Raw genomic sequence first — 144179 nt, 5'->3', positions numbered from 1 at the left:
TCCATGATTTCATAATCCCGTACTTTTGTTGCAAAAAAGTCACATATATCTTAGCAGAAAGTTGAACATTTTTGCTTTTACTTCACACAAGAGCAGCCATTTTCCCCTGTTGCCATGGGAACATTATGAAGTGACATAATTACGTGACGTGAACATCATCGAAAAGCAGGGTGTTGGGGGGAATCACTTTTTTTCACTTTTTCATCAAACCACAATTTTTGCAAGTTCCCCCAATTTCATTGCATAAATATCCCGCATATTCCATCGCATTTTTTAAGAAAACGTGCCGCATAATCATGGATTTTTGCCCGCAACAATCACAAAAAAACTGCATTTTTCTGGAAGGACTGAACAATAGAAAATCAAACCTGGGGTTACAGTACAACACCTTAGACGACACGAGGCAACAGGGACGCCTCTCTTTAGTTACATTTTTCAACAGCAGTATTTTATTTCAGGTGTAAATGTGTAAACCTTCTGAACACATGCTAATATCAAGTTTAACTGCCACATACTGTTGAAGCACTGAAAGCTCAGACAAAAAAGTAAAAACTTTGAAAAAATGGCCGCAATCTAAGAAACCAACATATCCAAAGTGTGACAATAACTATGCAAATTATATGTCCTCAGCATAGGACAAACACAACATCCTGGCCGTGACTACATTCTGATGACAGCCTGAGTATAGGTCAGGACCAGCGATGCATACGGTGCACGCAGGTTCAAGAATAATCACAGAGGGTTTGGGGTGAAATTTAATCACTCCCTGATTGCACTCTATAGGCTCTCCAACAGTACTGTTCAAGTGTGATTATAGATCCCCAGTTTGCCTCCTTGACCTTAAAGGTCTGCTTGAACATCATGAACCAGTCACTTGAGAGCTGAACAACTGGATTCTGTTGTAGCAGGAGACTTGTTCTTTATGTGACAGGCCCATATATGCATTTTTGTTATGTTATTTTTTATAGAAACATCTATTTACTTAAACTCCAAACATAGAAGAGTTGATTTAAAGGCCATGAGACTGTAGCTGGGATTTTTTTTATTTGTATACATGGGTACAAACTGCTCCACAATTTTAAGCTGGCATTCAACAGTTATTGAAGATAGATGACGGGGATGATAAAGATGATACCACTAATAATTCAATTGATAAATCAGGTTGGGTCAGGAATCTATTATTACTCTGTGCCTTTCTCATCTATAACTAGTGGCTGAACCCCGCTAGCAGTCATTTCCCATCTCACAGACTGTCTGGATGACTGATCAGGGTTGTGATTGTCTCCCCTCTCCCCAACACACCAGCGCTACATACGTCAGCAGCAGCACATACATCTTGAGCAGTCTCTAACTCCAAGCCAGAGCAGTATAGAGCCGCAGTAAACGTTGCAATCAGCGCCAGAATTGGGCCAATTCCTCATAACCTTGTCTGCACATGGCACCTTGCCTTGAATCATAAGAGCGTGAGGCTGTAGCAAGTGTTCAATCTTTCAGCAAAGCAGCTATATTGCCCCAGTACAGTTGAAGAGGGTAAATCGACATTTAATTATCTGTCTGCCCACAAAAGCGGCATGGGCATTGTAGACCTGATGTAATGGACTTGCCACAAACCCCTGTCATGGAAGCAATATGACATTGCATATTGTTGCATACCAGCTTGTTCTCATGAACCATTCGTTCAAAAAGCTAGAAAAAGTTAAGCACTAATATGTAAGCATTCCACGTTTTTGTTGTTGTTGCTGTATTCACTACATTGACGGCCGCGTAGGGATGAGGTTGTGGTGGATGGAGAGCGGAGTTCGCTTCCTGGGGAAAACTAAAGCCTTTCACCCAGGAAATGCGTGTTCTTTAGGAGTGTTTTAATTAGTGCTGTCAAACGATTAAAATATTTAATTGCAATTAATCGCATTAATGTCATAGTTAACTCGCAATTAATCGCACATTTCTATCTATTCTAAATGTCCCTTGATTTCTTTTTGTCCCATTATTTTTTTGTTTGTTAATGAATGTACGGATGAATGAACAACACAGCACAGCAACACAATCCCTTTTTTTCCTTTTGAGTCTGACCAATCTCAGCTCCACCTTTCCCTTTTCTTTTTTGGCTTTCCATCATCAGACTCACACACTGTCTGTTAACATAGACTTCCAAACGTGACAAAGAAAAAAAGAGGTGTTCGATGGCTTTACGTCATAGGCCGACCAAGGCTATGCCATTTGGGGAGGGGCCGCTCACTGATCCCCCTATATTTCTGAAAATCCTATACATGGTTGTGACTAGAGATGGTCCGATATCAATACCATTATCGGTATCGGCTCCGATACTGCCTAAAACACTGGTATCGGTATCGGGAAGTACTGGAGTTTATACACCGATCCGATACCACGTAATAAAGCCCTAAAGAAAATCTACGTTATAGTAGTTTATTCATGTTCTTTTTCCGTTATAACTGACTGTCAAACTTCATAATAAAAGAAAGTTCTGTGGCATTCATTGTGTTTGCTCATGTTTTACAAAGAGTTTAACCTGAACCAGACCAACATCAAAGATAGAAATCATATCATATCCATACGGGGATAGTAGTATACAGTTGTTAAAACATAATAAAATATATGACACACTGGTCTCGGATCGGTACTCGGTATTGGCCAATATGCAAGTTCAGGTATCGGAATCGGTATCGGGAAGCAAAAAATGGTATTGGGCCATCTCTAGTTGTGACCATGAATGCTTTCTGATTAGCCTGTGTTTGTATTGAAATAAGAGGCTGCTGCGGCCCACCGTAAGGGTTGAGCAGAAGCTGCACAGTTTGACCAGTGGGCTGCGCAGCCGGGCTGCCGGCCACGGGCAGCAGTGCTGCTTGCAATGTATAACTATTATCAGACCGGGCCTCATGGCCTCGAAACACTACTGGCCCACCGGGAAAAGTCCCGACTCTCCCGATTGCCACTCCGCCTGTGGCCGGGTCGCAAAATTACGAATCCCACTATGGCCACCCGCCCTATGAAGCAGCTCGATTGGTTGGGGTTAGGCATTTGACCTTGAGTTGTTAAGGTTAGGATAGCCAATTGGTCAGGAGATAGGACCTGTACAAATGGGGTTACGTTACCTCTAGTAAGCATGGACGCCTGGCCAAAAAATGCTCTTGAAGGGCGGGTCTTGGCGTGGCAATAGTGGGATTCGTAATGAATATGGGCAGCATGGTGGCCCAATGGTTAGCACTGTGGCCTTACAGCAAGAAGGTTCTGTGTTCGAATCCAGGTCGTTCCGGGGCCTTTCTGTGTGGAGTTTGCATGTTCTCCCCATGTTTGCGTGGGTTTCCTCCGGGTGCTCTGGTTTCCCCACTGTCAAAAACATGTACTAGGTTCTCCAGTCAGTGCCCTTAATCTAGGGCACTGGCTCAGATCTGGAGTTGGTCCCCGGGCGCTGTCATTGGCTGCCCACTGCTCCCTTGAGGGATGGGTTAAATGCAGAGAATGAATTTCGCTACATGTACGTGTATGTGACAAATAAAGTACCTTTAATGCGGCGTGCCTGTTGTTTTGTTTCCGGTCTAGCTAGATCTTGTGTGGTGTTGTAGTTTTTCTAACGTTACTAGTTGCTGCAACAGCATGTGAAAAAAACTACAAACTTTGCTAGGCCAAAAAGAAAGTTAATCTTGCGATAAAAAAGATTTGATGCCATTAAAATGGGTTTGTGTTAACGCTGTTAATAACGCGTTTAACTGACAGCACAATATTTTCCTAATGTTATCTAGTCATTTTGGTGCCTAATCTTAACATTGTTGCGACAAAATGCTCGTATTTCGTGGACTAAATTTAACCGTAATGTCCGCCGAAATGACCAGCAGCTTGTGGTGCTTTGTACCCAGCTCAAAGTGATCTATTTTCGGGTAGCTGAACCACCAACTACCGCTGATACAACAGGGGTCTGTAGCCGGCGTCACAAAGCTCTCTGGCGGCTTAAACAACTAGCAACTGCTGCTAGGCGTCATGGAGCTTGTAGCCAGCCAGCGTCACGTGACCAGCCGGCGTACTACTAATTTCGTTAGTAGACCGCCGATATCATACGTTTTTGTGTGCATACTTTTTTGTACGATATCATACAAACCTGTTCATGAGAATGCGTTGTGCATACGGGATGTGCTGTTCTGTGCTCTGCCTGACAACAGACAGGTATTTTGAACGCTTTTTGAAATGTTTTAATCTTATGAAGACACAGGGCCTTAACAAAATAAAGCAATATGAAATAGACATCTCAGGTGGTCTTAATTCCACTTGCAATGAAAACCCAAATATGGAATATTTTATTCTCAAACATCAAGCTTTTATGCCTTCAAGCCTATTTTTGATTTTTCACTATCTTTTCTTCCAGGAGATCATTACAAGTCCCTCATAGTTTGAAAAGTTGACTCTGTGTCCTTTTGATGAAACAAATCATATTTTCTTTTGACAAAGTTAAAGCTTCACCATCAAAAAAGTGAATCCTATCAAAAAGACTTGAAAAAGGCACCTAATTTATAACCACAGACTTAGACTTAGAAATGAGTTCCTATTGATCATTGTTGAAAGGAGATGTTCGATCTTCAGCATTATGTTCAGTAGTTATGTTTCTCTTGAAGAGAAAAGCAAAATCAATGGTGAAAATGTTGCAGCAATTTTCCCAAATAATTATGAACAATCTAACATCTTGGATTGCACATTTTCTCCAGACAATTGTACACTAGGTGTATAAGCAAGCAGTGAAAGGTGCTGTGTGGAAACTGATTGTCCTCTTTCTCCTCTCTCACATGAAAAACTAAACAAAATGTGCAGATCAATCCAGTCAACTAAGTATACCTCTTGTCAATGTCTCCAGCTTCACAATGGAGACTTGATGTTTCTTAAGCCATTAGTTATGATGACCAACTTGCCAGACGAGGCATTGATCGCTGGCCGGTTGTAAATGCAAAAGCAATCATTTCACAGGGGGAAAAATAGAGCCGACTGTGCCGTCGTATATAGATGTGTGACCTGCCTAAAAAGAGTCACTTTAATACTTCTGTTTCTTCTCGCTTCAACATGGCCTTGCATAGATATCACATGAGAACATTTCATAACCTTTACCAAAATACTACCATTTATTATATTAATGCAATATCTACATTAGGCTTGTGACCCTTACGTGGGGATATGTTTCAGATGTGTATGTATGAGTTGTTGTCAGTTTCAACAAAGAGACATTTCTCTTCTTGTCAAATAGTTTTTTTTAAATACCTGTTTGAGGCTCAAATAGGTTGAATAATTCAATATTTCCAAAAAAGGCCAACATTTGAAAAATGACAACTGATTTGTGTAGCAAACGTTTTATTATTATTTCCTCTTCCATTTATAATCCCACAACCTCTCAGATTTATCTTGTGACCCTTTGGAGGGGCCCGTACCTGATTGGGAACTATTGGACTAACCTACCGAAGTAATTAAAACTAGCTCCATCTCAACCAGCTACAACTGTAAAGTACTACTTACACAATATTGCATCAGTAATAATTATAATCTAATAATGTATTACATAATAAAATAAAACCTATAGGGATATTTCTTTCTACAGAATGAATACTTTTATTGTCGTACTTTACGTGCATTTAGCTGATTTCTGTAGTTAGCCTGAGTATGATTTTGAATGCAATACTTTTACATGTATTGGGCTATTTTTAAATATTAGTAATTTTACCTGAGTACATTGATTTCAGAGTTTGTGTACAACATAAGATAAATGACTGTGAGTGACACCAGCACTCCTCTGGTCTCCTCTAACAATCCTCCTGGCTCCACTTGTTCCCACTGCCAAAATGCATTTCTACTAGTTCCTGTAATTGCAGGAGACAAGGTAACATATGGCACTTCTTACATAAACGGAGTGACAGGGAGACAAACTGATTGCTACATTAAGATTTAATGCCAACTGCTGTAAGAAACAAACAATTCAGATCCAGTGTGCTTCGACAGCTTTTCCAAATGTAGAACTCTAACTGAGATACTACATCTTGGGCTTCCAGTTTCCTCTCTTTGTGTCACAGTGGGGACCTCTCTTGCTCCAGGCTCTGACTCCCTCCAGTTATCAGCCCAAGTGATTGAGAGCAGAGACTGCCATCTCTCTATAGAGGGCACCCATAGACCCAGAATATCTTGTTTGCTATAGCTGTGTACATTTTGTATTTGAAAGAGCAGCAAGTCAATGAATCTCGATAATGCGAGAGCCGGGCAACATAACTCACGTTGATAGTCCTTACATTGTGCCAAGAGGCGATAAATCTGCTCTGGGAGACATGAATATGCAGTGGCAGTCAGTCTGGCTTGTTCTTGCTTGCATGCCTCCTGATGCACAGTTTATTCCTCTCCCCCATTCCAAACAGAAAAATAAAACCAATGAGCCGCAGCACTATCTCATCAACAGTGTTCTATTAAGCACAAAGAAATGTAGCAGTGGGGCGCATGGGTAGCTCACCTGGTAGAGCACGCGCCCCATTTACAGAGGCTAGTCGAACCTGCGGTCCATTGCTGCATATCATTGCCTTCTCTCTCCCCTTTCGTGTCTAAGCTGTCCTGTCATAACAAAGGCCTAAAAACTGCCAACAAACAGTGCATTTTCAGAATATGCTTAAAAAACGGCATTTAATCATTAATGTAAAAAAAGGCATTGGTGTTGGTTTATTAGGAAAGAAATATCCACGATTTTTTAAGGAAATTTCTCTCTCTCTCTCTCTCTCTCTCTCTCTCTCTCTCTCTCTCTCTCTCTCTCTATCTATCTGCATATTAAAACGGATCTAAAACATGATTAAGTAACCAGAAAATATTTGTTTGAAGAGTTATGAATCCTAAAAGGTGCAGCTTTCATTTGTCCAAAGTTAGTTTCAGCCTTTTGATAATGCTACAGGTTTCAGTTATCTGTGTTAGGCAAAATGCATTATACACTCACTGAACTCTGTACCATAAACAGGTAATTCAATACTTTTCAGTCGGGCTTTTTGCTCGTCCACTGCAGTGGCGAGAGAAACACGAGGAGCTCTCTCTCTCTCCGTGTGCGTGTGTATGTAACCTGCAGCTTGTATTTGACGGCTCTTTGTAAGGAATGAAAAATGGACAGCCAGTTTAGGCACCGAACAGTTACGGGAGTTTAATGTACTCATTGACACAGACAGACTGTCTCAAATAACAGCGATAAGAAGCCTGTTTGTCAATGGCCCAATCCTCAGCTGACACTTATTTCCCTCATGCAAATAATTCATCCCATTCACAATACTGAAGGCAGACGGGGTTTCCTTCTTTCTTGCTTGAGGCAAAGAAAAAAAATGCTATTTCCATCTCTACGAGTAAATAATAAGGAAAAAAAATCTCTATGTCTAACATTGCGTAAAACCCCAAGCATTATAGTTTAAAATGTAAATAAATTGACGGGTAGCATATTGCAAGTGTATACAACAACTGGAAAAGTAGAGAACCGGGTCATTATTCGTATCCCTCTCACCTCCATAAAATACTTCTTGGACATAGTTGACAAGGATGCGTAACGACGCGTGCCTCTACTGGCACCGTGGAAGGAGGCTCGTCAGACGCACGCAGATGCACGGCTTTCTGCACTCCCTTTCCATCCAGCTCAAACTAGAAGATTTTTTTAAATCTGAACACTTTGTAACAAGGAGTCTTTTTGAACAGATTTGGACGTTCTTCAATAATCAGCCTTGCGCCATCACCGTGCGCAACTGGAGAGGAGCGGAGCGGCTGCACCTTCACAAAGTACCTCTGTGTTATATGAACAGTTTCCATGACTGGAATGGGAGACGGGAGTGATTAAACTGCAATACGCATTTTTTGAATGTGCGTTCATATCCCTCAGCAGTCAGCACTCATCGTGTGACGCTTTTCTCTGTTTCTCTTTCGGGCGACAGAATCGTTCGAGGCGACCCAAAGTTCCGCAGGCGCAGTTCTCCTCCTCCATAGGGGTGCGGGAGTCCGGCTCGGCTGTTGCCGTGGTACTTGCCAGCAGACAGATAGCATCAGCGGTGAGAGGGGATACAGAGACTCCTGCAGGCTAATTGTAGCAGCCTGCGTTCGCAGGTGTATCACTGATCCGCCTGTAAGGGACTGGGGGCTTCATTCTGATCGAGCCGCTCTCAGACTTGTGAGTAACAGAAAAAAAAAAAAAAAAATACCTGAGAGAATGTTGCACCAAGTACAATGACCGCAAATTTGTCGCAGACACCAAAATCCATATGTGCTCCGTCGAATTCAGTTTTGATGAGCAATTCTGAGTCGTCTTTGGAATTTTAAAAAGTGGATCACGCGACTTTACAACCATGCGAAATACTTGGCTGTCTCCCCGGAGTGCGATGTGGGAATACTGGACATCGCTGATTGCATGTCTCTTTTGGATTCACTACTCTAACGGGATGCCTCATGTTATTCGAATAGGTAAGTTGTCCACATTTACATTTACACACACGTTTGTATTATAACCTTGGAAGTTGCTCCTTATTCCACTTATTTCAGTGCGGGTCCACATTCGTGCGTTCGCAGCGGCGGAGGGTAGTTTTTGGAGTAAATGAGCAGTCCCTTGCATCTACCGTTCGCCTTATTCGGCTAGTGTGTGAATTATAATTTCACTTTAACGGGGAGCAGCCAGTATGCAACAAGAGAACAGCGCATTATTGCAGGCGATTGTCTGTAACACTGAGGATGCCTTCTCTACTCAGAGACCACCGGATAAAATACTGTGGGTTAGTGTGACCTCTATGCACTCTGCTTTGTCTGTTCAATTTTCTGCAGCCAGCATGTTGAGTCACCAGCTAAATTCAGGCTCATTGCCATATGTCTTCTGGGAGTGAGTTTTAGATTTTAAGTACAGTCTGTTAAATTAAAAGCACTATCACATTAAGAAATACAACATGACAAAGTTTCAAAACAATGTTACAATGTATTCAGCAGAGATAAAGTTTGATCTAATCTCAGGCTATTATCTCATATCTCATCGCACACACAGTATACACAAACATTCAAATTTGCATTGCACCGTTAAGTCCTCCCTCCTCATCTCTAACACATGTGAGACACACTAAGACAAAGCTGAGTCTGTGCTGACGTTGTCTTTTTCCAATCACTCACTGAGGAACAATGTGAGAATTGTCATCAGAGGCTGGCGATGCGATGAAACATTTTGTGCCGCCAAGAGACAGGAGCAGAATGAAGATCAATATGCTTTTTGTCACGAGGCAAATCGTTTTTGACATTTGGCTATGTGCCATGCAGGACAATTACTCAAAATGGCATTGGCCTACATTAACATACCACTACAACAGCCGGGGTACAGGCAGGGAGTGAAAGCTTCTTAATGGCATGGAGCTTTTTGTCTTCAAGGTGTAAATGATGGGTAAAAGAATTACATATTCTATATTCCAGTACTGTACAGAATTAATTAGCCTTTTCAAACCAGGTGTCTCTTGTATGACATATCTACAAATCACCAACATCCCATTCTGATTTTGTAATGCAATTCCTGTCAAACTCAGTGGGTGGTCACTGAGCTACATTCATTCAAATTAAAGTTATTAGACTTTAACAGGATGAAGTATGGCAACATTTCACAGCTCTATAAACTTGAGTTAATGCTGTCGAGCCCAGTGTCTAGTTAATATACTGTAAATTCTAAAACAGATTCAAAGAAACACAGAATAAAGTCTAAGACCAGGCCACATATGTCCCTGTGATTGACTACTGCACTCTGTAGAGCTGGGACTTCTCTGACATTGCTCTGTATGGACTTTGGTGATGTCTTAGAAACTGCATAAATCCTTAAAGCTCTCTTTTACTCATCTGAACTGAAATCGTTTGGTCAAAGGGACATTTTTCTACCGTTTTTTACTGTAGCAGCAGCTCAAATGAAGACCTAAAATAGACTTGACAGGCTTTGTTTTTAAAAATGTCAAAGTGCTGAGACAAATTTACCTTGAAATGTGCTACAGTCGCACTATTGCTTTTTATAGAATCTATCATTGCTCGCGGTGACGGAGCAGCTTGTTTTTTGTGTGTTCCTAAGATTGTATTTTGACAAGCTGAGAAGAGGGACATGCCAGAGAATGTTGCTGAATTTGCCTCAATGCCAAAGAAAAAAAAAATCAAATTAAAAAGGCTTAAGTCTTCATATGATCTTGTGAGTGTTTGTGTACGGCCATGTGTGTATCCATTTTATTTTGTCTACTTAAAAAAATGTGGCCTGTGTGAAAATAACTAGAAATACATGATCATATTCTGTATAATGGCATTTACACAATTTCATTGTATCTGTTTTAAGAGTTGATAAGCTTGAGGGTGTGCATCAAATATGCAATATGTGTATTATTGCAGCCATGCGGTAGTATTTTCTGTAAGATAACGGTAGTATTCACAGTCTGTTGATTCGTTAAGGGAGTGTGTGTGTAGTGGACTCTTTTGTCCCCCCTTTTTCTTTGTAATTTGGTACTTGGTGTGCAAGTGTGTGCGCTCTGTGTCTATGCAACCCTGCTAAAAACCTACAGAGGACTCCGTTATAGTCAGTGCATGGTGGCCAACGTCGCTCCACAGCACCGGTTACCAACACAAACAAACCAGTGAAAATCATCGAGGTGGGCGGTGGTATTTGAGCACGGCGCTCTCTGTCTGTGCCGTTTCTGCTCTTGGTTCGGTGGCCTGTGCAGTTCTCCAAGTACACCATCTGGGTAATGGTGGGCATCCAAGGTAGAGTTGTTGCCATTGATTTTAGTGCTTTTACAGTGCAGTGCTCTAAGTTAAGGCCAGATGGTCGCTCCGTCTCATTCTGCAGCTTCTATTTGTTGAAGGGAATAAAAGACTGCTCCTCCTGTATTTATCCACTTACATGCTGTGCTTCTCTTTAGTCTCCCTCCGCCTGCCTTTTGTCCTTTCTTTCCCTCCTGACATGTTTTGCAACCTCTCATCTCATCTTGGAACCATTTCAGTAGATCATGCTATGTTGTTATAATAAAGACGAAAGTGCTGAAGGATATAATTTTTCCTTCAGAAGGTAGCATGTGCCTGTAGATATTATATACTATATTCATTTATATTTAATATATATATATATATATATATGTAGCAATAGTTGCTTTTTGTGCTTTGTAGGTTGTTTTTTGTGCTTTGTTTTGTAACCCAAGTGAGCAGCATTCTGTCTGCACAATTCATTAATTTACATACATACATTGCTTTTTTCTCCATTAGATAGGGATTGCCCAATTTTGATTATTAAAATGCATTCATAGCATGCATGTCATAACTGTACGCTTTAACAATAAATATAGCATATATTATTGTTAAAGCATACAGTTATGACAGATTATTATACATTGTCTTTCATCTGTGGATTGAAGAATCTAATTCATCATTTGTTGTCTCTTTTCTCTCTCAGTGAGGTTATTCATTGCCTGACAGGGATTTATTGTAAAATCAATCACTTTATCCACCTAATACTTAAAGCACTTAATCAGTGCCAGTTAATCAATCTCCCTCATGATTTCTTGTTGATTTAATTTCCTTAGCTCTTCGCTCTGCCACCACAACACCTGGTCAGATGCTTTTTTTTTATTTTAGACTCCCTAAAATGCTTTGGGCAGCCATAACTGCAGACTTAAGTAGTGTGTGTGAAACAGCCGGAACATTTAAATGTAAGCTGACAAATGTGCAGCACTTAAAGCTCTATGCCGTGTGACCACTCATAAGCTTCAGTGGGATAAATTGGGTTTGTGGTCACTACTTTGGTTGGAGTCTGCAAACACAGAGCCACTTCAGAGGCTTGTCCTTATCCCCGCACCAGCAGCAGAGAGAGACCGGGACGTTTTCATGTGATTAACTCTTCATGTGAGTTAGAGAGTGCACTCTCCACTTGCATGCTCCCCGAGATCCTCCTCGCTGGGGTTTGTGCAAATGTCTCATCTGAAATGACTCAGACATATTTCAAGAGACCGCGAAAAGCTGTAAAGGTACTTTGCAATTCTACTTTTAACAAAGTCAAACCCAAAGGGCTGCTTGTATTGAGAATTGAGGATGGTATGGTTGGCAAAGAGAGGGAGGATGAGGACATGGTGTTGAAAAAGAACAATGAGGAGATGTTGCATCAAAAGTTGTATCAAATTAAGATGGCCATCAATTGCTGAGTTGAAATGAATATTTCATTTTCATCTAAATTTAATCTCTCCCTAGACAGAGAGAGGAAACAGGGAGAAGCCGGCTGGTGGAGGCTTGGGGATGGGGAGTTGTCGTGTTGAATATGAAAAAAGGTTTGTAGAGGTCACAGAAGAGTTGGATACAGGCAGAAACTTCTTTGATGTGTAATTATATTACCTGTTAGCGAAAGCAGAGATTGAAGGAAGAGGAATACAATGGCTATTTTACCTGCGCTTACACACTCCCCTTCATCCACTTGTATAAACATGGATGGATAAATGAACTGCAAAAGAAAATGCAGGAGCTTTTTTCCTGCCTCTCCCAGTCTCGGGTATCTGTATCTTACCTTCCACACACACACACACACACACACACACACACACACACACACACACACACACACACACACACACACACACACACACACGGACGCACACTATATAAAGCCATACTCCATCCACAACATTTTCCAAAACATATGTCTGGTCTCACTGGGGCTCTTGTACACAATCCAATTCCATTCTCTCTGTCAGCACACTCGCGGCTCGTCATTAGCTTCAATCTCGCTGATGAGAAACGGCAGATGTTCGTTTTGTTGAGCAGAGGGCCCGTCTCTGAACGCGCTGTCTTCTGTACTCGCCTGTGATCCTGTTTAGACGCATTAGAAAAGAACATTCTACTTCCACAAATAAATATGTGCTCCAGGCGTGCTATAGTCTGTATTTTCTGAAGCGCAGAGTCTGTTTTCTAACGTCAGTAAACCCAGTCGATGTGTATTAAACACACTTAGTGAGTTCAAGTCAAAGTGTATAAAATGAAATGCGTTTATGTCTCAGACAAGGTGTACTGAATGCGTAATGCTCGGAAAATGTGCTCGTAAGGTGTCTGATCACTAACACTAACAAGACTCAACTGCGTCAAGAAAGTGCAGGTACTTAGCTCCTTGTTCAGTCACACATAATAATGATCATCCAATAATCCGAGCCACTAGGGGCTAATAGAGTGGATCTACCAACCAGTGAAATAATCCTGTAACACAGCAGGGCCCCATCTAGCCCCAGCTAGCTTAGCCTAGCCGCTGCTAACACACCAGATGGTGTTTTCATATCGTACTACAAAGTCGGTGCTCTGCAGTGAAAGGTCTGCTGCAAGCATATGCTTCTGATGCCTAGTGAAATAAATACGGTACTGGGATTCTTTATGGCTTTAGATTTCATCTTTTTCATTCAAAAAAATTAGGCCATCACTTTGCTGTCAGATAGATGGTAGATATGATTTTGCAGGCAATATATCATTGGTTGTCATTTGTAACCATTTGGGGGTGGAGCTTAAAGGGTCAGTTTACCAAAACAAACCTACAACAAAACATTGCTATTTAGCTTTAGCACTATGAAGCAGTGCAGATAGTTTTAGTTTTGTGTAACACATTTTTAAACAGTTTTCATTGAGACTATTTATTTGGTAGAAAGGAGTTCCAATGAAATCTGTTGACAGTGATTATCCAGAGTAACCGCGGCGCTATTGAATTTCTTAAAATGTAATTGTTCAATGATGTGAGCACCAAGAACAAAATTCTTCAGAAATCTCACAGACAAAAAGTATTTATATAGCCCTTTTTAAAAAACACGAGATCAGCAAAGTGCTTCAAAAACAATGAGAAAATGAAGATATACAAAACAATAAAGACATAAAAGCAATACAGGAAAAAAAAATAGCAAAGGGGAGGAAAGTAAAATTAAAAATACATGAAACAGAACTTAATTAACAGCCAAGAAGTAAATGACAACAGCAAGTAAGATTCATCTTAAAAGCCACAATTGTGTCTATAAGTGTTACTGGATATCTTAAAATCTGAGAAAATAAAACAACAATTACCAGCATGTCTCAAAACCATTAAATTACGCTAGGTTAAAAAAATAAATAAATGGGTAAATCTTTAAACATCTTCACACAATTTGATGTGGAAACGTCAACAGCCTGATTGATGTGGTCCACAATCTGCCCGAGTCCCCCTGCAGGCCCCTCAGGGACTCAATGTCATTATAGCAGGACGTGTGCTTTTTGGATTTGACAGTATTTTGAAATTCATGGCTTGTCAATGTTGGCTATTTCCCTGCGAATGTTTCTGTACCAAGGCAATGAATTAAATTTCATGCTCTAGTCATTTGTCTTTATTATGTGCCCTTGTCCTTTCTATTTGACTCTCCCATCTCAGCCCTCCTCGGGGCTCTGCTGGAAAATGCGAATAACTTCAAAACAGTTTGAACAAAGCTTGATCACGGGGCATTTCGCTCTCAGGGTCATGCTAGCAATATAACATAGTTAATTAAAATGATCTTGTTGGAGGTAATTTGGTGATTATTTATTTTAGATTTCAGCATGGGGAGCAATTTGTCTTCACTTTTCCAGACACACTGTATATGTGGGCAAACCGCACACACAGCAGCATGGGCGCACAAAGTACTGCAGCAGAAGAGACTGAGGGAGGGAGGAAGAGCGAGGGTGGTTACATAGATGAAGCTAGGGGACTCTTATTTAGCTTGTTAATTAGCTTGAACCTTTTGATCCCAATTTTAAAACCCGCCACGTTGCAATGCTGGCGCCTTTTGTGTGTTGCCCCAAGCCAGATAAAACTAAGCTTTATTCCTGTGCTTTTCAAACACCATGGCATTCACTGGAGCAGTATTAGCTTTGCCCCCCACCACACACACATAAGCGGCATCCTTATCTATTCCCAGACGCTCTGTGTAAACTTGGTCACCTCTGACACCTCAGTCACATACTGTTACGCACCTGCATTACAATAACAAGACCTTTTCTTCTCAGTGCTTTAAAGCAATCAGGAATAGACAGCGGAGGTATCAGCCGCAATGCACAGGTTTAAATCCTATTTAACTTGGGCTAAGGACAATGAATGGAGGATGACACGGTTTCATTCTGCCCTTTTAATCAAGCTCTCATTGTTATAAATGTCAGGTCTTGGTTGTGTGATTCCCTCAAATTGCTGTTCCATGACTGTAAGGAGATGTGTGTGCATGAGTGTGTGTTTAGGAAAGAGAAAGAGTGTGAGTATGTGCATGACAAGGGGATGTATAAAGGGAGCTGGCATAGAATCCCTGGAGCATAGGGGTAGAGCAGGAGTTACTAATCAACTGTGAGAGAGTCGGCTTGAACAGACTCACCCTCTATTTTCCCCCCAGAGAAAGAGAGAGAAGGAACAGATAAGACAAACCTCTTCAGGCCAAAATCACTACAAATGAATGGCTATCACCAAAAATATCAGAGGGGAAACAGGGATTCGTTCCTCCACATTCTACCTCACACATATATTTTTTTTCCCCTCCCCGTCTCTTTTTATCCTGGCAGTAACAAATGCAGGGACGACCGCAGAAAGTGCATAAGACTCTGGTGTTACCTCTCTAGCCCCTGTGCTCATCCCTCCCCTGATGGATAGCCAGGAGGTTGAAAGCCAATGTCAATTTAGTTAACACAGCCAATACCCAGAAGATTTTACTTAGCACTCGCACAGTGTGTGCAGGCAAGACAATCTGGGCTGGTCTCTCCTGTCTCAGTGGATGTTATACCGGCTGCCAATCTACTGTCCAGGTTGCCCCTATAGAGCAGTGTGGTTAACCGCAAAATGTTCCCCTGTGACTCATCTGAAGACAGCTTGTCTGCATGTGACCAGCCTCAGATATGTGGAACAAGACAGAGATTATCATTGACAGGGAAGTGGAGAAGAGGGGAGATTGTGGGCGGTTTGAGGCTGGCAGTACATTTTAGTAAAAGCTATTAGGAATGCTTGTATGAATTAGGGCCTTTAATGTAAAGCCAGAAAAGGTAGTACCTTAACTGTCCTGCATGGTTTTCACTTTTTCAGATGAGGTTTGAGAATTAGAGATAGCTGTCATAGTAACCAAAGCTCACCTGCTGTAGTTGGCGAGGTAGAAAATGATTGGTGGAGATTAAAGTGTGTGATTAGTTTATCATCTAAGCAGCAGGTTGTTGTTTTTTGGTCAAATCAATTCTCTATCATGGCGAGTTAGTGGAAAATTAGGCTTCTGTTTCTTCACCACCAGCCTCAAGTGTTTTTTTTTCCTTCTTACAGTGATCAGTCTGCTGTGTTGCTGTTTTTTTTTTACATAGCCACTGCACCCACCTTTAACACCCAATTATTTCTCATAATTTGGAAATTTATAATAGCTCCAAAGTTATCATTTTAATGTCTTTCAACATACAGTATATTAGAGTGTATCTTTCTTATTTACACAATGGGTTTATACAGAAAATTGTGTTTTTTGCACTGACATTGTTCTTCAAAAATTAAGAAATAAAACCTGCCCCTCTCCCTCTTTCCTTGTTGTCCTTCATATTTGTAGCTGTTAGCTGATCTAAAATCACAGGACAAAAAGAAAATGCAATAATCCCCCCTTTTTAACTTATCACCCCCAGTGTTGTGTTTTTACTCATCCAGAAAAATATAGGAGAATTAATTCCATGGAAGCTGGCTAATTTCTTAATAAAACCGGGAAAACTACGAGCTATGCTCCTAATTGCTTTTCACCAAGAGGGAAGATTATACCATGACATTTGCCTGTGCCAAAATGGTCTGCAATCAACAAGCATTATCTGGTTTGATGAAAAGGATCAATTGCAGCAATGCTGCAATAATCGAAAGCAAATTTAATGAAACATCTGCAGTGTATTTATATATTATATATTTATATTTTCATTACTAAAGCAAACAATGCACTTCCTTAATGCCTTCCATTTTAGTCAGAAATGCCATAAAACTGCGCTCTTTAAAAACATATTTACAATATCTATCTACAGTATTTTTGACATGCAGAATATTTAACGTCTGTATCAGTTTACTGTGTTAGGGTGTGTGGGTATTTGCAAAACCTGAGTTTCATCTCTTGTAATATATGCAAAATGTAGTTTTACGGCAAATAAAAAAGCAAAAGCTTTCGAAAAACAAGGAAAAGAAAAAGAGCTTTTCACTGTAATTACATATCTAGACTTACAAATCTATTAAGATAATTTAGACTGCAACACAGTTTAGAAATGTCAATATTCTAAATGTCTTAAAAGGTCAATTAAAAATGTCAAAAACTGTATGTAAGTGAGAGCAAGGTTTCTAATGGTGGCAAATACAGACATCTATAACTATCATGAAGCCAATATACGTCTCTGACTTACATTTCTACAGTACGTATATAATGCAAACTTTAATTCCAATCAAATTTACAGTACAAATTTCCTTTTGGTTTCATTTAAACAACCAGATTGCTGTTTATACTTTTGCTCTAGACTTGCCTTTTTGAGTGCATTTTCTATTGACACACAGTGGCTTTTGTTAGTCCGATTGATATTTGAAGAAATTTATAACCATCAGAACATTGACCACATTTAAAACAATTGGCATCACGCTGGCATCACAGAATTAATGCTCAGTTAATGTCTTGCTCAGCCTCCCTCTGCACTGTTCACATATGGATCGGCTGTCTGCCAGAGGGGTAATTACTTCAAATGTGCTTAGGACCATTCCTATTGTAGAACTGTAGTACTGGAGAATACAGGCTACAATACACAGCATAAGTGAGCAATCTCTTAGTGAAGCAATTTATAATAGGGCTGAAATAATTACTCACTTGAACGATTAGTCAGTCAACAGAAGATGTCTTTTTTAGTCATTAATTCAGTAAAAAACACAGTTGATTGCAACAGTGTTATTCATATTATCATCGTCATACATTGAATACTTATTGGGCTGCTGATCACCATACACTTTGCAACCGGCATTTAAAGGTGCCATGGCATGAAAATTTCACTTTATGCATTTTTTTAACATTAATATGAGTTCCCCCAGCCTACCTATGGCCCCCCAGTGGCTAGAAATGGCAATAGGTGTAAACTGAGCCCTGGGTATCCTGCTCTGCCTTTGAGAAAATGAAAGCTCAGATGGGCCGATCTGGAATCTTGCGCCTTATGAGGTCATAAGGAGCAAGGTTACCTCCCCTTTCTCTGCTTTGCCTGCGCTTTAGGCGTATATAATTTTTTCAAGCAAAAATACCAAATGTCCCCTTGTTCCAGCTTCTCAATTGTGAGAATTTGTTGTTTTCCTTTGTCTTTTGTAACATTTTATAGACCAGACGTATTGTTATCAACATGTTATTCAATGATAAAGCTACAGTATATGTTATCTTGCAGCCCTAATGTATAATTAAAATAGAGAGTCAGTTTGATACAGACTCCAGCACAGAGATTTGGAAATGTCTTAATAGAGAGTATCGTATTGTAAGTGTATATCTTGTGCCCCCCTCTATCAGGGCTTTTAGGAGGCCAAGGGACAATCAGCAGGTTTTGTGAGATGGATTTCTAGTCTGTAATGATAGCTGGCTCGAGCCCAGACAGATCAGATACTTCACGTTCTGTGTCAATATTCTGCCTAAGCATTGGAGGACAGTATGAGATGACAGTAGGAGTCTGGTGTGTGCGGCAATGTGCTTTTCTGAGTGGAGCCTATTAGTGTAGGGAGCCTCTCCAGCCACTGTCAAACTTAAAACAGGACAGGAAGAGGTATTACCTCCAATTACGTGCTGTGATGCATCTGTGAAGCCTGAGCACTATGAAGCTGCCAGGCTGTCAGACTTTTGTCTGTTTATTAATTCATTTTTGTTTCACATTATATGTATCATGGTGATAGAAACGGAGCCTACTCTTCCCTGTTTCTTGTCTCCTTCTTCTATTATCCACCTTCCTTTCTTTGAAAAAAGAAATAACCATTTATTTGAAGCTGTGTTCTTTTAAGAGGGTAAAAGATAAGCTTTTGTTTGGGTTTCCTTCACTTGCTCTTCCTCTATTCTTACCAGACAGAAGATGTGACTCTGCTAACACATACTCATTGTGTTAATCCCTTACCAGGATAAAATGAAACTCTGTTCGCTCACCTTTCTTGACCCATAGCCTTTCTGTCTCCTCAACGCACTATATTACAAGACTTACATTTCAATTTGCAAGCCCAATCACAGGGATCTTATGAGCTGCTGGTTGAAAAGCAAATGAGCCTTATTCAATCTGTTCCTCTCATGTTTCCAATCCATTTATGATTATTTAAAAATATGAAATGGCTTGACGAAACCGCTTGCAGAACCAAAAGTTTTTTCTTTCTTGTTCTTTTATTTCGTCTCCTTTTTTGACAATTCATTTGATTGCACCCACCAGCCACCTATGCCTCCATCCAGTGCTTCCCTGGTCATCTGTGCACCTTGATTTGAGAGTCGAAGGTGGAGGGTGGGAATAACAGCACATGGAAATGGGCTGGTGATTGCCTTCCTCCCCGCGTGGTGTTGGAGTTCTTGAGTGATCGTGCCCCTCAAGCCCCTCCTTGGTGGTTGATTAGCTGTGGAGCCCTGGAGCTCCGGAGTGACACTGGCTCATCAGACCCTGCTCAGCCTGTCAGAGACCCCCTTGATTGCACAGTGCTTCATAATTGTCCCCGATTCTGCTGCAGTGTCCGGTGTGCTGCCATCTCATCTTTGTGTCAAAGAATGCACCACTCAATGCTTGACTTTTGCTATTGCTTTTCAGAATGCACACCCTTAAAATGTTTCTCCATGAAAGGGATGTGTCATAGAAATGTTATCCATTGGGCAGATTACCAACAGGTGACAACACAGTAAAGCTCTTTCATACGTTCAATGCATAGTATTCATTCAACTACACTTAAAACACTTAAAACACGCCATCTAAAAATAATCTCACAATGTACAACACATGGGGAATGAAAAGGTCCATTCCAGATGCTGGTTAAAGGAATGCATTGTTTTAATAATGCATATTGAATTGTATGGTTACCATCATTATTTAGGATATTGTGCACCTTATGGTGGCAATGTACTGTATATAAGTACTCACCCTTATGTGTATATGTAGGCTTGTTTGTATGTATGTATATATGTAGGTAAGTATATGCATGCATATGCAAAAACACTGTATGCATGTATGTAGAAAGTGATCTGGGTAAGTGTATATGTTAATTAGTTTTTCTTGCCTTGTAAATTTTTTTTCCTTGCCAATTTGTTTGCTACTCTTAAAAAATGGGGGGGGGGCCTTATATAATCTGAAGCTTCTGACCCTACCCTTTGGTTGGACCAATAAACTCATTCATTCATTCATAAACTCATTCATTCATTCATTCATGGATGCAAGGTTGAACTGAATTGGTGGCTGCTAGCACCATCAGCTGCAAATCGGGTCAGTGTAATGTATTTTCTTTAAGTAAAGCAATTGGAAAAGAATTGCCATCATGGCATTTATAATCATTGAGTTGGTACACATGGTTGAACGTTAAAGCAGACAGAATGGAGGACTCTGAGGGCTCTGGCCCAGGTTATTGATTCATATAGCTTATATTGGTGAAATGCCCAAGGTGTGGAACTCATCAAATCATAGACTGTCTTAATTATTTTTATGTCCTAGCATCAGCCTCTGTGGACATTTACATTTCTTAAAGTTTCTTTAAGACTTTTGTCAATGCCATTGCGATTAATCTGTGACATCCTGGCTGACATTAGTTCGAAGCAAGTCTTTGGACCCTGCTGGACAACTGTGGGTTAGGACCTGAAATATGTGAATTCAATTCAATGATTCAAAGGTTTGTCTGTCACATACACAAACTTAAAACTGTGCTAAAAGATTAGTGTGAAACAAACATATTGAAGTATCAAGGATAAGAGTTGAAGTTGAAAAATATCAATATGTGTAAAAATGTACATAAGTCACAATTGTAAGGCAAGCTAAACAATAACATGTGGTACACACTCAAGTGCAAATATGCAAATGTGCAGGGCAGTGCAAAGGGTTCACAGAGGAATTTGTGCTAGACAAGGCCAAGGACATACAGCACAGACCAAATGCCTGAGAGAAAAAGATTTTCTTGTGTCTGTCTGTGTTGGACTTGTGGCTACAGAGGCGTTTGCCTGAGTGTAGAAGCTAGAGTAGTGTGTGTAAGTCCTGCAGAGTGGGAAGTGGGGATCCCTGGTATTCTGTAAGGCTCTATGGTCCTGAGCAGAGCATACTCATTGGTAATGCCCTCTGTTAGGGTGCTTTGCACAGCACCAGGGTGGAAGGTCTTTGGGACCCTTAGAGAAACTCTTGAATTTCTTAAGCTGTCTGAGGTGATAAAGGAGTTACCAAATTCTCAGTTTGTGTGGACCTTGTCAGTTCTCGATGATATGGACCCCCAGGTATCTGAAGGTGCTCTCCACAAGTATCCCCTTGATTCTAAGGGCGTTTTCACACATACCTCGTTTGGTCCGGACTTTCGGACTTTTTAGTTTGATCCGAACCAAAATTACAGGTGTGAAACCTCCCCCGGACCGTGGTCCGGATCAAAAGACCAAATTTTGGTCCGATAAAAAGAGGTGGTCTCGGTCCGGACCAAACTGAACCATGGTCTGGTTCGTTTATAGTGTGAAAGCATTTTTTGGATGGTTCGGACTTTTGGACCAAATACAAGAAGCTCTGGCAGGCTCTCCTTGTGTTACAAGACCGGGGAAGCTCCTTTAAGGTGCTTAGTGAGAGAGAGTGACGGTGAATGCGTTCAGAGAAGAAAGCTGTCGGCTATCAGAGCAGAGAATACATCAGCAGTTTATTTGTTAAGTGGTAAATGTACAGCGTAGGTTTCAGTTTGTCTCTGAATAAATGCTCCAGAAAGAAAGTTCCCGTGTCTTGCTTCTCAACATCACAACAAAACAAAAAGGGCCGCGGCAGTAGGGGGAGAGCAGCAGTCAGTAGGGGGAGAGCAGCAGTCAGTTGGAAAAACTCAGACACAGAGAGAGCATATGAGAGGACGAGGAAGCCCTTCAACAAACCAATCAGTTAGAAGTATCTGGAGACGTAACTCACGTATGTGATGACGGCAGGACGTAGGTTTGTCACGTATAGATCTTTAGTGCGCTTGCAAAACTGCAGTGTGAAACCACAACTTACCGGATCAAATGTATACAATGTAACAAAAACATGAACCTTGGTCCGGACCTTGGTTCGGACTTTCATGTGTGAAAACGCCCTAAGGGGTGTAAAGTCTCTCTGCTGCTTTCTTCAACAATCCACAACCAGCTCCTTGATTTTGCTGACCTTTCAGGAAGATGCTGTTGTTCTTGCTCCATGACATATCTGCCACCTCTTCCAGGTAGGCCTTCTCTTTTTTGTTGGCGATCCAGCCTGTCATTACTGGGTCATTAGCAAACATGACGATGGAGTTGTCTTGTCTCAGTGTAATGGTCTTTTCTTTCTGCCTCTAGTGAAAGGCCCAGCAGGTCTGACATGTCCAGACATAACTGTAGGGCTTTTCCACTCACCAGATAGTTGAGATGACCTGCAGTCACTTAGCTCAACCGAGACACCTGAAATTACATCTCTCTCTCTCGTTTTTTGCTCCTAGAAGCTATTCTCCCATGTTCAAGGCACCCATAGCACCTACGGAGTAAAACTTCAAATTTATAAGAAGAGCTATGTGTTTTCTAGAATGACTTGCCCGCTGTCTGTGATGTGTGCAATTGCATTTAACTGCATGCCAGCTTTTATCTTATTTTCTTCCAAAGAAGTGGTGACTGCAGCCACAGGCTTTATCATGTCCAGACTTTTTACTCACCAAATAGGCTTTTTCCTGTTGTCAAGCTTTGGCTAAAATCACTTGCTACTGTTTGTTGATGCGTTTTCGTTCTTTTATTTGTCACTGTATTCTTATTTCCCTCATGCCAAAAGTAAAAGGATGGTCTTCAATGACTCAATTTTGCACTGGCTTTTTCTCGCTCCTCTGGCTTTGTGTAATTTCTACAGTATCTACAATGGCACATTACCTTTACCCACCCATTACAGTTTCAGTAATTTTACTTGCTACATGTTTGCTCGACTTTAAGCATAAAACATGACTTTTTCCTTGGTGTTTCGTTGATAGAGATTATAGTGTCACAGCTCTCAAATAATATAGGAGTCAGTGTCAGCCTTGTACATGGTGATAGAATATACAGTGCTTGAGGAGAATTGTATTGAAAAGTAAATCCACCATCATATTCTGCACAAGAATTTACATAAAGAGTAGAGGGCTGTAGCAAAGTGGCTTGTAACATTACACATTTGTTCAGTCAAGAAATGAGTCAAAGTGTTTGCAGTGTGTCAAAAGGGAGGCCTCAGAGAATATATTGGCTTTGTTAAGAGTCCCTGAAGAGTGCTGTAACCAGGTTAAAAATGACATGTTGGTTTATATCAGCTCTCCTTGGGTGTTTATGGTTGTATCAGTCTGAGTGTGCAACAGAAACATAATGAAGATACAGTAAATGATAGTATTGCTTTTTTGTACAAACTGGCTGTGTAACTTCAATATTTTTTATTTTCCTTGTATTAGGCAAATTATTTGGGTCACCGCAATGATGCATAGGGATCAATTTAACAGCTTTTTGTTGGATTTTGTTGCCCTTTTCATACCTACCCCTTGTGTGACACATATGAACATTGTGTGTGCTATTTAATTGGCAGGGGAAGCATCAGAGCACACGTTTGTGCTCTCAGGGCTCCTGATTATTCTGCTGAAAATCTTTTGACAACTGAAACATGTTTACTCTTGCTGCACAAACTTGGTATCACTTGAACTGTACAATCTCCATTTTGGATTATTCTCAGGGCATTGACAGAATGAGGTTAAGAGGTCAAAGTTGAGCTTGGGTGTTTTTACAACTGCTGATAAATCTAAGCCTCTGCAGATTCTGTTTGAACAGTCAAGCAAATTGAGGATAAACTTTGAGCTAAAGTGATGTGTTGACCAAAGGGAATGAGGGAAACTTCCTGCAAACACAAATAAGACAAGCAATGCCTTTGCACTTTATTACATACCAGACAGAACAGCAGTGTTGACAGAGCATTATCACATCAACAAGGATCATTGGTTATATATAACTCGAGATAAATTTACATGTGTTTTTTTGATTCCACATACTAATTTTATTTAGATTATGGCGGTTCATAGGCAGTACTGGATTGGCTTGATGACATAGTGACTACTGGTATGATTGCTTGGTCCTCTAAATTCTGTCTATTCACTCAAAGATCAGCATTATCCTGATGATTTTCAGTTGGTTTTAATGTGAAAATTCACCCAAATTACTATGCGAAAGCACAAATGCCTGACAAGCCAGACCCACATCAAGATGTTGGGTCTGGGAACTCACCATTGGCAGGGCTCAATCCGAGGGGCGGGATAAACGGTTGTCTTTCAAATTCCCTCTGCACTCATAGCCAACCCGAGCAATGCTAGTTGATAGATTAAACTTTTGCCGTATCCGGTCGGCAAAACTCCGAACACATCTTCCTTTTCTAAGAATGATTTCAGAGCTTAACTCCAAGTCTTCCAGAGTCGTGGCCAAAGCCAATTTGAAAGACCGCTGTTCCCCAGAGGCAGCAGCCATCTTCTTTTTTTTCCAAGTAGCAGGGAATTCACGCGGAACCGTCACAACTCTGCCATCCTTATGTTAAGCCCGCCCACCGACTCTATACACGATGTGATTAGCCTCACCAGAATTAGGTTTTTTCAACTCACAAGACAATGATAGAGATACTAGACTGATCCTTACTGCAAATTACATTTGCTGCCGCTAGGGTGCGTCTAGATTTCTAAGCTACTGCAAATGTACTTTGCTACCATACTTGAATCCATGAATGAATTAATTTTTTAATTTTTGTTATAAACAGTGGTGTAACTAAGTCCTGTGTTCAATGCTGAGAAATGCACAGCATGACTGCATACAAAGTCAATGCAAAGACACGCATAAACATGGTTGAAGTGAATGATGTGAATGTTGCAACGAGAACACGCGGAATTCACGTAATTCAAGCAGTCACTCCATCTATGACTAAGGCTATAAGAAGCTGTCACAGGAAGTGTTGTGTTTGCATTAACATATGCTCGACTGCATCAGACCTATTTACAGCTCTGAGCAGAGCAGATTCAAAAACATTGACTCTGCTTGCTCTAGAAATTACTGATTGTTGATGGGCATTAATTGGCATTTGTTTTTGTTATTTATGTCAAATAGCCTGATCAAAATAAACGTCATTTTTGCTTAAAACATATCTCGTCATATTTTTTTTATGACTCAAATTCCAGAACATTTGAAAATCAAGACAAACTGAAAGTGAAAAGCACGGTAAGGGAACGTGTTGCTTAGTTTAGTAGTATGTTAGTGTCTGACGATTTTGCCTAACCTTATTCATATTTGTGAAAATATAAATGATACCCAGACCAGATTCTTGAAATATTACTGTATGCACCTTCAAATACACAGTATTTTCAGCATGGCAAAAAATGATGGGAGGTTTTTCACCTACTGATGGAACAGGATGAAACATGACTCCTAAGTCCAATGTCCACCCTCAGTATATTCCTCCTTTATGTGCCGATTAATATGTAATACCTTGCAAAGCTGCACACCTTTCTGGCAATGTGTCACTGCTGAAGACAGATACTGTACACTCACCTCAGTTCAAAGTAAGGCATGTCATTTTGTTGACAAGCTGTAACTGGGTGCCTGTGATCATGTTTGTGCCTGGGAAGACATGTAATTCTGTATTCTCTCCAAAATAAAATCTGCATTGTGACAATGCGCTCAGATCACTACACTGGAGCATCTAAACATTGCTAGAAATCAAGGCCAAATAATGACTGTTGATGCAGTGTTTGAAACAGAAACAGTTGCCTATGCACACTAATATTACAGAAGCAGGTAAGAAGCAGTGTAGATGGGGGTTGCAAATAATTAATAAATGATTAACAATACAATGCCAGGCTTAAGACTTTAAGTTTCTGAGATATAGCCTATGCTGCTGTTCAACTTAGAGGTAGTCTGTTTCTTTTAAACACACCTGTTGAATGCATTTCCTTCCTCATTAAACATTTGCAAACCTGACTTATTTAAAAAATATAAAAGCATAATTTGTTCTTCTTGCTTGCCTTTTGCCAGCACATTGCTACATTTTGCATTTGTACATTACTGTTGATCAGTGAAGTAGCGCCAAAACCAAGAGGTATCTAATAACCCCCCTTTTTTTTCATAGACATACCAGTTTATTTATTATCATGGTGGTTTGACAAGCAGGCCTAGCCAGCACTTGCTAAAGCTAAAGTGTTTACTACTGTTCTTTTTGTTTTATGGCTTAAATGCAGTTACCATTGAAATACTTCCCCCTGGATAGAGCAGGATTGTGTATTGTGTCACTACCACACTCATGCTATTAGAAAGTGACATGCACACAAAATTAAACATCGCTCCACAGCTCCACCAGCAGTCAAAAATTCTGCAGGCTACCTTTAATTGACTGTTCCATAGACTCTGTACTTCTAGTTCCTGAACATGTTTTTTTAAACAATGTTTGCCTTGCTATTAAAACAAATATTTCATCTCTTAGTTAACTGCCTTGCTCAAGGGCATGTTCATTGTGGTTTTTGCAAGTGAGATAAGAAGTCCTTCGGGCTACATCAATGACCTCCTGGTTGCAAACCCAATTGGCTGACCTCATCTTCAGGCGTTATGCTACATGAATGTTGAACAGCAAAGCAGTGCCTGGTGATAATTGTGTGCATTATGGCCTTGCCCCTTTCAATGCAAAAGGCCAATGTTGATGCACATATAGCATTGCCCTACCTAGTATTTTACAGACAACACTTTAAACTCATAAACTTTCTGGAGCTACAAGGAATGTGGGAATCAATAGGGGTTCCTGTTGGCATGTGGGCATTGTGATTAACTTGTCCAGAGGTTTGAAATGTGCTCTCAGTTCAGGTCATGAACAAATGGAAGACATTTATTTCCTACACTGAATATGGTTCAGGAGCAGAAAGTCAGCATTGTGGCTACTGCTTATTAACTTGTTGTGATTCAACATTTTTTTTGTCCTACCTCTTGCCCCTTGCAGCCTCTTTTAAGTTTAAACCCTCATGGCACTAGTGTCATTCGGCGCATATCCAGCAGAATGTAAACATTATCACTTGAACATATGTATTGTGTGTAATTGGAAGTGTAATTATATTCACAGTTTCAGCCTCCATGTCACCACCTAACACATCATTTTGAGAAATGACCTTCAATTAAATTTCTGCCAGAGTGATGTCAATGTATCTCCAAATGTAATTAGTGCAAAGTTTGTACAAATATACGAGGGAAGCGATACAGCGCTTCACTGAAGTATCTCCTTACTTAACAAAGGGGTATGCATTACATTCCCTCTCATATCACCTCGCGGTTGTCATGCTCTTCTCTTGTGTTTAAAAAGGGTGTCTCTAACTGTCTTAGCAACTTCATGATCAGCATTGATCATAGAGTATGTTGATGTGAAGTGAAGAGTCCAAAAATTACACTTTAAACACACTTCACACAAAGTATCACCATGACCATTACCCATCTCTCACTCTGCTCCATTCATCTTTCCCCCCCTTCATCTTTTTCTCTCTCTCTCACACACACACACACACACACACACACACACAGATAAGACATTTGTTTTCCAGGCTATATTCTCACATCAGGCAAGGATGGATATGAGACAAGGCATCCATTATAAGAACTTGATTGGTTCTGTGGTGGCAAACATCACAGCCACACTTAAAAGCATCACCACACATACTCTTAAGCACAAAGTCACAAACACATACACCTCAGTGCTGCCTGGCCCAGCCTCTTTCATAATTTTCTTGTCAAGCAAAGCAAACAGCCTAATGTGAGAGGGCAAGAACAGAGTAAACAGTGGGCAGATTTTAGATGTATTTCTGTAATGGAGTGATTACCCGTCAGTGAGGTACTGCACACGTCTTTTTTTTTTTTTTTTTTTTTACTTACAACACTCAAGTTCAACAGAATCAAAAGGAATCTTCAAATGAGGTATTACAATTTAATTACTAGCATCCTTTGGCAGCTTAGCTTGTTGAAGCACAAGTCAGTCCATTTTGTAACCTTGATGCTATTTCATTATCTGCCCATATCATTATCTATTTTAATGCATCAGCTGACAAAGTGTGTCATTTTTGCTAATGGTAGGACTGCTTTATGACAGCATTGTATATTTTAGTCAGTCCCTCCAGGATTTCGCTGCCTTTTTTTGAGATTGTTGGGGCCCAAAATGCCTGCTTTTGCGGGAGCTTTTGTAAAAGATTTCAATAAAAGTTGTGACGTCTTTTGTATGTTTGTTGCAATGAAGTTGCGGGAGACAGTGAAAGTTTTTTTTTTTTTTTAGTTCTTTAAAAATAAAAAGGAGATGAGAATATAATTACTCTGGGCTGACTTTTCCTAACCTTACCAAAAAGGCTCAGGATGCTGCAAATGTTGATATAATATGAAAATGGCTGGTGGATTTAAGACAAAGAATAATAATTTATTGAATGAATCCAATTTGAACATATGTGTCAGTGGCTTGTTGATCATTGCACTTACAATAACGAGTGTAGCTGTCCTCAATTTAGGTCATTGTGTACGTCTCCTCTCCAGTTTTTCCTGCATCCACCGTGTGTGTTTGTGTGTGTGTGTGTGTGCGCTTCAGTCGCAGGGGGAACTGAGCAGCAGCCCCACCCGCTGCAGAGAGCCGACAGGATTGAAACAGCAGCAGCTTTCAGCGACTTTAGAGTGAAAAGTCGTTACAGCGTACATTGATGTTAAAAAGTATAGAGGTTGGCAGGACGGTCTGAAATGTTTCGCATGGTCTTCCGCTGTATGTTTTGTTGGTCAATCTGAGATGTTCGAGTCACACACGTCTCGTCTTCATATCAGAAACAAGGAAATGAATTTGGCGACGTACGTGTTACGTCAACCCGTTCTCAGAGTCACATACTGACGGCACGCGGGACTGCCGTGATTGGTTGAAGTCGCGGGAAACTCCAGTTATTGGTCAAATTTGCGGAAAAGTTGCGGTGATTGGTCAAAATTGCGAGTCATGCCAAATTCAAGGTGATTGGTTGAATTTGCGTGAATTGGTGCAATCGTGACATCGTGAAATCCTGGAGGGACTGTTTAGTCATAAAGTCAGAAAGAAATGTGATTAAGTACTTTGATTTGCTGCATCAGACAAAGACAGCCAATTCCTGTCTGGTTATTTGACCTATTAGCAGGTTTTAATTGATTCTGTAGAAATATTATTATATCACTTTAAATATTGTCGTTGTAAAAAAAAAAAAAAAAAAAAAAATGACTTAAACTGTGATAGAGGATTTTATCACGGTACTGGACCACACAAGTGTTTTTATACCAAAGCAGTTGTCAGGATTTTGGTCAAACTCGATTAGTATGATGGAAATGATTGCAAAATAGGGTCCAAGATAAAAACAAGGGAGTTAATAACCATGTGGCACAATGTCATCTCACTTTTTCATTTCATTGGGAAGCTTGACTGGGAAGCATGGAATCATTTTGGTCTTCCCAGTTTGTGGCGGCTGCTGTACTGAAAAAGTAATTCTTAGATTTAATAGTATATACGGCAGAGAAAAGCAATGAATACATAAGAGGTTATACTGTGATGCAATGCAAATTAGCCTTTGACTCAATTTGTCGATTGAATGGTAATAGTAAGGCCAGAAAGAGGAGGCAGAAAATGGTATGTGATTTTCCCTACTTGCTTGCATCACACCATGCTAATTTGTGTTTCATGCTCTGCAAATGCAAGCCGAACCACAATTCTTCTCCCCCTCAACCCTGGTACGTTTTTGTTTTTTTTGTACTTTTATTATTTATTTATCCATTTTGTTACTTTAAAAGAATAAACCTCAAACGCTGGTTTTGGTAGTAATGGTGAGAGTAGAACAGCTGTTTAGTAGTCTTTCAAAAGAACTGCCTTTAGCCCAAGTGGCGGCTCACGTTTCATTTTCTTGATATCTGTGTAGCCTTGTGGTTCTCTGCAAAGACCACAAAAAAGTGTGCGAGTAAGAAAAGCACAGTGTAAATGGGCCTCCTAATGACTCTCAGCAGGACTACTCCTTGTATCTTTTATGAGCCAGGAAGAAAGGCGCGCATCATTATACAGTGCCCATCTGAAATCCACCAGCAGCATGATGCTCAACAAAAAGAATCCCCTCCTGGCAAATCGGGCGTAATGGGACACATTAGCGTATCGTTAGCCTGTTAGCGTGCCTGGAGGTCAGACAGTGGCTGCCAAATTCCTGCTGCTGTAGAAAAAGAAGAGCTGACTCTAGATGTCTGTTCATTCATTAAATAATAATAAAACACGAGCGCAGACATATCTCTATGAGATTTTGAATATTTCTTCAGGATTTAGCAGGGATAATGATTAATAAATACATTCACATTTATTGTGTCAAGAATAGACGATCGACCAACTCGGCCAACACTGATAATCAGAAACGTCTCTCAAACTAAGAGCTTCTTCCTCAGAGCAGCAGCTTAGTTCCTCACGCTTTAATGTAGGCAAGGGCAAATGTTAATAAAGTCTCCTGTATGCATTCGGAGCAAATTAATTACTTAGTATCACATTTAAAATAGACTGAATCCTGTACCAGCATTCAATATTAAGTTAATCAGTCTTTGGCAATAATGTTTGGTCATGAAAAATGTAAATGGAGAAATATTGGAGGAATATTCTATTGCTGCATCTATTCTTACAATCTGGGGGGCGGGGGACACGCAACGCATTCTGATGAACGGGTTTGTAGGATATTGTACAAAAAGTTATGCACACTAAAAAAATGTATGATATCCTATGACAATAGGGGACCGCCGGCTGGTCACGTGACATCGGCTATAGAGCTCCATGCTACAGAGCGGCAGTTGCTAGCGGTTTGAGCCGCTACAGAGCTTTGTGACGCGGCTACAGACCGGCTAAGACAGTCAATGTGGTGCGCAGCAAAAAAAAAAAAAAAAAAAACGTGGAAATCATACAAATTACAGTGCTTTTGATAGCTTTTCGAACGTACTTTGTTAGAAATGTCACCAGTTAGGGCTCAGCAAATGTAAGTCTATTAGAGAACTTGAGAGGCTGTTGAAGATGCCCATAACATCAATCAAAGCAAATAATTTATAGTAAGAGTTGCTAATGGATAGTTCAATATGCATCCTAAAGGAATTTGCCTTTATGCATTTTGCCTCCTAATAAGGTTATAATATGTCCCTAAAGATATGACAGAGGGAAGTGTAGGGAAAGTCAGTAATTTGTGGAGGAGCACAAATGATTTACGTCACTGATGACAGCTAGGTAAAAATGTATAGGATGATGGAAGGAAACCACAGCAACAGATGATGTCGATGATGGTCGAGGAAAGAGAAAGATATATGGTTGTGGTCAGGGAAAGGTTAATAAGGAGAAAGTGAGGAAAAGTAATGAGGGCTGTGACGGTAGTAGTAACCTAATGTCATCTGTCACTTATGTTATGGCACACTGTTGATGGGACCGAACCCCAAAATATCATCTAATTTGACTCACCTTCAAAATGATACGCACCATCAGAGGCATCATGCGCTGCATTATGGGGTAATGATTTTTGAATGGTAAAACAAATGACCTGCTAGGTCCCGCAGCACTATGATGCAGTATAGAGTAGCAGATGCTTTGATTTCCAAGGAATGATAAACAACGTTTCAATGCATCACTGTGCAATCTAGTCAGGGGTGAAAGGTGGGAGAGTGGGGAATTGTAAGGCTAACAAGTGCAGGGGCTAGTCAGCAAATAATGGGAAAGTCATATGTGAGAGATGACTATCAATTAAAGGCACTTAAGGCACTAATGATCAGCAAAGGGTTCCTAATGAGGATCTCTGGAAGTCAAGTGCAGTGTTAAGATTCCAGCAGTATGCTAAAAGCCATGAATGCACACAGGCCCACACATCACACTATCAAGGTCATTAGACGCTGTAATCAACTTAGCTAGCGCTATTTCAGGGAGAAACAAAGTTGCTTCAATTTAAAGCAGCGATGGGAAACCATGTGCCCTGGTACAGCAGGTGATTACAATAATTAGTTCCTTCTGTCAGCTAGAAGGCATGCTAATCAGCGAAATTGCCTGGTGTAGTGTTTAGTTGAAATGAAAACCTGCACACTCTTGGCCATTCCCTGTCACACGGTTGCTTATCCCTGCCTTATAATAGAGAATTGAAGACAATGAGCAGATCTCAGCCAGTTCTCTTTTGGCTGTTGCAATATCTACTGATTCAAAATAACGGTTCAAATACTACCGTATAAGAAAATATATATTATATAAAATATAAAATATATTATTGTATACATTTGTATCAAAGGGCCTGTAACACAATATGTCAAAAAGCACTGTTAAAATGCACTATTTAAGCATTACATTTTACATCATGATTCTTCTAGATTTACTTTTGCATATAGGATGTAGATTTCTGCTGTTCACCATATGTTTCAAGCTATAAAAAGCCATCAAAAGCAACACCATATCCCATGCGTATTAGCCACAGAAGCATCATCAAAGCCTAAACTGTAGCAACCAGTCTTTCATATTTGTTAAATGTGAAAGTGGTCATATTAGCTTTTTTAGTTCCTCTCATCTCATTGTTTTACTTTTACCCAGGTAAACGCACTGTACATTACCTGCTCAGCACCAAGCCGAAAAAGCTAGTAACTAGCTTGAATAGAAAGCTGGAAGCTAAATACTTAATAAATAGGGATTGGTGGAGACCAAAGCAGACATTATAGGAGAGTAAATATTGGACTACAAATGCTTTGCTCTGTGTTGTCTACATATGAAAGGCAACTCTTTGCTAACACATTAGCCATACAATGTCTCATGTATGATTAGTGCTGGGCGGAATGACAACATTTTTTGTATTTTTTAAGATTCTGGCGGTTTCATGGTATATCACGGTATTTTCTTTCTTTTGCTTGACTGGCCTGACTATAGGTTTATAATGGCTTATTCTACTCTCAGGAGTACATTGAATATCACAAAAACATTTTAATGTCATCATGTTAAAGCTTTGATTACTAAAAGGTTTGCTTGGCTCCACAACATTATACAATAACATTATATGAAGGAGAATGCATGAAACAGTTACAGAATCTAAACTACTATTGTGCAAACTGCAAATAAACTTAAATCGAATGAATACACAAACAAACAACTTTAACATTGTTTCCATTTCAAAACAAAATAGTTGTAAGATAGTTGTATAAACACTACCTTGGCCACAGGTAAGTTAGGTTGTTGCAGAAAAGTGGGCGACTGAACGTAGCTCCGCTGTCAGCCTCGTTCAGTGTTTGAATAATGTTAGTAGGTTGGCGGCCGTATTTCAACGAGGCAAGACATCTTAAATCCAGTGTTTTAATCATTGCTCTGAACCCGTCTTTCTTAACGGTCTGTAGCGAGACCATAGGTGGATGGTTATTGTGTTCATAATGTTGCTCCGCTGCATGCTTGAAGTGACATGTCTTTAACGGTAGCACGGCCGAGTAACGGTAGCACAGCCGAGTAATGTTAGCGCAACTAAGTAATGTTAGAGCGACGAGCAACAGCAGTGGCTAAATTATGTCAGAATTTTTAGAAACAAAAAACTTCGGAACAACAGACGGCTCCTCTCTTGAGCATACATTGTTCTGGTGTATCTCCGGTCTTTCTCCATCCTCAAACTTTCTTCTCTGTTTTTGAATGTGCAGTAGTGACTGGAGCCTCTCCCAGCTTAACAGACTGTTACGCTACCTGGCTAGCTAGCAGCTATAATGTTACCCAACATGCCGTCCAGTGATGTAAATTTGTAAATGTAAAAGTATTAGTGTAAGAAATTGTTTAAGTCACAAATTGTTGTGTGCTATGGTGTTTTATCCTGTTAAAGAGAGTTAGTTGTGAGTTATTAATTGTTGTGTTATAAAGTTACTACCACGAGTGAGAAGGGTATGCAGTTAACAGGGCTCCCGCTCTCAATTCACTCTCAGATTACTTCAGCCATAGCGCTCTCTGCGGCAATGCACCGGTATTACGGTATATGAAAAATTCACATCATACAGGAGATTAATACCAGTATATGGTATAAACCGGTATAGCACTCAGCATTATGTATGATTATGAAATTTCTGACATTGAGGACTGTGACTTTAGCTGTCCAACAGTGTTTTCCTTTACTTTTTTTAGACAATAATAATAATAATAATAATAATAATAATAATATATACATAGAGACTTTGTTTTCTGTAAAAAGAAAAGGTGAGGTCTAAAGCACATCAGAAAATGAGCAGTGTAGACACAGCACGGATTGAGTGAAGCTCTGTCTTGGCTTTAGGAAGAAAACATTGCCCGGGCAGGAAGGAGCATGATACCACTGACACTGCACACTCTCAGCACCTTTGGCTATTTGATTATCTCCGTAGCAACCTGCTCATGGTGACCCCCATTACCTACCTGGCACACAGGTCAGGTAGGTATTGCGTCAAATAAAATGTACTTCCTGACAATCTCACATACAAGGCCACGGAAAACGTGGAGAGGCTGAAAGAGGGTCGTCAACAACAATGGAACCATCTGTGCATATATGGGATGATTCAATCATGAGCTGCACTGCTACATACGGTATTGTCCCTCCAAGATGTCTGTGTTGAGATTATTGATATTTTTGAAATATTTATTTGTACTGTAGGGGCATTGAAAGCAGTTGACGTCCTGAATTGCAAATGTCATTTCCCCATCACTCTTCACTCTTCTATCCAGTCTTTCACATGGTCAGTCTACCACTAAATTCAGTAGCTACAGATTAAAAAAAAACATACAAGGATTTGTAATAATACACATCTTTATGTTGACAGTTATGCAAAGGGATATCGTCGCATGGTTTTTAAAATTAAATTAAGTGAACAGCAGATTTACAGATGCAATGGTGTGTTTCTCTGAGGACCTGATGGCTAAGCTGATCCTGCAAAACCTTTAAAACATGTCTATTCACAGAGACCAAAACACATTGATATATCAGCCCAGCTGTGTTATTAGTTGGGCTCTAGCACAGACAACTATCTAATCTTCTAACGAATTTCTAGAAGATTACACACACGCAAGATATTTTTATCATCTCTTAAGATTTATATGTCATGCTTTGTTTGCCACTGTAGTTTTGCCAAATTGACCAGAAGACAGAAATCTCCAGGATTAACACTTTGATCTAAATACAGAGAATGACAACTTTACTTAAATTACCCACAAGACTCATTAGCTTGAACTTCTGACCTGCAGTGCCGCCCCAGTTGTGAAATTTGGGGCACACTGGATAGTTGGAATTTGGAGCAACAACATGGTTTGTATTTGGCCAGACCTGTGAAGGTAATGTCTTTGATCCAGAGCTGATTGTGTCTGTGTAAGAAAACACTCCTCTCCATTACTTTTTCATCTGAGGTGTGAGGCTTTGCCATGTTCAACAGAATGAAGGCATAATTATGCATCAAATGCCAACTGAACTATGTGGCTCCCTCTGTTGGTCGCCGAAGTACATATTGTAAATTTGTAAGAAACCTAGATACTGGCATCATTTCAGGCAGATCATTTTCAAGACCAGTACTTGCGTTAATGAGAGCAAGCCCCCCTGAGAAAAATAGAAAGTGTGATTTTGTAGATGCCAAAAACTGTAATTTCTCAACTAGGAAAATCATTTTAATAGTGGTATTTTTCACCCCGCTTCCCTTGGCAAAGTAAAAGCGTGACTGAGTATGTCTGTGTCATTTGGTCATGTGGGTGTTTTGGAATAGAGTGCAAGCTTTCACATATCTTGCAGGTTATTTTTTCATTCACTCAACTGTGTTAAAGAAATGGTAAAAATATACTCCATGCATCAGTTATAATGTTTCTCTCATAATAACAATGTTTTGAAAATATCCCTCCACAGTTCACAATGGATGATGTTTCTCCCGAACTGTAAAATTAAGTAATTGTCGCTTGCGTGTCATCTCAATGGTAAATAAGACTTTTCCGTTCATCTGTTTGTTTTGCATGCCTGTTAGCTCCCAATTCATCATTCTTCAAACGAAACATTAAGCCACACTGCATATCATTCTGCCTTATGCTTCAAGATACAGTCACACCCAATACAACTGCCTAAGGTATTACATGCTCTGACTGATGATGCAGTAAATGTTAAAGTAGCAGAAAAAAAAATTGTTGTATCTAGTTACTGAACTGCGATGATGAGCACAGACAATGATCTTAAAATCAAACAGAAATTGGGCCAGGCTTGGAGACGCACTTTCAACTTATGCGGTGCGCTACTGACCGCAGCACGTCATAATTAAATATCAGGTTAAACCTTTCTATATGTAGGGTAGTGGAGTCAACATGGTCTGGTGGCCTAAGGAGACTTCAAATCACTACCAGGACTCCAGTTGTACCATACAGTGTTCAACAAACTGAACTGCAGTCATGGCCCATCCATCAGGCTCTCAGGAGAAGTCCCTAGCACCCTCCCACACCTGCCAGGGACAGGCCTTCCTGCGGTTGCCTCTCCTCTTCCTCCTCCCACTAGCAGCAGGGCAGGCAGTAATTAATTTCCACATTTTAACTGGGAGGCAAAACGCTAGCGTCCTGGGACTGAGGCGCATGCCACCAGCCTACATTCTGGATTCAAGGGATTAGGATAATTAGCCCCCGGAAGAGTGGGCAGACAGATGGAGAGAGGAGATGGTGGCACATCGTGGCCGGGGAGGCTGATCCCTCCTGTTCTTTCCTCTAGTTTATGGAAGCAAAGAAGCTGTAAACAATAGTTTTCTAACCAAGGAAGAGTAAAAAAAAGAAAAATCTAAACACAAACAGATTGCCAAATACTTTTGCCTCAGGATAATCCATCTGATATATATATATATATTTTTTTATTATACAGCACATTATTTTGGCAACATTTCAAACTGGATTCCTCTGCTGTGGAGAACATATCTTGCTAACTTGTTGCAAATATACAAGGGAGAATGTGTTGGTGATATTGTTGGTGATTGTGTGCACATCTGTTTATAGGCGCAAGTAAGGAAGCACTGTTATTTCTCAAAATGGGTGCCTGCTAATGTGTGTGATGGTTGAGTGGGGCGTTTTGACAGCAGCTCTGCTCTCTGCTCTGCTCAGGCACCAGGATCCCTCAGTCACTTAATGAAAAAGAGAGTGGACTTGTTGCAAGTCACTGATGCAGAAAACAGATTAACTCAGCTGGGCTGTACTTTCCCAATATCATGTACAACAAAAGCATCACTGTCAAGTGGTGGTGGGCATAAGGAGAGTAAGCAGGAGGGATCGAGGATAGGTTTATAGTATATACTCTATATTGGGGTTGAAATCACAATATTAAAACAAGTTCACATTCACTTGCCATTAACTCTGTTTCACACAATACATTAGAACAAACTCTTCACATGCGCAAAACACAAACTTAACGCACATTTTCTTAAACTATGATTAAATCTTGCTCAGAATCATTCATTTGGACACAATTGTGTGAAGTGATAACACAATGTTTATATCACCACAGGATTAAGGGTTATGTCCATAGCAACACAATGTATTAGTCGATTTATTCAATCAACAAGAAGACTGAGACACAACAGTTTTGAAAACTGATTATTTGTTTATATCATTTATCATAAAGAAATGCTAAAATGTTCCAGCTTCCAGATTATTGAAAATAATTGTCAGTTGCCATGTTCCACAGCATTCATAGGTTTTATATGTTTGTAATGCCTGCCATTGGATGGCGCTTTATACAAACACATACAGCTCTGGAAAACACATTAGAAACACAAATACAATAAAATGTATCCACATATCGACTCCCCAGACGTTTGTCCGAAGAAGGTTTTACTGAAGGGCACCTTACAATTCCCTATAGATGAACCTTAAGTTACTGAGCCTAAAACCTTAAGAGGTTTCATTATGTCATGGTGGTAGCCTGGCCATGTAGGTATTTAGTGATGGGAGTTTAAACCTGCATTAACTGATTTTTTTGTCCACTTGTGGGCAGTGCAACAAGGTGTAAACACAACATTGACATTTTAGCACACACAGTTGGTCATTTACACATCCAGCAGATATGGATTTTTAGTTGTGTTTCTGGCCACTTGACAAATGTAAATGCTCCACTATATTCCCCAGCTTGTCGCAAACTTTGTCTGTTGGGTAGGTAGTGTACAGTGGAATAGAAAAAACATTTTCCCCAAAAAACAGCTACCTACTGTTGTTGAAAATGGGATTGATGAGAGTGGACCAGCAGCTTTAAAACCAACTTGCCTATGGTCCCTCAGTGGCTAGAAATGGCGATAGGTGTAAACCGAGCCCTGGGTGTCCTGCTCTGCAGAAAATGAAAGCTCAGATGGGCCGATCTGGAGAAAGGGGAGGTAACCTTGCTCCTTAAGGAGCAAGGTTACCTCCCCTTTCTCTGCTTTGCCCGCCCAGAGAATTTGGCCTGCCAATGAGAAAGAGAGAGACATCATGGCTTTCAAATGAGCAAAGTGGCAGTTGGTCAAGGCCACACCCCCAACCTCCACCTTGCCCCCCCCCCCCCCGTCTCTCCTCCTCAATAGCTACAGAGACAGAAATAGCACGTACTAAGGAAAGCTCATTGTGGGACTGGCTCTAGTGGCTGTAATTCTGCTCCAAGGCTGAATTTCGGGTAAGAGACTTCAGATATAGTATTAGGGGACCACTAAGGTCTATATAAAAGCATCCAAAGAGCACCATGTCATGGGACCTTTAATATAAACACTGATTCATGCAGATTTAATATTAGTACATTTGATAAGATATTTTAACTCATGATTTAGGCTAACTATTTAGTTTCTTGTGAAAAAGCAGCTTAAAATCTAAACTGTTAAACTATCCTTTATATATAAATTATATATAAGATATAAGGGATAACAATAATTACTCAAGCCATTACCTTTACCTTCAAATTCCCCATTAGCATACTGTAGAAGCATCCCTGACAATACTAATGTTACATACCTCTCTGCATGTGTATGCCTTAATGATTTGTGACAGCTTTGGCCATATCTTTTCTCCCTAAATGTGTTTTGGTGCTTTTTGTTCCTTTTGCTCAAGATAAGTACAGAAAAAAAAAAAGTGACGGCTAGCTCCGGAGACTCCAGCGCAGTGGTGCACTATGTCTGAGGCTGGCATCTGACAGACCGCAATAGGGTGCCTGCAATTGTGAATGGGCTCGACTAGCGAGGGGGGGCTGGCAGTGTAGGAGGGGAGCAAGCAGTACAGTGAAGGCTTTTGACAGGTAGACAGCAGGTGCGAGTAAAAAGGATATACTTGTTCCTGTGATGATCGGGCTGTATCACTCCAAGTGTCTGTCTGATATCATGTTTTTTTTTTTTTTTTTTTTTTTTTTTATAAATCAGTGGTCAGTTCTCTCTCTATTCCTTTTAATTTAATGTAATAAATCCATATATTCTTCCTGTTCAAGTGGCATGCTTTATAGATTTCAAGTTGCACTTTTAAAATGTCAAAGTAAAGGTTTGTTGTTCAACAGTAATTGTAGCGTCCTGGTGCAATAACTCTCTCAGTCTTTCAACTATATTGGATAAAGGAGTGAATGAAAAACTGCCTTTGAGGTCATTGAAGTGCTACTGTTTCCATGCTGTAGACTCATATAATTAGAGTTCACTCTGGAGTTAACAGTTTCACATGAATTTATTCCTGTCCAGCTTGACTCTTAATCAAGTTGACCTTCAGTTTGTATTAAATTCACATGTACCGCAGCTACTTCACTGTAAAATAGGACTTGAAAATGTGATGGTTATTTTGAAAGACCTAGCTGCAAGGATTATGTGCTAACTATTTTTTCAGTAAGGTTATGTTTGATAAAGAAATTGCTCTTTGATTTGTACAACAATGCTGACCATGTAATGAATATCCACTCTCTTTAAGTGTGAAGTACATGCTGACCCAAGCATTTTCCCTGTCTTAATTTTGTTTTGCATGAATGCTCTCAAAGGCAAATAAAATCTGCTGTTAGTGTCAAATTTCCTACAGTAACTTCACTTCAGATATTAAGGCTAAATGTGGGTCACCAGAAGGAGAGACAGGTGGGTGCTGAGCAAGCTTAATTGCTTTGTATCTCTTTAGGTTTGAAGGGGAAGAAGGTAAACGTGTCCTCCCTGTGCTTATTAGTATAAAATAAAAAATAAATAAAACTTACAGGAAAACATGGCAATACTAGATTTTTATCAGGACACATAAAAACATGATCATCTAATATCCTGTGTAACACACCAATCGTAAATCTCTTCCCAGAAGATAAAGAACATCTAGAGCACATGTATCATTTCCATTTGCTCCAGTCTAAACTTAGCTATTTTCATCTTTTGGGAAATACATACAGAATTGGTTCTTTGTCTCAACAACAACAACACCTGGCAGAAACAAGAAAAAACATTTAGATTCTGCACACCAGACCATAGATTGAAAGAAGAATAATTATGTCCAAATTACCTGGTAAGCAGTCATTTAATTTTCCTTGTCACATTGAATAAGGATTAATTTGCAGGCAAATATTACACAATTAATTATTGAATAACTCATCTCCCAAGCCAAATTAATCTTGAAGATTGATGGCGTGGATGTAACCTGTGATCGGAGTAACATATTTCATGAGTCATTGGTGGTGCGCGCATTCACAAGAGCATTACCAAGTGATGACTTGATTTCAACTGACTGTCCCCATTTGAATCCAGGTTATAAACAAACAGGGGACGTCGGTTCGGCAGTAGACCGAATTATGATTGCAGAGTCACTCAGCTTTTTAATTAAGTCTGTTAACAGTTTATGACAGTGCCTGACACATTATGCATCACATGTAATGACTCATGAACCATTCCTTACTGATTCCTCCAGACACCCGGAATTATTTAGTGCAGTGTCCTTTAAAAGTTGACAGAGGCTCCCTTGATGTCTGGGATCTGGACTCAGTGATGCACAACAGTTATGAAGCTCTACAACTTGATTTTCTACAGTCTGCCATGCCCCCTCAGAAAACTGTAACAGGGTATTATGGACAAGGTAGAGCAGTTCATATTTTAGTTTCTTCAAACATCTTAGCGCTTCAGGCCCTCTCTGCCTTGAATGACAAAATAGGTCCTTGACTCCATTTACTCACTGGCTTTGCGGTATCTCTGCTGTAACATTCCAAGTACTGCCGTTGGAGTGACTGTTACTAAACTGGTGCCGTGCAAAAGTCTTTAAGGAGGCAAGTTTATCATGGTTGTTTCTCTGTGTGCTACTCCTCTTCTTGCCACACTGTTGCCTCTCTTTAGGCCAGGCGTTATGATTGCTTCGGTCTCTTGATCCCACAAGCACACTTGAGATTGGACAGGCGTATTTAGTAGGTGCCTCTGCTGGCATATGGCCATTATTATACTGCGTTAGATTTGGATAAGAAAAGAACTTTTCTCTCTCTCTGTGTTGCAGGCTTTAGGGCAGAGTCCCACCAAGTTTCATGGGTGTCCGCAATAAATAGCCAACATTGCAACAGCATTCACCAACCTCCCACTTTTACTGTATATGCTGCGTTTTGCCAAACACGCTTTTAGGTGAAATGTAATTGCTCCTGGATTATGATCGCTGGCAACGTTATTGTAGTACAGGAAGTGCTACATTCATGGTGGCCGTACAAAAACATGACTTTGACACCAGACACCGGGGTTTGAATCCTGAATCCTGCACGTGGTTGGGTTTAGGCAACAAAAGCACTTTGATTAAAGCCAACAAATGCAGTGAAGAAAAAGACTACAAGCTAATAAACTTGGATGTAAACAATGTACATTACAAAATCAGCTCTCCAAGTGTTTTTACGAGGAAAGAAATGCAATTGAGGTGTTTGTTTGACCTGAAGGAGAGAGAAACACTGAATGTAGACCCACATTTTATTTGTTTACTGGAAAAGTTCCACAGGGCACATTTAAGTTTGGGGAAAAACTATGGTTTTGGTTACTTATTAAACTACGTTTTGGGACTTTTTAAATATGTAACCAAAACAACAATCTTAATCTAACCTTAACTTAGCTGTGATTGCCTAAACATAACCAGAAAAGAGTTCTACCGATTGATATTGTATTGCAAAAGCGGACATTGTAGGAGACCAGTGAACATTTTAATGATACATTTACAGTAGTATCAACCTTTGACTAGGTAGATTTAATTAATAACATTTCCTTAAAGGTGCTCTAAGTAATGTGACGCGTTTTTTAGGCTACAACATTTTTTATCACATACAGCAAACATCTCCTCGCTATCCGCTAGCTGACCAGCTCCTTCTTCTCGGTTATTGGCTGGAACACTGTTTGTTATGGTTCGTGGGGCTGGTTGGTGCAGTTTGTGGAGCCTGGGCTGTCTTCAGAGACCGCGTTTTTTTACAGTGTGTTCAGGGGACAGGTAGCTAGCTGATAGTGAGGAGATGTTTGTTGTATGTGGCGAAAAATGTTGTAGCCTAAAAAACGCGTCACATCACTTAGAGCACCTTTAATATGTTGATACAAAATGTAATTTGGGCTGCATTATGCTTCTTACTATTATTACGTATTGGCTGTTGGATATTAGTGTATATAAATGTAAATGTTAGGAGGGGGCTATTGTGGAGTCTCCTATGGAATCTTCTCTGTGTTTGTATGCAAATGCATGTGTCTTGTACATTTGCATATGTATGTCTGAAACGTCATCCTGCCACTTACTGTAGGAGCACTGATATTTCTTATTCTATCTAATCTGTCCAATCATTAAAAATATCTTGATTTAGCTCTCATTCATATTCTTGAAAATGCATTTTGTATGGACAAGCTGCAACCTCTGCAGTTAAATAATGGAACAAAAACATACTTGGTTTGATAAGTAACAGCAGCTATAGAAAAGCTTGAGTGTGAAAAGAAGAAATATGGGATTAAAAACATGACCTCGATTTGACACCAAGCCACAAGCATTGTGGTGGCCAGACAGAAATTGCAGCGTGTGCAGTTATTTTCTGAAACCTTTTATTAGTAAAAGCCTCATAAGAAAAGCTGTTAGCCAGGTGGTTTCAGCAGGTAATGAACTTGTCAGCTCTGAGGTTTTAGAGTTTGTTGGCTTTGTTGTTTTTTGTTATTATTCAATTCAGCACCTCGGTCGCTCTTTTCACCCAATGCATTTCTCAAGTCTCCGCTTGGCCACTTGTTTTGCACAAGGAACACATTTTACCTTCTCCCATTGGACCAAAAGTATCAAATTGCCTTTCATTCAAAGTAAATAATCAGCTCCCATAATGCTCCTACTGTGTACTCCCACAAAAGCTAAGCAGCCAAAATGTGGTTGTAGCAAGGGGATTTTCTATTCTTTTTCAACAGCCTATCAATAGTATTAGGCCTACCAGATAAAACCACTGAAACTTGACTGCACAAGAAGATGAGGTTAGTATGAGGTATGGATTTGCCTCAGTCCTTTTTCACTTCATTTGAGATGTCTTGCCTTTTCATTTGGTAGATGAAAATGCCCTCGGCTCAGGTAGCATACATTACTTTGCAGTAGGAGGGATGACGTTTTTATAATGTTGTGTATGGCCTTGTGATACTTTAAAGCAAATTCATGTAAAAAAGAAGAGAGATCTACTGATTATGTGATGAGTGCCTGACCGTGTAGTACCATTGCACCTTAACAACACAATGTGCCAGGATTTCTCTCTAAATGGGTTGGAAATACAATTAAATGTACAACAAATAACAGCATCACATTATAACATTAAAAGGAGAACTCTGATCGCTATACTTATGTGAGTACGGTCGATAAAAAAAGCTCACTTTGCTAAAACGGCAATTATGGGGGCATAAGATAAATAGTGCCTTTGTGCCTCTTAACGGACACAAAATGCAATTAAAATGTCTGTGCAACATGAACGGGGCTCTTACCTGACAACAAGATGTGTTTTCAACTCAGACATCCTGTCGCTAGCTTGCCCTGCTAGCTGCTAGCTGCCGTCCGGGAGTGCGTTCAGCCCGGTTCAGCCAGGCTTCTGTAGTAATCATCACGCAGAAGTTCCGTGTGTATATGTAGCTCATCTATTGTGTGTGACATGGATCTGGCATTGGTGAGTAGGAGTCTTTGCAGTGGCGAACTGTGTGGTAGTTTCCTTAGCCGGGTTAGCAGGCCCATCAGGCACCCTTGCCTCTGCTTCCTCCCCACCTTCCTCGCCTCCCGCGGCCGACAACAATCCAATGAGTGCTGGCTGATCTGGCGGATGTCCTCCTCCATCACATGTGTATAGAGATCAAGATTAACGTAAAAATTGCCCGGAGTTCTCCTTTAACCAAAGCCAATAATAACTGTCAATAATATTGACTTCTGGGATAGTTTCAGCAGCTGGGGAAAGGGTTAGGGTTAAAAGTAGGGTTGGGTACCATTCACATTTTTATTGGTAACAGTACAGATACCTGAAATTCAGTTACAGTACCAAACGGTACCTTTTATCGGTACTTTCCCTCGGTAAAAACAAATTCAGTTGTAAAAATAATTCCAAACCTATTTATTCTATTAACTTAGAACATTGTTATTTATTTTAAACATTTTACACTCGAAACAAAATAAAGAAAAATTAAATTAAATTAAATAATTATTAATTTCTTACTCACTGTAACTTTTATTCTTGTATTTGTATATTATTCTATTTGTTTCATTTTCATGATCGTTTTTAATTGCTGTTGTTTTATGTAAAGCACTTTGAATTGCCTTGTTGCTGAAATGTGCTATAGAAATAAAGTTGCCTTGCCTTACAACCTCAGCCTGTCAGTCACCAGGGCATAGAAACCACTGTTGTGCCCGCCTGTCTCAGAGGAAGTGTAACATTAACAACAGCACCGCCACCGCTTACGCCTCACTAATACTATCATATCGCAGCAAACTGTGTCTACTTGAAGTTTTGAAAAACTGTAACCATACTTGCAACCATTTTATTGGCATTGCTGTGACTCACTGTGACTTAAACAAAACTGCAGAGACATCATAGTTTGCTCGAGTTTACTCCGTCTGAACCTCTGTGTGTGCGCGCATGAGTGTGTCGGAGCCCCGCTTTCTGTCAACATGCATAGAGGACAGATAAACCCACGCTTTCGCGCTCTCAGGTGGCCACCAGCCTGCTGGGACTGGGGTTTGTGCAGGCTGAATTTGAGTTGCTACAGCCGCTGACTGAAGGTCTCCGGAGCTGCCAACCGTCTCCTAGCAGTGGGGAGTGAGGCAAAGGGACCGCGTGGTGCACTAGCTCAGCTCTATATCAGCACCAAACCATCCACTCAGCTTTCCCCCCTCTCCCTGGTCAACTGTCTGCATGACATTGAAGCCTGGATGTAAACCAAACTTCTCAAACTGAACAGTAATAAAACAGAGCTCTTGGTTGTTGCCCCCAAAGTGCTGCTTCAGAAGGTTGGAGATCTCATCCTGGATGTTGATGGGTGTGATTAGCAACCATTTTGACAATCAAAATTGCTAAGAAATAAATGTTCATATTCAAAGTCCCAGCTTCTCCAATGTGAGGATTGTGTTGTTGTGTTTTGGACTGTTTGTTGGACACAACACAATATTTGATGAAGTCACCCGTGGCTCTAGAAATTAGCTATGGATATATATATTTTTTTACTATTTTCTGACATTTTATAGACCAAACCCATAATCAATTCATGAGAAAATAATCGGCAGAAATTAAATAATGAAAATAATTATTAGTTGCAACCCTATTAACATCACATTTCCGAAGTTTATTGAACATTTCTAAACAGAATACACTATGAATTGGCAAAAATAAAACTGTGGCTCATATATGAATAATGAGAGCAACATTATCACTGAATGACAGACAGCCTTAAGTGAGCATTTAAACAAGGTCAAGGACGTAATAATAGCAGGCTTCATTGGAAAATAAAAATCATAGAATGAAGTTTACTAAAATGTCTCATGTTCCAAAAAGAGTACTGATTGCTTTACTTGACCTTGCTGAACTGGAGTGACAATTTCAATTATTTACCACACATTTGCATGCCCTATAAACAATAACATTCTCTATTTATATCTCACAGTAGATTTCTTTATTTAGTATATATTAAATTCAATTTAATTGTATTTATAGTATCAAATCATAACCTCAAGACACTTTACAGGTAGAGTAGGTCTAGACCACACAATATAATTTACAAAGAGCCAACAGTGGTGGGGAAAAACTTCCTTTTAGGCAGGAACCGAGTTGTGAGGAATATATTCCACAAACAGTTTCTAGTCCCAAAACTTTCCTGAAGTGTGATTGTAAATCGTTATTCCAGACAGGTCACTATTTCCACTGTGTTTTTCAGGTGAGTGACCAGACATGATGCACAGCCTGTTGTATAGGCGATTCACAAGGTGCACACATGTTATGTGTTCTTTCAACAACAAAGTGTTGGCTGATTGTCAGTACTCCACACGGAGCTGCTTTAGCTGGATGCCATGTCCATGACAGGGTTTAAAGCAAACAGTGAAGACAATTTATGCTGTGCAGCATGTGTGACCATTACTCAGAGGACGAACTTGTGTGGAGGAAGTGATGTGAGAAAACAAGTTGTTGTGTTGGCCAGAAGATGTTGGCAAAAAGATAGCACTGCTGTAGGATGCCTTTCTAAGTCTTTCCTCAAGTCATCTTAAAATAATAATTTTTTTTCCAAATCAAATATTATAAACATCTTATATTATACATTTAGTTTGATAAGGATTGATATGAGAAAAATCAGGAATAGGCTACAGTTATGTTTTTATACAGATGGTCATACAGATTATCCAACACAAAGCTTAGTAAAAAGATTAAACTTTGCTCATTTTGAGATTCTTTAAATACTGTATGCCACACAAGGTTGAGATGCTTGACAACAAGGCTTTTGAATTATTTTTTGTGAAGATGAACATCTTCAATTCTAGATAACTTCAGTGACCTTCAGGCTGGAATTTGATATGTGATGTTTTAGTAACATATTTTGATTTATGTCCTCTGAGGGCATTTCCATGAAGCAGAGATACTGCAAACACATGGAATGCTAGAAGACTATAAACAATGTATTGCAGCATTTCATTTTCAAGGGCACATTGCGCTGACAATCAAATATTTTTTTTAGTGTACAGTATTTAAAAGAGGAAAACAAATGACAAAAATCCCAAAAAAAAAGAACACAGCATTGCCCTAAGACTTTATCAGTGCGTGTGTAATGAAACAGATACTTAATGGGTTTATTCAAAATGGCCTAATGGTGTTTTTGGTCTGCGTCCAAAGATACTCACAGAGGCAATACAGGATAATTTAGACATTTAACTTTAGGCCGTATATTTTTGTCAAGGGCACTGATCTCATTAGAATTATTCCCTTACGCCACTGACTGACGTTTCTTTTTGTGCTTTGGCTTTTTGACTCACATGTGTTTTCTTGGTTTCGATTTCACCGCGATCGATAGTGCGAGGGAACTTGGCACTATGAACAAAGATCAGTGATGAGACTCGTTGCACCTTTCAGAGTTGACCAGATCAGGTAATGAGGAAAGTCCCTCAGGATGTTAATGAAGACCATTAAGCACTCATGTGTGAAACTACTAGGAAGCCAGCGTGTTAAATCGTAGCAGCCAAATTAAAATTCACTGCACATGGCACTGGAATGTAAATATCCTGCCTTTGCAAGGATGAGCTGGCCTCCTTCTCTGTGCTCTAATCGGCTTTGAAAAGACGGTGCAAAGTGCTTAGGAATAATGCTTGTGCTCTGTGATAAAACAGGCAGCTTTTATTATAAACCTACAATAGTCAAGCCATGTTTGAAAAAGAACTAAAATATAAGCTCTGCACATTTTGTTCTCCACACTAAGAATAAATGTCTCTCATTCAGAACACGACGTGTACGCAACAGCTTTCTCACATGATCTTAAAACTTTGTCTTGTCTTATCATCCCCAGGACATCTTTAAGGTGTCTGGAATCAGTTGATTGATAAGTGTATTTAACAAGTGGGTTTTGAAGTGGAGACCATAAAAAGAAAAAATAGTCCTTGTACACCTGTGTGAGTCAAATATAGATCTATCTTGCCTTGTCTGTTTCATGAAACTACTGTACACGGCTGGTCATGGATAGTGTGTTTAACAAGAAAGGTTTCATGTAGGCTGTCAATCATATCCGTGCAGTCAAGCATGTTGATTTACATACAGTCATGAAGGAATGTGCTTTGAAGCTGATCATTAAGGATGTTTTTTTGCAGTTTTGAGCTTTGAAATATAATATATTTTACTGCAGTGTCTTAAAATGAAAAAAGTCTACCTGTAGTAACTTAAATTTAGATTCTATAAATGTCCAATTTCGTTCAGATGGTATCAGTTAATGTCCCTCGGTTCACTGGTCCCTCGCATTCATTGCTCCGTGCTCTCTGCTAATCCTCATGAGTACATGGCTCCTTCTACGTGCCCTGAGGGGAACAATCTCCCTCCTCATAGCACCAGAAAAGTAGAAGAATGTGGATAGAAATGAGCGCCCAGGGCTTCAATTCAGATGTGTTAAGATTGGCCTTGTAGCAGAGGATGTGAACGCTCTAACAGACACAGTGAATTTCCATTTGAGTGCCTCCTGTCCCAGAAACTAGCCAGAGGTGTCCCAAATGATCTGACCTGCACCTCCCCCTCATTTGTCTACATTACCTTTGCATGTGTGGTCCGTCCAATAATAAGTGGGGCAGATTTATATTTAGCAGCACCTGCAATGACTTTGAAAAACAGGGTGACTCTTGTCCTCAGACCCTTGTGAACCCCTCAGCTCAAGGCCCTTATTCGTCTCTATGAAACATATTTGAGCTGTATTTCTAATTTTGACGTTAATCAAGTTTATTTTAAATATTGAAATGTCTGCCCCTTTGTCATTATTTGGGTTAAATTCAAACTGTGTATTTTTCTGTATTGCAATTGAAAATGAAATAAAAGCCTGAGATGTTTACTGCCTTTTACGAACGTAAGACAAGAGATCATAAAAAGATACTTATGTCCTGTTTTCGTTATGCCCCTGGCAAAAGACACTCATTTCTGTTGGTGGGGGACGATAATAGCACTGTCAAAGAGTTTTATATGTTACTAAACTCAAACTGTTGTTTCAATTATGTTAAGCATTAAAGCAACTAATTGGCTGTCAAAACTGCATGGTGATAAGGTTGCCCAAATTAAAAAAGGCCTTTCCCTTTTAGTATGGACTTTGAAGCAGCTTGCAGGGATAAACACAGGCCTTGATATTAATTGCACCTTAAGTTGTAAAATCTATTTCAATTACACCACACAATTTTTTTGTGACCCAGAGTAGTATCTAACATTCCACTTTAGAGACTGCATCCAACTGTGGTGCTTTAACCTTCAGGATGAGTCAATTGGTGTGCAACAAGTTTGTGACAGTAAAATTAAAAGGCCCCTCCAAAGTGCAACTAATGAAAATACAGCCCTGGAGTTCCCACGTGACAATATTACAAATAATATGAACATAAAACTATGGTGAAGCCTTGAGGCTAAAGGCTATTACACTCAGCCTTCAGTACTGCTGTTTCACTGAAAATCCTCTCATTATATTGATTTTAACAAACAGTAACATACAGTAATGAAAGGAATGAAAAAAAGTTATTCAAATTGCTCTGCACATTTGTTAGTAACTTCAAACTGTCAGTATTGGCCTTTCTGTTACCAACTTCTTCGAAGGACATACAAAAACAAAAAGACATCAAACCTATGAAGGTAGTATGAGAATTGTGAGAGTAGTTGTCATAATACCAAAATGTTGACTTTGATACCAATACCAAGTTAAGTATCACGATACACAATATCGAAACAATACCTGAAACTGAAAAGCTACTGTTTCGATTCTCGACCTAATAGATCACAAACCAAATGTCCACAAGGGCCAAGCATGTTCAGATTCACAGTTTATTATCAACCTTGTGACACTGTGTGATTGCTGAACAAGTCTCAAACAAACCTGTTTTTTGCTGGATCTACAAGTCAGAAAAACTTAGATTTAGTGTCAAAATGTACTATATGTATGTAAAATGAACACCTTGGACTTGTAAGGTAAGGTCTGATATTTATCTCAGTTTTAACAGTAAAGAAAATAATAGCCACATCTCTCATTGGAGTGAATGGAGCGTGGGCCCACTCTAGTCTCCATCTTTATCCTTCCCATCTTTGGGGTAATTTTGGGTCAACGGAAGGGTAGGCTGACTTGTGATTGAATACTTGTTGGTTCACTTTAACTTTGCAATTAAAATAAAAGCACCCAATGCACATACAGTATGCTGTTGCAAAACCATGAGACCCACAAAGTGTACAAAATACATTTACAAAGAAATCCTATTTAATTTTGATTTCATACATATCAGGGCAAATTGCTAATCTATGGTTATGTGTATTGGGTCAAATGCTAATATATTATGTATTATACAGTAGACCTGTCCTGCAAAATGCCAATGTATTATTTTATGAATAGTTACAAAATGACAAACCGTGATCCTACCAAAATGCCATTTCCACATAAACGTTACTCTAGCAACCAGGGTGGGAAATTAGCACCAGCCAATGGCGGGTACTTTTTCAAAAAGTGGCGGGTGACTTTGCCTTGTATACCTGCCACAGTGGCTGGTGATTGTAAAACATTCCTTGTAACGGATTGGACAGCTTTTGGCAAAGAATGCTGTTACTAAGTAACAATGCACAACGCTTATAGGAGTCGCGTTACGGGACTGCTAATGAATCCCCAACATTTCCTGATTTTCCTGCTTCATAATAAAGACATTCAAATACCAAAATAATGGAGGACTTTTATTGTGAAGAACTTATAGGAAATAAAACCATTCACAGCCGGGGCTTTGACCACGCATGGTCGAGTAGTTTTCAGCGCTAGTCCGTGGCACCATGTAGCTGAGCTGAGGTACAGACGAAAGGAAAATTATCGGTTAAAAAAATGTGGCGACAAGAGGCCGCGGTGTCAGCAGTAGCTATGGATGTACAAACTGTTGAGGGCGAAGTAAAGAAAAACAGAAGGTACTTTTCAAACAAGTGGCGCATTGACAAAACGTACAGCGAAAGACCGTGCAAAACATTTCAGACCGTCCTGCCAATATGTATACATTTTAACATCAATGTACGCTGTAACGATGTTTAGGTCGCTGAAAGCTGCTGCCGTTTTAATCCTGTCGGCTCTCAGCTGCTCAGTTCTACCCCGTGACTGACGACACACACACACACACACACACACACACACACACACACACACACACACACACACACACACACACACACACACACACACACACACACACACACACACACACACACACACACACGGTGGATGTAGGAAAAACCAGCTACGTTGGTTGTTGTAAGAGCAATGATAAGTTAAAATCCAGTCAAAGTCCTTTATCAAACCCTATGAATGTGTGTCCCAGGCCAAGAAAGGAAATTAACTAACAATGTAAAGATCAACAAGCCACTGACACATATGTTCAAATTAGATATATAATATAATACATAAATTATATTAATAAAATATGTATTAATAATAAAAAAATATTTATTGAAGCAATTCAAAATATGCTAGTGCACTTTTATAAATTTGAATTCCGGAAAAAGTGGCTGGTAAAAAATATAAGTGGCAGGTAAAATTGGGCATCCACCAGCCACAGTGGCTGGTGGGCAAAAAAGTTAATTTCCCACCCTGCTAGCAACCCAATTGTATTTTCTGTTTTAGCCAGGGGCATTGTGTTCACAATGAGCAATGTGATGTTCGCTAAATTTACATTGGGAGTGTGCCGTTTTTACTGGCCATTCTGTCTGACACTATGGAGCCACTGCAGTTTAGATGTGACATGTAGCATATTCATTTTAAAAATCATCAAAGTGAGAACCTCAAACAACTATAGCTCAAAGCTGCAGTGGGTATAATGCAAATAAATGGCAAAATTTGAAGTGAGACCTCTTCCTGTAGCTCTCCCTCTTCCCTCTCTGTTGCATAGACAATGTGCAGAACAGCCAATAGGAACGCATTCTTTCTCTGAAATGACCTGTGAGTGGCCAGAGTCTCCCGTCACGGCTAGAATATCTACAAGCCTGAAAACAGAGTCAAGAGGAGATGTAGAAGTCTGGTTTTCTCTCAGACCACTTGAAAACAACATGCTGAAAGATTGTTATGGAATACTTGTCCAATGATGCCAACAATAAAGTGCCTACCACAGCTTTTGTTGTTTTTGATACTCACATTTTCTAAAATGCTTGTCATGCAATTTACAGTACAGGGTAGGCCTGACATTGATACGTTACGCTACTGATACGCTACGTATCTCTCATAATTTAGCAGCTCATCTCCATCCAGCTGAATAGCCAGCTAGCTTATTTGCAAACCTGTTGGTGTCTGTCACTGAGGTGCTTGGCTAGGTTTGACGTGTTTCCTCCATTGCACGACACTGTTTTATAGCACCTTTTGGAAACAGGCTTTGTTATGTCAATGGGTTCGCCATCAGCATCAGCTCTGTTGGTAAAGTAGTCTCACAATAGACTTAGTGTACTAATGACACTATCATTGTCATTAGTAGACATGTTGAGACAGAGGCATTGCTTCTCTCTCTAAATCAAAGCTGAGGCTCACGCTGCATTAATGGGGATTAATGCACAGGTGCATGTCGCCTGACCATAGGCCATAGAAGCTCCTAACTTGGCTACCTTGCTAGTAATGCCACCTATTGGAGATTCAGACAAATTATACATTTTATCCTCTCTATCACTTACACTTGAGACACATTTGACCCAATCTCGGAACCCGTTGGCCATCAGTCTTCAACAACCTCTGGCAGCAACCGCTAATGTTTCTGGGTTTCCGGTGTAGCCAGTGGCTATCCAGGTAACGGATATCGGCGCCAAGACTTCCTCTTCCGTGCACCGGTCATTGTTTACAGCCCTAATCGATAAATATTGAAGGTGTTTTAGGTCCAGACGACATTTCGGCTAATCTCTATAATTAGATATAAATGCAGAGAAACTTTTTTTTTTTAAGATTATTTTTTGGGCCATTTTAGGCCTTTAATTGAGAGGACAGCTGAAGACGTGAAAGGGGAGAGAGAAGGGAGAATGACATGCAGTAAAGGGCCACAGGTCGGAGTCGAACCCAGGCCCGCTGCATGGAGGAGTAAACCTCTATACATGGGTGCCCGCTCTACCAACTGAGCTATCTGGGCGCCTAAATGCAGAGAAACTTAAAAAAAAAATCTAATAAGCTAAATCGTCGTCACTCAATAATAATAATAATTATTATTATTTCAGCTGATGCGTTCCGCCTCTTTTGCTCTCCACACAGATTATTCACCTGCATGCAACCAAAGCCTGCCCAAATGTGATTTGTCAATACTACTACTGTAAGCATGTTTTTCTTTTTTCTTTGCCAAAGCCCTCTGTGGTGGCACACCTGCTGTGTCTCATTGAAATGAAGAATGCATTTTTTATTTTTTTCATACCGTGCTGTTGTCTGTATGAACACAGCCTTCATTCCACTGAAGTAGCAGCTGAGATGCTCAGACAAAATCACTGTGTTTTGCTTGCCAGGCAGATGGAGCCCACTTGGGGTCTGACTGGGAAAAGGAACATAGCCATGTGTTTATGGGTGACAACTTATATTTTAAGACCAATCGTAAACAAACAATACTCAGCTGTCTTGCAAAGACTATAGTTTGTTTAGGTTCTACATAATGGTTGTTACTTTGTTGTTTAAGTGTATGGGTTAAAAATATATATATGTTTCATATTTCAAATTGTGTTTCTGTTCAAGACTAGGGGAAAGATCTCAATCATTCATTTGTATTGAGTTACTTGCAAAAATTGTTTCTAAAAACATCCCATAATTCGCCTTTCAAATGTAATCATGGTCTGTCATTTTTAGTTCATGTTATATTGTTTTCTTATTTTAGTTGTACAAATTATGGTATGTCATGTCAATTTGACGGACATTTTTCTTTTCATAGATGATGAAAAACACTAATGTGACACCACTTCCATTGTGACCACAAGTGCAGAGTGCTTGAAAGTTTCAGCAAATACAGTAAAAAGCCAGCAGGTTTCTACACTGCATGCTTTAGTGTTGAATTAACATTTAAAAGTAAAATATTACAAGGTCAATTCCATTTTTTTCTTACAGGAATGAGGATCTCTGCAATTTTCACACATGGATGAATGCTGCTGACAATATAAGGGCATGCTGAGATAGCGAGAGAGGGTATACATGGCCAACGGCAGAATAAGTAGGATGCTTCACAGCAAGGATGCGTGAAGGAGTATCTTCTAGACAGAATATAATGTTGCAGTGAGGTTAAAGACATTATTTTAATTAGCCAGACAAGACTTGTAATCATAGTATATATCCAAGTTGGGAATATGGTAGGGCTGGGACATGGAGAGAATTAAATATCACGATATTTTTGACCAAATACCTCGATATATCGATACCGCAACGATATTGTAGTTTTGACTATAGGTGCTTTCACAAAATATTGACACAATGAGATTTTTGGTAAATAATCATCAGTAATGTGGATATAATGACTAAGTGGGTAAAGGCAAATAATAGAACAGTTACAACAGTCTGGTAAGTTCAGAAAATTACATCACTTGTAATGCAGCCTTTAAAAAGAAAAGACACTATTTATGCCATATTACGATATTACGATTTCCAAAATCTAAATTGATATATATATATATATCACAATATCAATATAATATTGATGTATTGCCCAGCTCTAGAATATGGGTTAGAAATATATCACAAAACGAAATGTACATTTAGTTTTGTTTTCTATAGGTTAAGAGGCATTTTTACACAGCAGAGTACAGTATACATTATGTATTTTTCAACCACAGAAAGAGGAGGCAGCCAAAGCATAGCTGGTGAGTAAGCTTGTTTGGGGTCATGATCAAATTGCTTATTGACATATGTTGCCAAGGATACAATATTTAACTGGACCTTGTATTTATCTTTATGTAAGTCAACTTCCTAAATAAACACACACATAGCTATTTGAAGGTGCACTTTCCAAAACTCTTGTTCATGCACAGTGTGGAGCTTTTTTTCTTGCTGTTGGCCACCTTTGTGTCCCACTATGACAAAACGCCAAGGCTGCAGGTCTGCACATTTTCTCCCACCATATGTGGACAAAGAAAGGTGGCAGCGAGTGAGAAGATAGATGGGGTGGGAATGGTGATGGACACAGGTAGCTTGGCACAGCTCAGAGCCCCCATCCACCTGGCATTAGTTACCATTGTCTTGCTCCCATGTTTCCCTGGCAGAGCCTTTGATTGAACTGGCGGTGAGGTGAGGATTTGGCATAGGGAGGGTTTTACCTCTGTGATAACAATAGGCTACAGACAGGGGAGGTGGCTGTTTTTGTATCGTGCAATGTGGAACGGGATTGTCTAATGGAGGTTCACTGTGCATTGTGCAGTGTTTCTGGAAAGGGATTTGTGGTTAGTAAAAGGGCACCCAAGTCCCGCTGCTCGGTTTTGCTAATCAATTCTGTGTCCGTGCTGGGGTGTCCCACAATTGTCCTCATACAGTTTGAGGCAGTTACTCTTTACTCAAGGATCTACTTGACACAGTCAATTCTTTATAGCATGCAGGAAAAAAAAAATATACCCATTACATCTAGTTTGGTTTAAAGAAAAAAAAAAAGAAGGGATTTTCATTGCAAGCACGCCCGACACCCCTAATCATGACCAGGGTGCCCTGTACGGTGCAGAGCACAGGCTCCCGCCCTGACAGATTATCCGGTGTGAATGTTTGGGAATGATAATGAGATCAAAACACCTCACTAAGCTGGGGAGAGAGGGTGGAGACTGGAGAGGGAGAAAGGAGTAAGGGAAAGCGAGCAAGCGCGAGCAGGAGAGAGGGTGAGCGATAGCTGCGATAAATTGCAGAAGCAGAACCACTTGAGCATAAAATTAGATTTTACAAATGTGTTGTTACCTGACAGTCCTCTGACAGAGGAGATATCACAACATTATAGGGCTGCATGAGTACTACTAATCATATCAAATAAATAAGAATGCCTCTCAGCTGTGATGGAGCTGGATGGAGATTGAATGTGGACAGTGAAATAACATAATTAAAACAGCCTTTCTCGTTATGGACAAAAACAGAAGCCCAAATTCAATTTATATGATAATATATTATGATCCATTAAAGCTGTAGCCTACACACGACACATTTGTCTAAATGCTGTGACACTTGAAACATTGTCATTGACTTGATTTCACATTTTGAAGAAATTATTTGGGGAATTAAGAATAACGGTTTTCTAATCATATTTATTTCTTTGATGTGTATTTCTGTCACTATCATATAATAGTTTTAATATGGTGAAGATTTAGAGTAATCTGTGGGGCTCAAGGACACTTTTGTCTGACAATCACTTGACATTAAAAGCATCATCATAATCTGCATCATCTATCCCTTATACACTAGACGTTCCTGCTACTATCAACTACCGATATGAGATTGTTTTACAATAAGAACTCTTTGCTTTGGATTCTGTAATACAGCGAAACTAGTTGGGGAAACACTAATGCCTTTAGTGGTTATAATAAATAAGTTAAAGAAACAACAAAACACATTAACTACTGCATATGCACAGCCTGACAACATAGGAAATATAAAAACTCATTATACATAATGGATTGGTATGAGGCAGAGTATTTGAGCAAACAATTATTTGCCATGTTATTGGTAGTCTGCTAAATACATCATTAAGGACAACAATGAAGTCTGCATGGATCAGTCTGAATGACAAATGGAAGCTCTAATTCAAGTCGGCTTTACAGAGAGACAGTCTGTGTGTGAGACAAGTCACTGAGGCAAGCTTTATCTACAGTATGCCCCAAGAAGAAATAGAGTGTGTGTGTGTGTTGTGTGTATGTGTGTGTGTGTGTGTGTGTGTGTGTGTGTGTGTGTGAGAACCCGCTGCAAATGCGTTGCACTATGAATAAATATATAAAGGTCTTTATTCTCCAAGGTGATAAATCTACAGGGACATATTTCAACTCATGTCTATTGCTCGAGATTTCAAATAGATAATGATGGTTATATCTGTTGTAGTGCAATGGTCTTTACACTAATAACGTCAATAATAATCTGTTGTAAGACACTTTTATGTCTGCAGTTTTGTAAAAGTTGGTTTCATGTTTTTTCAAGTGTTGAAAATCACAATAGAGCACAATCCTTCATTATAGATTTTTGCATATATTTAGCATAGCCTGTGTCAACCAGCTATAAAAAATAAACCAAATGTGTGTGCCATGTTTGTTCCACTCTATCAAAAATTAGAGGGTCATTTGTCAGAGCTTATTTGATATTCCTGTTCTTGTTTGATTAGACTATTAGCCAAGTAAAATAGGATCTTATTTAAATTAAATGAGACTGGTAACACTTGAAATAACCAGTCACTATATCATATTAACTGTATTTGCCAGATATCAGTAAATGGTTACACATTTATTAAATCCAAAAACACTAAACTGATACAAGTTAATTAATTGTTCATTAACAAGTTAATGAAAATGAAACTGATGGAAACTGATATCACCGTTTAGAAATGATGATAGACAATTAATATACAGTACATGATTAGAAATGCCTATCCAGTATACATGTGCTATTAATATTTAATATTGTAAACAAAATCTTTTTTCCCTCTGCTCAGAGATATTTGAATATTATAAGTATAATATAACTATTAAAGCAAAATTACTATGCTCAAGAACACAAATTCCTATGCAAGCACAAGTCGTACTATATGTTAAGCGATTTATATAATTGTTTTTAAAGGGATTAAACATGCATTAATAAGAGTTTAGTATAATGTTGTTGTTGGCTAGAATTGTTGTGGCTAGAATGATGCTGCCATTAAACTTAAAAGCAGGTTTTATTTTTCTATGCATGTTCATTCGAATGCATTATCAGTGAACACAAACATTTAGCAGCAGTTGCCAAATTTAACATGAGCCCTGTAATCGTTTAAGCTTTAACACTGCTTAGCTTACATTTGTAACATAATCATGCACATAAGAAGACAGCTCTTCAGAAAAAAAGCATTAATTTTCAACGAGAATATTCTCCTTTTGGTTTTAACATGTTTTAATCTTGTGTCTATATTTTTAGAGAAAATCCCGCACACTGACCTTTACGCAAGCAATAATTTATTTAGAAAAATACATTTTGGTCTCAGACCTTCATTGGGTAAATTCCTGATTGAATTTACCTGATGAAGGTCTGAGACCGAAACGTTGTATTTATCTAGTGTGCGGGATTTTCTCTAAACTTTTTGATCTGCTACTTTTGATCATATCCTACACACCTAAAAAAGCTTGTGCAAAGAAAAAAAAAAAAAGCTTCCCTATGTTGCACCAATATTGTGTCTATAAACTAGGGCTGGACGATTTTGGCTAAAATCATAATCACGATTAATCAAAGAAGTTATCTTGATTAGGATTATTGAACAATTATTTAAAAAAAAAATTCTTTTCTTATACATATGTTCATGGTTATTTTTTCTAATGAAAGAGTGCATAATCCTATCTTTGTGATTCTAAAATAAGGAAACAACACACAGATAGCAATTAATGCTTATTTATTAAATATTTCAAACAACTGAACTTAAATCTACAACTGTAGATTTTACAATGAAATAAAAATAAAAAAGTAATTCAAGTTTTAATGTAAACGGGGCGGAGTCACGTGATTACACACGCGGCGGCCGTAATATGTTTTAAGGGAAAAGTACATTAACACACAGTGGGCGGCCGCGGAAATATTAACAAGATTAAAAGACCGGAATAATCGACTTGTTAAAATTATGTCGGTTATAGGCTCTGAATTTCGGTTTCGATTATTTTTCGATTAATCATCCAGCCCTACTATAAACATCGTACTGGTAAGACTAGGGCTAAAAACATATCAAAGTGATAGCTTTTAAATATTTGAAATTTTAATTTTTAATTTGTAAATGTTGTTGGCTTAAACTAAATATCCCGGCGCACACGCACAAACACACACACACACACACACACACAGACAAATGATAACACTTACAACACGGTAATTAAAATTAATTCATCAGACTTGTTGCACATACCCTTCAGTCACTATCACACTTTTAGTTTCAACAATATCAACAGTAGAGACCTTAATGATCAAACAGTTAACACTTTGATTAAGTCAATAAAAACTACCTGTTTAATGGAAGATGTAGCCAATAGACACTAGCATGGCACAGGACCACTTTATGTTCTGGTTGTCTGTCACTGTTCTATACCACACCAACATACACGTACATTTATATATTTTCCCATTGACAATGTTAGATGGCTGTGCTGCTACCACTCTGATTGGCGCCTCTGACAGGCTTCTTCTCTATGGCAATGGAGGCCAAGGCTCTGTACTTTGAGCCGTCCAACATGCCAAAATGAGGGACAAAACATGATTTTTCAAAAACGAAGTTGGAATAATTAAAACTGGTTACATTATCCAGGACAGTAACGTGTTCCTATGTTGAGTAATATTGAAAATATTCCTTTTTAAATGGGAATACAGAATATGAAGAATCAGTGAAACCTCCCAATTTGCAGTGCTAAAAAGGTGTTAGATTTCCAAATAAACTAATTAATTATTTCTAGATCATATAGCAGGCTATTAACTCAAGCAATTATCCATTTATGCCTCCTTATTCTCAATAAGGGTTACAGGGTGACCCTGAACAGGTCAGTGATTTGCTGCAGGGCTAACACACTGACAAACACATTCACTCAACACACCTACAGGCAATTGTAGAGTCTTAGATTCACCTGACCTGCATGTGTTTGAACTGCGGGAGGAAAGCAGAGCAATGGGGGGAAATGCAAGTGAACATGGGGAGAAGAACCACAGCTAAGATCAAACCCAGAACTCTTTTGCTGTGAGGTTACTTTGCTAACTAATGAGCCAACATGCTGCCAGACACCATTAATTAACCAACACCCTTAATTTCCTTTGATGATACTTATCATTGATTAAATGCAACAGATTCCTGGCCTGCTTTTCTTTCTATGTGTGGTACAAAATGCAGTATTGGCTAACTCAGTATTGTATAACAGTTAGTCCCAAGTGTTGTGTTGTTACCCATAATTATGAGGAAACATATTCTTCCCGAAATTGGCCGCATTTCCAAACGTTCATGGTGGTTTGTGTGTGTGCTTTGTGTTGGTCATTGTTAGCTGCCATCATTGTGTAACTGAGTGCTGTTGCACATCCAGGGAGACAGGATGCTATTCACAGGGAGATTGGGAATCCCACCAGTGAAAAGAAAGTACAAAAGAGCAACCCTGCAGAGATGTAGTGGGCGAGCACATATGTATCCAAGAGCATAATGAGCTAGTTTCATTGTTTGGGCATTGGTTTGTCTGGCAGCAAGGAGTTCGTTTAAACAAGCACAATGTATCATACAATGGAGGGAAATACAAATAAAATATGTATATGTACCCCATACTTCCTATCTATCTATATCTTTAGTATATGCCCATCTATTATGAGCTATATCCAGAGGTTATGGATTTATATTGTTTTATGTTATACAGTAGAAATACTTATTTATTAATTTTGATTTGCTTGGTTCATACATGTATTTTGGGTTGTATAACAGGTTTAGATGCTTAAATTAAAAAAAAATATTTGCAATATAAATTGTCATACTGTCTCTCCGAATAAACCTGTATTCAGCCATATAAAACATTCCATTTTAGCGCCTGTCTCTTTAAGCCCCCCTCCTGTAAAAGCCCAGTCAACTCTGATTGGTCAGCTTTTCCAAGTCTTTCACATCATTGAATGACTAACCGCATTGTAGCGGCACAGTTTCTGAACATGGGCTCTGTGCATTTCTCTGTGGATTGAGTGTTTTGATACTTTGACAATATTTATATAACAACTACCTGCTTTATAATAAAAAAAAGACATGGAAATCTCAATTTTTACAATATGGGACCTTTAATGTAATATAAGTTATTTGGTGTTTGGAGTTCAACTAAAAAAATTAAATCATATGCAATGTTTTTGTGAAGCTGGTTGTAACTGCAAGTAAGGTCAGGTTGTTGCTTGGCAGAAAATAACAGAAAGGTCATTGATCTTGCCTCTCCTCTGCACAGATTTCATGTTGAACAAGGGCAATGCTATCACAGTTTTTAACTCAGTAGTGGAAAGCGCAGATACCAAAAATGACCTTGTCTTGGTATTACATCGTGGGTACTGTATTTATTCTGAACACACTGGAAAAGATAAAAATAACTTCAAACAAGGACATGGTATTTTTTCAGCTGAAAATCGAAATTCCCCGTTTCCTTGAGACAATGGGTGTAAATCTGATAATATTTAGGTTGTTTGTGTGATTGCTTTAAGGACAGGAACAAACATATTCTTATAAGCACCCATGTTTACATTACATTGCAAGAAAATATGACTCCGATCTTGGATGTAAGCCCAAACAATTGAATGAATGAATAATTATTGATGGGAAAACAACATACCAGACTCCATTTTATCATAACACAGCGTTGAGATCAAGCTAAATTAGACAATGTCAGTGTACTTCAGTCAGCAAAAATAAGAAATTTAGTAAAAAAGCAACCATGGTGGGCGTCCAGATAGCTCAGTTGGTAGAGCAGGCGCCCATATATGGAGGTTTACTCCTCAACGCAGCGGGCCCCGGTTCGACTCTGACCTGCGACCCTTTGCTGCATGTCATTCCGCCTCTCTCTCCTTTCATGTCTTCAGCTGTCTTGTCAAAATTAAAGGCCCCCAAAAAAAAAAAAAAAAAGCAACCATGGATTTAAGCCAATACAATTAAAAAACCCATCTCTTTTGTAAGTAGGCAAATTTTATCAGAAATTTGTATAGTATATTAGTATATAAGTAAATGTAATATAGTAGAAACATGTTGAATGTATTCATATAATGTTACCTCTCAACTGCGTAATGTATAACTTTATCATTATTTTGTAAAATCCTCCCCCAAAAAAAAACAAACCAAAACAACCCGACACCATTCTATTTTAATGTTGCTTTGTTTTGGCAGACTGTGCTCAGATCATTCTCTTTAAAGTCTCAAGTCAGTAAATGCAGTGGATGTTAAAATAAGTATTTTCTGTGGTAGCCAGATGATTCCAACCTAAGCTGGCTTGCAGGCAGTCTGCCACTACAACAGCAGAGGGTGGGTTTATGCTTGTGCACTTGCCCACGTTGTTTGCTGAAACATAACATGTGGGGCTTTCATGCTACAACATGGATTTTTGCAAGGGCACGTACAGTTGAATGTGAAACCTATGATTTTGACTCGGCACCGCCTGTCTCTGTCAGTTCCTTAAGGCTTTGCAGACCCCTCTGCACTCACAGCTTCTGTTTAAGAATAAAATTCATCCTCATTTTCATGCACACCAGATTACCAAAGGCTTTCATTTAGCCTACATGCAGGCCAAATGTTTTATTAATGTATAAGTTATTAACTTAAATAATAACACTTTATGCACTTGTAATCTGCATTTTGCAGTTTTGCTAGTTTTTTTTTTATCTTTCTGAATATGTGTATTTGTGTTCCAATATCAATATTTAACACTTTAATACATACAGTAAGCTGTTACCATGTTGTTGCTTGGTTAACTGCCCTTACTGTGTATATGGCTATGTACTTTCTTGATCCGTTCACTTTATGTCAATAGATCGGCAAATCTGTAGCTCAATATCTGGTACAATACTTTATAATGCAAATGTTGCTGCCATGATAACACCACTCGGATGAGGTATATCAGCTACCAAAGTCTGTCTCTTGTTATTTTAGGCTTGGTTTCTTGTTACTGGAGCATTGCGGCCATGCAGTAAAAAAACAGCAGTACAGATTAAGTGAGTAATCGGTAAATTACTTGAATACAGTAACTCTGATTAATAACTGGAGTAATCAAGGGTAGTCTGGCCAGTATTATTTGCTTTATATTGCATAGTTTTAAACAATACTGTAACATAACACTTTCAGATTTCACACTACCACTAGTTGTCCCAATGTCTGTTAATATTTCTGTTAAGTTTGAATGGTCTGGTTTCCCTTTCTGCAGTTTAAGAGTTGAATTTAGATTCTCCTCTCTTCACATACATCTGTCTGTGGCTTTTGAATGCAGCTGATCCACAAAGTCCTCAAAGGACAAATTAAGGAAACAACTGCAATTAGTGGCTGATTTATATATTGTGGTAGGACCTTAGAGACTAATTAAAGGCCTTTGTGTTCTTGTCTATTGGAGACATGCTAATTTGAAGCCTTTTGACTGAGATTCACAAGAACCAATCAAATGAAATGAAATTCATGCATCTCAATTTGCACGCGCCCACTGCAATAACGAACATTCAGTGTAGTTGTTTAAATGGGAACTTGTAAACATGTTCCATAATATTCCCATCTCTACATCATTAGAGTACATTTTGTGCGATGCTAAAAAGAACTGCTTATCCCTTATTGGATGGAGTTGCGGGAGCTCTTGTACATTAAGACTTTAAGGCTATTGTGCTTATGGCAGTATTCTGAAAAGGGCAAAGCAAATTATCTGCAGGATTTTCCTCCCAAGGAGCAGGTTTCCCTCTGTTTATTAAATTTGTTAAAGTGCTTCTGAGCAATGCACATTTTATCCTCTTAACAGTCAAATTACTATATACTCCAGCAATTACTTAATGTACTCTAATGAGATTTCCCCATGAAATGGAAGGATTCATTTATTTTAATGTGACGGATTCCACTGGGCGGTTTATGCATCATGTCCCCTTGCAATCCAGGGAGGCTTCGAGTCATAAATAGTAAGATGAGCTTGGCTTCCAGAATTGCCACTCTGCCTAAAGCAGCAGAGATATGTGAGGCAGTGATTCAGGCACTGGGGGTTTGTTCAGGGGCATCAGCAGGTCACAGGTGCTATTTCCAAGCTCAGCTCTCTGCAACCTGGTATTCTCTAGGATTAGTGAAATAATACCAGGTTGTCAGGCCAAAGGGTTGCAACATCCTAAACACAAATAACACTAAAATAAATCACTTTGTGGTCTTTAAATCCCACTAGGTCTAATTAAATTCAAGCCATTTTGATTTTTTTTTCTGTGCCTTGTATTATATTTGAATGCATATGAATCTGGTAACCGTTTGGAAATGTGTACCTAATTTAAAAAACAATTGAAGATTATTTTAAGAACTATTTCATTCATCAAATTTATGGCAAGAATATCAATATTTCAGTGAAATGTATACCAAATCAACAAAATAAGGCAGTTGCTGAAATCATTAGTAGATTAATCGATTAGTCAATAGTCTGAAAAGTAATTACAATAAAACAACCAATTCTGATCATTGGTAAATTCCTGGCAAATATCAAACAAAAATGCCAAACATTGCCATGGGTCCAGTGTCTTAAAGAGCCCATATTATGCTCCTTTTCAGCGTCATATTTGTACTCTTGGGGTCTAGGTTTACATGTTTGATGTTTCAAAAACTTATCATGTTTCTCATACTGTCCATTGCTGCACCTGAAACACACTGTCTGAGCTCTTGGCTCACCTTCCTGGTCAGCTGGCCCACTCTGTTGTGACTGGTCAACCAAATTCAAGCAAGCCACTGGGCAGGCTGTGCTTGCTCAGGTAGCACCTATGGGCAGCAAATATGAAAACCTAGGCTGGCTTTCTCAATCAATGACATCATTAATTGAGGAATTTCAAACAGGAAGTACACTAGTACAGCAGTTGAGAAAATCTGTGGAAGAGAAAGCTCCATTTTGAGTGAAATGTGTTTTTTTTGTACTTTATACATCTATTACATACACCAGGGCTCCAGACTAACTTTTTTCACTAGGAGCACAGTGGCCCCCAACTGAAAATTTTAGGGGCGCAACCAGAAAATTTAGGGGCACACAGCGTAAATCAACATACTAACCAAATATTCACATTTCTACTAATTTCCACTGTATTACTAATAAATACTTTGATAATAGATGCAGAAATTACAATGTGCTTTTTCAAATTCAGTGTCACTTTTGAAGATTCAACATAGAACCTTTGCTGTCATGACAGTAAACAAAATATTAACAAAATTATACCAGCTCTAGTCTACAATTACAATGAATTCAACTTAAAATTAAACATGCATTGTTTAGGCTACTACCCTTAGGGTTGGGTACCGATACCTGAAATTCGGTTCCAGTACCCAATGGTACCTTTTTTCGGTACTTTCCCTCTGTAATTACAAAACAATTATTTCAGTTGTAAAAATAATTCCAAACCTATTTATCCTATGTACCTAGAACATTATGTTATTTTATTAGAATGTTACACTCTAAAGAAATTAAACAAAAATAAAAATAAAACCCCTCCCTCACTCACTTTTTAGCCCGTTTTATTTTCATGACCGTTTTTAATTGCTCTTTAATGTTTCATGTAAAGCACTTTGAATTGCCTTGTTGCTGAAAGGTGCTGTAGAAATAAAGTTGCCTTGCCTTACAACCTCAGCCTGTCAGTCAGTCACCAGGGCACAAAAACCACTGTGCCTGCTGCTTGTCTCAGAGGAATTGTAACGTCAACATCACCACAACCTTTTTCGGCTCGCCATTAATATCATATCACAGCAAACGCTGTCTGCGTAAAGTTTTGAAAAACTGTAACCATACTGGCAACCACTTTATCGGCACTGCCGTGACTCACTGTGACTTCAACAAAACTGTAAAGCCAACGTAGTTTGCACCGTCCGCACCGCTGCGTGTGTGTGCGAGTGTGTGTGTTTGTGTCAGAGCTCTGCTCTCTGTCAATTTTCAGAGAGGACAGATAAGCTTGCGCTTACGCGCTCAGGTACCGACATTTTGACATTTAACGTGTAAAAAAAGGGGGCAAATTTACTGGTCGCATATGTGCGACTTGATGTCAAATTTAGTCGCACACTCTAAAATTTTGGTCGCAAAATGCAACCATTTGGTTGCAGTCTGGAGCCCTGTACACTAAAAACTATATAACACACTAAACAAATGGGAAAAATCAGAAAGAATGCATAATAGGAGCTCTTTAAATGTGAGGATGAGCTGCTTTTTTCTTTTGTTATGTCATTGTAAGTTGGATATCTTAAGGCTGGAGAGATTTGACTCAAAGTCATTATAAATAGGCAGCAGAAATAACTTTAAAGATATCTACTACTGTGATTTGGTGTTAGAAATGTTGTAATCTCATTGCGGAGAAAACAGGTTTCAAAAGGTTGTCTCTATAACTCAAATGATGGCCATACAAGTTCAACTTAAGTACAGACATTTGTAACTTTTGATGTCAGTGAACTTTTTTTCAGAATTGACGGAAGATGGCAGAGACATTTTGCTTTGTTTTTGAAATGGATATTATGATGAGAGTGTAGGTGGAGAAGCCAGTCTCTCCATAAGCTGATGTCCCTACAGGCATCTTTTAAGAAGCTGTCAAAACTGTCTTCTTAAAGGCTGCAGCTCAGCCACAGAGGGACTTTGTTGTCTTACATTTAAAAGTAAATTTAATGTTTGTTACTTTACAATTACACACAAATGGTGGAATATAGACGTTTTTTATGTTAGATGCCGGGGACATGACAGTGGAATACTGCCAAAGAAAATACTCTGACTTTTGAATACTCTGTCTTAAAAATAAAAATAAAATAACTGGATGTGTTAGATTGTTTGAGCAACACACTACGTTGCAATGTAACATAATCAAGGGAGATTACATGTTGAATAAAGTTTATGAAGATATGGATGGACATGCACACTTATGCAGGGATATGCACTGGCTTGGAAGGGTATCAAACTAGATTTCATATAAACCTGCATACATTTTTCCTCCATAAGGACAATTCAGTAAGCATTGCACTTCCAACTCATGACGAGACTGCATAACAGATCAAAATAGACAAAACTGAAGCAACAGAGGCCAATATATGACATCATCATTTTGAAAGCTCCTCTTGGAGCTACAGAAGACATTATACCGTTGTCACACGTTGAGTAGTACTCTCTATAACAAATAAACTGGTGTATATTATATCTGTGGTGTTACCCTTTAAGTGACCTAATTTAAAATACTTTATTTTGGTTTAACTTTTGTCTTTCCTGTAGACCTAATATGTCATAAAAAAACAAGTAATCTGGAAAACTATTAAAACAGTTTTTCTCCTCTGCACTGCAGAAAGTAGTGCGGCACAGATGGTCTAATACACACCACCATCCTAAGCGATACTCTATTTTTATGTGCACATAGACATGTTTTGTAAGTTTTGAGAAGTGGTCAACCCCATCTAAAAAATGGAATAATACTTTCCTTTGAATTTCATGTAAAAGAAGAGTGCCCAAGGATAGTTACAGTATCTGCTCCACCAATGTGGTATTCTGGTGAAATAAAAGGACATCTTAATGGCGAGACAAGAGCCTGAGATATCCTGCTGCCCTGATGGAACAGAAACACACACACACACACATACACAACCCTTAAAATTATGTCTTTAGACTTCATTGCTGATATTGGTTTTTCAGCTGAAAATGGAGGGTTGCTCCACGTTTGCTGAGCAAATTTAATACCTTGTGTTATGTGTGCTGCTCCCCTCGCTGCTAGTCCTAAGTGCAAATGCCTTTCAATATTTTTCTCCATTTAGCCCTAGCAAGAATTATGTCTGTGATTCTCATTTTTTGCTGCTGATTACGTTTGAGACTAAAGGCTGTTTTATGGCATAGCTGCCAACACTCCCATTTTTCCCAGGTTTCTCCCGTTTTTTAGCCCTATCTCCCGGACCCCTCCCGGTTTGTTATTTCTTCTGGGAAACTCCCGTAATTTTCATGGCCCTAACTCCTTTATAAATAATCAATAAACAAACATTTGTTTAATGTTGACCAGTTGCCAGATCTTGTATGACACGCATCTTATTCACACAATCCACACACCATATACACCATATACAGCGAGGTAGAGAGAGACCGTGACGGTGATTAGCTTCGGAGCGAGTACTGACTTTCTCTTGATTTCATGTTGTTTATGGAGAAGGAGAACCAGGAAATTAGTCGGGGGAAATGCAACGCTACCAAGCCACGGCCGAGCGACATGCGTCGCTTCGACGTGTAGTTACATTTTTCGAGAGGTGCACGTCAGATTACGGCGTAAGGTCCGGCGTAAGTTTGTGTCTTCATGTACCTATGTGCGTAGCAACGGCGTAAATTTTACGCAGAAGTATAAATCAGCATTAAATTGTCATGGGCCTTACGTTTCTTTCTCTTTTGTTTTTCAGGTGGGATTTTCGAACAAACAGATGGACCTGTTTCACTTGTTAGCGCTGAGGAGCTTGCCTTTAAATTTGCTGTCAATAACATTAACAGAAACAGGACTTTGTTGCCAAACACAACATTAACATATGACATACAGAGGATTAATATCTACGACAGTTTTGAGGCGTCAAGAAAAGGTGAGTGGCTTGTTCTGTGTTTATTCAAGGATTGTGATTAAAGTATGGAGAAGCATCTGGTCTGTCAACAAAATATCTGTATTTCTTAAATAATCATGACAGTTTTTGGGTCACATTTCAAATCATTTCCTATTTACGGGAAAAAACCTTAAGTATTTGGGAATCCTCACTAAATTGACTGTGCCTGAAGAGGTTACACACTTTACAGTCTCTTCTCTTGCCCTTCTCTAGCTTGTGACCAGCTATCTTTAGGTGTGGTTGCAATTTTTGGGCCCTCACATAGTTCATCGTCAAATGCTGTGCAGTCCATCTGCAATGCGTTGGAAGTGCCACACATCCAGGTGCGGTGGAAACATCACCCCATGGACAACAGGGACAGCTTTTATGCCAATTTATACCCGGATTATTCTTCACTAAGCTATGCTATCCTGGACCTGGTGCAGTTTCTCAAATGGAAAACAGCCACTGTCGTCTACGATGACAGCACAGGTGAGAAGACTATTGTACTATTATATAATGTTACTGTATTCTCAATTCTCACAAACACAGTGCACATTTGCAAAGTGCAGCGCTAAGAACAATGAATTTAGGAAAGAAAAATGGGACTGCATTTTCTGTGTGACACTGTTGGCCATGTCTTCTATTTGTGCCGTTTCTCTTCTTCAGGTCTTATACGACTACAGGAGCTGATAATGGCCCCATCCAGGTACAACATTAGGCTAAAGATCCGTCAGCTTCCTCTTGACACACAGGATACGAGACCACTTCTCAAAGAAATGAAGAGAAGCCGGGAGTTTCGGATAATCTTTGACTGCAGTCACCACATGGCCGCACAGATTCTCAAACAGGTTAGTGAGAGATTGTGGCACAGACAATCCTGATGTCAAGGACGTGGTCCTTTTCCACACAGCTGTCACTTGCACCAGTTGATTCTTTAGCCTTCAGTTTATCAGATGTGTTGTCAATGAAAATATGGAGGCTTTGAATTGCCAAGAACTTGGGAGGGGAGTAGCAGCAGAAGGTGGGTCGGTAATAATTAAGCAACAGTGAGTTTCTGCTGTCAAAGACTATGGGATTTTAACTTGTGCCACCTGCTTGCTCAGAACACCTTAAAAGTGTGACAACTACAGTAGATATCACATCTAAAACTAATCAATTGATATTTGTGTACTTGTGTATATACTTCCTGGTGAACAATCTTCATTTTTGTATCTGCAGCAGCTGGCTTTGTATTGTAGACTGTAAAACTGTAATCTATGTAAACCATAGTTCTTACAATGCATCTTGGGCCTTTAACATTTGATGCATTTGGAGTTTTAAATTGAAATATTTGAAAATAGTATAGAGCATTAAAAACAATGCTAAAAAATAAACTTATTGTACTGTTTTTAGTGTATATGTATAGGTTACAGAATATATACGCATTTGGATCTTGTTCAAATGATTAGCAACACTTTTCATGGATGAACTGTTGGCCAGACTTTAATATACATCCTGCAAAACAGGCACAAGATCCAAAATGCTTCACAATCAAAATGTATTTTTAATATAAATGAGTGTCAGTCAACAAAGAACTGTCAGTATGATGCACAGAATAGAGATTGTGTAGGTGGCCTAATGCTCTAAAGATGACAGTAACAGGCCCCCCTCCATTCAGGGTGCTGTCAGCTTCTGTTAACAAGTTTACCGAATGCATCATCTCCTCCTAAGTTTTTTAAATAACTCAGTCCTCCTATCAAGTTATTAAGAGTGACATATATTTGCTCATGGCCAGTCTGCACATCTTGCACCAAGGAATCAAGGTGTCCTCTTGAGAGAAGAAGTGAGAGAAGTTTTTGAGGCAAAAATGCTCCAGACAGTTCCCGTCCATGATCAAATTGTCAGGGCACTACAGCTGAGAATACAGCTTTTAAAATAAGGGAAAAGTTATGAGTGATGCCAAAAATACCACACCCACGGTGTTTGGTTATAAAACGACTAAAATTCTTGTGCACCAGCATTGTGCATCTTTTACTGCCTTTTGTGCATCATTGATCTGATACAGAGTGCCTAAATGTGTATATGTGAAAGCTTATGTTGCTCAATAGTGTACAGTATATAAGCTTGCAATTGAAAGGTGCTCTATCATAATCCTTCAGTATAGATATAGGGCTGAAATTAAGGTATATTTTCATTACCAATTAATCTGCTTATTACTATTTTTAATTAAACTATATATAGAATAGTTTGGTCAGTAAAATGCCCATCACAAGTTCAGAAAGCCAAAGTAGACACGTTCAAATAGCTTTTCTTTTTTAACCCACAGTCCAAAACCCCACAAATATTCAGTTTATTGACATTAAACACTAAGAAAAACTGCAAATGTTGACTTTGAGAGGCTGGAAACACAGAACCATAGGTATTTAAAAAAAAAATAGAAACATAAATAACAAACAAATAGATGTAAGTACATTCAAACAATCTGGTAAAATCAGGCCACTATTAATATTGCAGCACACAAAGTATAATATATCAATAAAATTTTGTTCAGCAGTCACCTAAAACAACTTTTTTACTAAATGCAAATTTGCAGGCAGCAGTGAAAAAAATTTACCAGCTACTGAACTGCAGAATCTTAAGATACTGCTCCATTTACAGCTTTACAAAATGGTTGGTCCTATCCAAGACAATAAGTACATGTGTAATGTGACTTGACTGGTACAGCAGGTGCGCATGCATTAAGGAGGATCTCACACGTCTACTGTAAAAGGGTTTAAATATCAAGTACTGTTTCATGCCCTTCGAATATTTCATTCGTCATGTCATTATTCTCAACAAAATGTCGGGTCCTGTATTTGCTCCTGACAAGCTGACCTGCATTTAACATGCCTCTGTCAGGTTATATATCCTCTCAGATTGCATTGGAGAAAATGAGAAACATGTCCCTGGTGTCTTCTAAAAGAACTCTGTGTGCCTTTTATTGTTATATGTTTTTATTTTTTTATTTTGTGCTGTGACCCTGCTACTGTATTGGTGGGAACAGTGACATATGGAGGTGTACCAAAATAAAAGGTTGATGAATAGAAATGCTGACAAAATGATATTGTATCATACTATAATTTAATCCTGGACTGCAGCAGAGGAAATTAATTAATGAAAACTCCTGCTCACAATACATGACACAAAGTTTCAATGTCATGTATTTGGCTTGATATCTATAAATGGAGAAGTGAATTTGCCTCCACATAAGCATAGCATCTTATTTACATAACCTTGGCTTTTTTTTTTTCGCGACAGATGGTACAATTAAATAGGAAGAACAGCCGCCATGGGAATGCGGTGCCTTTGAATGTAGATTGAGTGAAACAAGTGGCAGTGATGGAATGTTCGGATATGAGGCAAAGATTACCAAGCTCTTTTGATTGAAGGCTTTCCTCACTGCTGGGATAACGTCATGTGCCCTGAGCCATTGCAAACCATTTAAATGCATAGAAAAGCATCAAGTACTGTTGCTATTCTGCGGACCACATATGGTGCCAAAATCCTGATAAATGATAGCAGAAACTTGCCCACAGAATGTTGCTAACAGCGTGTTACTCAATATGCTCATTAAAACCTGGCTATTTTGTTCATAACTGATGAAGTATTTTTTGTGCATTTCTTTGGTTATTTGTTCCAACAGTGCTGTTGATTATAAAATGTCCTGACATGACAAAATGACCATTTTCCCTATCCTGTCTCTATTCATTCACAACTTTATGTCCCATCTTCCGTCTCTGTATCCTTCCAGGCCCAGACCATGGGGATGATGACAGAGTATTACCACTATATCTTCACCACTCTGGTAATGTACCATGCTTGTTAATGCAAAATAGAGCCTTGTTTGTTCTCATCTCCACCACCGTTTGAGTTTTTGATGAATAGTGGCTAATTGCCAATAGAGTTTGGATCCAGTCCATAATATCAATTTTGTTTGACAAGCTGGAGGAATAATAGAGTCTTCAGTGTGCTGTAGTAAACACTCAGCTTTATAGGGAAATCAACAGAAGTCTTTGTGGTGGCAGCATAAAAAAACAACAGCTTGAGATTCAAAACTGAATGTGGCTTCCAAGTTCGAAAAAGACCCAAAATGGTCCTCTGTGAGCACTTAACATAATATATAAATAAATGCCATATATATATTTTAAAATGATAATGATCTAAATGTGAACAAAATGGTAAAAATCCTACCGTCATGAATTCATGAATTATTTCAGTTGATTTAACATCATGGTCATTCTGGAGGCTGCAATTTGTGGTACTGTCAAATTGTATTGTGTTCTACTTGCATGTGTTTCTATAATTTTGTCCATCCCATGTATATCAAAGAGGGTAAGCTAAATAACAAAAACACCTCTCTCATATATTGCAATACAATTCAACAGCACCACAAAATTATCAAGTTGAATAAACAAAAACTGAATTTCATTCATTCATTTATTAAAGTAGAACTTATTACAGGATTGTAATAGACTGTACTGTACTGGCAACTGAGTGTATGTCTTCAGTATGAACAAGTGCCACAGAGCGAGTAAAGAATTCAGTATTGAGTCTAAAATATTGATGATTTTGGTTGTTTTTATTATTATTAACAATAAAAAAGATATAGCCAGCCTTACCCCTTAAAAATAAAATTGATTTAGGCTTGAGCATGATGTTATTCAGTTTCAGACATGTTTAATGCAACCTGGGTATGTTACGGTTTCATTCCCGTCTTGAGCATTTACAGTTTTCACAAAAAAGCATCTCATCTAACTAATACAAGCAGACCCAGCAGGGAGCCGTTGCTGCTCGTCACTGAGACGCTGACTATCTGGAGACAAACAACAGACTGAATGGGAATAAATACCAGCATGATCTGTGCTGTTCCTTTCACTCTCTGTTATCGTTTCCATTTCTGCTTCTCTCGTGCACACACACCCTCCTTTTCTCTCCGGACTCGTCCAGTCTGTTGTGATAATGTGATATGATACGAAGGTCTAGGCATGATGTGTGTCATCTTTCACTCGACAGTGTGACAATGACATTGTTCTGCCATACGTTATGTTTGTGGAGCATGTCTATTGCTTTAATAGGGGTATTCAAAACTCCTTTTTAATGCCAGTGTAGTGTAACAGTTTCCTAGCAGAGGGAACAGAAATATATATATATATATATATATATAAAGAGGATTAACTTAAAACTTTTATTTGATTATCTGCAACAACATTTGCACATTAAGGTAGGATATCTTCATAGAATCAGAGTATGGTATCTATCTAATGCTGCAATAAGCTGTCATATTGATAGACACACACCATTAAGGAGATTATACCTGGTGGCTTGATTTGATCCAAAACGATGAATACTTGCGTGGTATACATGGCAATACAATTTCCTCTCGATGGAACCCACTGATGGCTGAGTTTTATCTTCTGAGGTGAGGGAAATGCCGACTTATTAGAGCGTGAAAAGCCAACAGCAGTGATATGGGGTAATAACTTCCTTGTCCTTTAAAATGAGTCTGTCATAGCTATCTCTGAGAACCTGAAACTGAGAACTTTGTTGTTTGCCACCTGTATAACACTTCTGTATGCACTCCAACATGTACAGCATTTTCTCCGGGTAAAGATATTCAGTGTAATTCTGCTGTAGGATTGTGTTGATTTTGTGTTATAGATGTGTGTTGAAGGCAACACTGCAAAAAGTGAACTTATAATTGGAACAAGTCACTTTTTTGACATCCCAAAGTGCCCTAATAGAAACGAGGATGTCACAAAAGATGAATTACATTTTTTTACAAACAATTCTGTCTCAGTTAGTTTGTATTCTTAGCTTCAAAGCTAACAAACTTGTAACCTGATCTACTTTCCTGAGCATTTCTGAATATCATATAGAACAACAGTGATTTACTTTGATCTCTGTTGACAAAAGAGAGTACTGTACTGTGTTCTAGTGGGAAAGAAATAAAAGAAGAGAAATATTTCAGTGACTGGCAGCGACCGTTATTCACAAAGTGTCTTACACGCTCTCATTCCCCCAGCACTAACCCTACAGGGTGCTAATGAAATATCTATGTTCATCCAAATGTCTTTTCCAAGCCCCCTGGCCTATTCCGGCACGACATGTGTCAACATGCGACTTCACACTTCAGCTACAATGGCTGCCCCAGAAATTACAGTGGCTCAAATTGAACTGCTTTTGCTTAGAAGTTGCCAAGGGAATTTAAGTGTTGAATAATTAATATGATCCAATAGACTTGATGGTTTCTTTTTTCATGTTCTTTGATTTGTATAAGCAGAGCTACTAACTATTCTTATCAAGTAACACATTTGCACCTATAAAGATTCGCTCACATGAACATGATTAAGAAAGTCAAAATATATCACAAGCTTGTAGTTTGTGCAGTGTAATTTATTATTAAGTAGGCCCAAAAACCGTAACAATTTGTCAATTCTAAAAGGGTTTGCCAGCAGAAAAGCAACTCTGCCAAAAGAGCCTTTTTAGATTTCATTTAATACACAGACACTGCTTCTAGACACTGTTTAAATCTCCTGATTTGACATTGAAACTACTGTGTTCTCCTTCCTTTCACTTCATTTGGTCTTAATTTAGCATCCCTTTTAAACAGCAGCTGCATCATTCTCCTTCCATTTGAGACTAAACCATCCAGGTTGAATACTGAAAACAAGAACGCTCAATGCTGGCATACTAAATGAGAATCCCTTCTTCATTACTGTTGTCTCTTAAAAGGACCTGATGGCCATTGACCTGGAGCCGTATCGCTTCTGTGGTGTCAACATGACCGGCTTCCGCATCCTCAATGTGGATAATCCCCAGGTCGCATCCATTGTGGAGAAATGGTCGATGGAAAGGCAGATGCCCCCTAAACCTGACTCAGGCCTCCTGGAGGGCATCATGACGGTATGTTATATTACTTCTGTATTGCTCCATATAAAGTTAGTCACAGGAATGTCAATACAAAAGTGACCACATGTATCTATGTGTCTGTCTTATCTATCTATCATGGCTTTTGTCCATGGTAAGAAATGGTTTTAACCTTAACAGCAACCCATGATAAATGATACCCATGATGTACCTCAGCAATATATTCACACTATACACTATATAACCTTTTATTGGGTACATCTTCTGATGTATACCAACAGTTGTCTCCTTTAGGCTGTGGCTCATATACAGTATGAACAAAACAAACACTGTGTAAAGAACATCCACAGTTTGAGAGGTTCAGCTACAGTTCAACTAAATGTTGAATGGGAAAGATGATTATTTTAAGTGATTTTTAAAGTGGTATGGCAATAAGTACCATGGTTCAGTTCCAGCCTCCTATAAAAAATATTGTCCTGGGATTATGTGCACCCCAATGTCACCTATTTACTCATGGGTATTGTGGGAGAAAAATGGCTTGTTGATTAGAGAGGTTAGAAGACAATAATCAGTCAAACTTATACATATGTATGCAAGGTATGTAGATAACTCAGTGAACAATTTAGGTATAAAAGGGGTCTAAGAAAGGACAACCTGTCTAGCATTATACCATTGAAGTACAGTTTTCTTTTACATTATCCAAGCAAAAAGCTGAAGCTACATTGAGCTAAAATCCATGAACCTGAATGACTGAAGAGGAGAATGTGCCACCTCATCAGAAGAATTCCTGTTCAGTTCTGGCATGTTGATGGCAGTGTCCGATATTGGCATGAATAGCACAAATCCACTGGGTTATATGTTATGCTTTCAAAAGTACATGTGGGGGTGATATAATGCTGTGGATTCATTAAGCCCTTTCGCACCAATTACCCTTTGAGCACGTCATTCTCCCTTCACACTGTTTCAGACCAGGTTCATCCCTTTACAGCTATTCTTTGTTAAATGGATAGTTTATAATGGATAATGGATGGTGCCATTGTCTCAGTATGTTTCTAGGAAAATGATAGGAACTTACTCCAATGGCCCACACATTTCAGATAGTAAACTCAGTATAGCCCGTTTGGAATGAGATAAAGAATAAATGTTCACAACATGAATGTGCTACTAACAAATCTGCAGACATGTAATTATGCCATCAAGACAGAAAGATCTTTATGGAAGGCTTCCAGCTCTTGTTGAATCCATAGCTGCAGGCTGTTCAGGCTATTCTGGTGGATGATTCAGACTGTCACAGATTGTGTAGCTACAGTAGTGTTGTCAGTAAATAGATGTATAGTCTGAAAGAAATGGTGATTATAGTGGAGGTGGTGATGGGCCATTTGTGACATATGGCCAGAAAGCAAGTGCCATGTTATAAATATTGACCTTCTTTACCTAGCGAATTAAAGGAAGATTATTTACATTAATCTTTTTTCATGTCATATGTTCACTAATGGGCAATTTCCATTGATCTGCTATTACACATTTATCATCTAATGTAAACTAATTATTGCAAGGAATTTTGCTTTCATGATTAGTTTCATTACTTTGAAATAAACCTTTTTGTCCAAAATGCAAAAGTATAGGCTGACCTTAAAGTTCAAATGCAAAGGATTGTAACCTGCTATTAAATTAAAGTGCTTATGTACACTGTCAAAAGGCATAGAGCAACTAAACCTAAATTACTCATAAATATGCTGAAGGCATACTGTATGTCAGTTATGTAAACAAGACAAAAACAGCACTGTATTGAGGTATCAGTTGAGGAAACACATGAGTGTAAATTCACATGAGTGTAAATTTTTCAATTATGTATGTGAATTTATATCAAGCTTATAGAACATTATAGATTAACGGTGACCAAAATATGCATGTTTTTCCACAGGCATCAGCTGAATTAATGTTCACCCCTTATTTCAGACAGATGCGGCTCTGACCTATGATGCAGTCCACATTGTATCCGTCTCATACCAGCACGCTCCACAGATGACTGTAAACTCGCTGCAGTGCCACCGCCACAAACCCTGGAGATTCGGAGGGCGCTTCATGAGTTTTATCAAAGAGGTGATGGAACACCTTTGGCCTATTGCTATCTGAAATAAGTGTTATTGATATTAGAGCATACTGATTGAGTGGTAAGCATGACAATAGGAGTGGAGTGAGGACCGTGTAGTCATTTGGGACTTGGATATTTATGCAGCAAATCAATCATATCCACACACAAAGCAAACCAAGCCGTGATAGACACATCAAAGCAGTGTTGTTGTCAGCTTTATAAATTCCCTGTATTCATAACCTATTTTCCAGAAAGCACGTACTGTAACCTTTTGAAAGCACAACTAGTGTAATCGGATCTTATTTAATCTAACATGGGAGTCTGACAGTGCCTCAGAATACACAAACAAGCCTGTGCAATATGGCAGAAAAGGGTGTGCAGAGATGCTACTATTTGTATCTTGATTTGTTCAAAGAACAAAATCATTACAATTTTCCAAGGTGTGGTTTTTAAATGGCAGGAATTCCATTTGTTTTCCCTTTTATAATTGTCATTTTTATTGCAAAAGCGAAATTAAAGCGTTAACCTCCTAATCTCTAATCAGGATCCCTCATCTGTGGTAACTGCCCAATAAATTTGCATATACCCACAGAGCAATCAGAATGATGGCTACGGGGGGCTGTCCATATAAAAGGGCAGAGCTTAACATTTTTTCTCATCCACTTATCATTAGCAAAATGGCTGACAACTTCTGTTTGGTACCCATGGCTCCGTTGAAAGATTTTCTCCGTAGTGCTAAGCATCCTGATGGCATTTGCAACTAGTTTCAAGCCAGTTTGGGCCTATTTTCCACAGAGGATCTCTGTTGAGCTTTACTGTGATGACAGTGAGTGTGGAAAGAAAAAGCAGGTCCGCACACCAAATAGCTCCCCTTAGGATTGTAATGCTAGTGACGTTTCAAGCCCAAGGCTCTTCCTCAGACAGTGAGAGTTTGGCCATATATCTCATGAGCCCAACTCACCTATCCACAGCATGACAGAAGCCTTCTCCATGGAGATGTTAAAGACACTAAAGAGTAAAATGTTACAACACTGAGGAACCAGGGCCAAAGTCAGAGTAGGCTGCCATTGTAGCTGGGGCTGGCCACCTTCGGATATCACAAAAGGCATAATAACATAAAGTATCCGCTTTGAAAGAAAGTGTGGGTGAGGGGGAGGTTAGATATGGCCACTGCTTGTGGCTCCTCCAAGGCTTTCCTTCAACACCGGGCAACGGTCTTGAAAAAGCAAAGCCAGATTTTCCATAATGGTACCAGTCTCTTTCTCTCCACTGGTATTAAAAGGCAGGGGGTACAGTTATCATGCATTGCCCCTTAAGTTTGTTAGATAGAGAAACCTGTGTGAAGCCAACCCTGGCTCTGTAAATACAAGTGGAGCTCTGTAGCAAACCATCCCTTCTGCTTCTTTAGTTTCTGAAGACTGAAATGAGGACTAGTAAATGAGGATGATGGTCAGTGGTGAATAGGGTTGGGTATTGTTTGGGTTTTAAATGATACTTTTAAAATGGTGCCACTGCCTAAACAGTGCCTGAACCAATACTTTAAAAAAGGAAAGAAAAGCACACAGTCGGTGACATTAAAAGATGGCTTGTTTATTGCTAAATTTAAATTATTTATTTAAAATGTAATAATAACAACAATAACTAATTTCACTAGTCAATTGCTGTTAAACGACAAGAAGAACCACTAGATGGCAGAAGGGTACTTTACAACAACTATGAATGCACCATGAGCTTACGAGGTGCAATTGAACGCACCAGTAAGTCCCGTCAGTGTTGTTTCTCCAACAATTCCCGGTGTTGGAATCCTTTCAAGTGAAATACAGCCGTAAGATCGTTGAGCTGTCAGCATTTTAAGCATGTTTAAGCCAGCTACTAGCTAATGGTAGGCTAACGCTACCTGCTGCCAAGTGTGCTAACTAGCGTCCCGTGCAGTGATGCTTCTGTTGCTTCAAACGTCCATATTGGAGCGTCAGAGAGCAACACAGCTTTTAATTGGCACCAAAATGAGGGACCAAAATCCGAGTTGTCATTCAGTCCAGTAGATACCGGTTGTTTTTCGGTACCCTAACCTAGTGGTGGAGTGAAGGAGGTGGTGGGGACAGGGCCCTGAGGGATAAATTGAAAGTACATGTAATCCACCCATTTGTAAGGAAGCATCAACAATGAATATGTAATTACTACTTGTTGGAAGCTGAGAAAATAAAAAATTGCACAGTTTTCAACCATTACTATAATAGTAAGAATGTGTTGTGTCAAATTGTGCTACACATCCCGAAGTGGCACAACATTAATGAATACTATTGTTTGCCTAAGTTGTAGCAACAATGCCTACTTGTCTGCCAAATGTGCTAACACAATATCGCAAAGTAATATACCATTACAATGCACAACAAACAATGGCTCAGAGTCACAATGTGTCAGTTAAAAGAAACGGTGAGCATTGTTAGCTATTTTAATTTTTTATTTTATTGGTTTATTTGAAAGGGACCATGCATATTTATGAACAATGTTGTATAAAAACACCATGTAAATATGCCAGAATTAGTAAAATAACTACAGTTAATCTGCAGTCCCTAGGCAGGTGACATACAGTAGGACTAACACAGAGACAGCCAGCAGTCATACAGCACTCATTCACTATGAATTAAAAGGTACATAATGGTGACATGTACATTTACAAAACAAACAAACTAAACTAAAATGCATGATGACAAAGACATTATTCATCCACCTCTATACTGCATTCCATTTAACAGTGAAAGTGTATGGGTGAAGAAATGTGTGACAGTTAAAAGTCAGTACATCTCTGGTTTTCTAGGAGCCGCTGTTTTAAGTGAGTTTTAAAAAGGTGTTGAATGTAGGACACTCTCTTATTGTGAGGGGCAAGCTATTCCAGAGTTTACCTCCTGTTATTGACATGATGTTTTGTCCAGAAGTGGTGCGTCTAAATGGTATCACACAGTCCCCTTTTACTGAGGCCCGTGTACTACCTCCGCTTTCAAGTCTTTGGAAAAATCCATGCAGCTGAGGGGGGGCAAGATTATGTAACACTTTATATACCAAACAAGCATACTTGAAATGTTTGCAATTGTGAAAGCTTAGAAATGTATGTCTCTCTAAGATATTGCAATGGTGAAATGACAATGCCTTTTTATCAAATGTTTTTGTGGCTTTCTTAAATAGAGATTCAATGCTTTTAAGAGTAGTTATGCTATTTAATGACCAGTTTGTAAAACAATACTCAATATGTGAAAAGATCATAGTATATAAGAACAACTTGGCAGCTTTGGTGTCAAGAAATGGCCTAACTTGTTTAAAATTCTGCAAATTGAATTGAACTTTATTTGCCACCTTTTTTACATGACTTTTGAATGTTAGGGTGGAGTCATATATGACTCCTAGATACTTGAATTCATTAACAATATCAAGCTCCTGTCCTCTAAGGAACACATTAGAATGTGACACCTTCATGTTTTGTTTGGTAAACGCCATACAGACTGTTTTTTTGGTGTTTAGGTAGAGACATGACTTAGTGAGCCAGTCATCAATGTGAGCCATTGCAGATGCAAGTGCAATGGCTTACATCTGCATTATATCCCAACAAGCACGACCATTAGCAGCTATGTTAGTTACTTGTAGTGATCATGACCAAAGCCAATGTAAGAGCATTACACTGTCCCTGTACAAACATACAGTACTGTAGTGTTGGGTTATAAAAACACTTACTCAGGCCTGATTTACACTCTATTCTAGACAGGCGTCTGACATGTTCTGAAGGTCGAATTGGCCCTTCGGATGTGATGTGGCTGAGGCATTTATGTCACTCTCTGAATTAGAGCTGTTTGAACATGCCACCCACCTCAGTGGCGCTAGGCCAGATGGAATGAGGTACGAGGGGGTTTGAAAAAGGAGCGTGCCACAGATTTCTCCTTGAAGCTTCGATCTTCTCACAACAATTTCTGGCAAGCTACAAGGAAGCCAAGTGATAGCTATAGTCTGTAGGGTTGTAACAGTTTGGATTTTAAATATCAGTCAGTGTTGCAACTCGAAACACAGGGATTGATTACTCAACTGAAAGACTTAGCCTATTAGATAATTAATGCGTGCATCACACACTGTGACTTAATGAAAATGACACTGATAGACAATTAAAAATTGATTTTTGCAGAAAGATCACCACAGACAAAAGAGTAATAAATAAGATATTGATATGATTTGAGGATTCCACCCTCAATTGTACAAATGCAAAGACTAAACTAAAACACACAATTGCAATCAGATACAGGTGAGATGCCTTTGCTAAAAGATGGCTAACACTATTAGCATAAATGTGAGAAAAACCGGTATGTAGACTGTCTGTGTGTTTGCTTATAAACACATCTGTAGAGGTGTCAGGTATCAGGGAATCGTAATAGAGGGCAGTTATGTGTTTTTCCACCTCATGGGGAATCAAGCAAAAGGAGATGGTTGTTAATTAACTCCGTAGTCTGGAGGGAAAATATGTTGAAGGCGTTGAGATGTAAAATGTAATTAAAAAAAGGAAATGCATCCTGTACGGTTTGTGCTTGTACTTTTGATCTGTGTGTGGGTGTGAATTTACACTCAGTGAGAGATAGAGGGTGTTGTAGTGTGTATTAGAGTGTGTGCGTGTTTTGTTGACAGCCGTTCATACATTTCTCTCTGCTTATTTGTTTTGTTATATTGTAAGGTGTACCAAATATTGTGTTATGTACATAAACATACAAGACAGTAGGTGTAAAGTAGTAGATCAATCAGTACCACTTATAAAATATGGTTTGGCAAAAATTAAGCAATATAAGCCCCCTGAATGTATTGATTGCATTAGATTGTACAGAGGTTAAGACTAATATTGTATATAGTAATAACAATAATAAGTTTATTTGATATAATCGATAAAAATGTTTTTATCGTTTGACAGCCCTAGTATATCCAACAGAAAAAAATTTAAAAGATTAAAACCTAAAACCCAAAGTTACAAACATGAGTCAAAAGCGAATTTAAACAAGTTTCAGCTGCTGTTTAAAAGCTTCAACAGAGACTGCAGAACGTAAGACAATAGGAAGAGCGTTCCACAGGTTTGGGAAGGAACGGTCACCTTTAGTTTTTAAGTGAGTGCGTGGGACCACCAGTAATCCCTGGTTAGAAGACACGAGGGACTAGGGGTGGGGGGAAAAAATCGATACAGCATAGTATCGCAATATTTTCCGTGGCAATACTGTATCGATACACAGACGCCAAGTATCGATCTTTTATTATATATGTGTTGGTCAGTTTGTCAGCTTGACAATCCCATTTTGCAGCAATAAAAGTAAAGTGAGATGAACAAACAAAGAAATGTATCTTTTTAGATAAAACAGAGGTTGACAAAGTTTTCTTTTGGGGACATAATTTGAAATTTGAAGTTGAAAAAAAGGTAATCAATTGCAGAATATTGCAATATCTTTAAAATCACAATAATATCGTATCGTGATATAAGTATCGTGATGATATCGTATCGTGAGGCCTCTGCTGATTCCCACCCCTATGAGGGACCGGTTAGTAGTGTACGGATGGAGCAGGTCCGAGATATAAACAGGTGCAGTATATATGCACAATATATGCAGTATTCTACATCATCAAAATAAGGTTGGTAATGTAAAACGTACTACAGGAATGTGTCTGAATGAGTATAAATATGTAGATCTATTATCTTACAGTCCCACTGGGATGGTTTGACGGGGAGACTGTCATTCAACAAGACAAGTGGTCTACGTACAGACTTCGACCTGGACATCGTCAGTCTAAAGGAGGACGGACTTGAAAAGGTACATTTTGTCTTTGGTTTAAATGCATTCATGATATGGAATAAAAGCACAACATCAATGTGTCATCACATGCAGTGTATAAAAAAAGCAGAACTTCTGTGATGACTATACCATAAATATAATTTAATGGATTATTGATTTCACAAATACGTTTCAGATTTTCCTATTGGTGTGGAACAGATAATGCAAATTTGACAGTATCATTTACCTCCTAACAAGGAAGCAAATTGGCTGTTTCAACATAAGCATAAGTTAGTGGATCATAAAGCAAATTGGATCAGGGTACACATTAGGGTGTCTCTTAATGATAATATGAGGTGATGCCCAAAATGCTGTTAGATGGTAATGAGCTGTATAAACATGTTTTACAAAAAAGGGGGGAAAAACTAAAAGGTTGATAATGTAGAACGTATTTTATTATACTGGAAGGCAAAGTACCCTCTGGACTATAACAGCTTTTCTCTACTAGAGGGCTTTCATACATTATGAATACATCAAATAGGGATAAGTCCCATTATGACTTCCTCAAGTACTCCCTAAAGGCTCAACACTATATAATAGCAGGGGCTTTTCAGCTTGTAACCCTTGTACTATTGAACACTGCTGCCTTAAAATTCTTATTCTTATTTCATCTTGTCCTGCGTGCCGTCAATTAAGTTAAAGTCATCTTGCAAAAGTATTGAATGCCATATTAGCATCTTCTCATTATGTCTCTGACAAATCCCATGCTCAAGCATGTTAGCGTTGATCCAGCAGCGTGCGGCGGATTGCTGGATTTTTGTCCCCTTTTCTTTCTTGTATATCCGTGGAATCGGCTTTAACTGTTTGAGCTGGTTAAGATGTGGACTTTTCTCAACTAATCCATTGTAATTGAATATTAGCCCAAGTTTCAGCTTGTGCTGGAATTATGAACAGGTTCTCAGAGTGCCACTTTCACTCCACGCCAGCATGCTCAGGACGGTGAAATAAATGTAATGCTCCCCATGTGGTTGCACGAGTAAATAACTTTTGAATCATGTCTTTAGCTAATCATGTTTAATGAATTGAGCTAATTGTAATTGGGTACAATTAGAAAGAATTTTGCAAAGCGTAAAGTATTCACAGATATTTTTAAATCTCTCTTTTGTAGTCCTCTTTGGTTGTTTGACAAGCTGTAACTAATATGCTTTTCAAATTAGAGCATATGCTGCTCTCTGGATTAGGCAGGGAGGACATTAACAGACGTTTTTCATGCTTTATTGTGGGGGCCTGTATGTCTTTAAATGGATCCACCTAAAGCACAAACCCCAGTGAATATTAAAAGCTGTGTCTGTAGTAATAGAGAAAGCAGGAGGAGGGTTTGGTGGAGGGCTCGGCTTGCAAACAGAGATTGTTACCGACAGCCACAGGACTATTTGTGCTAATGATATGTTCCAGAGTGTCTCTACAATATGCAGAGCTTTTTGCCTGAGGGCTTCTCGCATGTATAACTCCTTTTATTTGTTCAAATCTCTCTGCTTATCTCACTGACACTGCATAGCAACATTACTTTTACAGTGTGATCCAACGAGCAACCCTGTACCTTCTTTTAAATGAACTGTAACCTTTTTGCAATATTTGCTATTTTTTAATAATATTCTGTTTTTTTGGCACCATTGTTTAGCCTTATATTACTTTTTCATGCACAGTTTTATCTCGCAAGAAAGCCACAACGTCAATATACCAATCTCATGGATCATTATCATATAGTATATTATTTTTTGTATACTTTATTCAATTCATGTAAAAACATGCAAACAGATGCATGAAAACATAGAATAGTTTAGTTTGAAGATGAGGGAAGATGATTCAGTAGGTTTACATGTTTTGAAAAGTGGGTCTCTATTTTTGATCTCATTGCAAGTTACAGTACTTATTCTTCTACATAAATATCAGTTATGTTTATTGTTTTATAGATTTTCTCAATCGATTTGGCACATTTACTGAAACAAATTTACAGTTGTCAAAACTCTAAGTACAATCCTCACACCATGTGGTACATTTGGCACACCACTTTATGTGACCTGCAAAAGGTGACTTCTCAATCAAAAGAATTAACTCATGTTTCAAATGTAAATAAATCCATCAATAAATAAACCATTGTCATCAAAGCAAAAAGGTTCCTTTACCATTGCTTAGACCAAGACAGTCAAAACGCAAAGACATCTTGTCAAATGACAGCATACTCTGAAAGTGTGATAGTTACCCAGTATGTCATATTGTCCAGTTGCTAGCATTGTATATTTAGGCAGCTGAATAGTATTTATGTCAACCATGGCACACACTATACTTATACTATACTAAGAAAACATTTTTTTTTCATTGTATGTACACACCAGCCAATCGCAAATACATATAAAGAAAGCTTGTACAGAAAAAAAACAGCAATATGATCAGGAGCTACTGTACAATATGTGCAAGAAAATATGCTGCAAATGTATCAACCTCATGTGTCATTCAATTTCTCCACTCTGTTTGACCACAACATTTCATTGACATCACACCTGATATCCTCCCTTGCAATGCAACAAGGGAAAATCTTTTGGCATGACGCAGCCACCCCCTCCAATAATCTGCTGTGATATCCTCAACTGTCAACTGTTTTTGTTTGGTTGCTCTACATTGTGAGGAAATTACAGTACATTGTTCCCAATCTGGTCAAAGTCTATCCATCTGACAACTTTTACAACAATACATAACTATTATGTATCTAATATATGTGTGACAGGATATTGCGAATGTTAGTTGCTCTATTTTGCATGTAGGGATTTACGCATTTGAGAGCAATATGATTTAATAGCAAATTAATGCAAACTATTTTAATTTGCCAGGCTTACTCACATTTTGTATCAAAGTAATTATAAATGACTATAGTCATGTGAACAACTGACATAATGTTCATATAAATAGTCATATAGGTTGACAAAGTTTAATAGTCATTCAACGATTATGCCAAAGCGATTGAGAAAAACTATAACATACAATTCATCAAATGATTCTGTTTTTTTTTATTTGTCCATCATGCATTTCCTTCAACACATAAACTACCCCCTGCATGCTTTCCAAAGAACCCTGGCCTGCTGATATAAAGGTGACTCAGCCGATCATCCAACGCTGCCGGAGATGTGTTCAACCTGGCACTAATGTGTGAGACTGGTTGGTGGGGGGAGCCTGCTAGGGCCACAGCCCACCAACAGACACAGAACACTTAGTAACATGCTTTTTATCTTCCGCAGGTGGGGAAGTGGAGTGTGTCGGGAGGTCTTAATATCACAGAGTTGCCAAAGCGAAAAGGGATGAACATCACTGATTCCCTGGCTAACCGCTCCCTCGTCATCACAACTATTCTGGTAGGTCACCTGTGTAGCCTGGAGTAAAATATATCCTACCCTTTATGTCTCCTCAGGATTCCTTCCAGATAATACACTGAAATTCAAGCTTTACAACAAGGTCTTATAATTAGCTTTTTCTAGCAACAGCCACGTTTAATTCTAAATGTACTGCAGCATTTGAAAGAAGTGTGCCTGGTTTACACTTATTTTCTCTGGTGACTGGCATACACTGTATTAGTCAAAATACCTTTAAGTTTGTCCAACTTCTTGATTACTTCTTAAAGCCTGTTTTTTTGTGGAGCTTTAAAAGGTGAAACACACATTTTGAGAATATGAAGCATAAATCTAAACTCTTGCTTACATGCTTGGACAAGAAAAGCCAAAGAGCAAAAGGGGGTTATGTCCGATTGAAGTCTGATCTTACAATTTAAGTAGCTTTTTACAGGGTTCTGGGTTTAAAACAAGCTAGAAATAGGGCTGGGCGATATGACAATATAACATGTCTACCATATTACTTTTTATATAGTTTCTATTGCAATGTGTATAGTAATGCGTAGTATCGTATATAATTCACACAGGAGTGTACAAATATAGGTTTTACCATGTGGTTATTTAATATAGACTATTATTGAATTACCAGATAACATACTATATCATAATATATAGTTTATGAAAGCACCTATAATCGGGATGGAAGATTTTGGCCATATCCCCCAGCCCTGGCTGGAAACATTAAGTCAGACTGTGCTTTCAACCACCTCATGGAGCTAATGTTTGCTTACTTAGCTACAGTTATCTAGCAACGGCTGGTAAAAGCCAGACAGTTTGTTTCAGCTAAGCACCGGTTAGGAATGAGAAGTCTGTTTTTGTCTATAATCAAGGGCTCATTGTTTAAAAAAAAAGTGAGAATTTAAAATGTTGAATCTGCTGCAATCATAAACTGCATAAGATGTGCGAGAATGAGAAGCTTGACAGTTTAGCAACAGAAACTTCAGTTATCAGTGACATCATGAGCATGTTAAATGAGCGGACCTGGAGCAAAGCACACAACAAAGATGGAGACAGTTATACAGAATAAACCATTCCTGAGAATACAATAATTACATGTGCAGATAGAGAGAACTGAGTGATCCCTCCCCCAGCTCCACATTGCATCCATTTGTAGATCCCCAGTTGTATGTACTTAACACTGTAACTGGATGTCAGTGTCTTTGTGGAGCTATCAGGGAGGTGCTGACACAGATGCTCCCCCCGTACCTTTTCAAGACAGATATACAAGCTACAACGATAAACACTATCATTATCCTTATATTGGACCACAAGGTTGTAATTATGACAAGTGAGGTCAAGGCGGGACATAATTAATGCCTATCAGGTACCATCTATGTTAATTCTGTCTCAAAGAGGAGACAGTGAACAAGAATTTAAATGGTGTAATGTTGAACTACTGCACTAAGAAGTGTCAGGATTGGCTAATTTTATGTTGTAGTTAGAGTGGAGTTAATGTAGATGTGTTTTTCTCCATGTAGTTCAAGTGTTTCAGTAACATTTCATGTTTCCCAAAAATGTTTTACTTCATTTTTGCCTGAAAGTGCATTTGAGTATCTCTGACATGTCTCAATTTGCTATTTCGTTGTGAATCATTAGTTTACGATGATACAATTGCCTACTTTCATATTGCTGAAGAGAGTTTCAAGTTTAATATCAATCTCCCCTCTTAGTGTAATGACACTGCATCAAACTGATTCCAGTGATGCATGAACAAGACGTCTGACAGCTTTATAGTGATAACTTTGTCGAAGAGATTTAGGCACTTAATGTGTTTTCCCCCTTACGTTAATTGTTTGCACTCCATTGCCCGTAATGTCTCTGCACAAGCCCACCTCCCTCCTCGTTCTGTTATGCACGCCCATGCTGCGACTGTGAGGGTAGAACTGGTATAAACACTTTGATTTGAGTCCAAACCTTGGGGAATAGCAAGAATTGGAAGGCTCGAAACAGATGGTAATGACTTTTTCCCTTAACATGCAAACTTTTTGATCAAGTTAATTGGACAACTTGAGCAAAGTTTGTCGCTAAAGACTTTGCTCTCTAAATGCATTGTCATCAAGTATTCATCACTTATTATTTATTTAAGAGGCCATCCTAATTGTCATGTCCAAGTGGCTTCATATTTTGATGGCAAACAATTAAAGACGTTTCTCAGTTACTGTATGTTTTTCTAGACATTTTTATTTTGTTAGACATTGCGGAAAAAATGATACCCTGCTTAATGTTAGTTTAATAAACAGTGTAACTGTGTCCACATGCCACCAGCACATGATGTTCTCTTTTGTCCCCCCCCCTCCACCCCCACCCCCACCCCCACATCCACTCTGATCATCACCTCCACTTCCCCCATTGAAAAAGAGATCCCTGTGGGAATAAAGAGTGCTGTGACTGCCTTTTTTATCCTCTTTGATTATATATTTTTACTTAGTGCCACACAAGCTACAGTTGCAGTTTTTCTACACTTGGAAAATCAAAAAAACACAAGCAAAGGTCACCTTCATTCGAGAATCAATTACGCTGCTTCTGAGCTCAGTTTGTATATAATACATCTAGCTATTGGAGGAAATAAATTGTATTACAGCCCTTGCATAAATGGACCAACATGTTTTGAAACGCACAGCGGGACATGCAAGTTTATCTGGCAGGGAAATGGTAACAGATACCAAAAAAGGCAATCATTTATAAGCTAATTTGTATTAGTCATTGTCACTGCAGGCATCAGCTCAGTTGCTTTCCCTTGGAGATTGGTGTCAATTGATGAAGGCAATGTTGTGGGCATGCTCCATTTGACTGCGGCATTCTGTTCCTAATCAAGCTTTTATACAGCACAAATTATGAGCAGCCAGGCAGGATATTACAGGCCAGTATAGAGTGTCAGCTACCTGACCATAAAACAAAATGACCTGTGCACCAGCAAAATAGGTCAATGCACAGCAGCGTGGGGAAGAAAGTAGGTTTAGTTAGCTCAACCCTGCAGGCACATTGATAGTATAAACATTTCATTTTTTGTGCTTTACCATCACTATAGCAGGACACCTACTTTACATTACAGTCTTTAAAATTAATTAACTCAGGTCTCCTTTTGTTAATACATCAATGTAGGAAAAATGTTAGCAGTCTTTCATAATTTAACACTCCCTGTACCCACACGCTGAACTTGAAGCTGCTGTCACTGCCTGTTAAATGCAACAGCGACTCATCAGCTCAGATCACTTTGCTTCAATTAAGTGCATGTGCTGAAACAAATTGAAAAAGCTGACCTCACCATTGCTTTTCATTTGCTCTTTTGGGTCTGTGCAGGAGGAGCCATACGTCATGCTTAAGAAGTCTGACAAGGCGCTGGTTGGGAACGACCGTTTTGAAGGATTCTGCATCGACTTGCTCAAAGAGCTGGCCAACGTCCTGGGCTTCACGTATGAGATCCGCCTGGTGCCTGATGGGAGATATGGCTCTCAGGACGACAAGGGCCAGTGGAACGGCATGATCAGGGAACTTATAGAGCATGTAAGTTGTACTTCATATTGTCTGCTTCACATTTTTCCTTAAAGGAATAGTTTGACATCTTGGTAAATATTCTTATTTGCTTTCTTGCCAAGTATCAGATAAGGCGATCGATACCACTCTCATGTCTGTATGGTAAATATGTAGCTAGAGCCAGCAGCTGGCTAGCTTATGTTAGCCGTTGCCATGCAACTCTAAGAAGTTACGTCCCAAAGCCAACTAAATGTCCAGGATATAAAGCCCTTAAAACATGGATTTGGGGTTTTTCTGTGATTAAACATTAAGTTTTATGTTAATTAGTGAGCTTCTGATGTGCTTGTGATTTTGTTAGTTTTATACAGAACCAGGCAGCGTTTCCCCGTTTCTAGTCTTTATGCTAAAATAAGCTAAGCAACTGTTGGCTCCAGCTACATATTTATTGTACAGACATGAGAGGTATCAATCGTCTTATCTAACTGGCAGCAACAATTTCTCCATTATCTGCTGCATCTCTAAAATGAAGCAGCTTCATGTGCTGTAAAAATGTTTTACATCATCACACAAACTTAAAAAACCACGGCATTGAGCGGAATTGCATGTCCTTTGTGTGGGCAGGGATACAGTTATGATTGAGTACAAGTCAGGATGGGCCTGCAAAGCTGTCAGTCACATTTATGGCACAATTATGTCAAGGTTGCCTAAAGTGTGGTGATGCCATTTAGTGAGACAAAACCACTTCCTTCAGCTGGATAAGCCAGAAATCTAGGATGAACATGGGACCATGCATATATTTTAAGGATGCACACAGCACACCAGCAATCATCTTGCTGAGGCATAGTGGGCAATCCCAGCTGTCTGTGTCAAACTCAAAGCATCAGCGGCCGTGAAACAGCTTCACATCCAAGTGATGGTGGCAATTCTCTGCTGGCATTTCATAAGTGTCCCTGTCAGTGCTCTCGCTTTGTCCTCAGCCCCATGGGGTCAGCGCTGTACTCAGCTGAAAACTTGTAATAGCTTAAGTGGCATTTAGTGCAAGGAATTGTATGGCAGGAGTCAATGGCTTGGTGCTGAAAGGGTTGGGAAAGGTGGGCTCCCACTGCAGCACTTTATTTCTCCATCCAAGCTTTTCACAAGATCCATGTTAATAAACAACAACCTTGAGGGGAACAAATGGATAACTAAAGGTAGAGAATGCAGGCACGAAAGAGATGCAATACTCCATTATTTAACAGCACATACACTCTTTGTATTAGTCTGCTCTTTGGTTTAAAGGGAGAATGTGCTGGTGGTCACAGAGAGAATGTTCATCAACTGTGACAGATGGTTTACATGCGTTTTGTGAAGATGAAACATTTGGTGATTGAGATCTCCGGACTGGCTTACTGTAATGAACGTAAGCTGACACACATCAATGAGAAGCTCCATTTGCTTGTGTTTTAAGAGAAACTATAAATTAGCAGATAAAAACAGCTAAAGAGATGCATTTAGGCATAGATTTTTGAATGTACAGGTCTATTGCTTTTGTAAACAGCAGCAGAAGTGAAGATTATAATCTATACTTCTAGTTATTGCTTTTACTGCTCCTTATCGCATGACCAAAGCTGCATGACGTCTTCTTTGTGGGTTTTTAGTGGGTTCTATTTTGTGGTCTGGTGCTTTCGTTACCTCTGGCAGTATGGATAAGCTGATCGTGATTCAGCAGACCTGAAATATAAACTTCAATTCAAGCTGAAGAGATCTGACCCTGGAATGATATGAGAGGCCACTATGGCTACAGATTATTTGGGAGTAAACCTCAAACTACCACATCTCCTTCACTGATCTAATAAAGTTTGGGCTGTATTTCTTCCCAACTCTAACAAGAACTGCTACATGTACTGTAAAATGCTATTTTCTTCAAACTTTCTACAAAATATTTATCAAACACTGTATGCATGAATTGCATTCATTTTGTACACCATACTCAAAGAGATAGAGAAGGGAAAAGTAAATGGCCGCTGCCATAGTTGTTATCTGTTCAATTTGCATTCATAACTACTTTCTATTAACCTCTTAAAAAACCACTGCCCCCTCATTGTAAAACAGACAGATAAGAGGTATGACAGTTTAGTAGGGATCAGTGCCTTTACTTTAAAAAAAAAAAAGGGTCACAGAGTTAGATAAAGTCTGAGGTAGAAAACAGGGGGAAACGGTTGGTTTTAGCTGATAAAACGGGGCTGAAACACAAGGCTCATACATTCATGCTATCAGCTCACATAATGTACCCTCATAAATCATAGCTGCATTAAAGAATTACAAAAAAACGCTTGACTGAAATCTTTGTAAGAGAATAAGACTTGAGTTTATTAAAATCAGTTGTAAGCCGTCATTCATCTCTGTGGTTCATCAAGTTTTGTCACATGGAGAAGGGGATGTAACAGAAAAAGTAAGAGTTTAAGAATGTTTGTATGCCTATATTTTGGATGAATGATACTATTATGCAATTTACTTCACATATACAGTTACTGATGCTTCTGAATGAGAAACTGCAATGATTTAGCATTGTGTAATATATAGCCTTTATTTTCCTCTGTGTAGTCACAAAGCTCACTGCAGTGCCAAAGGGCATTGTTTGGAAGGTGCTAAATGATGCAACAGGCCTTGTTAACTTGATTTAGTCACAATAGATGATCACTTTAATCAAGCTGTGATGCAAATGTTAATAGCGTGCTTAGCACATCATTGGTTTCTGTCATGGCAATTAATATTTGCTTCGACAGATACACTGAAAGGTTGTAACCAGCCATTCTTTATCTACACAGATGGCAATAAAGTCCGCTGGATTTAGGTTACACACCTATGTGTGTGTAAACACACAAATTTAGTTTTTTATGCTGGAATTTTTGGTAAATGAAGAAAGCATGTGACCCAAGTGAACTGACAAGTGTGATTTAGATTTTGATCTGAGACAGCAGGATGACCTGGTGGTGAGAGCGGCTAACCTTTAGCTGAGAGGGCAAAAGTTCAACTGCCTCAACAGCAAACATGTCCCGTCTGTCAATGCCCCCTTAAGTAAATCACTTGATAGACTGTATTATATAAGAGACATATCTACACGGTTGCATGTTGCTGTGCATTCATTCCTCACCATGGGTTTTGTAAATGCATGTTTAACTTGCGAATCAGACCTTTTTTTATATTCCCTCAGCATTCCTGTAGCAAAGATTGCTGTCTGTTATCTGTGGTGACCATTGGATAGTTCAGCAAAGTGTGTTTCTGCAACTGCACCACATTCTACTCAAGCAAAATCTGTTCTTGTATCTCAATATTCATAAAAAAGAAGAAAAGGAGCAACACAGGAGCCCTATATGCAAGTGCTATACAACCTTTATATTAGCATAGTGATTGCATGCTGTAAAATGCATATAGTCTGTGTATGCATCTACAGACTGTAGCATAGTTTGCAAATGTTTGTTGAGGGATAAAAAGCCTTGGTTGTAAGCAGTATTTGATTACTGTATGTTTGGCACTGGAGCAAATGCATTAATGTCCTATGCTGTTAGTCAATAAGAAACAGACCACTGCTCAGGTATGTTCAGTGTACAGTCAGTGGATTGGAAAGCCATGGATCGTGTTACTGTAGCTGTAACTGTATGAATCCTCCAGGCTATCATCAGGTGAGGAGGTCCAGAGGGAGCACACCACTAAGCCCACCATCTGCAAACCCAGATAACACAGAGCCATGTGGCACGCAGCAGGGCACTATCAGGTTATCTTGCTTGTGCCCAGTTTGTGTGCCTTAGCAGTAAGCAGAACAAGGACATGCGGCATGTATATTAGCCCACCGTAGGGATGTCTGGAATAGCATGCTGGTTGATCTTTCAGCTGAGTGGCAGGTTGGTTCAAAGCTGCAGTAGGCAGCTGAGAACAGAGGGAGCAGTATGTGATGTACAAATTTGAATAGTTTAATAGAGACAGCAGATGCACAGCAGGATGCATTGCTTTCCCCATCTTTCCGTCTCTTCTTAGGCCACCGTGTATTTAGATGCCATGGTGCAAGTAGAAATGTTTTCTTTCTGACCTTTGTTTACTGCTATGTGGTATTTATCACACAAATCTGACGGAAGAGCTGTTGAAGCCACAGGGAACGTTAAACTCATGTTAAGAACAGCCTTAAGGTCCAGAAACTGAGTATTTAAAAAAAAAATCTAATATAAAAACAAATGAGATTCCATGCAACATCAAATCACAAGAAGTACGCTGGACACGGTTGCATCATTTAGCTTATTATGGTTGTATGTGTGTTCTAGAACCAGCAGATTCAATTCATTGAGGGCTTATGGTTTTGCATAAAGATCCAAAACATGACATGAGATCTCATTTTACTTGTTGAGAATGCTGTATGTTGTTCCTCTCTCGGCGCTCAGTATGTAGGAAGAAAAGAAAGCCTCCCTTTGTGAGTTGTGTCGTTTCTTGGAGGAGAGGTATCCGAGCGTGAACCAAGCAGCTGGTTTCATTAACCTCCTGTCCAGAAGGGGTGGAGGGGAGTTGTGGGGGCCGCCAATTTAAATGGTAACCTTCTGAATATGCAGTCATACGCATATGATAGTAACCACAACTTATGCTCAGCCGTGTCCACTGACTAATGCTATATGGTTTCATGTAATTTTATTGACAGTAGATAATGGCTTTATAGATGGAACCGCATCTAGATGTCTCTCCTTTTTCCAAAAGCGTCATCGAAGAGATTATATGTTTTACAGTATGTCACTGCAATATATGTTAGCGTGTATCCAAACTTTAAATGAAAGACAGACCTTATATAGCCCGGCAACTTAAAGTCTCCCAATAAATGACCCACAGTATCTATGGTATCATACTAGTTGCTGTGTGAGACAGTGTTGAGATACAACCTTTTTCTGAGCTTGAATGCTAACATGCTCATAATGACAATGCTAACATGACGTATCTATAATGTTATAATTCAACATCTCATTTAATGTGTTAGGATGTTAATATTTGCCAATTAGCACTAAAAAAACAGCTGAGACTGATAGGAATGCCATTTGTTTAGCAGGTATTTGATCATAAACCAAAGTCTTTGACAAATTAGAATTTTAATCTGATAGTAAAGCTAAATGAAAAGTTAAGGAAGTTAAAATTGATCAGAAGGGGGACATCCATGTGTGTAACAAACCTTATGGTAATTCATTTGATAGGTTTTGAGACATTTTACTCAAAGCCACACGTCAACCTTGTGGTGGCACTAGAGGAAAAGTCTGAGGATCACCAAAGTCATTAGGATTCATATTTCGGGAATCATGAATATCTGCCAAAAGTTAATTGGTGAAATACAGTATTTCAGTTGGTAGACCAAAAGAAAGACATTGCATCCTCTAGAGCAACTCTGCTAGCTGCCAATAGCTGTCAACAACTGCCAATATTAAAATATAAATCATAGGAATTCTCTAATTATTTTTCTGTTACAGAGAGCAGACTTGGCAGTGGCTCCTCTCACCATTACCTACATGCGTGAAAAGGTCATTGACTTCTCAAAGCCCTTCATGAGCATGGGAATAAGCATTGTGTATCGCAAACCCAATGCCACCAACAACGGCTTCTTCTCCTTCCTGAACCCTATGACTCCTGACATCTGGGTCTACATCCTTTTGGCCTACCTGGGTGTTAGCTGTGTCCTTTTTGTCATTGCCAGGTAAGTCCATAAATTGCATACTGTTTGTCCTATCAGTCCATCATACATTTCTCCTTGAGGTCTTTCAATAGTCATAGTAATTTACTCTGTTATCATTGCAGGCTAAGATTCGAGTACACCTGCCAGTTTCTCATACTGTTAGCTGCTGGGTAATGATCAAGGCAGTTATGTCTGCATGGGCTCTCTACAGCCCAGCAGTGGGAGGAGGAATAGAAGAGAAATCTTCAATTGAGATTCAAAGTTCTATTCATGCAATTTTTTGTTTCCTGTGTGATGTCTTTGGAATTGGCAATGCAGCTTTAAAGGACACGCCTTAAAACGATAGTTTAAAAAGAAGACATACTTGCTGAAGCAAAAAATTGATAACTTAATGATCATATTCAGCCGTACAAAGAGAAAAGATATACATACCTGATGCAAATCTGATTTCATCAATGGAGGCTATTTATAGTTGATCATCAGTATTTACATACAATTCTTTTGAATTTCTGGCAGTAATAAGCCATACAATTATTATGGATGGAAATTATCTCTTTTATTGGCTAAAAAGTATCTCACTTTTTTTTGGGTTGTGAATATGATGAATATCCTGTTAGTATCATTGTGTATATTTCCTCCTGCTTCGCATGCAAAGTGGTGCTTGAGGAAGTTCTAGAAAAGCCGGCACTGAAAGGAGTTTGCGGCTTGAGAGCAAACAGCTGCACTCCTCTATCCTCATTCGTTGTTTTGAGACCTAAACTCTTCTGGAGTGGCTTCACATAAGTACAGAATCATCTTTAATTGTTGCATCAGTTTTTGTTGTTGCCTAGCCTAGATAGCTGAAAAGCTGCATCCTTAAAAGTGCATTGTATAAAACATACAGCGGTGAACAATAAGAGGGCTACTTCAGCACGAGTAGGTCATTTTAAATGCTGGACAGAGGTGTCACTTTGGCTTTCAAAAGCTCTGCTGCACGATAGTACTTGTGTTTCAAAGTACCCTTCCAAAGGCACATTTCAGTCCATAGTTAGAAGTTAGAAAAATTACATGTTGGTGTGTGGATCTATTTTTTTAAAGAAACATGACATGTAAAATATAGCCTACGTTAATGCTAATGTAGCTGTGAAAACTGCTGCCCTTTATTTTCATATATCAGAATACACTTAAAACTAAGGATGATTTAAGAGGATGTAAGGAGAGAATATATTTTATCCTCTTATTCAACCCATGACTCCTGGAGAAATACTGTACATCTAAAAAAAATACAGAGATAAAATATAAGATGCTGAGTACAGATTATTAGAAGATTTCTGTAACTTGTCGGATAAGCATTTAGACTCCGCTAAGTGTGTAATGATTGAGGTTTCTCTATGTGTACACTTATTTTTCAATGTAATAAAGGGACCTGGTTTCGGTAGTCTGTCTGGTAGGTGCAAAATATCTAAAAAAAATAGTTTTTTTGCCATATGTTTCTCTGCTTTGCACAATATTTCTTTAATTTAGTTTTTCTCTAAGTGATTGGAATTATGGGTTTACTAACATTTTCTAAGTGCTTTTACAATGAATTGTAAAAGCAAAACTATAAATTACATGAAATCAGTTTGAGGATCCAGTATATGTCTCATAGGTCTGTCTATGTACAGCCTTATTAAGACATTTAAAATAACTTACAGAGCAACACTTTGTGTTTTTATAACGCATCTTTCAATACATTTATTTTTAGCCAAATATGTGATATGTGACTTGTGAGTGTCTTTGGGTATTAAAATCTTGCCAATGAACATACACTATTGATGCAGAATAGCTGCTTTATGAAATAATACATAAGGGAAATAAAACTACAGTGTTATTAGGGTGTGAATATAAATGTAAAGTGCAAATGATGGGAAGTACTTTAACATATGATGATAGTACATGTTTCATAGACTGAGGTAGGTGTAAATTAGCTTTTTGTTTCATTTGGACACCAAACGGTTTCCAGATTGCTTCCTCTACTGTAGGTGTGAGCTGTACTGTACGTGTAGGCTGTACTCTTGGCCGACAGCTAATGTTGTTTAGCAGACTGTTTTTTTTATAGGAATGTTTCACACGCAGTCTGAAGCAACCTTATGGCTCTGCTTTACCGACGCAGCCTTTTTAGAAATTAGCAGATAACCAGGGGTATTGGATTAGAACTACTAAATTGTGTCGAAATTGCTCTCAAAATAGTGGAAAACAATAAATTGCTCTTTACTTCATTTGTGGTTTGTTTAAGCCATTTTCATGTGTAGTTTTGAAATGTACAGAAAACCTCTCCTATTTTCCATGCCTCTCCACCATCACATATTATTTGACCAAAGATTTCAATTTAACATTAAAGTAAAACTAAATGAGACTGAAGGAATTCATTTAATTGGTAGAAAGAACCACATTTATATTAATAGCTGCCCAAGGCCTCTCAGATGTCTGCAAATGTTATTAGGACACGTGAATGTTAAGATAAACACTTTCAGATGAGAACACTAGTCTGTATTTTATTTGAATGCACAATAATTAAACTTAGGCATGCCAACACTGAGCAAAAGCACCCTCTTATTGTCCATTGGTTCAGATGTTTGATTGCTAACTAAAATGAGAATACTTGAATGATGCTTGGAAAAGACTCAATTTTAGAGCCGTTTCATGATTAACCATCAGTCCTGTTGAATGTCTGATTAAAATAGACTGCTGACATATTAGAAAATATTTCTGAAGCATGTAATTCAATTGAAGTGTATCTATCTTGAACAATATACATTTCAATCAATTAAAGTTTTCTAGAGATTTATAACGGCCCCTCTGAATTGATATGCATTCAAGGACTCACCATTGTGGGTAACAGTGTTGAGGATAAAATTGTAGTTACTTATCTGTTTTTTTTTTTGTCATTAGCACTTTCTACTATATCTCATCAAAGTAACAGATATGCCACATTTCATGGAGATACTATCTGGAGTCTAGGGGATCCAATTGTAATCAGTAGAGCACCCAGAATAAAGAGCCAGAAAAAGATTGTTCACATTATATAAATACATTTCAAAAGGGGAAAGTAGTGACATTTAGCATGTTTTATCTCAGAATCTGCCTCTGAAAATGGCTTGTGAAATACAGGGTGTGCAGCATTCTCAGCAGGCATCAAACTAAATGGTAGAGATATAGAAAGGACTTTAAGGAGTCTTCATTCCTCACATTCTCAAACATGACATTTTATACCCTTTTATATAATGTATATAAGAAATAGTTGAGGGGTTTTTGAGTTAAGGCTAAACCAGGACCCGTTGATTTTAAAACTTTTTGATGTGACAATCGATAATACTTTTTACACTTAAACCATGAAACCAGTGGAACTATTGCATATAATCAACGCAATAATATCAATAACAATATTTCTCGGGGTGGTTGGTCATATCGTTGCCTATTTTATGAGCGCACACAACTGTAGTCAGTGTTTTTATGTGAACAATGGATGTTTAAATTAAAAGCTGTTGCCCATAGTGATGAAACCACAGAAAAGTATCTCCAAACTCTGCATTTTCTCTCAGCTTTACAGAGCTTTTTAATGTCATTTAGCACATTGTTTTGGTGTTCATGGTCCACACCTTTAATCGGCAGGTTCAGTCTTACGCCAGAAACACACCGCACGCTGAAGTGCCGTGAAGCGGAGCTATTTTCATTCAGGCACCCATGTTATCCAATCTCTCCAGCCACACCGGCTGCGATCATCGCGAGCATCAGAGAGAAGCACAGCCATTTCAATGGCACTGAAATGAGGCACCAAAATCCGCGTTGCTATTCGGTCCGGTAGATACCGGTCGTTTAGGCAGTGGCGCCATATTAGTACCGGCTTTCGGTACCCAACTCTACGCGTGATCAGGTCCAAATCCAAGCTTCACGGCTATTTGCGGTGCTTCTGCGGGCAATGTGTTTCCGCTGTCACTGCTTTCATCAATTCTGTAATCAGAAGGCAGTTGTTCAGCGAAAAAGCTCTGCTAAAACGACCAATTGCTGACTGCCCAGCACCAAATAGCAGCCAAGCTAAATTTGCAACTAACTGGTGAACATAGTGGAGTACGTAACAGCTAACGAGTCAGATATTTTTCTTAGTAGTTATCAGGTGACCACAAACAACTTTAAAATAATGCTAGCAATGCTCTGCTCTGTATTGACTGGACATGTAAATAGGCAAATGTTTGCTAGAATGTTTGCCATAAGAACTTACCTATAAGGATTTGTCAAGGTTGTGTTTATAGCTTGTTCTGCTGCTGCCATGTGGCCATAAGTTCAGTTAATGCTGCTTTAAGTACTGCTTTGTAGATCTGCTGCTGTTCTGCAGTCTTCAATACTGTAGTTGTGTTACTCCAAACCACAGACAGAACTCTGAAATAGCTTTAACTCTCAGAATAGCTCTCAAGTTGATATAATTCAGTTTTTGAAATTCTTCTTGAGGAAGGAATGGTATTCAAAAAGGATAAAGATGATGTAATTCTTGCATTTCCTCAGATCGCTTTCCAACTTCTCGTTCCCAGGTTCAGCCCGTATGAATGGTACGACGCTCATCCTTGTAACCCCGGATCAGATGTGGTGGAGAACAACTTTACCCTCCTCAACAGCTTCTGGTTTGGAGTTGGTTCCTTAATGCAACAAGGTATGGCGGCGCACACATCCTCTTCCTTGTCAGAAACAATTCTATCACACCACCCACCCCTCCCTCCTTTATCTGTGCACTGCTAGCTTCCTCTTTCTGCCTCTTTAACTGACAAGCTCCATGATTTCTATTCTGTGATGGTTTCATAAGACATTTACCTGTCAGGAACAACTGCAGAGCTCAGCCTTACATGACAAAGGAAAGCTGTTGTCACCTACCTGCTGTTTAAAAATGGAAGAGTAGGTGCCAGCCACTTGTCAGAGATTGTCAAGTAAGGATGAAAAACATTGCTGAATTCATTTCCCCATAACGCAGTTGCTGGCCCTGCTCAAGAGCTTTCTGTATGTTGGGACGAAAAGGGTAAGTTGAGGAACATGTCTGACAAATGCCAGCTGTCAGCCATGCTACGCTGGCTGGTGTGATGTTTTCAGCGCTGTACGACTTGCACTGAGAGTGACCCACTGTAGAGAATCCATATGTCTCACTCCTAACTGTCCAACAAGTAGCCCACCAATTAAATGTCACTGTGATCTTGTTTGATGCTGAAGTATAATTCTGACACCAGTAAGAACAAAATAAGCCATTTCTTCTTTGAGCACAAGAACTCAACAAGTATTACCAAATCCCACACTACAAAATCAATTCTAACTTTTTGACTGCAAAATCAAAAGGGATACAAATAGGTTTTCATTTGCTAGGAGTCCCTTAAAGGGATAGGTAAGCAAATGAAGGCCCAGAAATAACATAATGAAGTCAACTGTGGAGGGAAAAAAGACTCAAGTAATAAAATGCTTAACCTCTATGTAACAAGACAAATCAAGGAGGCTTAGTGGTACTCGGCAGTGGATCTTTGCCCATAAGGATAGCAAACACATTCAGCAATTCATTAAGCACAGAAGCTCGGCAGCACTCTAGTGAAACTGCATTGCAGCTCTGCCAATTTGCCAGTGGAGTAGCACCAGCGTGCCGGGAAGCAGAGGAGGTGGAGAATCAAAACAAAATGAGCTAGTTAGTAGCCTTTAATATTAAACTAAACTGGTTAAAACTCCCTATTATAATTTGTATCATGGCTCACAGTGTTTTTTGTCAATGCCTGAGCTCCATATTACTATACTACTATATTTATAGTAGTTAACTGAAGCTGCTGCTAATCGTTTTTTATTCATAGATCCTTGAGTACAAATATTCACATCGGGATATCGAAGTTAATATGTAGTTCAAGTGTGTTCTCTAGCATCCGTATTATGATTATGGACATATGTTGCATAGTTCCTTATGCTGCATAACTGCTTCTACATGATTTTTCAAACATATCTTGATAATGATCTTTAACATATTATTTGTCTCAGTTTAAAATTGACAGACTGATGGCTTTCTGTGACACCCAACCTTCACACTTGCTGCATGGGGGAATCTGCAACGAGGAATATTTTGTCTGTGTCAAATAAACAGACATCCTCAGCCTGTCTGCCAAACACAGTGACAGCAGCTGAGATGGAAGCCATTTCCTTGACATGTTTAAAATGCAAATGGATGTGTTTCTACCAGCTTGTCTGTGGGAGGGAGGTGTCACAGACAAGACAAAGAACGCAAAATATGTGGAGGTGCAAAAGCAAACACTTTGTGTACTTCAAAAGCATCCTGGGGGGGTCTCAGTAGGCTTTTACTCACAACAAACATATGTCTGATCATTTCTCCTAAATTGGTTTCCCTACATAAAGTAATTTCATGAGCTGACTTATTCCCAATTCTCTCATTCTCACTGACATTATTCCTTGATTTTCTAAAATATATTTCTATGCTAAATATTACCAAGATGCATGGTTAAAGCCCAACATATTGTATTCTTTATTTGGTTATTTATGCAAGAACTATCTGTAGTGGCCTTTTGTCTGTGGATAACAAACTGCAGTTGTGACTTTGCCCCTTCTTGAGATTTACATCAAGATATACTTGCAATGGAATAAACATTTTCATTCACAAGTGTTATTTAAACCAATTAACGAGTAAAAGCCTTAAAAGAGAGTTATAGTGCAATGACTCCACAGAGAGAATGCTAAGTGCAGCTAATCATTCTCATGGGAAAGCCTAGTTCTCTCAAGTTAAGGTAAGGCATTGCTAGTGGGAAGAAACACTGCAGAAAACCGGAACATCATGTTTAGCACGATGCACTACTGAATCCACAGAGAACAGCTTTTCTCAACCCAGACTGACAATTCAAAAGGCATCATTAGATATAAAAGATTCTGTTCATTTTTTTTCAAAAGGAGAACAGCAGTGTCAGCGTGACTTCTTCATGATCTCCTCTTAGGAAATGTGTGCTGTAGTTGTAGTAGTGGCTACTATAGATATAGTGCATCCATTATACTTAACTCCCTTATTGTATATAGTATTCACAGATGTCACAAGAAAGAATTAACACAAGAAACGGACAGCTGGCATTCAACCTCAGTCAACATTAAGTTTCAAAACAATGACAGTTTAAGTGCTGGTTAATTAAGAATATTTATATTTTAAATTTTTTAAATCCTAAGAGTGGATAATGCAACACATCTAGAAATTAAAAATGCAACAGCACAAATAGGCTCCCTAAAGCCTTGAAGCTAGTAAGTGAACATTGAGTAATAAAAATGGTTTTGTCAAAGTGCTTTTGAGTTATCTCCTGAGAAATTAGGATTTCATAAATTATGGCAAACAAGGCTGAGGGGAGATTTTGCACTACTACTACTATTATGAGTAAAAGCTAAAGTTAGTGTATCTCGTATTCAACATTTCATTTGTATTTTTTTTTGTTAACTGACAATTGAACAATAGGACAAGGCAGAATGGTTGTTACTGCTGGATTTCTACATATTGTTAGCAATTAAGAGTTGTGGTGAGCTAGCGTATGTAGCTAACATTGTTTTCAATGCCCAACTGATATAATGTTGTATGGTATATATATGACTTTGTGAAGCACTCTTAATTCAAATAATATGACATAATAAGGATGTATTATTTTTGATAACAAGTAAATTCCTGAAGCTGAACTCAAAATTAAAAATGCCCATTTCTCATAATGTTTTGTACTGTAATCGTCTTTATAGTCGTAGGCACCTATTTACAGCATTCATGTGAATGAGCAGTGCAGCATTCAGTGAGATAGATAATGTTTTGGTGACTGAAATAGTATCAGTATCGTCTTTCCTGAAAGACCATTTATATTTCCTCGGGTTACAAGATAAGAGTCCTTCCTCAAGGAAATGTATGGCATTTTGACAGAGTTTTATGTCCCTGGCACCATATGACTGATCGGCTTTTTTGTATTTATTAGTGCTCTGATGCAGCACCATATACTCTTCCCTGCTGACAATAGCACTTTATAGTGTGGAATTCAATTGAGTTACCCGTTGCTTCACTTCATTTTTAGTGCAACCAGAGAATGCATCTGGATCTTTCCTCTGTGTAGTCATAGTGAATTAAGGAATGCTACTGTGTTACCTTGTTTGCAACCATGTAACGTCTTTGTCAAACCATAGAGGACAAATCCAATCAAATTTGGTAGAAGAGGTTAAAGAACTGACCACTCTGCCCCCCTTCTGTGGGCTTGTTACTCTTTAGAATTGCCCTCATAAATCTTCTCAGGAAAGTAACAAAGTGCACAAAGCACAAGGGTATTTTAAAGGTTGTCAGAGATGAGATATAAAGTAACTTTAACACCAGTCAGTGAGCCATTGTAAACATAGTATTACTCAGCAGAGGACCACTCAAAGTCAAGGCTGATGCTGATGTGTACCGTCAGTCTGGCTATATGTACTATATCTTGGATTTATCTCACTTTATATATATATATATATATATATATATATATATATATATATATATATATATATATATATATATATATATATATATATTATTGTGTACATCTGGTAAACCTGATTAGCTGTGAAATAACAAAAGAACATGGAAGGAAACTGTCTCAATTATACTTGTGTGAATTACACCTGCTATGTCAAAGGGCCACTGCAATGTCATGTATTGGTTTTGCTAATTTATATTTGATATGACATCACACATCCTACATTAACGCTGTTTCCATTGATCAACTTGTATGCCAAGTGGTTTGACAAAACTCATTTCAGACAAGAGATTTGTTAACATACTACAATCAACTGCAAATGCTATTAATCATCAATAGATCAATCTACATTGCTAACTTAATGCAGGCATGTTTAAGTAGCAAGTGGTATTAGGTGTGATTACAGTGGTGAACAGTAACCTAGCTGTATACTGTGTATGAATCAGATTCTTGTGATAACGATTAATGCAGCAAATACTGGGCTTACACCATACTAGAAATAATGAAATTAGGTGTAGTTTTTATATTCCCGCAAAAGCTTTTGATGAATATATTTTCAAGAAAAACACATTGTTATCAAGTTAGATCTCAATGCAACATCAAATAATAGTTGTCTGCGAGTGTGATTGAGGACAAAGTGAGTTAGTTAAGTTATTGCTGTCAACTCTAAAGGCTTTTGTACTAAATGTAGAAGCCTAAGGAACACACAGTTTACTGGTCTGATCGGTCCATTCTGAATTATTTGCTTAGAGTTTGTCCAAACTGTCAAACTGGCTTCAATATCCGCTTCCTCGCTGACAGCGCCTTGATCAGCAGCAGTGCCAGTGCCAAAAACATTTGAAGGCTAATTAACAAAAACGCAAGCGATCATGTTTCTGCATTTGTTTAATTCGGTAACAGTGTTGGCAGGTACTCTCACTTTGTGTTGTGTGCAGGCTCAGAACTGATGCCCAAAGCCCTGTCGACCAGGATCATCGGTGGGATCTGGTGGTTCTTCACACTCATCATCATATCATCCTATACGGCTAATTTAGCAGCTTTTCTCACTGTGGAGAGAATGGACTCGCCTGTGGACTCAGCCGATGACATCGCTAAGCAGACCAAGATTGAGTATGGTGTGGTCAAAGATGGCGCAACCATGTCTTTCTTCAAGGTATATTACACACAATAAAGAGTAGTTGTTAGTGGGTCCAGCTATTTTATCATTATAAAGTTTTAAATTAAAAAATACTAGTTGGATAAATTACTGAAGGTAAAATGCAGATATAGAATAAAATATGTCAACCACAATATAGTCACTGAAACTGGTTTTTTCATGTACTGTCCTTTACAGTGTGCAAACAGCCATACTGTGTAGATGAAGCATGCCAATTACAAACATGTATAATAATCACAATATTAATAATAATGTTCTATGTGTTAAGAAATTAGGAAATCTGTTGAATCTTGAGTTAAGTTGACTTTGTTAAAAAGAACTTTTTTTTCTATATAGTAGGCCTATGTTTCCAAAGGAAAAAAAATCTATATATATTTCCAGTTAGATCTTAATTCCCACAGCAAAGGCAAATTCTTCAGCTTCTCCACTTCTCTACAACTGTTTGATGTGTTCCTCCATAATGATTTTTTTATTCCAAAGTTTCAGCATGCCTGCAGGGTCTTTGACTTTATTTTATTATTTTAAGCTTTGCTTTAGATGCTATTGCTACTGTGATGCTGAATAACACATGTAACAGAGTTACACTTTCTCAGAGATAGAAATGAAAACACTGCACATTTCCATTGAAGGCAGTCCATAAGTGTAAGACTTAAGTGTGACATTCAATAGCAAGATAGACATCGATTCTTCCAGGGCATCTGTTTGCCCTAGTATTTTTGGCCCCAAAGATTTGTAGTGGAGCTCATAAACACTGTATGACTCATTGAATCTGCTGAATGGTGTGTATACTGGATCCCCCAGCTTTGATTATGTAATTGGGTTCAGGGCTTTTGTGGATATCATGTGGGTTTAAAACAATAGTATTGTCTTGGAATTGCACCCCAGCATTTTTATAAAATATATATAAAAGTTACTAATTACAATACTGTAAGATTGTTTACTGTTTGCATTGCATCCCACGAATATGAAATGTGATAATAATTAGTGCGCCTGACTCCAACTCAACTTGTTGACTCCTTGAAAGGAAATCCACCTTCTCTTTCTCTGAAAAGCCATGTAAAAGAAAGTTATTTTAGACCATTCAGTGCACTTTGATAAATCATAGTTGTGATCGTAGCCTCATAAATAGGAGTAACAGGTGTTTAATTACCTCATCAGAGTTGCATGGCTAGAGTTCCCTCTGCCCCCCTTGCACTTACAGAAAGGCCTAATGATGTCAATTCAATGAGGCAGAGAAGCATGATAAATACTGAGGAGACCGGGGAGTATATAAAAGCTTCGCAGATGTACATAACTGGATGGATTCGGTTCTAAACTCATGTTTCGGTAACATACTAAACTGTTTTTTTCTCTGGATTCTACTCAAATATGTGATATGAGTTGTAGAGTCCACTCATCTATCTAGCCACCAGATAGCAGTTAGATATGATAGTTGTGTAGACAAAATTAGTGACAAATCCTTAGCCTGTATGCTTTTTTTCCAACTTGTTTGTGATTTCTGAGTCAATTCACTACTTCCGCCACCTTTCACACGACTTTGTCTGGGTGTAAAACTTTCTCCTTGGTTTGTCATTTTCTCCTCCAAATATGCATCCTGGCCTCAAAAGACTAATATAGTATAATGTCAACTTCTACTACATACATGATTAATTCACCAGCAATGTTTTAGTGTTGCCAGGTTGGCTCAGTGGGTAGAGCAGTTGCACATATATTGAGAGGTTTATGCCTCGACGCAGAGGTCCAGGTTTCGAATCCGACCTGTGACGATTTCCTGCATGTCTTCCCAGCCCAAAGCCCAAAAAATAATCTTATATATATATACAGTATATATATATATACAGTATATATATATATATATATATATATATATACACACACACATCATGCCAACAATTAATATTTTAATAGCTTATGAAAAAAGGGTATGTAAGAAGGCTTTAGGTTGCCCTAACAGTTATTTTAGGCCCAGTTTAATATGCAACTTAATTTCATACAATATGTAGTAGGGGGTCCCTGCTACATCTCACTTTAAGTTAAGGGGACCTTGGCTTAAAAACGTTGAAGACCCCTGATGCAAGGGGGAATAAATGCCATTAAGGACAAAAGCTTAACCCCAAAACGTGGGGACAAAACCCCACTTCCACAAAAAAAAACTTTTCTAAAGGTCCTAATGACTATAATAATGTTATATTAAAATCATACCTGCAAACTCAGAAGGGCTGAAAAAGGTGACACATCTCTTCTGTGTTTTTCAGACAACAGCAGCTACAGTCTGGTGTTAGAATCCTCTAGTGAAATACAGACACACTTTTACACCATTTAGCTGTCAGCATTTTAACCGTGTTTACTCCAGCTGCTAGCTAACGCTAGGCTAACATACCTGCTGCCAACTGTAGTGTTAACTAGCATCCCGTGCGGCGATGTTTCAGTTCCCTCTAACGTCCGTTGTGTAAGGAGTAGAAAGTATAGATAATTGCGTGAAAATGTAAGGAGTAGAAGTAAAAAGTCTGCTGTAAAATAATTACTCCAGTAAAGTATAGATACCCAAAATTTCTACTTAAGTGAGGTAATTAAGTATTTGTACTTCGTTACTTGACACCTCTGCTTACATACAATCATGCATAATAAAAAAGCCATAAAACAAACAAACCGAACAAACCCCAAAGACTTGTGTTCCATTCAGTTCTGTATTGTACAGTCCAACTGCTGTAGGCAGGGTTGCTGCTTTCAGCCTGTTAAAGCTATGTGTGTAGTTTCTGTCACCTCCATGAGGAATTCTAAGTAATGACAACAACGCTGTCGGCGCGTCAACATGATACGTGCCTTCCGTGATCGCGCAAGTGCCCCCACCCCTCCTCCATGCAGTTGCTAGTAGCCAAGGAGGACATGGAGTATTAAAAAAACATGATGGACTCTTCAGAAGAGGGAATTACCCTCACTCAAGCTACTGCGCAGGAAAGTCATCGGAGGACACAATCTTCTGACCATAGTCATACTGAGAAATACAGAGAGAGTTGTGTGGAGCTGATTGTCTTAATTAGCTTTGTAGCAACTCATTTGGCAATGGCTTGAATGTAACGAACGTTCATTAATATAAAAAAATGACACACTAAAGCTTTAATCGAAGGGCACACGTAAGCAAGTCAACGGTTTCCAAGGAAAGTAGCTTTCACCTGCTGTTAAAGGTTGAAGGAAATTGGAGGTTGTACAGCATGCGATATTGCATTCTCAGCAGAGAAAAGGCATAAAGGGGGAAGCTTTCTATAGCTTTTTAAATTGTACATTGCTGTAATGCGAACCAGCATCACTTGTATAAGTTTACCTCATCTACTCATCTGGGATTTAAAAAAATCATTAAATCCTGTAACAAAGATGCCAACTTGGCAACTCTTGCTATACATCCTAAGTGGTACTTTTTTGTGCTCATATTATGCTTTTCGGCTTTTTCCCTTTTCTTTATTGTGTTATATATCTTTTTTTGTGCATGTAATAGGTTTACAAAGTGAAAAAAAATCCACTCCAAAGGGACTTACCATCTCCAACAGAAAACACTGTTCACAAACTGCTCCAAACAACTATATTGTAGTCCAGCCTTTACTTCCGTGACGAACGTCACTTTGTAACACGTTATAATGCTTGCCTTGCTGCTAGCGTGGCACGCCCTCATACTCTGCTTCTGACTAGCTAGCGGTGCTTACCTAGCTACTGCGCATGTGCGACTCCCAACAAAGATGGAATAGAAGTGTGATGACTCACTCCGTTGCTAAAACAGAGAGCTCAACACACAGGGTGAAAAGAGGAGCTGCGGGAATGTGTGGTACAACAAAAATTTGGTGTTTTTTGAAAATTAAACCCTGTAAACCTATTCTGATATAACCTCTAAATACAATTATGAACCTGAAAATGAGCATAATATGAGCACTTTAAGCAACTAGGACTGTGCTTCTACTGTAGTTAAACATAATTGAGCACTTCTTATAATAGCATCTTTCACAATTTGAAATGGCTTATAGTCTTTAGACAGTAATTATCTAGGATTAGACATGGCATAAATGTGACCTCATATAAAATTGCATGAAATAACACACGCCTGATGCAAGACTAATGGAGAGGCATTCTTTCATTGCTGCTTCAGTAGCACTTATGAGAATACATCTGTGCAAAGCTTTAATTTATTGTCCTTTAATCCTGTGACAATGGAGATCTGTAGGAGGAATCATATAAACATATTAGGTCACTGGCTAGAATCTGTATTCTTCCTCAAAAGGGGCTAGCAAGGTTTCATGGTTAGCAGTATTTTCAGCATTAAAGGGGTGATACAATGGTTATATAGGGTATTTTCTCTCTGTTCCTTAAGGTCTCCTAATAAGGTATGTAACATTGGTTGGGCTGAAAATGGCCCAGGTGCTGTTCTAAGGGCCCTACTGCAGGGTTGCATTAGGGCCTTATATGGCATGCTCATGAATATTTAGATGAGCTGCGCACTGATTGGTTGGTTGAAGCGTGCACACACACACATTACTAAATTCACTTCTGAGACTTTTTTATGCGAGAAATCAACTATGTCGAGCTCAAATATTTGCCGTTTTACGAAAATGTATGGCTAATTGCAAATTTGATCCGACTGCGTCGGAGTTCAGGAGCTCTGCCGCCCAGCCTGTCCACCTTCACAGACCCCGCTGTGAGCTGGATGGAGCTCAGTCATGGCCGGCAGCCCGCGGCACTCCATACCCAGCGCAAAGTCACCGTTTCTGGGTTACTGGACTACCAAATGACGCTGCCCTGATGGAGTTCCACGGCCGACAGCACGCTGCGATCCATACCCAGCGCAAAGTCACCGTTTCTGGGTTCACAGGAACAAATTACCTCTAAAATTCACAAAAGTGTTAGCTTTGTAAGACCTTAGGGTAGCTGTGATATAAATGCCGTGATGCAATTCAAAGTGTAAATATACTAAATTTATGTTGAAACTCACAGCGGGGTCTGTGAAGGAGGACAGGCCCGGCGGCGAGGCAGCAACCCAGGCAGGGACCGGCCGCTATCACTAGGGTTGGTTACCGTTTGGATTTTTACGATTCCGATGCCAAACCGGTACTTTTAAAATGATTCTAATTCCTAAAACGATTCTTGAAAAACTGAAAAATGACATAAAAGAAAGGCGTTTTTTTAAAAATTGAAAATTATTTAAGTTGAACAATATATCAACGTTTTAAAGTACTTAAATATCTAATAAGTAAACCTAAGTCACCTAACACATAAGTACAATAATTTAACAATTAACAGTTACACTAACAAAATAAATGATGTTGAGTTGGTATGCCAACCAGCTTCAAACTTTAGCAGTTCTTTTGCAGAAAAATGACCATATTTGCCTTCTCTGGCAATATACTACACCTCTCCTGACTTATGGCATGTCCTGCACAGGAGAAAACTCTCTCAGACGGTGTCCAAGAGGTCTGTACACACCCAGGTATGAGTTTGAAAGGGCAGACAATTTGGGGAGACTGTCCCGCCTCCCCCACCACCAAGCTACAGGGTCTTGTCCTGAACGATAGACTAGCAGAGCAAGTGTAATATGTTTACTAGCGATCACGTGCAGTGAATGGTTAATATGCTTTTACGTCCGTTTTGGTGAGCCCAGAGGGAAAATATGCCATTTTAAAAGTAACCTACATTTATGGTAGCTAGCTAACGATAGACTACAGAGAAAGTGTGAAATTTTTACGTCCGTTTCGGAGCATGTACAAAAAGCCGTCTATCAGTAGTGATTGTAGAGTGCATGTCCAAGAATAGCGCGGACACACTCTTCACAAAAAAAGGGAGAAAGAAAAAAGTCTGCCGCTGTCCGGAGCGACAGAGGGAAAATATTTCAGTCGGAACCAAAATTTGCGTTCTAATCCGGTCTGAATACTACCGTTTGCGTAGGAACCGGTTCCATAGTGGAACCAGGTTTCGGTACCCAACCCTAGCTATCACGTTAGACTGCGGAGCTCCTGAACTCCGACACAGTCAGCCACCGAGTTGACGTCAACTATTAGCTTTGTTGAGCAGTTTCAAATTGTGAGATTTGCATAGGAAAGAAGTGTCAATAGGACTTTGAGGTTCTCTGTATGTCCTTTTTACCCACCAAACTGTCGTAATTTAAATATGACAAGGTACACTCAGTTTTGCATTCTATCACCCCTTTAACACTTTGGGCTATAATGTTTGGAAGTAATTTAGTTCAAGCAGATTTTGTGTTAGTGTAAATAGCATTGTATATTTTTCAACCACTTTTTCCTTACCTGCAGCAAGGGATATTGTTCAAATCAGGTTCAAAGACACATTTGTTTTTAACTGGCTCTTTTTATCCCTTACAGAAATCTAAGGTTTCTACTTTTGAGAAGATGTGGGCCTTTATGAGCAGCAAGCCAAGCACATCACTGGTAAAGTCTATTGAGGATGGGATTCAGAGGGTGCTGAAGTCAGACTATGCCCTCATTATGGAGTCCACAACTATCGATTACATTACTAGGAGGAACTGTAACCTTACACAGGTGGGAGGGATCATCGACAGCAAAGGCTATGGCATCGGCACTCCCCTTGGTAAGACCTGCGAATACATTTGAGACTACCAAGTAAAAAAATTCAACCCCTTTTTTATACGTTATGTATTGCCTTTTGAAGGATGAGGGATTGCTTTTTAGACAACACAGCAGCATAAGCTGTGTTTTTTTATTTAGCTACCAGTGAGACAGTATGCCACAGCGTGTTTATGAACCTTATTATCACAGAATCCAGCTGGCATTTCTTCCAAAGTAAAACGGTCCTTATGTTGCTTCCAGGCTCCCCTTACAGAGACAAAATCACCATAGCAATCCTAAGCATCTTGGAGGATGGGCGCCTACACATGCTGAAGGAGAAGTGGTGGAGTGGGAGCAGCTGCTTGGATGAAGAGCGTCACGAGACGGGCCCCATGGGTATTCAAAACCTGGGTGGTATATTCATTGTGCTGGCATCTGGCCTAGTGCTGTCTGTTTTTGTGGCGATTGCTGAATTCATCTACAAGCTAAGGAAGACTGCAGATCGTGACCAGGTATATGTCCCCATAAATCGCATACATAATGTGTTATATTCTTAATTTAATCTTTAGTCGGGTTTGGATGGATGGAAAATAAGTAACATTAATTTAATTACACTCCACTGGGATTTCAGTTTCATTTACCCTTGATTTTAGCAAATAAGTTGCTAACCATGCCTATTTTGTTATGATACTTATTACACATAGCCTCTAAACCAAAGCCGTGCTCTATTCATGGCTTTGAGTTCAAACACGTTATAAAAAGGATTTGCATGCCTTTGGCTAATCCCTTGGAGTACTTGGGCCATAACACCACAACATTTACTTATTTTAACAGGCATAATTGCAAATTGGAGCATAGAGAATTAATCCATTATTAGTCATTGGAGATGTCAGAATAGCATGAACCCTTTACTGTTGTAAATCACTAATTTGAGTCATGCTAAGTGAGTAGTTGCACGCATGTTCACGCACCATACTTGGTCACTCTGACACAGAAGCAATAATGAACCATGTGCAGGCTAAATGTGATAGTGGTGCAGTTTGACATTGCTGACAGCCATGGACACACAGGCGCACATCCACACACCAGCAGTAACACAACATGAATGTTATGTTCTAATGCATTTTGTGATCTTTAGACTGTCGACACTCTCTGCTGTCAGAAAAAATTTAAAGCTAAGGCATTTACCCCCCCGTCCCTCTCCCCTTTTCTCCTTCTTGCATCCATCCCCGCACCCTCCCTTTTCGCCCAGAGGTCTTTGTGCAGTGCCATGGTGGACGAGATCAGACTGTCGTTCACCTGCGAGAGGCGGGTGAAACACAAGCCTCAGCCTCCAGCCATGGTGAAGACGGATGCAGTGATCAACATGCACGCTTACAACGACCGACGACTCCCAGGAAAGGACAACTTGAGCTGCAGCACTGGGATGACTCCCGTGTTCCCATGACAATGTGCTCCCCACAGGGCAAGACCCTCCTGAGCAACGTGTCAGGGGCCATGCCAGAGACTAGAGACAATGGCATAGATGGGATCACCAGATTCACCATTAACCACAGTGACATGGGGACACTAACAAAACATGGGCATCTCAAAATGGCAGCATCAGCCACACAGGTATGACAACATTCACCACTGTATTCCAAATCACAAGAGGTTAAAGTAACAATTGGGGAAGGTTCTGGGAAAACAGTATACCCAAATAATCAGTTTCAAGTCTGATGTTTACGTGCGCAACACAAAAACACAAGAAAATACACATTGTTCAAGGAGTGCTCAATCAGTGAAAAGACTGAGAATTTTATTGAAAATATGGACTGAAGAAGAAGAAAGTTTGTTAAAAATGGCAATAAATGACAGAGGAAAAGGAAGAGCAGTTTTCATTGGAGATCAGTTTTGCTACACATTACTATTATGATATCAAGTTCTCACCTTTATCCTGCTAATTTACACAAACTCCCGAATGGCCTTTGAAGGCAGAAAATAACGTTACCTCAAACATGTTGTCGAGGCAAAAATGGTTATCTTTGAGTCATAAGCTGAAGGAAATGAGACAGGACCTTTTGAAAGCATGGTTCACAGGTACACATGTGATAACCTGTAAGAAAACTCTTTAAGTATCTGCAGTATTGTTGTTGTTGGAAACCCATAGAGACACAACTGTTCAGCAGTAAATATGTTTGTTAAAGTTGTCATGTGAAATTAACTATATTGTTACACACAAGCAAATACTCATTGATGAAGAGATTGATTTGAGCAAAAGTACATTTTATGTCAAAATTATTTTGTACATGGTTGTATTTTAATCAGTTTAATATTGATTGCCAAAGATCTGACCATTCAACAGAACTAGATACAGTACAGTATAGGCCAGTACCTTCTAATTTTTTCTTTTTAGAGAGCACTAATCTTGCATTCAATGCAAAGTAAATTGAAGTGGTTTAAATGGGACGATTAAGGGATCTTGCTATAACAGTTTTTCCAACCATGCAGGGTAATATTTTTCCAAAGTAAATTGCAATTGGCACAGTAGTGGCACTGTATTTGCAAACCAATTCACCTTAAAGTACAGTATTGCTATTAACACTGTAATGTAAAACAATCATTGCATAAGAATCGCAAAAAACAAAACAAAAAAAAACGTCCATTTACTGATAGAACGTCTTTCTTAAAACACAACCTTGGTCCTGTGTAATTTGCAAAATGATAAATCACGAAAATATTGTGCTATTACATGAACCAATTTATAAAAAGTTTGTGCTCACCTTTGATACAAATGGTAGCATGTCTGCACATATATGTACATACAAAAACATATATACACATGTATGTGCAGACTCGGTTGGAAGGCATTGGATCAGGTATTTCTGTATTTTCGTTTAATAACTAATTGTAAATCACAGAGACAAAATGTATGAGACTGTGACCTAAAAAGTAAAGTGCATTTTTTTTTACTGCATTTAATTGTGACGTAGCCATCAAAGTATGTGCAGGACTTGTGTGGCTACAGGACCATTGAATGTTCAAAATACTTCTAAACACATTTTTGAACAGTTCATTTTTTAGGTGTGATCTAGAGGCTTTTTGGCAGGAAACTTTTTGTTTTGCATTATGAGAATTCTGAATACTGAGCGTGGTTTTGATTTTAAATGTTAACAGACTTTTGAAGGTTATCTCAGACTTGAAAGTCTTCTGTTTTACTGTTTAATTACCTGATGTGGACAGAATAGATTCATAGGTGTAGTGTATGAACATGCGGAAAGATAATGTGGTGAAAAGACAAAAGACAGATGATTATTTTGTGTGGTCATGCGGACTTTAATGCCTATTGAGTAAATGTACTGTACATCTTCAGCAAATGTCATGATGTAGGAAGATTCGAGGAGTCTGTGAGCTGCTGTCACCCGGGAGCCGAACGAACAGCAAACCTCTGTGAGGTTTATGTTGTCGATATGTCAAGACTAAAAAAACTTAACTATATGATTCAAGAAAACTCCAATCTGTAAAACTTAGCCTTGGTTTGGTAGAGATTCACTGTATAATTGTCGATGGATTACCTTCTGCAAAGTAGAGTATGTAGATAAGATCCGCAGGAGAAAAAAAATGTATTTTGCTAAATTTATACTGTTATAAATGAATTCTGTTCACAGTCAAATATGTTATAGATGCTATTTATTTCATTAGAGAGGTCACTTTAACCTACTTCCTCACTTTACCCCAGTTCCACAGCCCCAAACCTTATTTATTTAATCAAAATGCATTATATTATGGTATATTGGATTACTATCATTCAGATGGGAAACTGTATGTAAATTGTCTTTTATGATGGCTGGCAGATTTCTATAAGGTAAACATGAATTGGAAATGTGTGGAGCTTCCCCACGAATTTAGGGGACATATCTTAGAATAGGGAGAATAGGATTATCTTGTGTAACTGGACCTTTACTGCGCCTGAAATCCCAATTAGGACCTGGTCTAAAGTATTGCCGCGGCTGATGCGTGGTTGTACAATATTACTGTTACCCTAATGTGTACTGTAGCTTTCCATGCAGGTGATTCAAAGACTCAAGTTTGTTTGTATTTCACCTCTGTAATATGTGAAAATAATTGAAAATGTCATCACAATCAAAATCAGTTGGAATTACAACAGGCTTTCTGATTTGACTGATTCAGTCAGTTTGGTTACTGAATATACATCTTTTTTATAGATTAATGTGAATAACAATGTAATTTTACACAAAAATTGTATGAAACGTGAGAGAAAAGTAATGTAAGCTACATGACCTGTGTTCCATTAGCAGTGTGTGATATGAGTTCTTATTTTCCAGCAGTCACAAAGGTATGCCTTTTTATGCATACCTTTCTTTTGAGTTGCACAGCTTCTATTATTTGGCAGAAAACCTCTCAAACAATACGATGAATATGTTGGTGCCAACCAGGGTTTTCTTTGTGGACATGCAGAATTTCTATGAATATAGTTTTTGTAAGGTTTTGTAAAAAAAAACAGGAAAAAAAAGATTTTGTTTTCCTAGTAACTGTATGTGTTAAGAGAACATTAGAATAACCAACATCTGAGTCAAACATGGGAAAATTCAACAAAATATTATAGAAAAGCTATTGAATTATTTTCTTTTTAACACATTGTGAATAATTCAATTGTACAGTTTGCTGTATGGGTTATATGAAGATTTAAATAAAAAATACAAACTATATATCCTGATGAGCCACTGGTTGATTGGTGTTGTGTTTGGATTTTTTTTTGAATGCTAAAAAGGGAAATATGTGTCACTTTTATGTGGGCATTAAACTTAACTATTTTTAGGCTCTTATCTGAGTCTTACATTGAAGTGAATATTAGCATTGCTGTGGTTATGGTTGCTTGTTACTTAGTCTGTCTTTGCCAGACATTCCTTCACAGCGCTGCGGAGGAGGGTCTGGCTTGTCCACACAGCATTCCTGGGATTGGAGAAAAACGTGCTCTGGTTTATTGACATTTCTTTAAACCAATTACAATCGTCATGGGCGCCGCTAAGCGCCAGAAAAAGCCACGGTTACGCTGCAAAATAGCCTCAGGAAGGAACTTGTTGTGGTGGAACATGTGTACGTTCTAAAGTTGTTTTAGTCGTGCAACAAAAAACTCAGATTGGACAGATAGTCTAGCTAGCTGTATGGATTTACCCTGCAGAGATCTGAGGAGTTAACCATAGTCCTCATGAATCCACCGCAGTTTAAAAATGCCAATACAAAGGAAGCCCAAGGTAACTGAAGAGTGAAATCAGGCGGGATTTCCGACTGCAACGGAGCAATCCCGTGAAGGTGAACGTCGTGGATATAGACTACTTGGTACTAGGCGTAAATTTTATAATAAGTAAAATATTGACACCAACCCAACTTTAAAACCCAGTATTTTTTCATGCAGATTTTTTTTCAAATTACCAGAAAAAATGATTAGATTAGATTAATGTAGATTCAATTTTAGATTACCCCAGTGGAGATCACTGCACTATGTTAAGTTGGAAGAATATATGACTAATGAACATAAAAAAGTACAGTGAATAAATAAAAACAAATACATTTAATTTGCTTAAAAATATTTTACCAGATGTCAGATAGGAGATTCTATGCATTCTGCAGATGTTTCCATGGATGCAAAAATAAACATTTCACTTACTAAAAATACACTAATCTGCACGTAGTAGATTTCAGGACATTAACCATTTTAAAATTATTATTTAAATTGAAGAAAACAAAGAGTCCCACATTGTCCATCACAGGTTGAGTACATGTGATGAACAGTGTGCAGGATTCTTTGTTTTCTACAAACAAATTTGGCTGAAGTTTGGTCAACAGAACATTCTGGGCCAAATATCCTGCTGATCCAAGTATTGGATGTCCTCCATTTAAGGATTTAACACTTTGGGGATTATGTACTTCCAGACAGCATTATGTGACTGAAAGTCAAACTGAAGGGACACATAAACATAATAACATAAAGCAATGGCCACATAGCTTATACAATAAGCATGATTAAGATCCACAAAGTATTTTGCCAGAGTCATTATTTAGGTCAAAACCGATAATCCTATATTGCTCACAATGTGATAGATTAGATATTAGTAAATTGATGAGAAAACAGCTGCCCAGATACAATATATATCATGATACAGTTCGGTAACTATCAAACAGGCTAATGCATGTGGCAGCTCTGTGTGCCGAAAACAAGAAATGGAGCAAGCTTTGAAGGCTGAACATCTTAAGATCTCTCAAAAATGATGGTAGACAGAATTATGCAGTATCATTCAACATTTACTATGTAATATACTTTATATTGCCTTATACTAAATAAGAAAAAAGAAAAAGTACTCTTTTTTTTTTTTTTTTTATGCCAGGAATTCAAAACAGGATTTGTTACGTTTGCATGTAACAGCTGCTGCATAAGGCTGCTCAGGTCATGTAAAACACTGACAGTATTGCAAAACTAGAGAGGGTGGAAGGAAGAAACATGTGAGCTTCAAATGGTGTCCATGCATGAATGATTGTGTCGAGAAGTGAGGTAGCCAATCAACTGCAATAGGCAGAGATTAACCTTGCTGGCGTTAGGATGGCAGACGTGCGTGTTAAAAAAGCAGGGGAAACCCCAGGCCATGGCGTTGAGGAGCAGCAGGCACATAATGAGCGATGGGCAGGGGCCTTGCGCCTAATGGGAAGATTTATTATCTCTCACTATCAATTAATCCCTTTGGACAGACCGGGGCCAGCAGGAACGCATCAGGAGTATGTAAAAGAGAGAGAGAGAGGCCGAGGGAGGATGCGTGCCAACAGATGAAGAGAGAGAGAGATGTGAAAGGACATGAGAGATGGAGGGAGCAGGAGCAGTGGGACAAAATTAAAAAAAGATGGGATGAGAATAGGAAAAAGGCAAAGAGAATGAGGGCATGATTTGAAGATAATACCCACAAAGATTTAAGAGGTATACAGACAGTGAAGGGAGAAGAACAAAGGGTTAATAACAAAGTTAAGAAAGAGCTTTAGTTGGTAATAAGATATGAGTGAGGAAAGACAATGCAGGGATTACATGTGGTAGAAATACAAGGGAGAACAAATAATGAGTGAAGCAACAGCAGATGAAGGAATCCCTAGACGTCTATGGGAGATTCGGGGAACATAAAACAGAATTTTGGAAGACTGGTACAACACTACATGCTAATTTGTGCACATGCTTTTAAAGAGTAGCTACATGTTCAGCTTGAAAACACTAAGCTGGAATGGTGGTGCAATAATGTAGATCATCTCTGGAAGTAGTAATATAGAATTTTTTAAGAAATTAGCCTTTTTGAAAATTTACTAAATGGATTTTAATGAAAGGAATTATTCCATTCAAAAGGCAGCTGTATGTGGCGGCGCTCAATTAAGTCAGAGTGGCTTTAAAGAAAAGGGGCATTTTTCTTTTTTTATGATGGAAAGTCTATATTTGATTTAATGTTAATAGGTCTCAGCCTAATGTAAAACCATAAACTATTTATCTAGAGTGGTTTTACATAGCGTTCCTCATGTTGTGAATAGCAGAGGCAATGAATGACATAAGGACTTACAGTACAGTCCTCAATACCAAGTCCTTTGATTTATTCTCACATATTTCACTGTACTGTAACATGTACGATAAGTGAAGTGCTGCATGGAGAAAGTACAACCTAAAGCTGACCTCCAGCGTCTTTCCCATTATGGAGACCGCCTCGGTCTGTTACTCATGCTCGCTCGTGGCGGTTTTCTCACTCTGGTGGCACATGTCCAGACCAATGCTCTTTTTGATGACCTTGACAGGGCTGACAGTGGGTGATGTTATGCTTGACACTCCAGGGCGATGTGCTGGAGCCCGATGGCTGTGCATCATCGACCCATTTGGGGGTGAATGAATGTCGACCCACGCCATGCCCATTTCTGTGGACCCACTGGGTGAGAGACCATCCTAGCTGAAGCTGCATCAGAGAATTGGCTTGATAGGAGAGCCAGTGTGCACTGAACCTTATTATCCTTATTATAGGCAATGTCATCATCCCAGAAAACTGAATTCCCTCTAGGAAGCGCAGGATATGCAGTAAAGGATGCAGCTGAACAAAAATTTTTCTGGAGGAATGAAGGTAGATATCACCTTCGAGGAACAGAGGGTATTACAAACCAAGGCATGGGAAGTTAAAGGTGTAGTAGGGAAGACTTATAAAACTAACTTTCTGTCATATTTGCTGAAACTGACCCTATGTTCGAGTAGAACTACATGAAGTAGGTAATTAAAAAAAAATATCTGGCTCCAATGGCTCCACTGGCACCACCTACAGCCTGTAGTGCGATTTGCAAAAATCCACAGCTCCGTGTTCAGATGCACCAATCAGGGCCAGGTGGGGGGGGTCTAATTGCATGTCAATCACTGCTCACGCACACGCATTCATTCTCCCTTGTGGGGGAAGAGGCTTAGGAGACCGTTTTGGGCTTTAGCGGAAAGGGGGGAGGGACTGAGAAGTTGTCGATGTTCACATTTTTTGGCTAAATCCTGGATCTTCACAATCCTACCTACAGCACCTTTAAATTTAAAGTTATAATCCTTAAGATTTTTATGAAATCAAACCCCGTTGTTGAAACTATGTATGGTCGTCATTTTTCATTAATGGCCATTCAGTGCGTTTTCACATTCTGTAATTTCTTTTCTATATATCAGAATCTGCCATTCCTGCGTTGGATTTAGATTGCCTTCACATGTACGAGGGATTCACATGAAAAGATGCAGCATGTAATCCACATTACAGTAATTCAATTTCAATGATATCAGCCTCACTATTGTTCAACATTTCTTACTGCTGCTGCTTCCCAATAAAAGTGTTTAACTGGCAAAAACACGTGCTGGCGCTGACAGCAGTCGCTGACAGCAGTCGCTGACAGCAGTCGCTGATCTTAAAATCATCTACATAAGTCTGTGGATGATTTAAATTTTCGCAAGAGACTAAAAAAGGAGCCACAGTGATCCGTTAGGTGAAGGCGACAAGCTGCAAATCTCTACCTCCTCAGCAAGGTAAAGTGTACTTTACAATAATCGAGTAATCATTTGGGGCAAATTACTTGCCAATATAAAATCAAAACCCTAACTTGACCCACAGGCCAAAAAAGGAGTCATCAAATGTATTTTATGTGATCCAAGTCAAACGTCAATATTGACACCGATGCATTTTCACTTATGTGGGCAGTGTGCCAAAGAAGCTGGATTACAAGACTATTAGAAGGTCGATAGCACTGTCCATCCCAATAACATTAAATATGATGAACAATTAATAAGTGTGTAATTACAGCACACCATAATGCTCTAATGAAGTGGCACCACAGAGGAATACTCATGCATATTCTACCTTCCATAATTAGCTTGGCATTACATGTATCGTATTTGTACAGGGAGACACCATATGGCAGAATGTCGGAATGAGAGAAAACCATTGTTTATTCCAGACCCTGTCTCTTTTATTGCAAATCACTGACACCACCAGTATCAGAGCGTTATCCTCACACCATCATGTTGAATTATCCATTTGACTTTAGGTGAAATAGCCTGATAGAGACATTGCCCATGAAATGCCTTAGTGACTTGCTCTTTTTGTTCTGTCTTTGACCCTGATAATGACTGGAATAGAGGCTTTTCATGAATATAAATATAGAACTGGATGAAAGGCAATTTGCTCTAGCATACATAAAATAACACCCTTGAACATTTAATGTGGAGTAGTGTTTGTCAAGAAGGTTCCGCGCTTTTACAGTTCAACATCGCGTTGTGCACTCAGTGTCCACTCTATTAGGTACACCTCTTCATTTACGTAAATCACTCAGTCCTCTAGAGAACGAGTCACATGTCAATGAAGCCTAAGCATACTGTAAAGCTTAAATAAACGATCGTCTGTGCCAGCATCAGAGACCTTACTAAAAATTGTGCAGCAGACAAAATGCATGCAGTCAGCTGCAGTACTGAGGGCAATAACATCTTGTTCCAAGGAGGTGTCACGGAATGATAACACTCATTCAAGCTGACAGGCTGGCCACAAGTACACAAAGATTATCCCGGTACAACAGTAATGTGTAAAGGGCAACTCATTAATACACAGCTCATGAACCTAAACGTTGCTAGGTTAAACCAGAAAATCTTAAGCTACTGTATTGTGGTGATGGAGAAATAGAAAAATGCTGTATGGCTTTCTAGTGCAATATGACGATGAGCAAGAATGTGATGTAAACAATATGAATCCATCAGATGGTGCTAGTAGCTGTAGTGGTGTGCTGATATTGGATTGTTTTCATTCCACCATTTCATACCAATGAAATATCAATTGTATGCTAACCTCTTCTTGCTTACTATGTGTAGCTTTAAATTACCTTTGCAAATGATATTTCAGGTATTGCACAGATGTAGATGTTATACTACATTACATACCCATATTGTTAAGACAAGTATTTAGTGGAGTGTATGTATGTCTGTGTGTATATGTATGTATATATCTATAGATAGATAGATATTGTTGAGGTGTTTAATTACTTTGTACATTTTTAATTACTTTGTACATTTGAAAGTTTGATCCCAATTGTTAATTTGGATGCTTATGATATTGTTACTTCCAGCAATGAGCTAATTTGTGTGTTTTTTCTTTTCTATTCAAAGGTTTTCAACATACTACATATTACTACGAACTCATGGTATATATATTATATCCTCTGTCGTCATCCTAAGCCTTTTTCAACTTTGAGGCGGTCACTGATGAAAACACCCAGATAACTTGACACATATCAATGCTTAATATTAAGGAATATGGAATATAAATAATCACATACTGTACATAACAAGATAGTAAAAGTATGTTTCTACTTGCAAGTATTGTATTGGTATTTGAAGGCACTGGTCAATTGCTTTGAGGTTTTGAGCAAAACATTGAGGTGGAAGGTATGGCATTTAATAAAACACAAATACTAGTAGATATTGTCTGTGCCAAGATGGTTTCAGGAACCTAAGACTCCAAAATCCTTCAGAACGTGTAACACTCATTGTTTTTAGTTGTCCTCAACTGTCACCAAAATAACCAGATCAAGTGATTTCCACCCAGATTGTGAGTCCCCACACATCCAGAAATTGTTGCGTTTTCTGTTGCAAGACTAAACTTATTGGCCCAAACAATGATTCACAAACCAGCACAGTGCTTTTGAGATGAGCTGGATAAGACGCAATGAATGTTTCACTGAAGTTACTTCAGAAAATGCCAGATGTTATCCAGTCATCAAAGACCGAGATCCCTTTGAAAGCTTCTGCATCATGTCAAGTCCATGCATAGAAGAATACTGCTTGAGATGAAAACAGGGACAGTTTTGCATCACTCTCACAGATATCAGCAAATACCTTAAAAGCGAGCTTCATCTAACTGTGAGGTGTAAAGCTCATTGCGAGCAGGGGGCATTAGAGTTAAAATGGCAGTAGCATTACTTTCCTTGCCGGAGACTGAGTTACTAGCCAGCATCTTGTGTTGCTTTACATCTAAAAACAAAATAGTTGGACCTAACTAATCCTGGTTAGGTTTATTTAATATTATGACCACAGAGTATTTTTTTAAGGTTTGTACTTGTTGTGTTAGGCAGGTCTCTCTCATCATCAAACAGGAACTCCAAACCCCTTTGCTCGCTTCTACAGTACTTAAGGAGATACTGTCAGTGTTTTATCCCAAGGTTGCTTGCAGCCAACAGCAAGGCTGTTTGATGTTGGCTCAGGACCAGCCTTCATTCGGTTGCAGAGGGGGGTGAAGTTCACCAGCAGATGATTTGCTATTCTCTATCAAACTCCATCCCTACATTTCCATCCTTCAGCTTGGGAAGCTGCCAATGCATCCTGCATGTAAACCTCCCTAGAATTAGCTTATAACATACAAAGAGTGATTTTGGAAAAAAAAACATCAAATTTTACAATGGCAATGTTTACCACTTATGGTTTGACTTAGCCTTTAGCATTATGGGTGAATGGGTTTGTGCTGGCTTCTCTGCACAGCCATGTCAGTTAAAGTAAAAGTAAGTAAAAGTACATTTTCAGAATTGGCTTGCAGCAGCTACCCTGGCTTTACTTATCCACTATAATGACTTGATCATGATACTTTTAAGAAACACGTTCTTTTACTACAAGAGGGTGAAGCCAATTTTGCATTACTATGGCAGAAAGGCAGTAATTATACTAGAAACTAAAGTATGTGTTTTGCTCTTTTTGGCTGCTTAGTGATGGAAGCCAGAGATTCTCTCTTCCTTCTCTTCTATAAGAGGACATTATATGGCCGGTCCACAGTGAAGGTGCTAGAGGGTGTCTGGCTGGCTGGGTTTATGGGCTGTGAAGGCCAATTTGAGCAGCCTGCAGATGGAGTCCAAAACCGCCATGTCACGTTCCTCCCTCTATCGCTCTCCAATAGAACGTTGAAGAAAAAAAGAAGGCCAATATCACCAAGGAAACAAAACTCCTGTTCAAAAACTATTTGACATTTCAAGCGGTACGGGCATGGATTTGAGTACCGTAAATGGCTCATTAATATTAAATAAGGAAGTGACAGTTGGAGGGACTTGGCATACACTCTTGGCACCTCAAACAGGATTGCATGTGATGGCTGGGTGCTTTGTTTAACCCAATATGTGGTGGTTAAGTGAAAGAACAGCTGCTTTGGACCTCTAAGACAAAGGTGCTTGGCAGTGCTGAGATAATGTGGACCAACTGAAAAAAAAACTAATATCACGTGAATTTTACACAAAGATATTTGATCTATTATTGAATTACAACTCTTACTCCATTTCTTTAGATAAATCAAAGTCCTAATTTAATGAAGACAAATGCTTCATGTGCTATCTTGAATATTCTTTTTTTTTTTATTCATTTATTCATTTATTCATGATTCGTTTTTTGAATTTTATTCAGAGTTAGGGTTGGGTACCAAAACCGCCTATACGACCGTTACCTATCAGACCGAATAGCAACGCAGACTTCGCTGCCTCATTTCGGTGCCTCATTAAATGCCTGCGCTGCACTCTGGTGCCAATAAGCGACGTTACAGGCAACAGAAGCATCACTTCACTTGATGCTGATTAACATTTCATACAGTATAACTTAGTAGGTAATGTTAGGCCACCGTTAGCTGGCTTAAAGTGTGTATGTAAATGTATTTCATTTGAAACACTGGGACGTGCAACCGTCTGCAGCTTTTAGCAGCGGTATCAGAAAAAAAGACCTAATGATACCCAACCCTATTCAGAGCTGGTTTCAAGTCTTTTGGATCTGACTTCTTTAATATATCTTGGCAGGGTTTCCCTTGTTTCAGACAGTAAACTAACATCACCTTATGCCACACACTTAATATGCAGTTGCAAACAAAGCCACACACTGTAGCCATAAAGTGCATGATTAAAACATGTGTCTTGCTTTCAGTATTTATGGCAGATGACTTCCGTTGTGCTAGACTGGTTTTAATATCCACACAAAGCTACAAAATTGTTAATGTGTAGCCACTGAAAATAACAATTTATGTCCCCCATTGTGTTTTATTCTTGTGGCTCTGTGTTGCCTGTGTTTATGGGTAAGGCCAAATGTAAAGTCATATTTAATTACAGAGCATTATTGCTCAATGACGCTTTGTTAATGCAAGCTAGTGTCTCAGACATAAAAGATAAAGAGACAGCACCTGTAGCCAAGCATAAATGGGACAGTATACATTACCTTTTTTGGTAACATGGAATAACTGAGTAATTAAATTAATGAGTCCATTCACAGCAGTAAATTTGGGAATATAATGTATAATGTATTACTCTTTTTGATTAAATTAGATGAAAATCTGCATTTTGTTGGTATTGTTGATGTGTTAAATGAAGGGGATCGGAATTAATGTGTGTCAGGAAAGTGACCTGGAAAGCTGCTTACTGGAACTCCTCCAAGCGCTCAAGTCATACCTTGCAATAAAAAGCCTCCAGGTTTGAGAGAAGACTTGGGACCCCCACAACAATTCCACAGCATTGCCTTTGACTAGCCTGACTAAAAGACCGTTAGGAAATGCTGTTTGGCATGAAGCGAATGACTGGGGCTTCGTTGGCGGTTTGTGGCATTGCATATGGGAAGTCCTTCAAAGTCAGCCGTCGTGCCGCAGGCAGCATTCTAATGAGGTCATCAATAACCTGCAACAGCTGCTCAGAGAGAGAGACCTCATCTGTTAAGCTCTAGCCACCAGTGACTCTGCTGTAACTGAATAAACTGCTCCAAAATAATGAGAGGTATTCTATTGAACATACAGCACCACTTTACTATGAACCATTAATTGGTGGAACTGCAGTATATTTAAAGAGTGACAGCAGTGACAGTGAATGAAAATGTTGCAAGTAAATCCTTCAGGGCCTGTCACTAAGTCCAGTGTGATACTTTGGTAGAACAATGTCACCCACTACAAAATGATGCAGTCCCACTTTGGGCCAATAAACAGTAAACAAATATTCAAAATCTGATTAGCAGCATTTTAGATTGCGTTGATGATCTGATAGATGGATGCAGACAGACCAGAAGAAGGGTTGACGAGGACCAATAAACGACCTTTGTCATAATCATTCATCATGGGGAGGAACAGTCTACCAGACTAGAAGAAGTGGTTGGTTTCTGGTGTCTTATTGCTAGCTACATGAAAAGGCCAAAGTGACCTTCTGGTTTTGATATTGGAGGTAAAATTTAGATGAATGAATGTGATCCTTATTTTCAAACCCTGAAACATGTCAGTGTCAAGCTTTGGCCTGTCTCGCCATGTTGTATATTATTGGTTTTCATCATCATTGCATGGTTGACCCCTTCTCTGCCTCACTGTTGGAGGCACCACAACCTCATCTATTTGTGTGACATTTGCGGCATGGCACCTGTAACCTGGAGAACTCTTCTTACGCCGCTGTAGCTGTCAGAAGAACATGAACAAAGAAAGCAAGATCTCTAGCCCTCTCTTGCGCTCCGTTTAGAATTTAGCCCACAGTTTATTCTTGCTCGGATAAAGCAACACTAAGACACAAAACAGGTGCAAAGCTGCTTGCTAGTAACAACATGTCTGCCAGCCTACTTAGAAAGAATTTCTAGGGAATACTGTTTAAGTTTTATGACTAGGTTGAAGTTACAGTCAGAGTACACCCAGTGCAATTCATACGACTGCCAGAAGTACAAACTGCTGAGACGCTGCAGGATTTCTATACTTAAAAAAGTCTGCACATAATTAACCTGTGAGAAATGGGAGAAATGCCAGAGATTTATTCAGGTGTGGCTTAATAATCTTAAAAGGTCTTGACAAGTAAACATTAGGGGGTGTATATTTTAAGTACAAATAAAACATTGATAGTTGATTTTCTAGTTAACTTGGCTTAATTTGTCTGCCTCAGCGTAGCATCCTAGTATCACAAGGTTGGCTCATAAATATGTCACAATATGGGTAATAAAGTGTTCACCCCAAGCAACAACAGTAGTGCAAAATTTCACAGGGAAACAGACTGCAGAGGATCAGGTCATGTATGTATTTAAAGAAAACAGAATCATCTTTATAGGTCAAATGGCTGCAAAGTTTGTAATAAATAAACAGAGCAAAATTGACTTAGCCATTTAACCTAATTGTAATATTGTTCTTTTAGTTGCTTATAAATGTCCCTTACCTCTAGAAATAAAATTTCAAGTCGAATATGGGCAACGTCTGCCATTGGCATTATGTTTTAGGTGTCCTATATTCCTTTTGTGGTACCATATATTTGCGCCTTGTGACTCTGCAGCTTCTTCGATAAGAAGTTTCATCTGTACAGAAGCAGGTCGCCACTCCTATCTACTATCCATTATGAAACTGACAGTGCTCCATGGCAGGGAGTGCAGGGCTTTTAAACAAAAAGAGAGGAGAGATTCCGTTTGCCATGACTAATGCTAGTTCCTATCACACCCACTGATAAATCCCACCACGTTTCTAAACTGTGCCACGGCTGTTCCATACACCAAAAATAACCAAATATAGTCAGAACAACAAACAATTAGGACTATTTGCTCAGACTTACAAAAATAGGATTGTACACGTGTATGCTTGGGTCACAAAACTAAAATATTTGTTGTAGTAATTAACTGTTGTAGCATAGTATAATTACTGTATGACTATATTCTGTTTTCAGTAATCATTATAGATTAAATTACCATTTACCTTACAGCGAATGCAAAGCTACTTTAATTTGAAATGCACAACACTACAGCTGTTGCCCACTTAAATCCCGTTACTTTTAAGATAATTCTCTCAGAGCAAGATTTACCCCTTAATGGTGGAGTCGGCCTCGCTATGATGTTGGGCAACATGAGTAACGTTTCTGATAAGCCCCTTTTTCTCTGTAGTTCTGCCATGATGGCTCACATGCAGAGGCAAGTAGGGAGGTGGTGGAAGGATTAGGAAGAGGTTATATCTGAGGCTCACTTGCAGTAGGGCACACCAAGGGTGGCAATAGAGGTTCAGCAGATGCTGCTGGAGCATGGCCACAGAGTCACCGATTTGAAACGGAGGCCCTAGCTAATTATAAGAAATTATAAGAAAAGAAGCAGCTGATAGATGCCTCGCACAATAATAATATAAATCCAAAGTGGACTTAATGAATGGAACAGGATTTTAAAATAAATGCATTTGGTGTCCTCTTTAAATGCATTCAAGCAACACATAAATCTGATACTGGTGCTTGTAGTGCCAAAATACCCATTTCTTATGAGCATTTAGACTCTCTTACCCTCCATTCTCTAAGTTTTATTATGATGGTTTTCTTGCATTAATACATCTTATCTGTCAAATAACCACCTTGATTATACATTTATTTACCTAATGGAATCTACTTATCCCTGCCAGTCTTCTTCAAAATGATGTATTGCTCTTATTGATGGACTGATTTCTGTACAGTGCTTGTGCTCCCCCTAATTGTCCTCACGGATTAATTTTCACTACCTTGTCACAAATGTCTCCTTTATTTAGTCCGCACGTTCATTTGTGTAGGTATGTGTGTCAGACCGGCTTGGGTTACTTGAGATTACCTTATCACGAGTGATCCTTGTTTTACTGATAAACATCTATAAAGAATTTAATTTCGTAGCAGTACAATGTGCATTATAGGATTAGATGCAGGAAACACTGCAGCATTTTGAAAATACATCTGCCCAATGGAGTGAAGTTAGGCTGGAAAAGATATATATATATATATATATATATATATATATATATATATATATATATATATATATATATATATATATATAAACTTAGATAAGCATTTGAGTTGGCAAAAAGTATGTGTAACATGGAGTCTGACCTCTCCTTGTCCTCTCTTCAGAAATAGTTCACATCATATTGCTACTATTTATGGCACCTGTTAAATAAGGCAATATCTCAGGTTCGATTTTGCTGCCGCTCCCTCTCCCCTTTGGCACTCTCTTCCAACACACGTTGGATTTGATAACTCAAGCTCTATTGATTTTTCTATAAGCACAAATAGTCTGCATAGAGGCAATAACAAAAAAGATTGGTTGTGTCCACATCTTTTTTTAAAGATCAATATTTAAATGTTTTTGTTTGGTTTGTGTGGAACATTTTAACTTTATTTAGTGTAGTATATGACCATATACACACATGGACCATATTTACAATTGATCATTTCTAGAACAAGTCAAAGGAAAAAGAAAATTAAATGTGTCACTATCAATAATTCTTTTTTCTATGAGGTTTCATCAATTTCCAGGAAAATGAATGCAATCTGGTTCTGGCATTCCAACTTCACATGCTTAAAAGGCATGATGCTGGAAAGAGTGTCACTTCTCCAACTGCAAGATTGCCTTGTATGCTATACATCTTTTTGATGAGTACATGCGGGAGGAATATGCTTTTGGAGGGATGATGCTGATAGAATGGTGAGATGATATACAGGGAGATTGCTGCACAGACAAATGGAAATACAGAGTATGCAACAAATGCAGAAAAGGGTAATGGTAAGGCATTGTTTGGGGATGTCTTGTGGGATGAAAGAAAAAAAAAATCTCGGGGAAAATAGGAAGGAGAGGGACCATAACATTCAAATGGCAGATTGGGATCTAGCTTCCAGAGTTGGGGAGAAAGTGACAGAGACTAATGGTTTTCTGTGCCTGGTGTGATTAAGAGGCTGTACTAAACCTGAGATAATGTGCTGATATCTGCTGGGAGCTGCTTGACGCTAGCTGATCATAATCAGTGGACCCAAGACATTCGAGAAGCCATTTACCTCTCTGCAGCACTCAGTGAACCCTACCTGTCCGGTCTCTTTATGTCTGAAGAAACACACCCATCTTCCCATCTACAGTCTCCCACTATTGCAATAATACAGCACTGATTTGGTTAAATGGTTTTGGCATTAGAATGTAGTTCATGTCATGTGTGAAGTGCAAGTGTGGCAAAGAAAAACTTTAAGTTCCATGGAGTAAACAGGCTCTGGAGCATTAAACATTGCTGATGTTCTTATGCATGGTCCTTGGGCTTCACTGTGCCGTTGCGCATTTTAATTTAAATTTTAATCTTAATCAATGTTCCGTGCTCTAATGAGAACACTGGTTTTTACACGCTTGTTGACCTGTCAGATCAGGATGCACTAAATGTGATCAGAGTCCTATTAGCTTCGGGAAGGTAAGCACTAGCCTCTAGCACCATAACAACAATCAATGCTGCGATCCCTTACCAAACAAGAACCACTACCAATGTTTTATTTTCCAAAGGACTCTTTGATGAGTCGGTGTATCTATTTAAAAAGGGCCACAAAAGCCATGAGTGGGACTTCAATGCAGCACCTGTGGAAATATGGCTCTTGTCAATTCATTCCTTACTGTCATTACTACTTAACTGGTCCAGTGGGACTCCTTTACTGAAGAATAACAAGTATCTGCATCCAACAACCATATGTCCTGGGTTTCCCCTGGGGAAGATGCCTCCGGCTGCCCAGATCCCATTTTCTTGCCGTCAGTTTCAGGCAGAAGAAGCCTGACAGCTGTGTGTTTCTACAATCAAAATGGATCAGAATGAGGTACTTTGCTTCCAAATCGGAATAAAAAAAAAAAACACAATTACTGTGCGAAGTCTCTGCTGAATAATCTTGTGTGTGATCTTGTAAGAACTTTCTGTGTGAATTACTGTGCTGCATGGATTTAAGCATAACAAAATCTGATCCATCATGACATCTGAAGCCATCTTTTTTGACGGTACTTTAACCCAACAGTGCTATCATGATAGCACTTAAACTGTGTTTTACAGTTGTACAAATGCAAAAAAATGCTAAAGGTGCTGTGTAGAATTTTCACTAGATAAAACCAGATCAAACATTGCTATTTAGGGGGTCCAACTACTTTGAGACAGTTCCCAGCTAATCCTCTCATCTGCCCCAGAGTAAAACGTCATACAGTAGATCAATGTTTGAGATGAAAAAGGTTTCAATCTGTCTTGCTCTGTATGAAAACTGAAGAAGTAGAATGATAAGACCTGTACAGTTGGAGAACGTACATCGTATGTGTATGAGCAATGGACAATATTCAGACGCAATGCTTTTTAATGCTACTTTACTGTACTCTGAACTGTGCTTTGCAGGCCGTTTACGAGCAAGCTTTTAATAATAATAACAATCTCTCTCTGTACTGACACTTACAATATGATTTGAAATTAATTGCATAAATGAGTAGGAGAGCTCATTTTTAAATTTTTTTCCATCTTGTTTATTATTGAATTAAACGACACAATCCAATTAGTAGTGTGCATTACCCTTTCTTGCAGTTTGATTAAGCAAGTAAAATATTAAGGCGGATGCTCAGCCAAATTATGTTGCATTACAAATCCTCCAAATCACAGGGCCTTTCATTCATGTGCAAAAAATATTCTACAGAAATTCTTTGAGCGGAAGGCTGAGAACAAGAATGCCTTCATCTGTCAGTAGTTTTGGATTGGCACCGTACAGACTCACCTGTCCAAAGATGTCTAGCTGGCTACAAATGTCAAAATATTCTACATTCTGTCATGTAATTATGAATATAATTTATTAGACTTCACTGGTTACTGTCTCACCATGTTATGATTAGGCTCAATATGTCCTTTGTCATCACAGTTATCCTTGTGATATATTTTCCCTCCTGTTGGATTGTCAGGACAACAAATATTTGAATAGAAATGACCTCAATTTTGAGGGAACATTTCTTTTGGCTAGAGCACTTGTTGTACATATTGAGAAATGGCAATATGTCAGGCCTGCCAAGCGGATTCCCAAAGTAGCTGAAAATGACATTGCTTACAGCCAGCACTGTCTTCACCGTATGTGTGTGCCAGTATTTTGGATGTCACTACAAATATTTTACACATCAGGTGCAGAGGATGTTTTTGTCTTACTCAGATTATATTCTCTCTTTTTTTTTTCCTCCTCCTCCCCTGGAGAGCTGTGACACAGACAAACCATGTTTTCATCGTCAATCAAACGATCACCTCACAAGGTTTCTGGAAAACACCTTTCACCATGTCCTAACACATTACTATGATGGTATGTCTGCTGGAGAATAACAGCTGTTGGAATAGTTAAAGGTCATCACTTCTTATTTTCAGGAAAACGTGGCAGGTGCCATTTATAATCCACTGACACTTTGCAGCTAGCTGGAAAGAGTAATTTCTTCAACATGAGGAGAATTAAATACTTTCTCCAGCCATCTACTGGGGTTAATAAACTGCCAGAATATATAACGTATGACCCCAATTTTCCCAATGCTTATGAAAGATGTGTGTTCTTGCAGGTCAGAGTAAATGTAAAGATGTTTACTTTCTCTTTTAACCAATCTTTAGCAAGTGTTGGGACATTCACTTGGCAAAGTGTGTGGTGTGTAATCTGGGTGAATGGCTGTGTCATATATCAAAACTCTTGGCAAGAGTCCTGGGTTCAAAACTGTTTTATAAAACCAACAGACAGAGAGCGAAATGCCTGCCTACTGCTTACAGCGCTCTTGACAAAAATAATGAATCTGTCCCTGGCACTCCAAGCAACGCTTGCTTTTAGTCATACAAGTGCTCTGCATCCTGAATGATTGATTTACGGATTAACCATTACCATATGTTAGACAAACATACCTATTTGTCTAGCAGTGTGGCATACTTGACCACTCTACAGAGACAACTTGATCAACTGGTACACATGCTTTCCACTCAACAAAAAATTGGAAGCAAAAATAGGAAAAAATCTAAATCGCAGAGCCCAACCAGCACTTTGTCAAAGTGACATTAGTAGAGATATTGAACACTCATGAAACAATGGAATAGAAGGGGAGAGCATCTATTTGCAATAATAAAGTGCAAATACAAGCAGCCGGTCCTTAATGGAACTTCTCACTGTATCGCTCATTGCTGGGGAGGCCCCAAGGCTTGGAAAGATTGAATACACCATATGTTTATGTGGAGCTTTTCTCCTTGTAAGTGGCACTGACTGCATGGTTTTGGCACTACCCTTGTACTTCCCATAATGCATCAATCCAAAAGCACATTTAGGCAGTCACTTCCCAGATACCACACACAAAAAAAGGGACTGGGTCTTTTATTTCTTTGTTAGATAACAGCTATCCATCCACTTAGTTTATCTTACATTATTCAGGCTTTACTTTGTGGTGCTGTATACGTACATAATAATACCATATACAGACGCTCAAATTCACTTGCATGATCAACAGAGGCATAAAGGTATGTCCAACCCTTTCTCCTAGAAATTGTGTTTTTCTTTGATGCCTTGATTATGCACCTTAGCAAAAACAAAATTATAGTATGACTTCAGTATAGTCTTTATACAGTATTTTCCAATGTGGTGTAATACAACGGCACTAACACTATGCGTCTTAAGTATGCGGTTAGACCAGGTTGTACAGTTGATGTTGCTCCACTTGTTCCTGGTGACTCTGCTGCCTCTGCTGTGGTGATTTAGCAGGTGGGTCCTCAGATTTGTTGTTGTAGAGCAAAGCAGCTACTTTTCTAAAAGGTAGGCATCAAGTAGTTTGTTACTTTTTGCCATCTGCAAATATATTAAATGTAAATGCATCTCTGTATTTGGGGCGACATTATGTTTTTCTGAAAAGTATTACTGCTATTTGTAGATAAATTTAATTTCTAGGAGACAGGGTTGCCATGTCATTGTTCTACAATGTCAGTGGTACTACACTCCAATGTGCTAATCCACAGTATCCCCCCTGCTACGCTCCTTGTGTGTGAACTGATTATTATTTTGTGATATCCGTATCTCATCTAACCTTGTAATGATATTCCCTTATCCTGCCTCAGCAGCCCTCCCCCAGTTACCCTGCTGCTGCCGTACGGCCATTTTTAGCCCCATAATTTCCTTGGCAGTAAGCTCCTGATGAGGTTGGTCAGGGATGAAGACTTCTATTAACTCAAATGTTGTACATGAAGGGAATTGCAGACCCATAAAGCAAGGTCTTGTCAGTCTCCCAGGTGAGCTCTAGCATGAAGAGCATAGCCTCCCTTTCCTCCCACTGGCAGATTTGCCTTAAAAGTTTCATTGCCCAGGGGGGGGGAAGGTAAAAACTTTGGGCAAGCTGCTGGATTTTCCCTTTCACCTCTCCAGCATTCATGCTGTATCTGCTGCTTGGGGAAACTGACTCCATCCAATACAATAATACAATAATTACTTTATTTGAGAATATGGGGGTCATACAGTATACTTATTTAAGACATGCTAGGGTCCCATTTTGGCATGATGCAATAGAGCAGTTTTTCTATGACAGGGTATCCGTTTTGTTCATCTTGTGCAAGAACACGAGGATGCAAATGCACACACCCGCACGTCGGTGACGCAATCCTACCAATGGTGTCACACTATTCCACTCATCTACAGGTGGCCGTAACACAGCAAGATATACAGCAATGTGCAGAGAAGAGGACTGCAAGCTAGTAAATGGATGTAAACAATGCTGGATTTAAAAAACTTTATTTAATAATCGGCTTTGCAAATGTTTTTTTTTTTTTTTTAAAGGAGGGAAATGCCCCTGACACATTTGTTAGCCCTTAACGATCCACACAAGGCATTTTGGTGAGCAACACTAAATGTGAACATAACTTTTGTTTGTGCACAAGAAACCTCGACAGGGCACTTTTAACTTTATATGGCAGGGGGTTTTTTTTGATCAAAAGAAGACCTTGTTTACTGCAAACCATTTACAGCGAACAGCATCTTGTTGCAGCAGAAAACTTTTGGATACTTCTAGACAAAAAAAAATCGAGATAAAAAATCTTGTTATTTTAAACGAAAATCAGTTAATGTTAAGAAGGGGTACTTACAAAAATCCTACCCCAGGTCACATGCAGGAGGCAAAGAAGCAAAACAACTTGACTGAGTCATTACTTTTTGTGATGGAGTGAAAACCACTCGATCCTGTTCTTGTTCTCACCTCTACAAGCTGATAAGTGCGTGCTGGACATTGCTCTCATATTGCTTGTGTTTTTTTGTTTTTTTTCCAATTATCCATTTCTTTCTATGACAGTGTTATGTAATATATTCCACCAAACTTTTCTAGCTTTTCAAAACATACACATTTCTTTAAAGCTCAAGCTGTGACATACACTCTTAATAGCTGCCATTAATTGAGTTCTGAATGTATATCATGACAAAACCCAGGGCAGGAATTAAAGGCGCACTGCATGACCACAAGGTCATGTTTAATGGGCAAAAACATCTGACAGGACTGCCTTAAAATGGAATCTCACATCAGCCGTCAATCTGGACATGAAGACAGCGGCTACTTTGGGTCAAATTCATACAGTTTATAAGTTAAATTGGAGGAAACTGATGGAGCGATTAAGTCCTGTTAGACCCATCATCGTCTTGATTAAGACTAATGCTCAAAATTCAAAATATAACTGAAAAGGCACTGACCAAAAACACATTCTGATTTTGCATACTGCATACAGTTTGTTGCCTCATTTAAATTTTTCTACTGCTTTTATTATACGGTATGTTTTTTCCCCCCTTTACTTGAAATGATCTTCCTAGGAAGACACAGAAAATCATGTTGGCAGTGGCAAAGGATTTGGATGCAGTAAAATATTCCATATATAATCCTGGACACAGCATAGTAAAATGATGTGCAGACAGCAGAAACCGGGCAGCTGATGGATACATAAAAGCATACTAGCGGTAGCGGGAAATAATCTTCATTGCTGGAAGAAGCGAGGCTGTGTTTTCAGACCACTGTATGCAGATGAATGTGTTGAAAGAAAAAAATCTGTGAGTTTAAAAAATATGATGTAATGAATTAATAAGGATTGCTTTGTGCCTGAGGGGTTGATTAGGGATTCAAATTCTTCTAACCAGGGTAGAAAATATAGACAAATCATTCGTACTGCTATAACCATATTATTACACAATTTTAGCATAATTAAATCCTTAATCTGAGTCGACAGTTGAAGTGTGTTATGTAAATTGAAACGGCCGTGCTGACAAAAATAGCCGCACACTTATTTATTTTGTCTATTTGGGTCAATATGTCATAACTGCGTGGAAGAGTATTACTATATCTTGCTATGATATTGATTTTCCATTCACTCTCTCGGGAAAGCAAAGTTTCCCTTGCTCCATTGTAGCTTCCAGTTTGACTCAACTTGAACATGTGCAGCCTAATATCCATGGATATTCCACCCACGTAAAGTATGGAATGAACTCTTATAATTTGGTTGATAACCTCCTCTGTTATGTCAGCAGTATAACATTCCCAGTGAGGTGGGATGTAGTGTAAACAACAGTGATTAAAGCGTGTTATCTATCCTGCCATTTGACACTTGTATATCTTAGGCAGGGTTAAGAAGACACAAGCTGTCAGGCAATAAATCTTAGTTATTTCCCAAGGTTTAACCATGTTTACATTTGGAGCGCTGCCTTCAGTTGTGTGGAGAGCAATATCTCAGCCCGTCACATCAGTGTTTGGAGCTATGTCAGTAACGTTTTTGTCAAAAGGGAATCTTTTAAATCCAGATATTCAGTAGCAATGTTGCAACTATCAGCTAAAGCCAAAACAATCATTGATTCCTAAGTATTGTAAAGCTGTATCCAAGCCACAAATCTGCACAGTAAACGATGATAAAGGACTTAAGCAATAAATTATGTTTGGCTAAGCATGTAAATTAAAGGCGAACGATTATTGATTCATGAGAATTGCAGACGTTGGGCAGAAATCGGACATATTAAGCCCAATTTTAACTTTATTGGAGTTGTGTTATAAAATGTAAAGCATTTGTTAAAATCTAAAAAAGAAAAATCCATATATATTACAAGTCCTGTTTTAGGCAAGTTGTATAAGCAAATAAATAATTAACATCCAAAGTAAACATTTTACAGAGTCAAGCTCTGAAGTTTGTGTGTATTTGTGTCATATACTGTATATAAATATGGACGACATGTCTCCACTTCCTCCCACTGTACAAAAGTGAAGCCAAAATATCCCAGATACAGGTGCTGGCTGCCATCTTATAATTTTGGAGCCAGAGTCTGTGTAATAGTTATCGGGCAGTGGAGCCAGTTGTATCAAAGTCCCGCCCATACACCTGCCCAAACAATCGAGTGTCAATTGCAGCTGTCAATCATGACGTTTCATCCAGTTTTTATAGCATTAAATAAGTAATAAAAAATTACAGCGTGATAAGAATTACCTAAAATGACAGATACCAGCTTTGTGAAAAATGTATTTGACGTGTCCTTTGATTTTTTAGTTTGGTCCATGTCCCATCTGCTAACACGGAGGGGGCAGGATTAATGGCCTGTACTGCTGCAAGCCACCAGGGGCAATCAAAATGTTTTGGCTTCACTTATACAGTTTATGTATCAACCCCTTATTTCTGCCTACTGTATGTGCATTGAAAATAGATAAGTAGAGCACAAGTGCAAACTGATTTAACTGGTCATTCAACATAAAAAAGTTAAAACCAAACCAACAGTACACCTTTGAATGTAAATCATGAAACTTGATAGAAATTGTTGTACCATCATTGATAAATATTTTTTTGACAAATTATAGAAGGTTTTACATTACACATTTAGATCCATTCTACAGAGGATTCTGCCATCTACATGTGGAATGTATTCCATACCAGAACACAATAGGCTGTACCTACAAGGTGTCTGCCTTCTCTGCTTTAATGAGAGTCGGGGTAATGGGCTGTTTAATCTGGCCTCAGAGCTGGGATGAATATTATGATTAAGAATATGACAGCGCCACTTCCACACCTTGAGAAAGTGATGATTCTACACGTGTTGGTTGTCGCCTTGCGTTAAATGGTTGTTTCATCACTGTCAGCGACAGATAAGGCGATCATCCTCCAACCATACGGAGCTGCTGCAGAGGAGCCTCGTCACAACAGACTAACGTGACAAGAGGAGGAAGCATTCATTGGTGTGCATTATTCTGTAAAGAATATCAATCCAGCTATATGTGTTTATACAGGAGATACTGTATCATCCTCAACAACAAGTGTCCCCCAAAAAGCTGGCTCAATTTGGTCTTACAAAAATGCCTCCGACAAGAAAATGGCCCATTTACTTCCAGATCCCAAGCTGGAAGTGTAACACTTGCTGTAATTCATCACCTGTTTCAAGGGAGGTGCATTGCTGCCAGCCATTAGGACCACTGAGGGTTTAACCAAAGCCCAACAATGAGTTGTAGTCATAAACTACTTGAGTGTAATCATTCGGATCTGTATGAGCAGGTTGTGCACTCCATGATGGAGAACCCAGACTTCGCTCAACCTCTGAGCTGGCCAGCCTTGGATCATTTGGACGTCATGCTGTTGAAGTGCAATATAAATATAAATTGTTCTGCTCTCACTGGGACCAAATCCATAACTATGACCTGGGAGGTTTTGATCTTGGGCTAACATATGACCAAGGCAAGTTTTGTTTGCTAAAGGTAAAAAGGGCAAACTATAAAGAAACGTGACCCCTATGGATTAAACAAGTACAATGGTGCTTTTGAGAAGCTTCAGTGGAGGGAGGGAGGAGAGTTTGTGGATGTACAACACAGTTGAAGTTGGCTGATATTTGTTTGACTGTTGTGGTTATTTGCTGTACTGTACTAAACACTGGATTTAACTTGTACTTGAGGAACTGTTGGGCCTAAAGATCCATGCAGTAATTTCCCCACAGAGATGTGGTTTTATGAGACCCTAATCTTAAGAACAACAAACAAAATATATATGAAGAGCTTAGCGTTTAAGGTTTGGTTGTCTGGTGGTGCTAGAGAGAGTAGTCCCCCCCTCCACAGTGATAAGATTCTATTAGGTTGATCAATTTTATAATTTTTCTAAATTCAGCTGTCAGAATTAATAATTCTAGCAAGCCTCCAATTAGAAGCTATAAAACAAAATTAGTTTTTGGTTAACATGACATTTCATTATCTTTAAATATACATTGGTTTGATTTTTTTTCTCCATTTTTGTATACGTTTTCCATAATATACTTTATTTTGATAAAGTAAAAACATTGATTTCATGAAATTATTATGTTCATTTAATTTGTAAGTGGAATTATCGCAACTATTATAATAATTTTTCTTCCATTGCAGCTTGAATAAGAGTGTTGCTTATCCAAATTCACTGAAGGGGGTCGAAAACACCCAGGCCAGGGAGTTGTAGTGTAAACAAGACCCTTTTGTTCAGGAGACTGAACTCCCAGTGAACGTTGACATGATGATGGAGGGAGTCCGGATGGGACCTTGTTAGCGGGCCACAGCACCATCCTCCAGAGCAATGCCACAGCGGATGAGGGTGCCACTGATCTGTCCGTTAACATAGAAAAAATGAGAGAGGGGTAAGCTAAGGACTGTAAAACAGGGTCAATGGGGACTCCCTGTGTCTAATCCCACATCAAGAGACAAGAGAAGACACACAAGACTGGCTTTTAGACAGAACACATTCACAGAGCAAGCAGTGAATGGAGCTCTGTCAATTTGCCAAAGTAGCTTGGCTGATTAACATTTGAACTGTGGCACATCAAGAGCCCCCTGTGGATGAATGGTCATTCTATCAGCCTCATTTGGGGAAACTTATTCAAGGACGCCAAGCACAAATTGCCCAAACCCAACTGTCAAGCATGGGTAGAGAATGATAATGGCAACCCAAAGTAAACAGTCGCGTCTCGTAGATCGCTCAAATCCTCCAGTAAACAAAATTCAGAGCCAAGATAAGCAATGAGCTTCTTAAACTGATGGAGTGTGTCATAATAATAACCTGTGTAGCACCATGGTAAATCATTTGAATGTGGTCGACTCCTCGGAAGTAAATAACATCATGGGACAGGCAGCTCAGTAGCCATTCGACCAGCTAGTAAGACATGAACATACGTTTTTATAGCATCAACTATTCTTTAACATAAACACAAAAACTCAAGCTCAACTATGTTGTTTTTTTCATAGACATTAATAATTAAAAGTGTAAATCTCTATGGAATAACTGACTTTCTAAATGCATTTACACAGGGTATATACAGAAATCCTGGAGGTAAATTCAATACCTTTTAATACCATTTTTAATACCTTCTCAATATTTTTTAAAACCAACACGCCATTGAGTTGCAGGTTTATATGGTTTTCTAACCATTAAACAGAGTTTGAGATTTATAAAACTACACCCTCTAGGCCAATAGAATAATGCAGATAGGGAAAGTCAACAGAATAGATTGAGACTCACTGACTTTGGAAACATCTTGCAATCCTAACTCATCCTTGCATTTATTTCACCTTTAGAACATTATAAGCCCATTGACAGCAACGTTATTGTTCATATTTTGGCACAATCAATGTTTCTGACCGTAGTAGTAGTGGTCATAGTGACTGAAAGTGTGATGTGAAATGCTAAAAAGAACCTACACGCTGTTTTCAGGTAATGTTACTTTTTGACACCCCCACCCCTGCTGCTGAAAACAATTCTAGAGGAAACCCTGTCAACCATCACAGCATCTACATCGAGAGCTAGGAGTACATAGTATATTTTTTCAGAACTTGTTCAAATAAATTAAGAGAATGCACAAAACCACCTTGCACACTGAGACCGCTAACACATGTCCTTAAAGGGAAATTTCACCGCTGGAAAGCTGAATATATCTTTAAATTGGGTCACTTATGTAGTAGAAATGTGAAAAGAAAATTGAAATTGGTGCCTTCTAGGCCGAGATAAGCCAGAAAATGTGTTTTTGGCTCATATGGATGAAAGACACCAAATCCCAGAATGCACTTGCTTTGCTGCTGTATGAGGCCACTCCCAAGCCACGCCTACCCTTTACAGACAGACAGTGAGACGATCAACTCAACAAGTGTGTTTTATTGTCATTTCAACCATATACACGAAAAAACGTTTCACCGTGGCGGTGGCAGTGGTGTTACACATTTAAAACATATACTTTTTTGCCACAGCTGATACATTATCCGGACTTCTTTCAGCGGATTGATAGCTCCAGAGTGAACAGAACTGTGTCCATGGCAACGCTCTGCTATGCATGGCAACGGTGTGTTATCCTTGGCAGCGGTCTGTTGTCAAGAAATAACAGACCGCATTCTACATTAGAATTCAACCAAGCCATGTAATAAAAGAAGGCTAACTCATAGCTACTAGCATTAGCTCTTGGTGGGCTGTGGTATAAACATTGAGTATAAACACAGCCGTACATTTGTGTGGGATGTAGCTAGAATTGTCGGCATTTTACAGTCACAAACTCCACCAGCAGTTAGCAGTTAGTTGGATACAAATCACCCCATTTCTGCAACAGGCAGTCCGGGGTAACACAGCCCACCTCCACTAGTAGTCTTACCCGGTGACAGCAGGCTGGATTGTCCACAGCAATATTTCCACAACAACAAAAACACAGCAGTCTCTGAACTTGCGTTGGAAGTTTCGTTGAAGTTGGATGTAGTCCAGTTTGTTTAATGAGCGGACACTTGCAAGCACGATTGGTGAACAGATGGCTGGCTAGCGTTAGCTTTCCACCGGCACACTCGTTCAACGCTCCCCACTGATGAGGTCACTTTACCGGACATAGGAATCGAGCACCACCGCTGGTCTCCGTGCAAGCAAAGCTTGCGTAGTGTGTCGAGTATTGCGTCCGTAATAAAGTGTCCTGCATATTCTCTGATGTGTTCCAATGTATCCCGTTGGTACACGTGTGTGGTAGTTTGAATGCACATAATTGTTGTTCTAAAATTTCCAAGACTGTATGGCTGCAGCCTGGAGCGTCCCATATCATGCCGTCCCATCTACTTTTCAAAATAAAAGCTTGCGTCACAAAATTTCCGTCGGGAAGAACAATTTCTGCTCCTGCTGAGAAGCTAAGCAAGGATTCAAGATGGCTGACACTCGTTTTTTTCCTCGGCAATCTCCGGAAAAAGCCGACAGTCCAACCCCCTTTGGGCTATGCGGAAGTGGCTCCTAATACACAATGAATACAGGCTGTAGTCTTTTGCCTCTGGGCAAAAAAAAGCCTCAGATGACGCAAAAAATCGTCATTTTCGTCATCTGAGGTTTTTTTTCCCCCTCAATACAGAGATCTCCCCTCTCAGGGGGACATGAGGGAGGGAAGAATGGTCATTCAAAAATACTACCAGGTTTCTACTGATACAAAGCTTAATGCTAATCGGTGAAGTTTCCCTTTAATCAATCTGAATAACCTATCCATTTCTGTCCCTATACAATATTTTCTTACCAGCTGAGATGCCACCTGTCAACTGCATGCCCTGGAGGAATGTTTGCACTATACTCTTCATCTGTGTGATGCACCACTCAGGATCTCTGTTCATCTTTGTGGGATACAAACAACTTTTAAACAAAGAAGAGCTACTGCTGGCTAACAGCGGTTTTTGGAATCGGCTTTGGCCACGACCAAGACTTGGAGTTCAGCTTTTCTTTGAGAAAAAAGAGAACGGCATTGAAGTAATTCCTCAAAAAGGAAGATGTGTTCGGACTTTTGCCGACCGGATACGGCAAAAGTTTAACCTATCAACTAGCTCGCTATCTTTTTCGTTGCTCTGCTTGGTTGTAGCGTGCAGAGAGAATTTGAAAGACAACCGTTTATCCCGCCCCTCGGATTGAGCCCTGCCAATGGTGTGTTCCCAGACCTAACATCTTGATGTGTGCTTGTCAGGCTAAGATAGGCTATCACCAGATGCAGGATACGATATAGTATCACACAAACTTTACAAGATCAACTTAAATAGACATAATAAAACAAATTGACAACTCATAGTTTTCAAAAAGAAATATTAAAAAATGAATACCTCGTAAAATGGCGATTAATACTTTTTTATGGCCTTACTTTTTACTAATTTGATTTACTACCTTTTAATACTTTTTAAAACCCCGCGGACACACTGTTACAACATGGTTCCAACTACTGATACAAAAAGCAGCAAGTCCACCAAATGTGTCAGTTGCCACATTTGAAGAGACGCAGCAGTGTCTTGCCAGTACCTAGTCCTTTTTCTTTGGCTTTTTCTGCCATCTGCAGACGCCTCATCAACAATTTATGGACTTTACACACACACACACACACACACACACACACACACACACACACACACACACACACACACACACACACACACACACAAACTTCTACGTGAGAAGCCAGTTTCACAAAAGCTACAATTCTCCAAACAAGATACATTCAAATTAAGAAATACTATCACCTCAAGTACATACAAGAAAACAAAATAGTATTCTTAAAGGCTCTTAAAGGCTACATGTGCAAACTTACTAGGTAATATTTTAATTTCCTTAGGATATCCTTGATATCTTCTCCCCA

General features: G+C 38.9%; 1 protein-coding gene across 1 annotated transcript; it reads left to right on the top strand.

Moving 5' to 3' along the window:
- The first annotated feature begins 36591 nt into the window (after positions 1-36591).
- Positions 36592-114768, top strand: grik3 (glutamate ionotropic receptor kainate type subunit 3). Its single transcript, XM_028579910.1, has 18 exons — positions 36592-36708; positions 45294-45400; positions 55283-55437; positions 68542-68715; positions 68947-69204; positions 69382-69563; positions 72485-72538; positions 75466-75636; positions 77560-77703; positions 83413-83520; positions 86775-86888; positions 90222-90425; positions 95870-96093; positions 100617-100735; positions 105512-105729; positions 112092-112317; positions 112557-112807; positions 113548-114768. The coding sequence occupies exons 1-18, from the start codon at positions 36592-36594 to the stop codon at positions 113740-113742; spliced, it is 3021 nt and encodes a 1006-aa protein (XP_028435711.1). The 3' UTR covers positions 113743-114768.
- The last annotated feature ends 29411 nt before the right edge of the window (positions 114769-144179 follow it).

This window comes from Perca flavescens, chromosome 6 (genome assembly GCF_004354835.1).
Source record: "Perca flavescens isolate YP-PL-M2 chromosome 6, PFLA_1.0, whole genome shotgun sequence".
NCBI lineage: Eukaryota > Metazoa > Chordata > Actinopteri > Perciformes > Percidae > Perca > Perca flavescens.
The sequence above is the reverse complement of the archived record's forward strand: the minus strand, read 5'-3'. Positions and strand labels throughout refer to the sequence as shown.

Coding starts and splice junctions, on each gene's coding strand:
- grik3 (XM_028579910.1), top strand. CDS start 36,592: ATGGCCCATCCATCAGGCTCTCAGGAGAAGTCCCTAGCACCCTCCCAC. Junction 36,709..45,293: donor CACTAGCAGCAGGGCAGGCA/GTAATTAATTTC, acceptor TCGCGCTCTCAG/GTGGCCACCAGCCTGCTGGG. Junction 72,539..75,465: donor ACTATATCTTCACCACTCTG/GTAATGTACCAT, acceptor GTCTCTTAAAAG/GACCTGATGGCCATTGACCT.